Source organism: Erinaceus europaeus, chromosome 3 (assembly GCF_950295315.1).
Source record: "Erinaceus europaeus chromosome 3, mEriEur2.1, whole genome shotgun sequence".
NCBI lineage: Eukaryota > Metazoa > Chordata > Mammalia > Eulipotyphla > Erinaceidae > Erinaceus > Erinaceus europaeus.
In genome coordinates this window covers 146,277,765-146,418,454 of record NC_080164.1, presented here as the reverse complement: position 1 = coordinate 146,418,454, position 140,690 = coordinate 146,277,765, and the positions used below count along the sequence as shown (strand labels likewise).

Below are 140,690 nucleotides of genomic sequence, written 5' to 3'. Positions count from 1 at the left end.
TGAGAGTTATATACCGTCCTCTCCCTCCTTCTTCCTCTCTTGCCTTCTGGGGTTTTGTGCCAATGTGATTCCACTTCTCCTGGTGGACTTTCTTTCCCTGTTAACACAGAGAAAAAGAGAAAGGAGGAGAGACACCGCAGGCCCCCACTTACCAGTTCATGGAGCTTCTTTTGCTGCCATGCACAGTACTCCCATAGGGTGCCAGGGGCTCAGGTCCTTATGTGCTGTAAAGTGTGTACTCTACTGGTTGAGCTATCTCCAAGCTCTTTCTCTTTCACTTCTATTTTGTTAATTCACCCTGAGATGGGAGAGGTTATTTAGTCTTTTTTACTTCCTGGATAAATTGAAGAAGTTTCTTAGTCACTGTGGAAAATGAGAATAAAGTGAGATGTGACTATCTCTGTTATAAGACTCAACTGAGCTTGTGTAGGTCAGCAGCATGTAGAATCTTGGGCGCAAAATAGCTGCTCAATTCCTTTTCTCCCTTATGACACTGGACCCCACAGTATCAGCAGTTTAGTTCTGCCTGCTCTGGTAGATTGACTAGTGTGGAAACCAAAGGAAAAAGAAAAAAAAAAAAAAAGGGCAGGAAGGTAGGAAGGAAGAAAAGAAAAGCTATTAGCCTCTAGAGACCCTAATCTGATCCATTACAGTTTGCAAAGCCTTGACAATACAGACAGACGGAGAGGGCAGTGAATGACATTATTCAGCATATTTCCCCTTTCCAAGAGTTGCAAGTAATTTTCCGCTGAAATTCTAAGCTGCAAAGAAGAGCAGTGTCGATGCTGCTGTAAACAGTAGCAGTTCAGCATCACGCTGTTGTGAGGAACAGCGAGTAAAACCCATTATGATGATCCTGATAGAGCAAGGAGCCTCTACCTCCAGCTGTGTGTGATTCCGCCTGGCAGCCAGACAGTTCATGGGAGGTGATGAAAAGTGTTGGCAAAGCTTTTCTCTGTGAGTCCTGGGAATTGCTCCTAGCCTGCAGTGTTTATAAGCATCACCTGGAAAGCTTATGCAATTGGTTTGTTTCTGGGCCATGCCCCACCTATTTTTATTCCATTGACATGAAGAGGGCCTAGTAATCTATATCATTATCAAGCTTCCCAGGTGATTCTATGGCAAGTACTTCATGCAGAGGAGAATTCTTTATGCCTTGAATTGCTTACATTTTAGAGCTGATAAACACTTGCGAGCTCATTTGTTGTTTAACCTGTTTTCCTTGATAAGTGTCATGACGATTGCCACTAAGATAAATGCATGACATCTTTTCATTAATATATTCAGATGTGACAGAAAGTTGGGAAAAACTGAAAAAAAGAAAAGAAAAGAAAAAGCCTCAACCCTGAGCTGCTGTAATTCATTGAAAACTGAGGCACTGATAGAGCTGTCATTGTATTTGACTCAATTCCCTCCAGTTGAATTTCACCCCACCTCTCAAGAAAACTTAATGTTAACACAGGGATGAATTTGCTGATGTTTTTAAAATAACTTGTTTGTAAATCCTGAGTAGTATGCTAGTAATAAGTTTTCTATGATACACATCACAATCAAGACACATCATCGTGATACCGGTTATCTCTGACATTTCTTTTACTCAGCCCTTTGTAAAAACATCTCCCCCAGACCACATCCTGAAAATAAACAAAAACCACCATAGACATGCTTCTCTTTCTGGAGGACAGAAGTCTGAAACTAATCTTGGTTTGAGCCAAGGCTGTCATTTGGCTTTTTCATTCTGGAAGGTCAAGAGAGAATCCACGCTTTGTCTTCTCTAATTTACAGAAGCAGCCTGGACTCATGGTTCCTCCCTTATATGGGAGGCCCATGGCATTGTGGGGAAGCTCCATTTCTGCCCCTTGCTGTACTCTATATATATCTGAATGAAAAGCTTGGCACAAGAGAAGTGAAATTATTCATGTTTGAGGTTCTAGTTTTGCTCCAAAAACAATCACATAAAAGACATCAAATTTTAATGGGAATCATAGGTACCCAGACATAATGAATACATTTACCTATTTCTCTGCCTTCCAGCTGGGAATGATGATGGGACCAACTTTTTTTTTTTTTTTTTTAGTATACAAAAAGGTTCATCGTTAGTTGGGTGATGTGCAGCAGGTTAAGCGCACGTGGTGCAAAGCGCAAGGTCCAGTATAAGAATCCTGGTTCGAGCCCCCGGCTCCCCACCTGTAAGGAAGTCTCTTCACAGGTGGTGAAGCAGGTCTGCAGGTGTCTTTCTTTCCCCCTCTCTGTCTTCCCCTCCTCTCTCCATTTCTCTCTGTCCTATCCAACAATAACAACAATAATAACTACAACAATAAAACAAGGGCAACAAAAGGGAATAAATAAATATTTTTTTTTAAAAAAAAGGTTCATTCATCTTTTTTTTTTTTCTGAAAGGAGAAATTACAGCACTGATCAGTTTATGGTGGCACCAGGGATTAAAACTGGAACCTCTAGAACCAGGCATACAAATCCTGTGTTCTAATATGTTGAGCTATTTCCCCGCTTGGGAGTAAGTTCTGGACAATAGGATATAAAGCAAGCAGTGCGTGAGACTTCTAGGAGGCAGGAGGTTTTTATCTCTTTTCTGTGGGGACTGTGATGATAATGCAAAAAACAACAACAACAAAAACCCTTTAGGCGAATCCCTGAAGATACTGATGCTATCAAAGGAGCTTTGGACTGTCCATATTGACATGTGAGAGAATACATATCTTGCTTAAGCCATTGTTATTTCTGGCTTTTGGGCACATGATACAACCCCAGGTTGACAGTCCATATCTATGTGGCTGGCTATACTATTTTTTCCAGATGAAAACACAGAAATCAGGGAAAATAAAAGACTTGAACAAAATTAGAGTTAAGCACAGATCTAACAGTAAAATTTTGATCTCGTGGTTTCTGTATCAGTAGACTGCCCATCCATCCATCCATCCATCCATCCATCCATCCATCATCTATCCATCCATCCATCCAATCACTTTAGACCTTTTGCAAGGCCACTGCTTTAAATCATGCCTACAGTTAAAAAATCATAGTTCTACCATTAACTCAGTATTACAGACTAAATACATGTCTACCTGCCTCTTATCTACCATCTCACTGAAAACACAAAGAAAAAAAGTTTTTGAAAGAAGAAATCCATAATGGTAGGGGAATATAAGAAATGGTAATATTAACAGGTTAAGATTGTTTTGAATATCTCATCACTTCTCGGCCATTTGACTAAGACCAAGTATTTCAAATATCTGGGGTTCTTTGAATTGCTATACACAAACTTTTTTTTTATCTGTTTTGTTCATTGTTGTATTCCCAGAGTCTAGCACAGTGCATGGTACATAATAAACATGTATTATTTGAATGAATGAATAAATACCTATAAAATAACAACACTAATACTTATGAAGTTGACATATTTATAAAAGTTTCTTGGTTAGCATTCCTTTCCTCTGTTCCTCTGAAACAGCATTAATACTATCTTTTCAGAAATGTTCTTTACTAACTTTGTTTTTCTTGTGGGGCTTCAAACCACAAGTTCAAATACAGCTACCCCAGTAAAAGGACATGTGATTCATGCCTGGCCAATTCCATTCTACCCCCTGCCACACTGATAGACTTTAGCATGAGCATGTGAGATAAACCCTGCTAATCAGAACTTTTTCCTAGAACCTGTTTTAAGAAGTGAACACAAATTGTGAGTACAGTGAGTCCTCATTGTTTTTGATGAGTTCTTGCAAATGTGAATTTAGAAGGACAAATGGTGGTGCACCTAGACTCTGATTCAAGCCCCAGTCTTCATTTGCACCAGGGAATCTTCATGAGTGGTAAAGCAGTGCTACAGATGTCTCTCCTTTTTTTTTATATTTATTTTATTTATTTGTTGCCCTTGTTGTTTTATTGTTGTAGTTATTATTGTTGTTCTTGGATAGGACAGAGAGAAGTGGAGAGAGAAGGGGAAGACAGAGAGGAGGAGAGAAAGATAGACACCTGCAGACCTGCTTCACCGCCTGTGAAGTGACTCCCCTGCAGGTGGGGAGCCAGGATTCGAACCAGGATCCTTATGCCGGTCCTTGTGCTTTGCGCCACCTGCGCTTAACTCGCTGTGCTACAGCCCGACTCCCAGATGTCTCTCCTTTATATGTCTCTCTTTAATTCTATCTTTTTGTCATTATCTATCAAAAAAGGGGAAAAAAAAGTGCCAACAGTGGTGTCATGCAGTTACTGACCCCAGTAATAACACTGGTGGGGGAAAAATGACATAAAACAAAACCAATGTTACCAAAGGTTAACTGACATAAATAAGAGTTATGTTTCTTTTTTAAGGATTTACTTCTTACAAAATATTTATTACTTTTGTTGCCCTGGTTGCTTTTTATTGTTGTAATTGATTCCGTCATTGATAGATTGGACAGAGAGAAATGAAGAGAGGAGGGAGAGGAAGAGAGACACCTGCAGATCGACTTCACTGTCTGTGAAGTGACTCCCCTGCAGGTGGGGAGCTGGGGGCTTGAACCGGGATCCTTATGCCGGTCCTTGCATTTTTGTGCCATGTGCGCTTAACCTGCTGCGCTACCGCCAGACTTCCGAGGATTTACTTTTATCTAGAGAGTGAGACACAGGGAAAGAGGGCATCACTCTAGGGCATCACTCTGGTATATACGATCCAAGTGTTCAAACTTAACACCTCATGATTATTTTTCTTCCCTAAGCTATATTGGTTACATCTTGGTCATTTACAACAAAAGAGACTGAACTAAAAAAATCAAAGTAGTAGGGAGTCAGGCGGTAGCACAGCGGGTTAAGCCGATGTGGCACAAAGCGCAAGGACCGGCATTAGGATCCCAGTTCAAGTCCCCCAGCTCCCCACCTGCAGGGGAGTCACTTCACAGGTGGTGAAGCAGGTCTGCAGGTGTCTATCTTTCTCTCCCCCTCTGTCTTCCCCATCTCTCTCCATCTCTCTCTGTCTTATCTAACAATGATGACAACAACAATAAAACAACAAGGGCAACAAAAGGAAGTAAATATTTTTTAAAAATTAAAAAAAAATCAAAATAGTAGTAACAGCCCCAACAATTTATGACATTTTACCATATGGGAGAAGTCCTGTAACAGATTGTATTTGTTTCCTCTGGATACTGTAACAAAGTACCACAAACATAAATTTATTACTATTGTCAAATCAGAAGTCCAGAATGGGTTTTATGAAGCTAAGGCCAAGGTGCTATTAAGGCTATGTTTATTCTGGGGAGATGGGGAGACCTGTTTCTTTGCTTTCCCAGCACCTAGTGGCTCCTTGCATTCACAAGATGTGAGGAACCCAGGAGAAACTCCCCACCACAAGATCCTTAATTTAATCATATCTGCAAAGTCTGGTTTGCCCTATTAGGTAATGTAGTCACAGGTTTTAGGGATTAAGATATAGATACCATTAGGCGGTCCCTATTCTATCACTTGCACATGATGTGTTTCAATCCTCACAACAGTGCTGTGAGGTAGGTGGTGCTACTGTGCTCACTTCAAAGATAAGCCATGCATAAACAGGTCAAATAACATATCCCATGAGGAGTCAGTGGTCAAATGTCAGCTGCTTCATTCCAAAATCCTTCTTAATTATCCATTGCAGAGTGAGAGTGAAACTGTTCTTCACTTCCAGCAAGACTTTCAGTTTGTGAGAGCTGCATCTTCAAGGTGATTCACTGACACTTAACGTGTAGAGATTGAGTGAAAGCCACTGAGTCTTCCTTATCAAATCACTCACACTGACTACCCACAGTCAACTTTTACACAAATGAGAGCCATCCATTAGCATAAATTGCAGATTATGTGTACTCAGGGCCAGTAGAAACCTTGCATAATTTTAGTGAGTGATAAGAATAAAGTAAAGGAAAGGCTTCCACTATACAGCCCCACTTCCAGACCACTGGGAGGTTATGTCTTCTCCTTCTTCTTCTAGCGTTTGCCTTTCTTCCGTAGCTAGTCAACAGCGTCAGGTTGAAAGCTGTCAGGAGCTGCTTGTTGCTGGCTTTGAAAGTGACTGGGATCCATGTGGATTCAGTCGGCTAGGAAGGATTGTCAGTTTCCCCAATGAATGGGTACTCACGGGATGCACCACGAGAAAGTCAATCCAATGTCTTCTCCTAAGTTGCCTGATCATTTCTCTGCCCCCATATGAGCACAGGGCCTCCCTTTTGCTGCTCCAGCCTCCCGGGACAGTAGCAATGGAGACTCACAGTTGCATTTGGTGAGTCTTAGGGGATCCTCTTTTCCCGTCAGCAGTTTATTTGTTAGTAAAACACAGACCGGAGGTGGTACCTCAACTGGGAAACTGTGGGATTGTTACCAGTTGCTCCTGAGTAGATTTGAGCTTTCAGCCCCAGGAATCTCTCCTTAGGCCCTCTCTGCCCATGAGCTACACGTGTTTGCACTCAACTGTAACTCGGATGGTTCCCAAAGTATTCCCGGAGTCTTGTTTTACTGTGTTTTCAGGTGATCTTTGTTATTCTTAATTGACTGGGAGAGAAGAGACCCAGCTGTTGCTACTCTGTACACTTGGGTCTTTGTTTGCTCACCAGTGACTGAGGGAATGAACTCACCTCTGAGATTTTCCAGCTCGACATTCTATTTCTTTTTGTTCAGGTTCTGATTCTGTTAGTTTCAGTTAAATTCTGTTCTAGTGGGGGGTGGGGCAATTGTGCAGTGTAAGTGCACGTGGTACAAAGCGCAAGGACCGGCATAAGGATCCCGGTTCGAGCCCCCGGGTTCACCACCTGCAGGGGAGTCGCTTCACAGACGGTGAAGCAGGTCTGCAGGTGTCTCTCTTTCTCTCCCCCTCTCTGGCTTCCCCTCTCTCTCCATTTCTCTCTGTCCTATCCAAAAACGAACGACATCAACCACAACAATAATGACCACAACATGGCTACCACAAGGGCAACAAAAGGGGGGGAATCCATTCCAGGAGCAGTGGATTCATGGTGTAGGCACTGAGCCCCAGCAATAACCCTGGAGCCAAAAAAAAAAAAAAAAATCTGTTCTAGTGTTCCAGGCATTGAGTGGAAAAAGATTTGACTGTGGCCATCCTTAAACAAGGAAGATTGAATGGAGGTGAGCTTCCAGCTGGGTGAGAAAGGCTGATAATTTGTACAAAATGGAAAGAAGAGAGACACATCAGAGTGGGAGGCTACGTGTTGGTACACTTGGTTGAGCGCACATGTTATAATGTGGAAGGACCTGTATTCAAGCCCCTGGTCCCTGCTTGCAGGGGGGAAAAGCTTTGAGAGCAAAGAAGCTGTGCTGCAGGTCTCTCTCTCAGCTCCCACTTCCTTTTCAATTCCTTCCTCATGTCTCTACATAAGATATAATACATAAAAGTTTTTTTTTTAAAGTGTAGGAAGATAGCAGGAAACAGGATGTTAGGTACTAGGTTGAGTCATTTTTCAAGACTTTTTTTTTTTAATTTTTTAGTCTTTTAAAAAAATATTTATTTCCTTTTGTTTCCTTTGTTGTTTTATTGTTGTAGTTGTTATTGATGTCATTGTTGTTGGGTAGGACAGAGAGAAATGGAGAGAGGAGGAGAAAAAGGGGGGGAGAGAAAGATAAATACCTGCAGACCTGCTTTACTGCTTGTGAAGCCACTCCCCTGCAGGTGGGGAGTCAGGGGCTCAAACCAGGATCCTTTCACTTTGCGCCATGTGTGCTTAACCCGCTGCACTACCGCCCAACTCCCTCAAGACTGTTTTTAATGACAGTGCCTTTTTTCCTGTGAATTTATTTATTTAATTTATAAAATAAAAAAATATCAACAAGACCATAGGATAAGAGGGGTACAATTCCACACAATTCCCACCACCAGGGCAATGCCATTTTAAGGGGTGCTATGATAACTCATCTTTATTTCTCCTTAATGTAGCTTATCCATGAACAGCAGTCCAGTCACCCACAAATATCTGAAGGAATGAGACATTGGACAGGTCAATAGTGATAATCAAAACAGGTCCTAGTACAAACATCTCTAGGATGTGTGAATTAGTCAGTGTTTTGCATGCCCTACTGGATGTTGGGAAGGGAGTTTTGCTCTAATAGCAGGAAAGTATTTCAGGGAGACAGGTAAGACTTATCTCCATTTCATGTCATTAAAATGGTGAGAGTCTCTTAAATACACGACTGACGCTAAACCTTTGCCATTATCACTGATCATAGTGATAATGATCTGTCTGTCCCCCTTATGATTCTTGGGGGCAACCCTTCTGTGATTTTCCACAAGAAGGTTTTGTAAAGTCATGTCAGTCTTCTTCAGTCTTGTTCATTACATGGAATGGAGAGGCTTGTTTTCACTTGCTAAGGTTGGGTCTTGTCTTAAAAGTGGAAATGACAGGTACCTGGAGGGAGAGCTGGGAAGAAGGAGATAAAGTTCACTGTGAGGCAGTGGAGGACAGGCAGATGGCTCAGTTCTGACCCAAGTGCAATGGGAATCCTATAAAGTCATTTTGCCCACAGAACCACTATATTACTTTGGGCTCAGTTCTTTTTTAAAATTTTTTTATATTTATTTAATTTCCTTTTTGTTGCCCTTGTTTTTCATTGTTGTAGTTATTATTATTGTTGTTATTGATGTTGTCATTGTTAGATAAGACAGAGAGAAATAGAGAGAGGAGGGGAAGACAGAGAGGGGGAGAGAAAGATAGACACCTGCAGACCTGCTTCACCTCCTGTGAAGCAACTCCCCTGCAGGTGCGGAGCTGGGGGCTCAAACCAGGATCCTTACGTCAGTCCTTGTGTTTTGCGCCACCTGCGCTGAACCTGTTGTGCTATGGCCCGACTCCCTGGGCTCAGTTCTTAAATAGTTGGCCATGCAGTTTTGTTGCTGGATCCTGGCTTTTGCTTTTTTAATAAGGAAGAAAATAATGTTTCAAACCCTGGAGTTGGGGAAACTGTTTATCATGTTACCATTAATGATGTGTAGAGAACATGGCATTTGCCCTGACTACCTGGGGCTGTACTAGGTCTGGTTTGGTTATAGAAAAAATAAGTGCAGATTTCACGTGAAAGGATTTGGAATATGGGGTGTGGCTGGTAGAGTCCTTTATATAATGATATACAAAGAAAGAAGCAATAGAAAATAATAGTTAATATAGTTCTGGAGCCAGGCAGTAGCTCACCCAATTGAGCACACATGTTATTATGCACACAGCCCCAGGTTCAAACCCCCAGTCCTCAACTGCAGAGCAAAAGCTGCACAAGCAGTAAAGCAGGGCTGCAGGTGTCTCTTTTTTGCTCCTTCTCTATCTCCCACTTCTCTCAGTCTCTCTCTCTCTCAGTCTCTCTCTCTCATTGCTCCTAGGGTTATTGCTGGGGCTCTGTGCCAGCTCTATGAATCTACTGCTTCTGGCAGCTATTTTTTTTATTTGTACAGATGGGGAAGAGGAAGGACACCTACACACCTGCTCATGAAACGTCCCACTTGCAGATGGGGAGCAGGGGCTCGAACCTACATCCTTGCACACGTCCTTGCATTTAGTATTATATGTGTGGGTGTGCCACCAACCTGGCATCCAATTTGTCTGTGTTCTATTCAGTAAAAAAGAAAAGATGGGGGGACAAAAAAGGAAAAATATCTGCTAGGAGTGATGAATTCTTCGTGCAGGCACCAAGCCCCAGTGAAAATCTGGGTGACCTTTTGGATCTCTTTTTCAGTGAATATTCTGTTTTGATGTATTGCACCAAAGTTAAGGATACAGGGTGGAGGGGGGATTTCAGGCCCTGTTGCATAATGGTGGAGGAGGACCTAAGTTGGGGGTGGGGGTGAGAGTGTTTTGCAGAAAACTAAGAAATTCACACATGTATCAACAACTGTATTTACTGTAAGCCGTTAATCACCCCCAATTAAAAAAAAAAGCAGTTGCAGGAACACCTCACTGGTGGAACATCAAACCTGCATGCCTGTAGTTCCTGGTTCAATTCCTGGCACGATATGTATGAAAAAAATTTGGAAAGAGGGCAGGGGTAGATAGCATATGGTTATGCAAACAAACTGTCATGCCTGAGGCTTCGAAGTCACAGGTTCAATCACCTGCACCACCATAAACCAGAGCTGATCAGTGCTCTGGTTTAAAAAAAAAAATGGAAAGAGATGAAACTTATTTCTGTCATCTCCTTTCTGATTTCTCTGTCCAGTAACTCCAAATTGCTTTGAAAAATGTCATTCTCTGCCCTCCCCCTCATGTCAAGTCTTTCCTTCTTGCCCTCAGTGCTCCAAGGCCTATTTATCTCACCCACCAGTTCTTAACAGTATTCCCATTACTTGAGTGGAGGCTCAGATGCCAGTCAAGACTCAGGAGGAAAGTTAACAGAATGGAAATAATGTCTTACTAGTGAAGTTACTGTTAGCCATCCACTACCCCTTAAATTGCCTGAATTTTACAATGGAAGTTCTTTTAAACTCAAATGAATGTTTAACCTATGGGCTCTTAATTTAGGGCATCATGAGGTGGTCATAGTTAGGTTTCAGTCTTTGACAGAAAGTTATTTTTAACGATTTAAGAAATTACTTATTTGTGTGTGTGTGTGTGTGTGTGTGTGTGTGTGTGAGAGAGAGAGAGAGAGAGAGAGAGAGAGAGAGAACACAAATCAGAGCAACACTCTGGCACATATGATGCCAGAAATCAAACTCCTGACCTCATACCTCTGAGTCCAATGCCTTGTCCACTGTACCACATTCCAGGTTACCAGTCTTAATGAATCTTTTCTTTTTTAATTGGACAGAGATAAATTGAGAGGGGAGGAGGAGATAGAGAGGGAGAAAGAAACAGAAACACCTGTAGCACTGTCTCATTGCTCATGAATCTTCCCACCTGCAGGTTTGAATCCAGGTCCTTGCAAATAGTAATGTATACACTCAATTGGGTCTGCCACCACTGGGTCACAATTTGTAATGACTTGTAGAAGAGGCTGTGGCTCCCACAATTTTAAGGACATTTGCATTAACTTACTTTGGTTTTGGCACTGCAACAAAGTAAAATATTAGCATTCAGGTTAGTTGAAAGAAGATACTTTTCAATGTGGTATGTTAGAAGACCTGTGTGTGCCAGCACATTTGCATGGATGTGTGTGTTTCCAAATGCTTTTGTTTCTGTATTGGAACCATAATTTCTTTTTCCCCACAAATGCTGAGATTCATTGCTGTCCTCTCACAAACAAAGCTCCTGTGCTAGCATCAATCAGGGTTTCAGATATGAGTGTTGGGGTAAAGCAGGTTGTAAGGGGCTGGAATCTGTTTAGTCACAGGTTTTTGATACCTGTCATAGTCTTCCTTTCTGAAAGAAGTAGTCTTCCATAACAGGTTACCACCAGCTCCAAGGAAGTGAGCATGTATTTTCCACAGTTCCTGTCCTCTTCCCTCCCCCATTTCCTATTGCTGTCAGTAGTCTCCATCCACTCTCCCAGAATGCTTCACTCTGCCATAATGAGATGCTCGGCTGCTGTGCAGCCATCAGTGCTGGAGATGGATGGGGCCTCCCGAACAGTCCTGAGAGAGGTGTTAAAAAGACATTGTATTCATGGGAAATGGCTAGAGAAGGCTAGGAGAAATGAAGATCATGGCAACACATGGAAGCCGTTGGCCAAATAAAGTGTTTATTCTTTCTATCTACTCCTGACTTGCTGAAGTAACTGAGGAAGCAATGCTATATTTATGAAAGTTCACTACAAAGGTCATGCAACTGTTTAGATTCAATAGGAAAATTATACCTTCTGAGATCAGATTTAATGCAACATCATTAGAACTTGATTAACTTGATTCAATTAAGGTGAAAATAACCAGTTCAGAGAGGAACATGTGGTAATAAATACATTTTTATTCAAAGACTCTGTTAAGTTTCTAGGGAGGTGTGAGTTTAGCAAAATAAAAGGACCTGGATAAAGTGTCTATTTAACCATCCATTTAACCATAGTTATGCTGGAGGAAGACTGGGGGAGGGGATTAAGCCTTATTAATGCTAATCTAATAGCAATGTGTCAAGAAATCCTGGAAGTTAGAAGTGGTTTTAAAAATAGATGAAATTTTCTAATTTTCTCTACATGTAGGGCAAGCAAAAAAAAAAAGCTATCTCTCATTGCTAAGTAAAATTGAGATACCAATATCAAAATTTAATCTGAATATTCTTAGCTTCCCCCTTCTTATGATGGAAATTCCCATTAAGAAAGCTAAGAGATTTTAAAAGAAAATTTAAAAATATAAACTCAAAGCTTTTTTTTTTCTTTTCTTGAGAGATAGATGAGCAGAGAAATAGTGTGTAAGTGGAAGAGACCATAACACCAAAGCTTTCTTCAGTGCAGTGGGTATTGGGCTCTAACTTGAGTTGTCCACATTTCAGAGCAGCACACTATCCAACTGAGCTATTTCATCAGCCCAGGTCTGAGTCTTTATCCAAGCTGGCCCAACAGTAATTTTGTCTCTGTTATAGTAGATTTTAAAAATCTCTCGTGGTCCGGGAGGTGGCGTAGTGGATAAAGCAACGGACTCTCAAGCATGAGGTCCTGAGTTCAGTCCCCAGCAACACATGTACCAGAGTGATGTCTGGCTCTTTCTCCTCCTATATTTCTCATAAATAAATAAATAAATAAATAAATAAATAAAATCTTTTAAAAAAATCTGTCGTGGTCCGGGAGGTGGCGCAGTGGATAAAGTGTTGATCTCTCAAGCTATGAGGTCATGAGTTCAATCCCCAGCAGCACATGTAACCAGAGTGATGTCTGGTTCTTCCTCTCCTATCCCTCTCATTAATAAATAAATAAAATATTTTAAAAAATCTGTTAGGGAAGCGTAATATTACTTCCAAGTGTATGGAAGAAAAATTTACTATGGGAACATGTGCCTCTATTCATGGAGCTTAACAGTTTATTTATTATAAGCTACTTATTTGCTCAGTACACATCTTTTTCATATTCATGGGAGTTTCCTATATCTATTTAAACATTGTGTATCAGTATTTTCATTCATTTAATTTCCAAACAATCTGAATGACAGGACATGGACATTGGGCACTCATTTTTTCAAACCCTTTACATTTCAGTTTCAAACCCAGCTAATTTCACACTGGAGTTATGTCCTGCTTGACGGGCACTTTGTATGCTAACCCAGTGTGCACTGTGAACTCTAGGAGAATGTCAGATTAGTAGGAGAGTGAATGCGGAGCCAAGGACTAGCTCAGAGGAAAAAGAGATTTGGGGTGACAAGCTGGATCTGAGGGGTAATGAATCTAGTGAGTGTTGCAGCTGCCACTCATCAAACCAGGCAGGTGTATGTGCCTTACTCATACTTATTCATTAAAACCTCACAGCATATCTATGAATTACATCCCATTATTTTCATTACCTTGCAGACGAGAAAAGCAAGAGACAGATACAAAGTAATTTATAATTTCAAGTGGTGATGCCTATGGAATTTTAATCCAGTCCCATTGCGTTGAAAAAGCCTATGTTCTGCTTGGGGGTGGGAGGAAGATGAAGGCATTTTCACCTAAAACTAAATATCCAGTGTAGAGCTGATTTCAGAGAGTTCCATATATTAAAGTTCTTTATTTTGAAGATACATTATAAAACCAAAGGAGGCTGATGAAAAAATGGAAGTCTCTGAAATGTGCATTATAAACCCATGCTTATCAATTGTATGAAGTAACAGTGATTATAAAGAGGTCACTTGGGTATGTGCATATGTGTATACACATGTATGCTTTATTATAAATGTTCTCAGGACTTTTTCTCATCATGCAGTTGTTTTTGTTTTTATGATTATTAAAGGCTACTTTATTGGGGGGGAATGCTTTATAAGACAATTGTCACATGTGTGCAGTTTCTTGTCTCCCTATGACAGATGCCAGTCACTACCTCCTTCATCAATTTGACTTCTTCCTCCACCATAGGACACTGGGACCATATCCTCCTTTTACCCCTCTCCCCTTTAGTGAGTCCCTGGATCTACAGCAAGAGATCACAGCTAATTAAAGTTGCAGCCTGTATTTTCTGTTTGGTTAAGCCTCACCCATTTGTGTTTTGATTACTTGTGTATTTTAGTGAGATATAAAGAAGACAGAGAAGTGCTGATCTCTTCTACTTGGGGGTGCTGGGGACTGTACGTGGGACCTCCAGGCCTCAGGCATGCAAGTCTGATGCACTACTCCTCACTCTCCACCTGGTGAGCTCTCTGTCTCTCCAGGTCCAACGTGACATTCTTATCTAGTTAAAAGCTTAAAAATCGAAAGCTTGTTCATAACAGTTCAGGCGTTAGTGATTAAAAGGTTTGTTCTAATGGGCTAAAGAGACTGCCCCTCTCAACTGCTGTATCAAAGTAGATACTCAAAGTGCCTTACTAGATAATTTGGATAAATAATCTCACTAGTAACATACTATGATGTACATAGTTACTGTTAAAGTCAAAAATAGCAAATAGAAGAAACTTTAGTAAACTGGAAATAACCTTTTTCATTATTTTTATAATGTCTATAAGAGCATCCTGAAGAGCTAGATGTTTAACTCTAGGAAGAAACCCCATTTCACTAGCTTTTAAAACTCTATCTATCATCTATCTATCTATCTATCTATCTATCTATCTATCTATCTATCGTCCTTATAAATAAGGCCCTCAATTATATTGGATATATATTGCCCCCATTAAAACAGAAGGAACTCTGAAATCCAGATGGGAATATCCTACACAGAGTTTGCTACCTAGGGCACTATTATCAGTTACCTGGCAGGGAGGTTACTGAAGCTCTCTAAACCTTAGCTTTTTTGTAAACTGGAGGTACTGTACTCCAATAGGTTCTGATACTTTAAGTGAATAATCTATAAGTAAGGTACTTTAAAATGGAGTGCCACTAAATTTGTAATAGCCAAAACCTGGAAACAACAACAGGTAAGTGGCTAAAAAATTTTGGCATATGTACATGACCTATCTATATATACTACTCAGCTGCTAAAAATGACAAGGTTATTGCCTTTGAGCCATCTTGGATGGAACTAGAGGACATCATGCTAAGTGAGATGAGCCAAAAAGAGGAGGACAAATATCAAATGATCTCACTTATAAGCAGGACTTAATAAATAGGAACAGGGAGGGAAAACACAAAATGAAATGTGGATTCACCATGGTAAATTGCCTCAAAGCAAAGGAGAGGTGAAAGAGAACTGTGGGGTCCTGGTGCATAATAAAATTGTACTCATGTATCAATGACTGTGCTGTAAAACATTAATACCCTAAAAAAAAAAAGTACTGCCACTTATAGAGAAGCACTAAAAATGCCACTAATTGGGTCTGTTGGCTGTGAGTTTGGAGAAATGAACTATCTTAACCTCTCTGAATACATTTATCTTTTTTTCTTTTTCTTTCCTTCTTTTTTTTTTCATTTTAATATTCTTGAAAGCCACTTAGCTTTCAAGAACTACAGAACAATAGAATTTGTAGAGTCTTATTGATGCATATTCTACTCTCTCATTGTAATCTGTGGCTGAATTAATTCCTCCCCGTTGTGTGTTCTTTTGTTCATATCTTCCCAGGGGAACATTTATCTGTTTGTCTGAGCAGGCCCAACTTTATTTCTGTCTTGAGAACTATACTACTCTCCATTCAGTATCTCTAACTTCAAGTACACATGGAAAGCATGCAGGACTGTGGAATTTGGGTGAAAGAGCCTCTTTAAAATTGTTTAATTAATGTGATGCCAGGAATTGAATATGGAACCTCAAGTTTGAAAGCCCAATGCCCTATCTATTTACTATACCACCTCCTGGGCCATGGGATAAAAGTTTTAAAACTTTATTAAGAAGTCTGCTCTATTGTTTTTTTTATTATTATCCATGTAAATTCTTATCTAGAATTAGGGCATTTAAAATATCTAATTAAATTATTATGGTTAAGCACAATTAGAGAAATCCCAATTAAATTAGATATTAGTTGCCACAAGGTAAGTCATATTTCATTCAAGCCGTAGCCAATGAACGAAAATGGCATAGAGACTGCATCCTCAAATATCTCTACCCATTACAATCCCAAGGCGATGAACATTTTTTTTCTCTAAGGATTTAAATATAAATGCACAGAAGTGTAATATTAGCTCAGTAAACATACCTACAGGGATCAAGTTATCTGGGGGAATGAAATGCACTTATTGTACATTAAAAATCACTTATTGAAAAGGAGACACTGTTACAGCTCTGAAGTTCAGAATTTGTGTTAAATTGACAACTTTCAGCTGGAAAGGAAGAGTTGTTTATCCATTTTTGGATTTTGAAACTTGGATACTGGACAGTATGGTGCAAAAGGAAAGACCTTGAACTAGTAGCAGGAAAATGTGTGTATTGCTTTGTTGTTAATTAGCTGAGTGACTTGGATTAGATCTTTAATTCCTTTAGACCTTAAGGCTCATATCATTAAAACAAGGAAGTTGAATTTGATAATCCCCGTAGTTCCTTCTAGATCTAAAATTTCACACAACAATCAACATTCAGTTCACTTTAAAGAATAGGTATCAGGGGCCATGTGGTATTACACCTGGTTAAGCACATAGTACAAAGCTCAAGGACCTGCTCAAGGATCCAAGTTCGGGCCCCCTGTTACTACCTGCAGGGAGAAGCCTTATAAATGGTGAAGCAGGTCTGCAGGTGTCTGTCTCTTTCCCTCTCTATTTCCCCTTCCCCTCTCAATTTCTCTCTGTTGTATCCAATAAAATGGGAAAATGGCCACCAGGAGCAGTAGATTCATAGTGCTGGCACCAAGCCCAGCAATAACCCTGGAGGCAAACAAAAAAAGCAATTATCTAGTGCCTACTATTTTAAAGAACTATACTAGGTGCTTCTTATTTAATTATATCTGTTCTACTATTAATAAAATAACTGAGGCAAACACTTTGGCACTTGGTACAGTGTGGAACTATACTCCTGTAATTTCATAGTCTTGCAAACGACCTTAAGTCATTAATATTTTTTACTAAAAATATATGTGGGGCAGTGTGAATTAGCTGAATGAGAATAATTGAGCTTTGCCTCAGTTTTCAAACTGTAGCTGATCCACTACAAAGATTTGTGTGAATTACTTGTCTTTTTTCAAATTGTGAAAATAACCAGCTGACCTAACTAAAAGTGAATCCAAGGAACAACAAGCCTACATTCTATAAATTTTTGTGAACACCATGCATCCAAGGTATGCTGAGTACTAGAGGTAGTCAGTCCCTCATGTAACTTAACTATTACATATATTATAAGGTTCACTGTAAGCGAATTAGTAGAACAAATGCTAGCCAAAACAAACTAATTGCTAACATATTTTGACTTCAAGGTGCTGGGAAGGAAGTCCATTTCTGTACAAAGTAATGTCTCAATTGTTGAAGCACTATGATAAGCTGCCAAAACCGTACAACTATTAACTATAGAAAATACTAATGTGCTTATATGAACTACATACAATTTACTATCTCAGATTTGGAATAAGTTTAAAACATTAAAAAGGATAAATATTGCAGGAGAAATTATACCGCTTAGAGTAAGTGTGGATATTTTTACAATTAGCCTGTCCAACTAAGGATGATCTCAGAGTCCGGAGGTGTCCGGTGCCTGTCCATTTGTTGGGTCTGATAACTCTGTCAGGATAGGCCCCTAACAGGAATGAGATTCTTGTCTTGCAAAGGAACCTGGAGAAAATAAGTCCAGATACAGCTTTATGATTCTATAATTGGATAATAATAATATTTTTATTCTTGTTGCCAGGGCTTCACTGCCCCAGGTTGACTTTTTGAGATAAAGGCAAAGAGAAAGGGAGAAACACCACAGCACCAACGTCTTCTCCAATATAATGGAAGCTAGGCTTGAACCTGTGTGACCTGCATGGTAGAGCAGGCACCCTCCCTCTCAGATGAGCTCTCTTGCTGGCCCCCAAATATATTTTTGAATGATAGGAATATAACAAGGATGAAAATATAATAAAATGTTGTGAGGATATACATTACTAACGGAATAGTAGAAGTTATCAGAGAAAGACTAAAATTTTACGTTAGTCTTATTGTACAGAGGAACTTCGGCTTATCGCATTCTTTCAAAGGTCTGATTTTATATCCTTATTTGAAATCCTAACCCCAGAAACCTTAAGCTTAAAAAACTTTGACTATAAAAGACTAAAATCAAGAAGGTTGTTTTGCTACCAGTTTGTGGGGTCATCCATTCTCTGAGGTGGGCTCAGTGGAGTGCTCTGGCTGCTTGTGGGGCCCTGGCATACAGGAAAATCAATCCTGCATGTTTGCTATGGTTGGGGTAGGAGGTTACCGTCCTTAAACATCTACAAATATTCTTCCTCTATTTGACTTGAAAGGACTGGCCACAAAAAGACTGGCCACAACTTAAGAAATTGGTGCGACTTCTTGACTTAGAAAACTCAAGTGTTTAGAATTCATGTAATGCCTTCCTCTCCCAGTTAACAGCCAGTTTCGGTTTCTGGACAGTTTCTCAGCGTCGATGACATAGACTGTCTCTGTGCAAATTTTTCTAGTTTGAGGGTTGGTGAGCTCGTGGACGGACATGCCAGACTGAGTATCAGTGCTTGGCGGTGGATTTCCTGAATGCTGCCTGGGGTGAACAGCTGTGTAGTGCCTACAATGGCTTGTAGCTAGTGGAAGTCTTTAGAACAATCCATTTGTGAGGAAGGAGGGAGAACAGTACTGACTCTGGAAAAGAGGTGCGTTTGAAAAGCGGAGAAGATGGATTGTTGTAGAAAATACGGGAGTGTGCTCCTCACCAGAGATGTTGCTGCATAGGAAGAAACGACAATTCTTTTCCTAGTTTTCAGCTGTAGGAAGGAACTAGCTAGCCACAGGATTCTCGGATTCAGCCCAGCGCAGACTAAGCTCCAGCAGACAGCTTGTGAGACTAGCCGGCTGAGCCCTGGGAGGGGCTGATCCCCTTACTCCACTGGGATACAAACTGCCCCAACAGTGCGTTTTCCCTTCTTCAGGGAAGACTTCGCGTGCTTTGTTTCAGAGGCAGATCCATCTTTCTCAGTGTGCAGCTCCACCAATCCCGTCCGCGACGGGGCGGGGCTTCAGGGTCAAGGTGGACCTGTTCCCCAGCCTCGCCCCTACACGCGCTTTCAGACCCCCGGGGATGAGTGACAGCAGCAGGGGCCAACCTGCTGCCCTAGAGTGAGGCCTCCGCCGGGGGCGTTACTGGGACGCAGAGCCTGGGCCAATCGGTCCGAGCCTTGGGGGGTGGGGCCTCTTTGCCAGCTCGGGACCGGCCCTCCCGCACTCCTCTTGTCAAATGAGAGACGCGGAGGGGCGGTCCCTTAACCGAGGCTCCGCCAATGGTGGAGGTGAAGTGGGCGGGCCGGGAGTGCCGGGCGGCGGGTCTACAGTGGAGCCGAGGTGCAGCGAGCCGGTGGGGGACCGCGAGGCTAGCGCGGGAGCCTGGGCGGTGAGCGGGCTGTGAGCTGCCCGAAAATGCACTCGGATGCTGCCGCTGTCAGTGAGTAACAGAGATCGAGAGGCCCGGGGCTGGCCGCTGCGAACACTCTCCACTCGGCTCCCGCAGTCCCCGCCCCTCCCCTCCTGCCCCAAAACGCTGGGAGCCCCGGCCCGGGAGCCACCCCTTCCCCTCGGGCCGGGCGGGTGGTGACGCGCTCGGGGCGGGGGCGGTGTGGGGGGAAGGGGCCGGCCTGCCGGGGGAGGGCGGAGGTGAGGGGGGTGGGGACTGGCTCCATTTCAGTGTTGGGGGAAGGGGGGGCGGGACGAGTGATGAGGGACCGGGACCCGAGTGTCCCGGGTGAATGGAGGTGGAGGCAGCGGCGGACGCTAGCGGGTTGGGCCGGGGTGGGGGGGGGTGGCATCAGCAGGGAGAGAGGGAGGGAGCGGTCGGGGGCGTAGGGGTGAGGATTTCCTAGGGGCTGAAAGGTGCGGGCAGCTCAGTGAGAAAGGCGGGTGAGTGCTAAGGGAGCGCAGGGGCGGGGACAATGGAAGGAGGGCTGGATGGCGGGGGTGGGGGGAACAATGGGGTGGGAGAGTGGCCCCCCACCATGCAGGGCTGGAGGGCGAGCTGGGAGGGGAGGGTTGAGGTAATGAGAGAACGAGGTGGAGGGAGGGTTTGGGGTGTGCTGGGATAGTTGGGGAGTCCACCGGGCAGGAGGGGCATAGGAAGGGGTGGTGGGATAACTGGGAGTGGGGAGAAGGACCTGGCGTGGGGAATAGGTTGAAGCAGGTGCTGGGAGGGTAGGGTGATGGGGAGTGAGGGGTAGAGGAAGAAGATGGGGAGGCTTTGGGGTGACCGGATGGGGGCAGGGGCAGGGGAGGTGCCATGGGGCGGGGTGGGGGTGGTGAAGAGCTAGTTGGGTGGAAAGGGAGATTGGGAGGGGCCAGGGCTGGAGGAGGACTGTCAGGTCCAGGTTCGGCCCACCAGGGGCTGTGGAGGGAATGCCAGTCTCTGTGTATTTTAATTTTTTTTTGGGGGGGGACAGGCTTACTCCCCCATCTCCATCAAGGCAGGGTCCCTGGAGTGGGGGAGCCCTGTGCTTCGGGTGTGGGGATCGGAGGGGGCGGGACTGAAATGAAGGGGGCGGGGGAGCTGCCCCGAGGTTCGAGCTGGCCGCTGTTCCCTGGCTGTTCCCTGCGATCGGCGGGAAGCGAGCGAGGTCAGCGCTGGTGCGGGCTCCAGCTGCGGGACTGGGGGGCGGGGCAGGGGTGCGTGCCACGGGCTTTCACTGGTCGTGGGAGCCTGAGGGATTGGGCGCTGGAGGCCGGGGTGGATTAGGGGGGTGCGCAGGGAGGTTTCAGGGTCCCTGGCGGTTCATGGGTTTGGCAGTCTGTGACGCAGTTGTCTAATTTCTGATCTTCAGGTGTGGAGGTTGGTACCTCGAGACCTGCTTCCCCAAAGGGATGGCAAAGTCTGAGTCTCCACGTAACGCCGGGGGAGGCAGACCTTCTCCAGGCATGCGGGGAGAGCGCTTTAGGATTTCCCTTTAGGGTCTGGCTCCAGTTGCCGGGTGTGAAGGGGAAAAGCGGTCTCGCGGAATTCTGGGACTTGTAGTCCTGGCCGCGCCGTGGTTGGGTTGGGTGCACGTGGGTAACTGTGGAAACTAGTCCCAGAATGCCTCGCGTCCCAGGAGCCTCCCTGCTCTGCTAACTCGTGCATTATGCCCAGTGGACTGGAGCTTGCTCTCCCAGGGCTCTCTGGTCCTCTGGGACTGGGGCAGTTCATTGGACCTTCTCCCAGTGTCAGCCAGAGCTGGGAGAGCTAGGCTTGGAGTAGTCCTTTCACTTACTCACAAGTTAATCATTTTCTCCCTTCATTTGGTGGCGTTTATTGTAAACATAACTGCAAAGTCTCCAACCATATAGCATACAGGTTGTGGAAAAACATTCAAGATGCATCCTTCTGAAGATAAAGTTACATGTTTGTACTTCAAGGGCTGTTTGAATTGTTCAAGGATAGGCAAAAGAAAAAAGATTTTAGAATGAATTGAGTGGTGAAGGCAGCTTATTGAAATTTAGGTTGGAGACAGTACCACTTGTTAAGCCAGGATAAGAATGTGAAGATAAGCAAAAGGAATTTATGATACCTTCTATTTAGTAAGCAGAGAAGAAAAGGGGGGAAATGAATGCCTTGAAAGATCTTAAGAGGTGGTGTGTTTTGTTTTGTTTTTGTTTTAAAACTGAGGCTGTAATTCTTTCCCTCTAGCTCTTAGAATTAAGAGACCATTCTCTGTAGATGCATCAGACATCAATCAAATTCTTTGCTCGTTCCTATTATATACCATGACTCTAGTACCTGCAGTGTAGATGTAATAAGATTAATTTAGTGATAACAGATTAAAAAATACTTATTTAGATATTAAGGAGAAAGAAGGAGAATCAGAGAATTAATCTGACACATGCAGAATCAGGTATGGAGCTCAGGACCTTATCCTCGAGAATCTAAGTTCTGATCCACTGAGCTACTTCCTGGGCTGTAACATACTAATTTATGTACCATTTAAGGTATTAAACTTGGTCCCATAGTCGCTAAAATAATGACCCTATTTACTAAAAATTAAAATTTTACCATGATGTCCTAAGGTTTGCAGACCCAGTGAGAATTTGTCTACTTCATTGGCTGGCTTTTTTTATATTATTACTATTATTATTCTTTTCTTTTTTTCTTCCCAGAGCACTTCTCAGCTCTGGTTTATGCTGGTTCTGGGATTGAACTTGGGAGGTCAGAGATTCAGACATAAACTCTATTTGCATAACCATTATGCTATCTCCCCCATCTTGTATGATGACTTTTTTCTTTTCTTTTTTGGATTTATTAACTATAAAGAGAATGCGGGAGACATGAGAAAGGAAGAGAGAAGCAGAGCATCATGTTAAAGGTGATGCAAGGGATAAAAGTTGGAACTTCATGCTTGAGAGTTTAATACTTTTACTGTGAGCCACCTCCTGATCTACAATGATGACTCTTTTCATAGTTGTTGATAAAACTGGTCTTTTTCATGGAAAAGATTTTAACCTAATTTTTTGCTTAAATTTGTGGTGGAAAAAATATCCAAGAAGCTTTTTATGATATGAAAACATAGTATGGGCCTGACTTTTTAAAATGTGTATTTTATTCCAGAATCTGTTCTTATATATAAATGGTAAAATGTACATGGTTGAAAGCAAGAATTTGACTTGTCTTTGAGATGGTGTTTTAAAATAATTAGTGATTCTATTTCCATTTTCTTTTTCCTGTTGTGCTTCAACGGGCAGGTACCATTATATACATACAAACCTTTAATCCTACCCCATCCCCCACCTCCTTAAGTTTACATATGTTATCAGCTTACATTTTCTGCTCTGCTTTTTAGGTTTCTTTTTAGGTGTCCTTCATTTTCTTGTGAACTCAGCTATGTATTTAAATGGTTGTTTTGTTGTTGTTGTTGTTGTTGTTGATTTTAAGCATTACAGGTTTTTAGGTTATCTTGGAAAGTTTCCCTCATTTTCTTTACCATAGAGGATCTTTAAACATTTACTCTTCTTAAAAAAATATTTATTTATTCCCTTTTGTTGCCTTTGTTGTTTTATTGTTGTTATTGACATATTTGTTGTTGGATAGGACAGAGAGAAATGGAGAGAGGAGGGGAAGATAGAGAGGGGGAGAGAAAGACACCTGCAGACCTGCTTCACTGCTTGTGAAGAGACCCCTGCTGGTGGGGAGCTGGGGGCTGGAACCAGGATCCTTACTCAGGTCCTTGCGCTTTGCGTCTGCGCTTAACCCACTGCGCTACCTCTTGACTTCCACATTCATTCTTTTATACCTGCTTCTGATTTCCTAGAAGTAAATCAGTTAACTGATAACATTTTTCAAATGTGACTTTTCATCATAACCTTTTGTTTTTATCTTTACTCCTAGTAGCAATTTTTAGCTTAGTGCTATTTTCCTGACTAATAATACATGTTTATAGTATTTTCTTTTTCTTTTTTAATTTTTATTTCTTAAAATTTTTTATTTATAAAAAGGAAACATTGACAAAACCATAGGATAAGAGGGGTACAACTACACACAATTCCCAGCACCAGAACTCTATATCCCTTCCCCTCCCCTGATAGCTTTCCTATTCTTTAACCCTTTGGGAGTATGGACCCAAGGTCATTGTGGGATGCAGAAGGTTGAAGGTCTGGCTTCTGTAGTTGCTTCTCCGCTGAACATGGGTGCTGACAGGTCGATCCATACTCCTAGCCTGTCTCTCTCTTTCCCTAGTGGGGCAGGGCTCTGGGGAAGCAGAGCTCCATGACACATTGGTGGGATTGTTTGTCCAGGGAAGTCTGGTCGGTTGGCATCATGCTAGCATCTGGAACCTGGTGGCTGACAAGAGAGTTAACATACAAAGCCAAACAAATTATTGACCAATCATGGACCTATAGGCTGGAATAGAGCAGATGAAAAGTGGGGGGTCCTTCATTTTGTAGATAGCTAATAGGTATATTTTAGTTATATTCCAAAGGGCCTGTGGCTATACTAATTTTTTTTTTTTCCTCTAAGCCTGAAATCTGATATGCAGGTGGATACAAGTTATTGTCTGGGGAGATGATGTCATGGCTGGAAAAAGGACCAGAAAGCTGGATCAGGGAAGAGAGTAGCTCCCTAATATGGGAAAGGGGTATAAATATTGTTGACTGTAAACCCCATTGATTTGATGTGATCTGGGGCCCATATTCAGCTTAGGATCCTATGTGACCTCTGCATCCCTGTAGATCTGAGCTCACATTCTGTGGTCATGAGTAGGAACATTCCAAGCTACCCCAATAATGACCCATCTTCCTCAGGTGTAGCATAAATATGTTGTCCATCCTCCCTTTGAAGAATGGAACACTCTCTACCATTGTTGATCCAAGTTGAGGGCAAGGTCCTATGGGGACCCACAAAGGCTTCTATTGTGTTGTTCCTGATAGAGATGACCAGTAACAATGGAGAGGGATTTATTCAAGGTCTAAGCCCATCAAGTCTTTTGGGAATCAGGACTCCCCGAATAGGGCCCCAGCTGATGGGGTGGGCTGATAGTGACTAAAGAGTCATCGTTAAAGTATGCCAGTCTCTTGCGCTTATTCAGCCTTTGTAGTCCTTGCTTTGATAAGGTTAGATTTGGAGTGAGTGAGAGAACTGTAATAGGAAGTAGGTGAGGAGGGTATCTAAGTCTAAGTAGATACTATTTCATTATGAACTTGATACTGACTCACTACAGACTATTGTGTATTTTTGCTTTTAAGTATATTTTTTGCTCTAATTTATGGATACATGTGAATATATGCTCTATGTCACGGGACCTGGCCTATATCTAGGTTTTGGGACATTGTTAGGAAGTGAACCTCCTGAAATGGAATTAGAGAATACTCTGAAAGGAAAGGTCTCACCTGACTAATGAGGGTGAAGGGTTGACATTCCATGACTGATGTCTCTGGACACAGTCTGTAGTGAAGCATGCTGAGGTGGTGCTCCTTGCATTGATTAGGTTGGGATCAGTGGATGCAGTATCGTTTGGTATGAATTGAGAGAAGCATGCAGGAAAGTGAGCCCCACCCTAGAGGTTCCAGGAATGGGGGAAATATAGGCTCTATAGAGGAAGCGGGAGGTTCCTGCTGTCTTAGGGTTAAGAAGACAATAGATAGTCATTGCTATAATCACATTATTTGGCAGTTGGGTTAACTCTGAAATATCCCTTTGTTAGGATTTGCTGTATCATACACAACATCACCATAATTTATGTCCTTTGACATTATTTGTATATATCTATGCCACTGGTTGCTTCTGTTCTCCCTGCTCTAAGCTTTTAAGAGAGACAACATATCAAAGACTCAGCCTATGTATTAAAAAGACTCAGTCTGTGCTTTAAAAAGTTTGAGACATTCAATCAATTTTTCCCCTCTCAATATTAATTAGTGGTTTATATGACTACAGATTAATAGGAGTCTACATAAACACAATTCCTACCACCAAAAGACTGTTTCCCATCCCATCTCCCCCACCCCTGTTTATAGTATTTTTCATCTTAGTAATCATGTTAACTAGCAGTATAAAATTCCCCCTGTCAGAAACTGACCTCATGATGACTCTTGTTCCATTGATTAGGATGTCTTTGGCAAATAACAACACTCAACTAAAAATTCTTTGACATTTCTCATTTATTCCTTGTTGGTAGTGAGAGAGACATCTTTTCCTGTTTTCCTGGCTTAAATAGTAGAGCTTATTATTGTTCATTCCAAGATATATACAGATACATACATACTTTTAAGGTTGTTGAAAAGTCTTTATGGTGTCTTGTAAAGCTCAGGCTCTTTCATCCTTTTCTTCCTTTATTGTTAATATTTTGATTTGTTAAAAGCCTGAGGTTCATGACATCATTTTTGCAGTGTGATTGCTATAGCAACAAGTGGTATGCCTCCACATCTAGGAAATGGATAGAAGGACTGTGTTGCCCTGTCAGCAGAGAGCAGTCTTTTCTAGAAAAATCAGATTGGATGTGTTCTGGAGTTCCGATACCCCAGATCCCCACCCTACTAGGGAAAGAGAGTGCCAGGCAGGCTGGGAGTATGGATCTACCTGTCAATGCCCATGTTCAGCAGGGAAGCAAAACTGAAGCTAGACCTTCAACCTTCTGCGTCCCACAATGACCTTGGGTCCATACTTCCAGAGGTTAAAGAATAGGAAAGCTAAAGACAACAATGAGATACCACTTCACTCCTGTGAGAATGTCATACATCAGAAAAGGTAATAGCAGCAAATGCTGGAGAGGGTGTGGGGTCAAAGGAACCCTCCTGCACTGCTGGTGGGAATGTCAGTTGGTCCAACCTCTGTGGAGAACAGTCTGGAGAACTCTCAGAAGGCTAGAAATGGACCTACCCTATGATTCTGCAATTCCTCTCCTGGGGATATATCCTAATGAACCCAACACACCCATCCAAAAAGACGTGTGTACACATATGTTCTTGGCAGCACAATCTGTAATAGCCAAAACCTAGAAGCAACCCAGGTGTCCAACAACAGATGAGTGGCTGAGCAAGTTGTGGTCTATATACACAATGGAATACTACTCAGCTGTAAAAAATGGTGACTTCACCGTTTTCGGCTGATCTTGGATGGACCTTGAAAAATTCATGTTAAGTGAAATAAGTCAGAAACAGAAGGATGAATATGGGATGATCTCACTCTCAGGCGGAAGTTGAAAAACAAGATCAGAAAAGAAAACACAAGTAGAACCTGTAATGGAATTGGCGTATCGCACCAAAGTAAAAGACTCTGGGGTGGGTGGGTGGAGAGAATACAAGTCCAAGAAGGATTTAGAGGACCTGTTGGGGGTTGTATTGTTATATGGGAAACTTGGGAATGTTATGCGTGTACAAACTATTGTATTTACTGTTGAATGTAAAACATTGATTCCCCAATAAAGAAATAAAATTTTTCTGGGTTAGAAGAAAAAAAAAAGAATAGGAAAGCTGGGGGTCGGCAGTGGCATAGTGGGTTAAGCACACATGGCGCAAAGCGCAGGGACCAGTATAAGTAAGGATCCTGGTTCGAGCCCCCACTTCCCACCTGCAGGGGAGTCGTTTCACAGGTGGTAAAGCAGGTCTGCAGGTATCTGTCTTTCTCTCCCCCTCTCTATCTTCCCCTACTCTCTCCATTTCTCTCTGTCCTATCCAACAACGAACGGCATCAACAATAACAATAATAACCACAACAAGGCTACAACAAGGGCAACAAAAAGGGAGAAAAATGGCCTCCAGGAGCAGTGGATTCATGGTGCAGGCACTGAGCCCCAGCAATAACAATGGAGGCAGGAAAAAAAAAAGAGTAGGAAAGCTATTGGGAGGGGATGGGATACGGAGTTCTGGTGGTGGGAAGTGTGTGGAGTTGTACCCCTCTTATCCTATGGTTTTGTCAGTGTCTCCTTTTTATAAATAAATAAATGAAAAGAAAAATCACATTGGAGACTTTGCATTCAGGTTTAGTGGACAGACCTGATTTCTCCTCACTACTGGTTGTGAGGCAGGTTGTGCGTGTCTCAGTTTGGCATCTGTTGTGGCACCTTGTCTTTGCTAGACTGAAAGAAAGTTGAACAGAATGTTCTAGGCGGGCAAGATACATAGGTTTATATCCTTGAAGCAGCCGTTTTAAGCCAACTGTCTGGTCTCTCTTTTTTAAAATCTCTTAATTTCTTTTTTGCCCCATTTTTGTCTAACATCATTAGAGATGATTTAATAGAAAAAGCCTGTCAAGAGAAGGAAAATCATTAATTTACAGACTGCATGTAAAGTGACATGTTGGAATTAGACCATTTATTTGACACTGATTCCTAGTAGCCAAATCAAAAAGGAAAACAAGGCCAAGTAACTATTCATTTATTTAATGAAACTGTAGTTTATTTAATAGCACAGGCTGGAAGCTTAGGTATTTCTCATCTTAGGTATTTCTTTGTTGGTAGTGAGAGGCTCTAATTCTCCCAATTTTTATCTACTTTTCCTTATACCTATTACCATCCTCCTTTCTGTCCTTCCTCATGTCTTTATAACTGGTAATCTTTTTTTTTTTTTTTTTCCAGGCTCAGTCTCGGCCTCCTCTGAATTATTCTGTCAGCAGTTAAATTATCTTTGTCTAAGATTTACCAACCCCGAACTTCCAGGATGCCCCAGCTTCTTAATGAAATTCTGACTCTTTAAACCTGGGGCTGAACTAGCATCTGTAGTTTTAAGCTCTCACTACTGTTTCTGTGAAAAATTTCTTGTGTCTGTTGTGCCCTCTCTAACAGACATTGTCTCCCTGCATTGAATCAGGAATGTACTACATTTCTTCTATTCTCAGTTACGTTTTCTATAATAGCCACTTGCTTAAGTATTTGTCCTCAGCCCTTGAGCTCTGGGGCTTTATCTTATTAAACACACCATCTTGTATTCCCCACGGTTACCCTTCTTGGGTCCTTGAATAGTTAGTAATAGTAAACAATCTGGACTTAATTTTTTTTTTTCCCTTGTGCTATCTACAGTGGTTTTTGAGCTATCCGTCTGTCGTTTCCTTTAGGGTTTTTCAGCACATTTTCTTTTGAACTTTCACTGAACTCCTTCCTCCCTTGCTTCCTTCCTTTTGTTCTACCAGAGTTATCACTGGGGGTAAGTTTCTGCATGATTCTGTCACTCAATGACTTTTTTTTCCCCCTTTTCTTTTTTGCTAGAGGTTGAGTGACAGAGGGAGAAAAAGACACATATATATCTGTAGGCAGAGCTCTGGAGGGTCTTGATAGGTCTGATGGTGAGGCACTTAAAGCTTTTTTTTTTGTATTGTGACCTGTTTGGTCATATTGGATTATCTCTTAATATTTAAAATGCATTGAAATTGCTAAAATACCATCTTCATCTTGTTAGTTGGAAGTGGATTTTCTGAGAATCTGACATTGACACTGAAATATATATTTTTTGTTTTTAATATTTTTTATTATTTATTAATTTATTCCCTTTTGTTGCCTTTGTTGTATTGTAGTTATTGTTGTTATTGATGTTGTTGTTGTTGGATAGGACAGAGGGAAATGGAGAGAGGAGGGGAAGATGGGGGAGAGAAAGATAGACACCAGCAGACCTGCATCACTGCTTGTGAAGTGACTCCCCTGCAGTTGGGGAGCCGAGGACTCAAACCAGGATCCTCACGCCAGTCCTTGGGTTTTGTGCTATCGCCTGACTCCTGACACTGAAATACTTTTTATAGTTGGTCATCTTGAATTAGGTGAGATCAAGAGTGTTCAGGGTTGTATGGCCATAGACTGGTCATCTTGAATTAGTGTTAATAACTCCATAATGAGTTTTTTTCCTCTTCTTACTATTCTGAGATTCAGGTTAAAACTACCTCTCGAGAATTATCCTTTTAAGCAGAACATATATTTAAAATATCTGTTGAGTAGAAAAGGCATTGGACGGCATTTAAGTAAAATTTATTTTGTGTTTAAGTTGTGTTTCTTTGATAGAAAATATTGTTAATGAGTTTGCCATCTAGGAATGTAAGTGGTATATAGCTTTTGAAATTATCTTACTGAGTAAAACACTAAATAATATGAAAAATGCCCCTCCTAGGGTCAGGCATTGAATGCATGTGGACCAGGGTTCAAAATACTGATCCCCACTTGCAGGGCAGAAGCTTTGTGAGTGATGAAGCATTGCTGCAGATAGATGTCTTTTTCTCTACTTCTCTATCTCCCACTTCCCTCTCAGTTGTTCTCTGTATTTATCCAGTAAATAAATAAAATACTAAAAAGAAAAAGACCCCTTCTCCAATAGCATTGCCTTTGGGTCTGGGTCTTTGTAGTACCATCTCTCAGGATTTTTTTTCTTGTGATAACTGTATTGTTTTGAAAACCTTTCATTATTCGCTGACCATTACCTGTGGTAGTCTTAGAGCCGATGTCTTATCCATTTGTGTCTGTGCCCTTGAGGTTCTGACTTTTCCTCTGTTGGGGTGTCCTGACAAGAGCTGCTCAGACACACCCATCCCTAGTAGGGCTCCAGGGCTGGAGGTGGACAGTGGGAGGGAGTGGACAGCACCTGGAAGCCATTTGGAGGACGTGGGCAGTGGTGGCAGCTGTTTCTAGAGGCCTGGTGGCTGCACCCCCAGGGTTCTCATTGGTCCTGGCTGTACTCTGCTGGGTGCCACTAGACATTGTTTTGGTCATGTAGCCAGTGGTTCTGCACTTGGTTTGCCTGAATATTATGTACACTGTTTCGTAGCCCCATGGGGGGAGGGGAGCACCACTCTTATTAAATTAACTGTTTGATTTCTGAAGCTTGCAGCTAAGAATTCTGAGACGTTTAATAGCCAGACCTGTTCCTGGCCAATGTAGGTCAGTGCCCCATTTGGACCTGCCTTTCCACTCTGGTTGGACTCTGCAGAAATCTGGCTTGATATTACCGAAAGGATTGATGGGTGGCAAAAAGGCAATGCCCATTGTGGGAGCTGTCTTTTCTTTACTGTTGGGCAGGAAGCTGAGACACCCTACAGGGTGACCACTCTGTTGTCTTTTTTCCTAATTATCTCTTTGTCCCTTAAAAAATCTAGAGATGTGATACTTGGAATCTAATGTGCAACTTGGGAGTATTAGGTATGGAAGTAATATCTGACACTTTTTGTGGATTTTGAGTCAAAACACATGCTCTAATTTTAGTCGATGTATCATTTACATACTATAAAGCTGTCCCAGTTTAAGAATCCAGTTTGATCATTTTGATAAATGTGCACATTGTACATACACTATGGAAGTTAAGCTATAGAACATTTAAAAAACATTATTGAATTATTTGTTTTGGGTAGAGATAAGAAACAAAAGGTGGAGACAGGGAGAGATGCCTGCAGCACTGTGTCACCTCCCCTCTGTAGGGTGGGGATCAGGGGCTTGAAACTGGGTCCTTCCACTCTGTAACATGTGCACTCTACGTTGTGTGCCACAGCCCAGGCCTGGTATAGAACACTTTCATTACTCTTAAAAGTTCTTTTGTGCCTTCTTGCACTCTGTACTGCTCCCCTCTAGCTTCCACAATTTTTGACTTTTAATATATGTCTTCTTAGATGTCTTCCCTGTTAGTTGATGATTTGTCATTACACTGTTCATAGGGTGATTGTGGCATACAAAGGTATGCTAACTCTTTCTTTACTGAAATGTTAAGTCCCAAGAAAAACTATCAGTGCTGTATAAATTATAGATCCGATAATTAATGCTTTGCCACATGGAATTGTCTAGAGCTAGAGCACTTGTTACTTTGAGAGGTTTTCCAATAGATGATTTTTCTTGCTTCTCTGTGACCCAGCAACTTACAGTGTTAGAATTCGCTCCACAGATGCGATGATGTATGTCTTTTTAGTTTTCTGGGTCAGGATTGGGAGGCAGGAAAAGTTGTAGTTATGTGTGGACCCTAGATCCTTGCTTTACTGTCTTTTACCATGGGGACTAGGGGCCCATTAGTCTCAGTGTGTCAGCGTCCTTCCGAATAGTATTGCTTGATGTGTCTGATGGTGGTGTTGGAGATAATAGTCAATAGGTATTTATCCAGTGTCTATTACTATATACCAGGCCCAGTTCTTCATCTTTCATGAAAAAAGGAGGGGAGGAGGCCAGTAATAAACAGGCAAGAAATGTATATCAGGTGATGATAAGTTGTGTGGAGTAAAATTAAGCAAAGAAGTGGAACAGCACAGTTCTTTTGTATACAAAGGAGTGGGAAAAGGGAATGTTGTCACTTAAAATCACATGGGCGGGAATGACTTTTAAGTTAAGACTCAAAGTGACTAGATCAAAAGTGATCCTAAGGAACAGATGAGATACAGCACAAAAAGTATTTCTGCTTGCTAAGGACTTAAGATGCAATGCAAATCTCTTCACTAGGCTTTAAAAGGAGACTCTTAGAGGAAAAGAGGACTTAAGAAAAGGTCTATGTGTAAGGCATTCCCCTGGATTGCCCAAGTCTTTGAGGTTTTACATGTCTCCAGGCACTGCTGTGAAAGCTGTCTGAGCTGGGTCCCGGATTTTAAGGACCATGCATGCACGCACTGAGTGTGGTGGTGGAGACAGAGAAGGCATGTGTAGTGCAAGTATGGGGCGATGCATTCCCAGACTGCTTTGGGAACAGGAGAGAAACAGAGCAACCATTAAAATTAGACTTCAGGGAAAGGTTTCTTTTTATCTGTCTATTTAATGAGAGGGAGAGATACAGAGAGAAAGACCTCAGGCAGGAGAGCCTGTTTGCATAACCATTATGCTGTCTCCCCATCCTCCAGGGAGAGGTTTCTATTACACAAGGACAAAGATCTGCGTGGTTCTGGGGGTGGTATGGTCCTAGGGTGCTTTCCCAGCAGAGACAGTCTGGGTGAAGATAATGAAAACTGGTGGGAGTTTGGAAGTTTGGTAGGTCAGGGTGAAGGGGGAAGTACTGTGAGTGTGAGTGGGCACCCCCATGGGGAAGGGCTGCAAAGAGGGCCCAGGGGTAGACGATAGTTTGGGCAGTTTAAATGGAATGAGAAACGGAGAGAAGTCAGCAAAGACAGGGCACAGCAACAGAGGAGGGCCACTGATGGGAGGGAGAACACATGCGTGACACTTCTGGGCTGTCTGAGCTGCTTTGCCTACGACATTGACTTATGTTGTCCTCAGACAGCCCTCAGGAAAAGGTCGTGTACTGTCCCCAGCCCCATTTTACAGGTGCACAAAAAGTTAACACAGCTTGTATGTGGGGAGTTGAGATTCTGACTCTGGGGCCTGTGTGTCCTACCACAGCTGACAAAATAAATGATGCTCAATATTCTGTTCGCGCTTCTCATTTAATCCTCATGATAACCCTGAAGAGAGGTCAGAATTCTCGTATTTTGTCACTGGCTCATGGCTGATGAGTCAGTTGATAGGATTATTTTTTGTTTTGTTTTTGGTTCTTTGTTTCATAGAATGAGTTCCAGCAGGACCAGAATCTAGAAAGTTTTCTTCTTTCCCACGCCTAGGCCCCTCATTCCTGCTATCTTATTTGTAATGACAGTAGGTATTTAAATAATGACTCTAAGTGGGCAGCTCACTGTGACAAAGATAATGCTTCATATATATATGTATTTTTTTAACTCATTAATGAAGTCATTTTGGGTCTCTTTAGACTGTATTTTAAGTAGACATCTATTAGCTACTTTGGAACACACTTTTTATAGTCTTGAAATGTAAGAGATAACTGATAACATTGCAGGGAAGCCGTACACTGTAAAGCTTACCTTTTAGTAGAGCTATAATACAGTGTTTATGTAGCATCTGACGTTTTTTCCTTTTTTTCTGTAGTTGAGGGCAAGTTTAAGTCTTCATTAATATTCCTTTATATAGATGCCATTCCCAATTTTTTACCATACTCATTTTATTATTATTTAATAATGATCCACAAGACCATAGGATAAAAGAGGTACAATTCCACACAATTCCCACCACCAGACTTCTGTTTCCCATCCCCTCCCTTGAAAGCTTTCCTATTCTTTACCCCTCTGGGAGTATGGACCCAGGATCATTATGGGGTACAGAAGGTGGAAGGTCTGCCTTCTATAATTGCTTCTCCGCTGAACTTGGGTGTTATGGCCTTATAAATCACTATTTAATCAGTATGAGAAGGCATACTCACTTTCTTAATGATACAGGAAACTGAAAACTGCATGCAGCCAGTTGGGCAGTTTTCAAGACACCCCTCACATTGTCATACCTACCACCCTTGTTTCTGATCAGTCTTAGTACCTTCTATAGCCTGGTAATAACTGGGATTAAAATAATGAGACTGGGCCAGCCAAGTGCTTGGTGTACACCAGTTCAGTTAATCTTCTCACTAGCCTTGGGTGGAAGGTCCTGTCACCATGCTGTGCAGAAGAGAAGAATGACTTTGGGCACTGCGCAGAGTCCTTCAGTTGTGCTGCTGCATACCTGGAACTCAATCCCAGGACACTCTGGTGTTTTTTTCTGTTTTGCCACCAGGGCTATTTCTGGGGCTCCAGTACCTGTGCTGTGAATCCACTACTCCAAGTGGTCATTTTTATTTTTTCCTTTTTTCCTTTGTTGATAAAGACAGGAATTGAGAGGGAAATAAGTGATAGGAAGAGACACCTGCAGTACGGCTTCACAGCTCATGAAGCCCCCATCCACAGGTAAGTGTCAAGGGCTTGAACCCAGGTCCTTGTGCAGCAATGTGTACACTCTGATGGATGTGCCACCTTCCAGCCCTTCTCTGGTATGGTCTTTAACCTGCATCTAAGCTGTCCGTGGCATGAAGGAGAGCACTCCGGACTGTCAAGGGGACCTGTGTTCTTCAGTGGGTAGAGAGGGTGTGGTGAAGAGAATGAATGGAGGGCCCTTGTCCCTGGGCACTTTGGGCATGCAGCCAGCATGTCCTCAGCTGGCCGGCTCCTTCGAGATGGCTGTGCAGACACAGGCTGTGCACTCGATGACGGGTACTAGGTGGCATGCCACCTCTGCTGGGCTGATGGCTTCCCCTCCCAACCTCTTATGGGGCCTGTGAGAGCCAGAAGGAAGAAGCCAGTAGCAGTCTGCTCAGATGGCTTTAACTTTGGCTCTTGTGCTCACTGAAAATGCTGAGTCACCCACAGTCACCTGTTTCCCGTTCCTTATCGGTCTTCTTTCCAGGGCTCACCGTTTTTGGCCTTGTGCCTTGTAAACAGCAAATATTTATTGATGAGCATGACATTAACACCTTCCTCACAAGTACTTTGTTTCCTTTCACGTTGAGCTAGCTTTTCAGCTTTGTATTTTCCCTTTTTTAAAAAAATTATTAAAAATATCTTAATTATTCATTAATATAGGAACCAGAGCACTACTCTACTATGTGTGGTGCTGGGGATTGAACTTGTGATTGTGACTCCCGTGCAAGTCTGATGCTTTACCTGTAACACTACCTCACAGGCCACTCCCCCCCCTTCTATATGGCAGACAGAGTCCCACTGAATGAGTAGTATCCTGTCTAGCCTGAGCTGTGGTTATTCCAGAAGTGGATTGGCTGTCAACAACCCCACCCTCCCATATATCTCTGTCTGTCTGTCTGCCTGTCTGTCTGTCTGTCTATCTATCTGTCTATATTCCTTTTTGCTTCTATATTAGAGTCACTAGGATTTGCTGAAAAAAGATTGAGGCACCCACCCCCATTTTTATTTGCTAGAGCTGTGTTGGACTCCACCCTAATACTGGTGCTTTTCCCTAGCTCCCCAGGTGATTCTGGTGTGCACCTGCTGGCTCAAGGAACCGTAATTTGTGAGCTGTGTTTGGTGTGGCCTGAACAGCTGAGACCTCAAAAGATGCAGCACACTACTTTCTATAGCTTCCCCCCTGTAGACATTACTATTATTGTTTTTAGTATTTTTTATTAGCTTTATTTATTGGACAGAGACAGCCAGAAATTGAGAGGGAAGGGTGTGACTGAGCGGGAGGAAGACAGAGAGACACCTGCAGCACTGCTTCACCATTTGCAAAACTTTCTCCCTGCAGATAGGGACCGGGGCTTGAACCTGGGTCCTTGTGAATTACAGTGTGTGCACTCAACTAGGCACAGCACCACCCGGCCCCTATTATTATTTTTTTTAAGAAGACATTATTTTCTGGCAGATTTTGTAGTTGAAGTCATTTTGACATAGACCTGTTTCTTAGTGTGATTTTATTTTTACTTAAAATTGTATTTTGTACTTTGAAAATGACATGTATATGCTTGAGCATATATCTACAACTGCACTGACTTGTGATCTTTATCCTCTTGACTACCTTAGTCCTGGAGACTAAGGCGATCTAATACTGACATCACATTTTATTGACTATTTTAGTTTATAAAATATATATATATATTTTAATTACTTACTGGATTGAGACAGAGAAATAATCACCACTTGCAAAGTTTCCTCCCTACAGGTAGGATTGGGACCTTGAACCCATGTCCTTGCACACTGTGACATGAGCACTCAACTGGGTGTGCCTTGCCTGGCCCCTAATATCAGCATTTTAAATGTGTACATCTCTGGCCTTCCTATAAACCCAGAGTCAGCACTCCCTCAATCCCATGTGCATTTTAGGTTCCCCTTCCCAGTCAGATTTCTGGAACATGTTGCTTATGTTTGACATAACCTTTCCTTTCTTATCCCCATCCGCCTTCGCTTGTCCTTAGTTTTTGCCAAGGTCACATGCTAAGTTCGTTGCTAAACCCACTGACTACATGTATTTATTACCTCCAAGGTTTTCAGTGGGACTTTGCACCTAAAAGATTTCAGTGCTCCCAGTTGACTTTTTTTTTCCTTAGAGGGCGAGGGACAGAGAGATAGAGAGGAGAGACACTTAAACATGGCTCCATTACTCCTGAAGCTCTCCCTCTGCAGGTGCTCCCATAGAAAGATGGGTCTTCATGCATGGTGAAGTATGTGCCATCTCCAGACCCTTCTAGTAATTTCTTTTAAAGCATTAATTCCCTATTGATTGGTACCTGTCATGTACTAGACTGAACAACACAAAGAAATTCTTGGGGCCTGGCAGTGGCATACCCACTAGAGTGCACATATCTTCATGCATTAGCAAGGACCCTAGTTCAAGCTCCTGATCCCACCTGCAGTGGAGAAGCTTCACAGGTAGTGAAGCAGTGTTACAGGTGTCTCTCTCCATCTCTGTCTCCTTTTTCTCCCTCTCAATTCTCTGTCTCTATCCAGAACAAAGAAAGGAAGAGATTAAAAAATAAGAAAGAAAAATTCTTTATCCTCATGGATCATGAACACTATGGAGAGTGACAAAAGATAAAGAAGTAGATATGTTTAAGGTAAAATTAGGATTGCAAAGAACTTCATATCATATAACTCATCAGCCTAAAATGTTCAGTATAGGCAAATGTGTGGAGACAGAAAGTGGGTTGGTGGATGACCAATGCTGAAGCAGTGAGGAATAACATGGAGAGTGACTACAAATAAGGGTGATAAAGCATCTTAAAATTAGAATGAGCTGGTAGTTATATACTTTTTGAATATACTACAAATCATTGGATTGTGCTCTTAACATTATTTGAGAAGCCAGGGCCTTGAGAATATAGTTTCACTATTCCCAGGCTACTTTTCCATTCAGATAGAACAAGACACCACAGCACGCCATGAGCTGGGCCTCAAACCTAGACTCCACTCACAGCAAGACACACACCTTACTCAGTGAGCTCTCTCCATCCCTGATCTGTGCTCTTTAAACATGTGGATTGTATGATGTGTTAAGTATATCTCAGTCAAATTGTTAAGTATGTCAGAAAGTGATGAATGCCATGGAAAGTGGAAGTGTTGCTTTGGATATTCCACTAAAGTCAATCCAGGCAGAGGGCAGAATAAATGCAAAAGCCCTGAGGTCAGACATCCTGTATGTATTCAGGAAGAGTGGCCAAATGGCGCAACCAGGATAAGTGAAATGAGGTGACTTGGGTCAGACAGATTATGCAGAGTCTTATAAAGACTTGATGATGACCTGGCCTCCTTTTCTTGCTCATGTTGCTGCTGCTATAGGAAATTCAGAATCTCATGGACTGGAACCCAAAGGTGTTCAGTGTTCTTTGCAGGATGGCAGGGGTCTCCTCTTGGATACCATTGACACTTTTATCCTTAGTCTGTCTGAGACCCCAAAAGAAAGACCTGCTGTTAGAAGGCAACAAGAGGGGACCGGATGGTGCCGCATCTGGTTGAGTGCACATGTTATAATGTGCAAGGACCCAGGTTTGAGCCCCCAGTTCCCACCTGCAGGGGGAAAGCTTCACAAGTGCTGAAGCAGTTCTGCAGGTGTCTCTTTGTCTCTCACCCTCTCTATCCCTCCCTTCCCTCTTGATTTCTGATGGTTTCTATCCAATAAATAAATAAAGATAATTTAAAAAAAGGAAAAAAAAAGGCAACAAGAATACTAACCCTAAGCAATAGCTTTCAGCTGTAGTCCAATCTTGGCTCTAATAGCAGGTTCTTTTTTTGTTGTTTTTTTTTCATTTTATCGAGTGAATCCACATTTCAGGAGGATGAACAAGATAGCTTGGAGGACCCCAAGCATTCCATCTTGAATTTTTTGATAAAGAGGCTTAGCCCTGCACTGCTAGATCAGGTTGCTGTTCTATTTTAGAAACATTTAGAGTGAAAACTGATTTGGATAACCTTTTATTTCTACAACCTGGTCCTCCCTCCCCCAATAGGATAGTTATGCTACCCTCCCCTTCATCTCCCAAACTTGTACTGGTTGAATTTATCATTTTCATTGTCATCAAAAAGCATTTATAAAGTACATATCTGCACAGTGAGGCATTAATAACTTCTGTACTTGAGATCATGGTCAGCTAGAGTTTAGCTAACTAAAATTCTAGATTTCTGAATCTTTAGTGATTAGAAGACAAGTGTATTTAAAACAGGACTAACAGTAGTGCTTTGGTTTTCTAAGCCGTATCTTTTTAAGTCTTAGTAGGGTTTTTTTTATTTCCACCAGTTTCAGTGTTTTTTTAAAAATTTATTCAGTATTAAACTACTCTAAGTTTTGCTTAGTTAACAAGTTTGGGTGGGAAATACTGCTGTCTTATTTTCTTTTGAAGGTTCACTTTTGTTTTGATCAGAAATGATCAGAAAGGGCTTTGAATTCGCAGATAGAACACGTGAGTTATTCCCACTGTAGCCTGGGCTAAATCTGACCCAGCTTGAGCTAGTAAAACAAGAATTGGACAAAAAGACATGAAAAGTATGTTCTTTATCCCCCTCTCATCTCCTAAATGCTGGCTGAGTAGTTTTTTCTTACAGTACAATTACATTTTATATAGGGGTTTGTTCTAACATTATTGGTAAGGTGAAAATCATTGATCTTAAAAATATCACTGAAAGTACTTGGAGAAGGTGCCCATTGGAGATGGTTTTGGATGAATCCACCTTGGCCAGTTCTTCCTTCTAGCTGGCTCTTCTTTGGAGTACAGTTGAAGCAGCTGGTTTGTATTTAGGGACTATATTTTATGAAAAATATATCTCTTAAGTACTGGGCTCTCGCAATGTGATGAGATGGATGAAGTGACTATGGGGTTCATGTTGCCAGTCTCCTGCCCATTAGTAGAAGGGAAGTTGCCAGGACAACTGACTTTTTCTTTTCTGTTTTTCCCTTTTTTTTTTTTTTTTTGGTTAAGTGAATAAAGTTGTATTTGTGTGAGTTGAATGTGGATGCTCTGCTGTATTCAGGATTTCTCTTTCCTCTTTTTACTGCCCTTGTCTAATTCAAGGTCCTAATAATAATTGCTGCTTCAGTTATATCTGATAGTCTTTATGAACGTCCATTGTAGACTGGGTTGGCGGTGTTTGGGGTGGTATGACTGTAGACTCTAAATCCAAGGCTACCTTTCGTGCATGCTACACATTGCCTGTGGAACAATCTTTATAAATATTCCTGTGAATACACTTCTGTGGCAGATGACTTCCCAAAAGTGTGGTTCAAACTTTGCCAGCTTTGTACTTTGAGTTCTTGTGAGTTAAGTGCCACTGTGAGGGGATCTTGGAAGCATAGATTAGATGGGTGTGGCAAGAATTCTTTCAAGTCAGTGCAGTAATCCAGTTTTCTGTTTTCATGCAAAATTGTCTACCATTGAGTAGACTAGATGCTGCTTGAAAGTTCTGTGTCTTCTGTATGCCCTCTGGTAGCCCTGTTGGAAATGTAAGTCCTTAGGAAGCTAAATCTTAGAGACTTTCAGGCAGAATTTGCAGATTCCTTGAGTTTCCTCTTTGATCATGCTACTTCTCACATTTGTTGATCTAGTGGTTCGAATGCACTGAAATCCCTTCAACATAATGAACTTATAATCTCTGGTGCCTTTGTATCTGAATTTCTTTTCTTCCTGGAACACCTTATATGTGCCAGCGTTGTTCTAGATAGTAGTGATGCAGTAAGTGAACAAGATACAATTCTAAACTTTGTGAAGCTCACATGCTAATGAGAGAGGAAAATGACAACTATATGTGATGTAAATAAAAGCAAAAGACAAAGGGAAATGTTATAATATAGCGAAAAAGGGACTGTTTGTTGATCTGGCAAAGTTCTATAAGAAGGTAAAACTGCAACTTGATGAAGTGTGAGAGTAAGCTGTGTTTCTGTTAGAGGAAGGAGGACTTAAGACAGAGAACAACCAGTGCAAAGACTTCGGGCTAACAGTGTGCTTAGAGTAGTCGCAGCATAGCAGGGAGCTTCACTGTGACTGAGAAGAACAGCTGAAGGGAAGGTAGCTAGAAGATGTTGGGCTCAGGCAAAAATTACTAAATTTACTAAATTTACTAAAATTACTAAAGTCACAGGCCCTTTGAAATATACCTAAAATAGATTTCCTAGCTCCTTCCAGCATGAAGACCCCAAATCTCATCTGCTGTACTCTTACCTTTAGGTTCCTGATTCTTAAGCAGTCTGTTCTGCTTCACTTATTTATTTATTTATTTATTTATTTATTTTCCCCTTTTGTTACCCTTGGTGTCTTTTTATTGTTGTTGTAATTATTATTGTTGTTGTTATTGATGTCATCGTTGTTAGGGCAGAGAGAAATGGAGAGAGGAGGAGAAGACAGAGAAGGGGAGAGAAAGATAGACATCTGCAGACCTGCTTCACCGCCTGTGAAGCGACGCTCCTGCAGGTGGGGAGCCGGGGGCTTGAACTGGGATCCTTAACGCCGGTCCTTGCGCTTTTTGCCACATGCACTTAACCCGCTGTGCTACCGCCTGACTCTCAATTTGTTCTGCTTTATATCTACATGCTTTTCAGCCAAGTTGCAGATGCTACCATGATGCCAATCTGACTTCCCTAGGCAGATGACGTCACCTATGTGTCCTGGAATCCCACCTCCCTAGAGCCCTACCCCAATAGGGAAAGATAGAAACAGGCTGGGGGTATAGATCAACCTGCCAACACCCATGTCCAGCGGAGAAGCAATTACAGAAGCCAGAGCTCCTACTTTGATCTGTGCCCCATAAAGAATTTTGGTCTATACTCCCAGAGGGATAAAGAATAGGGAACCTTCCAGTGGAGGGGGTAGGATACAGAACTCTAGTGGGTGGGAATTGTATAGAATTGTACCCCTCTTATCCCACAAACTTGTCAATCATTATTAAATCACTAATAATAGTAATAATGGAAGATGAAATGGGACAGATAGGTAGATACAGAGTGTGAAAGGCCTTGAGCCCATAAGGACTTTGCTTTTGCCTTGCAAGCTTTTCTCTTCTGTTTGTAACTTGTGGACAGAGTTAGAATTTTATCTTTTTGTGTATGCTAGTTTGCTGTCCTCCTGTTTACTGAATAATTACCTCCTGTTCATTTGAAAGGCTGTTTTGTCATCAGTTAGCTATACATGTATGCTTATACATACACATGCCTAATTCTATCAGTTCTCTTCTCTTGATTTGTCTTGTTACCCAGATATCATATTGTTAACATAATCGTATCTTTACACGAAGCATTGGGAAACTATAGACTAAGGGCCATTGTTGGTCCTCCACTTAACTAATTTTTATAAGGTTCTATGAACTCACGGCCACACTGATTTACTTATCTGTTGTTTATAGTTGTTTATGAATTACAATGGCAAGGTGGTTGTAAAATAAGAGTCTAAAATATTGATGATCTTCCCCTCTACAAAGAGTTTATCGACTTCTGCTTTATACTGTGTATACTGTGTCTATCTGATAGGGCAAGTTCTTCCTTATTCTTTCTTGTTGCTGTCTCTGGGTTTTCAATACTCACAACTGATATTTACAGATAGAAAGAGTGAGCCAGAGCTAGAAGGAGGATGGGGGGAAGGCGGGCTGGGTTGGGGGGAAGAAACCATAGCACTGAGCTTCATTCAAGGTGATAGGGGCCGTGTTCCTGGGCTGCACACATGGCAAAACAGCACACTGTTGATGTGCATTATTTTGCTGACCCCTTCTTCATTCTTTGTGAACAGTAACTTGGCGAGTGGAGCATATTTGCTTTTCTGGATGGACTGTGGAATCAGCCGGCCAGCTTTGACTGACTTCATCACTTTTCCTTACCTCTCTTTTGGGGGTGAGGGGAATACTAAATTGACTGCATTTAATTTGTAGTTTAGTAAAGGGAGAAATGATTACTTTGTAATATGTATTTTACCATTCTTGGAATATAGTACAACATTTATGTCTTTCAGCAAACCCTTAATTATATCTTCATTTGTTTATTTCTGAATGCTTTTTGTTGCTATTCCAATTGAGATCCTCCCACAGCTGTATTTTACAAGTGATTAATTATATATGGTATAAAGGAAGAGTTTTAGTTTTTGCATATTTAAGTTGTTGAATCTCTCAAGGAAGTAAAACTCCCATTAGGACAGTTAACTTTTAGATTGGATTCTTTTTGATTGATGTCTTAACTTAATTGTTTCATCCCTAATTAATTATACTGTCTTTATAGTGGAACTGTATGCATATTGTAATTTGAGGAAATGGACTTTGATCACATTATTTTTTCTTTGAAAATGATAGTGGTCACAACAATTGGTAAATAACTAAAACAGAAACCTTCCCCAGAAAGCTTCCCCTAGTTACCATTTGTTGATAAGTTTTTTTTTCCTTTTGTTGCCCTTGTTGTTTTATTGTTGTTGTAGTTATTATTGTTGTTATTGATGTTGCCATTGTTAGATAGGACAGAGAGAAGTGGAAGACAGAGGGGGAGAGATAGACACTTGCAGACCAGCTTCACTGCCTGTGAAGCAAACCCCCGCTCAAACTGGGATCCTTACGCTGGTCCTTGCGCTTTGCCACCTGCGCTTAACCCGCTGCGCTACGGCCCTACTCCCTGTTGATAGTTTTAAGACTACTATGAAGATAATTTAGACAACTATAAGTCATGCAGCCTGTGCCTTTTGCAAAGCCATTTGTTTCTTTAATACTGATACAGGGTTTGCGTATTACACATGAGTTAGTCTCAGCTACTGCTTTACTGTAAAGAGCCATTTGATCATGAAATAAAGTTGACTTACCCTCACATTTATCCTTTGGAATTGAAATACGAGCAGAAGGAGATTTTTATGAATCAGTACTTCCCTAAATATATTCTCTGTAAAGCATTTGATCTTTACCCTTAACATCTATCCCTTAAGGATGTGAAATCTAGTTTAGATTTTAAGGTCTATTACTTGCCCTGAGCATTGAGTAGTTGAACCATAAATTGAATATCTGTTAACCTTTGTGGATTTATCTTCTAATGCCATTTGTATCTTTCCCCTTGAATCTGAGCCTCTCCCTTAGCTGTTTCTTTCTTTGTGTAAGTAAAGAGTATTTGTATTATTGGCGCTTTTTAAAAAAAAATTTTTTTTTTTTAATCTTTATTTACTGGAGAGAGACAGCCAGAAATCAAGAGGGAAGGGGGCGATAGAGAAGGAGAAGGTGAGAGACAGAGAGACACCTGCAGCCCTGCTTCACCACTTGCAAAGCTTTCCCCATGCAGGTGGGGACCAGGGGATTCAGCCTAGGTCCTTGTGCATTGCAACATATGCATTCAAACAGGTGCGCCACCACCTGACCCCCTTTTTTAAAATGAAATGATGAGTTGTGGAAATGCGGAATTTTTTTTTTTTTTTTGAAAAGCACCAGTAATACAGATACTCTTTACTTACACAAAGAAAAACAGCTAAGAAGATGCTCAGATTCAAGGGGAAAGATCCAAATGGCATTAGTTGCTGACTACGTGATTTGTAAAATGAACTTTGTTAGTAGTCTGTAGAATGAAACTTCATATATAGAGCCTGATCCTAAACACTCCTGCATATTTTCCCCTGCTGAGATTATCTTTGACTCACTAAAAATATCAATTGAGGGGTGGTGGTGGTACACATGATTGAATGTACATGTTACAATGCACAAGGACCTGGGTTCAAGCTCCAGCCCTCCACCTGCAAGAGGAAGCTTATGAGCATTGAAGCAGTGCTGCAGGTGTCTGTCTTTCTCCCTCTCTACCACCCCTTGGTTGCCTCTGTCTCTATCCAATAAATAAAATAAATGCATTAAAAAAATACCGGCTGGTATTACATGAATATAGCAGTGCCTTCCTAGACTGTAGAGGTAAATAGTCCATGTGCATCAGTCAAAGGGAGTTTCAACTTTAGGGTCTTTGACTTGAACCTGTTGAAAGTAGAGACCGATTTAGGTAGTTATGGTGAGCAAGAGGATACACATTAATGTAGCCATAATTAGTAAGGTCCAGGCGTTTTAATGAATGTCTGCCACATTGTGATTTTTACAGATTTTTACATGGAGATTTAAGTTAAATAACTAGATGGGTTCTTCTTAGCTGCCAGACTAGAGAGAGGTTGTAAAGCAATGCTATTTTTGGTAAGATGTCTCTGTGTGTGTGTGTGCATGAGAGAGATTCGCAACAGTTTTAATTAGTTTAGATTTTCTTAAGTGAACCTTGACAGTTGAGTTAACATCAAAGGCAGTGAAAAAAAAAAACATACTTGAGTGTGTGTGTGTATGTGTTGGTGCTGGAGACCTCATTTGCTTTGATGAAGCGTCTTTAGCAGACTTCTTTTTTTTTTTTTTTTTTTATTTATTTAAATTTTTAATTTAAGAGCAGACTTCTTTTTTGCTTCCCTCCTCAGTGAAAAGATAATGTAAACCGTCAACTTTTCTATTTCTGTGTTTATTTATTTATTTATTTATTTATTTATTTATTTATTTATGGTGTTTTGGGGCTGCAGGAGGCTAATTTGTATTTACAGATGAGAATATATCATTTGTATTCCTTTTTTCAAATTGAGAGAGTGAGTATATTAGGTAATGGATTGGGGGGGGAGAGGGGGGGGTGTTTCAGCTCCCCCAGACTTCTTGTAGATCACGAGAGAGCTGTCATTTTGAACTTTAGACACTTATACCTGTGCTTATTAAATGTAAGCATAGTAGACAAGAACTTTACTAACCCGTTTCTGTATTTTAGTATTAAAGTGGAAAATCAAGATCCTATGCCATTATTATGTGTGCCATCACTTAAGTATGGGGGAACCACATAAGTGTCACACCATGATTACCTCTGTGTTGAGTCCCCTTTAAAGCCTGAGACCTGTGCAGCACAGAGCTCTGGTTCTGGGGACCCTGTCTGGCTGTGACTGGTGTCACGTCATTGGCTGCTGCTGAGCATGTCAGAGCAGTGCATTGTCTGAGGAGGTGCTTGTGGCCTGCGGCCCCTGGAATGGCTTGTGAGAATCTGTGGCTTCACTGTCTGCTGGCCCCTCTGTCTAGCAGCCCTGAAGTCCTGGCATGATTTAGAACAGAAAGTAAAGCTTTCTTAGCGCTGGCAGGGAAGTCAGTTTGCTTTCCAAATTCAAAGAAGCAGTCCAGAGAATCCAGCCCCAGGACAGACAGATTTTACTGTGATGTTTGCTCTTTGGGTCTCTTCTTTGTCCATGTCCAAAATCAAATATTCTAGCAAAGGGAGATTTTTTTCCCCCTTTTCTATTAGAAAGGTCGACTTTGGAAAGTTAAAATATCTTTTTATTTATTTATTTTTTAAATTTCTTTATTGGGGGATTAATGTTTTACATTCCACAATAAATACAATAGCTTGTACATGCATAACATTTGTCAGTTTTTCACAGAACAGTACAACCCCCACTAGGTCCTCTGTCATCCTTTTCCAGGACCTGTACTCCCCACCCCACCCCAGAATCTTTTACTTTGGTGCAATACACCAACTCCAGTTCAGGTAAAATATCTTTTATAGTTTCTTTTCATTTCATCTATTTATTTGATAGAGACAAATTGAGAGAGGGGAGGGAGGGGGAGAGAGATAGAGATAAACACCTGCAGCACTGAACATAGCTCATGAACCCTCTCCCATAGGTGGGGAATAGGGGCTTGAACCAAGACCCTTGTGCATTGTAACATGTGCTCAGCCAGGTGCACCACCACCTGGTACTCAAGTTGCAATATCTTTTCAAAGTTATTTTCTGATTGGTTTTTGCTAATCTTTATTATATTAGAAGAATGAATATAAATTTTGATATTTATGTTTATAGAAATACTCAAATATGAAATCATTCGGAATTTCAATTCGTATTTATACAGCTTAATATATACAATAATAATTTGAAGTTAGAGATTAAAAAAATCAAAAGTTTTTTTTCTTCTTCTTGCTTTCAGTTATTACATGGGCTTGGTGCCAGCACTACAAATTCACTGCTGCTGGTGGCCATTTTTTCCCCACTTTATTTGATAGGACAAAGAGAAATTTGAGGGGATATATATATATATATATATATATATATATATAGAGAGAGAGAGAGAGAGAGAGAAAGATAGATACAGACCTGCTTCACCACTTACGAAGTGTCCCCTGCAGTTGGGGGGGCCAGGGGCTCCAACCCAGATCCTTGAGTGGGTCCTTGGTTTTAGTGCTATGCGCTTAACCAGGTGTGCCACTGCTGAGCCCCAAGTCTAAAAGTTTAACTTAGTTTTGTTGTGCAGGCTTCTAACTCAGAATGACTTAATTTCTATGTATGATTTGATATGTAATACTGAAATTATTACAAATGATTCATGCATATCATTAATTTATTTAGGTACCTTTTTATCATATATTTTATTTTTGAGAGAGATGCAGAGAGAAAGAGACAGACAGAGAAACACCAGAGCATTGCTCAGCTCTGATTTATGTTGGTACGCGGGATTGAACCTGGGACTTTTTGGAGCCTCAAGTATGAGAGTCTGTTTGCATAATCATTATGCTATCTCCCCCATCCTATAGGTACCTTTCTTTACCAGTAGATTTCAGTTTGTTTCTGATTCTGTGGGATATGCTTAAGACTCCATCAAAGGGATGGATGGACCTTTAGTCTCTGAAACTGTAGAACAGTTTTTTGATTTGTCTGTATTTGTTTAATGGGAAGGGGAGGAGCTTAGATTTCACTTCCCCATATATTGTATAAGAATGAAGAAATAGGGGGCCAGGTGGTGGCGTACCTGGTTGAGTGCACATGTTACAGTGTGCAAAGACCCAGGTTCAAGCCCCTGGTCCCCACCTGCAGAGGGAAAGCTTCACAAGTGGTGAAGCAGGACTGCAGGTGTCTCTCTGTCTCTCTCCTTATCTCCCCATGCCTCTCAATTTCTGGCTGTGTCTAGCCAATAAAAATAAAGATAATAAAAAAAATTTTAAAAAGAGTGAAGAAATAAATACGTTGTAAGAAATGCCAAACAGTTGAGATGCTTTTCTTTCTTACTGGAGAAGAGAAAATGAACAATTTTTGAGATCTTTTATTTGTGTGACTTTGCCACTTGCTAACATTATTAATATATATATATGTATTTTTTTTCCTGTGTTCAAATTCGTGGATTTTTATTTTAACTTTTGTTTTGTTTTGTTTTACCTTAGAGCTCATGTGGAAATTTCACGAGCTTTCATATTTGCTTGAGAACTTAATTTTATTGTTAAGCTTTACTTCTAGGAGCTAAGTCCCTGCATGTTATATTCTTATTGAAGAAGTAGCAAATTAATAGCGATAGTACTCAGTTTCAAAACTCTTTAGTATCTGTATTACTGAACCATTTTACTGTTGTCATTGTTGAGTGGTTTTTTTTTTTTTTTAGTATGGGAAAAAAAAATAACATCTATTTTTCTTTTTTTTGCCTCCAGAGTTATAGCTTGGGCTCCATGCTTGCACTATGAATCTACTGCTCCTGGTGGCCATCATTTTTCCATTGTTGTTGTCGCTGTTGCTACTGTTGTTGTTGTTGGATAGGACAGAGAGAAATTGAGAGAGGAGGGGAAGACAGAGAGGGGGAGAGGAAGATAGACACCTGCAGACCTGCTTCACCACCTGAGAGTAACCCCCCCGCCCCACAGGTGGGAAGCTGGGGACTTGAACGAGGATTCTTGTGCAGTCCTTGCTCTGGTCATTGCACTTAGCACTATGTGCACTTAACCCAGTGTGCTACTGCCTGCCCCCCTAATTTTCTTTTCTTTTGAAGATTTTCAGCTGAACTCTCACCTCTCAACACTGGCAAATATTCATAAAATCTACCACACTCTTAATAAGCTGGTAAGTCAATCCTTTAAAGACAAAACTAACCAACTATTTAAACAACTACTTTTTGATAAAAATTTATATTACAGATACTAAGATATCAGCTGTTTATAAATACATTTAATTTTAAAGTTTGCTCTATAATTTCTTGGTAATAATGAACATATTTCTTTCAGAATCTAACAGAAGACGTTGGCCAAGACGATCACCAAACAGGTACCTAGAAATGCTAGAACTTCTTAATTTAAAATACTGGATCTTCTTCAAGACCTTCCAAATATGAAGCTACAAAGTAGAAGTAACTAGCTGAAATTGCCATATGCTGTTGTAATATACCCTATTAACAAAGTCTTAACTGGCTAAGAACACTTTTTAGGTTGTAGTACAAGCAGTCAGGTTATAGCTCCTTCTCAGTAGGAAATAATTTCAGGGCTCTGTTTATGACAGAATGCTTTAATTCCTTTAAGGATGCTATGGATTTTCTTTTTTCTTTTTTAAATTTTTTTATTGGGGAATTAATGTTTTACACTCACCAGTAAATAGAATAGTTAGTACCTGCGTAACATTTCTCAGTTTTCCATATAACAATACAACCCTGAATAGGTCCTCTGCCATCTTTCTTGGACATGTATTCTCCCCCACCCATCCCAGAGTCTTTTACTTTGGTGCAATACACCAATTCCAGTTCAGGCTCTATTTGTGTTCTGTCTTCTGATCCTATTTTTCAACTTCTGCCTGAGAGTGAGATCATCTCACATTCATCCTTCTGTTTCTGACTTATTTCACTTAACATGAATTTTTCAAGGTCCATCCAAGATCGGCTGAAAACGGTGATGTCACCACTTTTTATAGCTGAGTAGTATTCCATTGTGTATATAGACCACAACATGCTCAGCCACTCATCAGTTGTTGGACACCTGGGTTGCTTCTAGGTTTTGGCTATTACAAATTGTGCTGCTAAGAACATAGGTGTGCACAGATCATCCTGGACGGGTGTGTTGGGTTCCTTAGGATATATTCCCAAGAGAGGAATTGCAGGATCATAGGATAGGTCCATTTCTAGCCTTCGGAGAGTTCTCCAGACTGTTCTCCACAGAGGTTGGACAAATTGACATTCCCACCAGCAGTGTAGGAGGGTTCCTTTGACCCCACAACCTCCCTAGCATTTGTTGCTGCTACCTTTTCTGATGTATGACATTCTCACAGGAGTGAAGTGGTATCTCATTGTTGTCTTGATTTGCATTTCTCTGACAATCAGAGACTTGGAGCATTTTTTTCATGAGTTTCTCAGCCTTTTGCATCTCTTCTGTGGTGAATATTCTGCTAAAGGCAGAAAATCCTACCATTTCTAGAAGATGTGATTAGAGAACATGCTGTTAGCAGTTTCTCAGTCCGCCATCTTCCCCTTCCGATTGTGGTGAATATTCTGTCCACGTTCTCCCCCATTTGTGGATGAGGTTATTTGTTTTCTTGTTGAGTTTGGCAAGTTCTTTATATATTCTGGTTATTATCCTCTTGTCTGATGTATAGTATGTAGAGATCTTCTCCCATTCTGTGAGGGGTCTCTTGGCTTGGGTATTGGTTTCTTTTGTTGTGTTGAAGCTTTTTAATTTGATGTAGTCCCATAGGTTTATGCTTGCCTTAATCTTCTTTGTAATTTGACTAGTTTCATTGAAGATGTTTTTAAAATTAATGCGGAAAAGAGTTCTGCCAATATTTTCCTCTTAAGTATCTGACAGTTTCTGGTCTAACATCCAAGTCCTTGATCCACTTGGAATTTACTTTTGTATTTGGTGAAATACACTGGTTCAGTTTCATTCTTCTGCATGTTTCAACCTATTTTGTCCAACACCATTTGTTGAAGAGACTCTGCTTTCCCCATTTAATAGTCTGGCACCTTTGTCAAAGATTAGATGTCCATAGGTGTGGGGGCTTACTTCTGGGCTCTCAATTCTATTCCCCACTGGTCAGTGTGTCTATTCATGTTCCAGTACCAACCAGTTATGATGACAATGGCCCTATAATACAATTTGAGATCTGGGAGTGTGATGCCTCCAGTTCTGTCCTTTCTTCTCAAGATTGTTTTGACAATTCTAGGTCTTTTCTGGTTCCAGATAAACATTTGTAGCATTTGTTCTATTCTCCTAAAAATATGGTTGGGATCTTGATAGGGATAATATTAAATTTGTAGATGGCTCTGGGCAGTATATTCATTTTGATGATGTTAGTTCTTCCAACCCTTGAACATGGAATATCTTTCCACTTCTTTGTATCTTTTTCAATTTCATTGAGTAGTGACTCATAATTTTCAGTATACAAGTCTTTCACTTCTATGGTTAGGTTTATTCCTAGATTTTTTTGTTGTTGTTGCTGCTATAGTAAAAGGAATTGATTTCTGGATTTCAACTTCTTCTAACTTAGTGTTTGCACAGAGGAATGCCACTGACTTTTGAATGTTTATTTTGTAACCTGACACCTTACTGTATTGCCTGATGATTTCCAAAAGCTTCTTGCAGGATTCCTTATGTTTTTTTTAAATTTTCATATTTATTTATTTATTTTCCCTTTTGTTACCCTTGTTTTTCATTGTTGTTGTTATTATTATTGTTATTTATGTCATTGTTAGATTGGACAGAGAGAAATGGAGAGGGAGGGGAAGACAGAGAGAGGGAGAGAAAAACAGACATCTGCAGACCTGCTTCATCGCTATGAAGCGGCTCCCTATGCAGGTGGGGAGCCGGGGGCTCGAACTGGGATCCTTGAGCCAGTCCTTGTGCTTTGCACCACGTGTGTTTAACCCGCTGCGTTACCGCCCAACTCCCTCTTTAGGTTTTTGTCTATCATCTACAAATAGGGAGAATTTGACTTCTTCTCTTTCAGTCTGTATCCCTTTAATTCCTTGCTCCTGCCTGATTGCTATGGCAAGAACTTCCAACATTATGTTGAATAGTAATAGTGATAGTGGGCATCCCGTCTAGTACCTGATCTGAGGGGAAATGCTTCCAGGTTTTCACCATTGAGTATGATGTTGGCTGTAGGTTTGCTATATATAGACTCCACTATCTTCAGGAATTTTCCATCTACTTCCATTGTAGTGTTTTGATCATAAAGGGATGTTGTATTTTGTCAAAGGCTTTCTCTGCATCTATTGATATGACCATGTGGTTTTTGGTCTTGCTTTTGTTGATATGGTGGATCACGTTGATTGATTTACGTATATTAAACCAACCTTGCATCCCTGGGATAAACCCCACTTGGTCATGATGAACAGTCTTTTAAATATACTGCTGTATCTGGTTGGCTAGAATTTTGTTCAGTATTTTCGCATCTATGTTCATCAGAGATATTGGTCTGTAGTTTTCTATTTTGGCTGTGTCCCTGTCTGCTTTTGGTATCAAAGTGATGTTGGTTTCATAGAAGCTGGCAGGGAGTATTCCAGTGTCTTCAATCTTCTGGAAGACTTTTGAAAGTAGAGGTATTATTTCTTCTTTGAAGGTTTTATAGAATTCATTTGTAAAACCATCTGGTCCAGGACTTTTATTCTTGGGAAGGTTTTTGATGACTGTTTCAATTTTATTAGCTGTGATGGGCCTGTTCATATTATCTAGTTCCTCATTATTTAATTTTGGAAGTTTGTAGGTATCTGGGAAATTGTCCATTTCTTCAAGGTTCTCTAGCTTGCTGGCATATATAGTTGTTCATAGAAGTCTCACATGATATGTTGAATTACTGCAGTGTCTGTTGTGATATCTCCTCTTTCATTTATAATTTGATTTATTTGGGTCTTCTTCCTTTTTTATTTTGTGAGTCTGGCTAAAGGTTTGTCAATGTTGTTCACTCTTTCAAAGAACCAACTTTACTTTTGTTGATGTTTTGTATGGTTTTCTTATTTTCAGTGTTACTGATTTCTGCCCTGACTTTAGTGATTTCTGTCCTTCTGGTTGCTTCAGGGTTCTTTTGTTCTTCTTCTAGGTCTTTAAGCTGTGCAATCAGGCTGTTTATTTGTGCTTTTTCTTGTTTCCCAGTGTGTGCTTGTATGGCTGTTAACTTCCCTCTCAGTACTGTCTTAGCTGTGTCCCAAATATTTTGATAGCTTGTGTCTTCATTTTCATTGAATTCTCAAAACACTTTGATTTCTCCCTTTATCCTCTTTGACCCAGTAGTTGTTAGGTAGTATACTGTTGAGCTTCCACATTTTGGTACTATTACTAATATTTTGTTGATTGTTAAGTGTTAGTGTAATTCCACTGTGGTCTGAGAAGATGCTTGGGATGATTTCAGTGCTCTTGAATTTGCTGATGCTGTCTTTGTGGCCTAACCTCCTTCCAGAGGTAGCAGTAAAAGGGAGCCAAGACTATGCCAGGAGTTCCAGAAGGCTGGGTCTTAAGAGTATTTATCCCCATACCTGATCTTTCTGTGTTAATAAATACAGATCAACTCAAAGGCAGTTAAAAATAGTTTCTTTAATAATTGTACAAGCATTGTATGTACACAGCTTTAGAAGCAGTGTTGAGAAGGTAGTAAACGAAAAGTGAAGGTTTCTTCCCCCCCTTCTAGACTCCATCCCCCACTAGTATTGCTCTGTATTTGGCTTTCTAGAGGTAGCTGTTGTATTTCCTAAGTATAGTTTCTCTAGATACAAGTATACTTTGTGATTACCTTTTTTTTTTTTTTAAGAGCAAGAGACCAAGAGAGAGAGAGACCAAAGTGCCACTGCAGCACCATTCATGGAGACTTCCTTGTTGCTTTCATATAGTTCTGGGAATCAAACCCAAATCCTTATACATGAAGAGGGGTGCTCTGTCCCGAAGCACCTTACTGGTCCTGCACCTCTTGATTTTGTCACTCATTATATCTTGTAGTTCTTCCCGGAGTAGCATATTCATAAAACTTCCGCTTTATACTCCTAGAGGGATAAAGAATAGGAAAGCTTTTAAGGGAGGGAATGAGATGCAGAGTCCTGGTGGTGGGAATTGTGTGGAATTGTATCTCTCTTATCCTATGGTCTTGTCAATATTTCTGTTTTCTAAATAAAAATTAAAAAAAAACCTTCTGCTTTATATTTTAATTGCACATAATTTTCTGATGTATATTATATGTCATAATGTTTCTTCTCACACACACCCCACCACCACCATTATAATATTATTAATCTTAAGATACTACAAGTAATGCTGAAATACAGTTTCATGGACAATTTTTATTTATTTATTTTTGCCACCAAGGGTTATTGCTAGAGCTTGGTGCCTACACTATAAATCCACAACTCCAAGTGGTCATTTTTCCTTCCTCTCTCTTCCCCCTTTCTTTCTCTCTCTCTTTTTTAAATATTTATTCTCCCTTTTGTTGCCCTTGTTTTTTATTGTTGTTGTAGTTATTGTTGTTGCTATTAATGTCGTCGTTGTTGGATAGGACAGAAAGAAATGGAGAGAGGAGGGGAATTCAGAGAGGGGGAGAGAAAGATAGACACCTGCAGACCTGCTTCACTGCCTGTGAAGTGACTCCCCTACAGGTGGGGAGCCGGGGGCTCGAACCGGGATTTTTACTCCAGTCCTTGCGCTTCATGCCACCTGCACTTAACCCGCTGCGCTACAGTCCGACTCCCCCTCCTTTTCTCTCTTCCTCCCTCTCTCTCTCCCTTTTACCTTCCCTCCCTCCTCTCTTCTCTCTCTTTCTGTTATTAGATAGGACAGAGAGAAATTGAAGAGGAGAGGGAGATAGGTAGAGAGAAAGATACACCTGTATCTGTAGACCCTCTTTACTGCCTGTGAGTAATCACCTGTGCAGATGGGGATCTGGGGACTAAGATCCGGGTCCTTGAGCATGGTAATATGTATGCTTAACTGGGTGTGCCACCATCTTGCCCCGGAGGGAAAAAAAAATTTTAAGATCTATTTATTTTTATAAAAGAGACCAAGCCACCACTCAGTTTTGACATATGGTAGTGTCAGGGATTGAACTAGTTGAGAAATTTTAATTAAATTGATTCATTTTTCAAGTCAAGCTTTATTACATGAGAGAGACACACACACAGAGATAGGGAGTGATAGAGAACCACAATCTTTTAAGTCCAGAGCTCTAGCCGCTGTGCTACCTCCTGGGCTACTTAATTATTTATTTTGCGACTAGGGTTATCACTGGGGCGCAGTGCCTACACTACAAATCCACCACTCCCAGTAGCCATCTTTTTCTTTTTTCTTCTGTTTTTATTAGGTAGGACAGATAGGAATTGAGAGGGGAGGGGGAGGGTAGAGAGGGAGAGAAAAACCAATAAACCTGCAAACCTGCTCATGAAGCAGCCCCCCCAGCAGGCAGGGAGCAGGGCCTCAAACCCGGGTCCTAGCGCATGGTATTGTGTGTGCCTAACCAGGTGCACCAACGGCCGGCCCCAATTTACTTATTTTTCTGTGTAAGACTGTGGCTAGGATACTCCTCAGCTGTAGCTAGTGCTGAGGATTGGACCTGTGATCTCTGGTTCCTCAGGTCTCAGATATACAAGTCCTCTATCTTATGTATTCAGCTCTCTCCTAACCATGAGAATTTTCTAAAACTAAGTTGGTGTAGTCTTGATCTTAAAAATGAATTTCATAAAAAAAATGAATTTCATGTTCATAAAGACCTCTAGGTTATTTTTCCCTTACTTAAGGTAATAAAGTCTCTAAGTTCTGAATCTTGTACAGTATGTAGTTGCCTTTGAATGTTAAACTGAATGAGTATTGTTATCATAGTAGTTTTCCATCTTGATATTTAATCATAATGTCTTAATTTCATAATTATAATCTATAATTAAGGGAAACAAAAGGGAAAAGTATGTTTGACCTGCTGCCTCCTCTCTTGTCCTTGGGGACAAAGGATGTATCTGGTGCTTGGTCTGTGACATGCTGGTGCAGTGTTGGCACCTCTGGAAGTACCAGCCATTGCTAATTAACATCAGTAATTTCATAGAGGAGTTCATCTCATTAACACATCCTGGCTATAGCTTCACTTGTGATTACCACAGCTGACAGAGTATACTTGAAAAATTAAGCATTTAATCCATACTGTTTGAAAATCTGAGAAAATTAGTCACTGTAGTGCTGCTCTGATTGCTTAGTAACAATTATAAATATAAACTCCAAACCCAAGTGTTCTCTTTTGGTTCTTTCGATCTTCCATAAAAACACAGAGAGAATGTTAATTTAATCTTAGAGAATTAGTCTGGAATACAGAGAGGTAGTTTTACACAGTCAGGGAGGATTAACAAAAAAAAAAAAGGGAAAGTGCTTTTAGATATCAGAAGTCAATATTAAAAAGGAAGAAGGACTTGTGTTAAAAGGATAAACATTGTGCATTTAGTCACTAATTGTGTCACTGAAGCAAGCAGGTAGTTCAATGATCTCTTCAATGAGATGAAATTCAGATGTATCAATGTGCAGTCTATCAACTTGAGTTGATATATATTACCTCCAGGGTCATCACTGGGGCTTAGTGCTGGCACTGCGAATCTACTGCTCCTGGAGGCTATTTTTTCCTTTTTGTTGCCCCTGTTGCTCTTGTTGTTGTTGTTATTGTTGTTATTGGATAGGACAGAGAGAAATTGAGAGAGGAGGGGAAGACAGAGAGGGGGAGAGAAAGAAAGACACCTGCAGACCTGCTTCACCACTTGTGAAGCAACCCCTCTGCAGGTTGGGAGCCGGGGGCTTGAACCAGGATGCTTATGCCAGTCTTTGCGCTTTGCGCCATATACACTTAACCCACCGCGCTCCCGCCCAACCCCCTTGAGTTGCTATATCAGTGAAAAGTGAGGTGAAATAGTTATACTAGAAGTACTGAAGGAGCCGTGTGGTGGTGCACCTCGGTGAATGAGCACACATGTTACAGTGTACAAAGACCTGGGTTTGAGCCCCAGTCCCCACCTGCAGGGGGAAAGCTTTACAAGTGGTGAAGCAGGGCTGCAGGTGTCTTCTCTGTCTCTCTCCCTCTTTGTCACTCTCTTCCTTCTTGATTTCTAGCTATCTCTACCCATTAAATAAATAAAGATTAAATTTTTTTTTTTAAAAGTGTTGAAGTAGCAGAATGAATCAAATAAAATCTTACTAAGTGAAACAAGGCCATGATACAATAAGCACTGAAATGGAAAACTACACGGTGAGACTATATAGGAACATGCTTTTGTATTATTTGTAAAAGTCAAAAAATATTAGATTACAAACATCCTGGATTCAAGTATAGCACTTCCTGTCTGTACTTACTGTCCTGATTTGTGTTTTTCTCCTTTTTGTCACCAGGGTTATTGCTAGGGTTTGGTGCCAACAGTTATTATTAATAAATTAACATGTTACCCTTAATATTTTTTCCTCTTCCCATAGTGTTATTTTATTTATCCCTAAGCAGTTCCTCTTAAAGAACTAAAATACCTTATTCTTTGAGGCAGATAAGCATTCATAGCATACTTGCTTACTAAGTTATTATTTTCACTATCATGCCACCGAGTTATCACTAGGGCTTGTGACTATACAATGTCACTGTTCTTGGCAGCTCCCCCCCTTTTTTATGTTTTGTTAGAGGGTGAGATATGGGGAGGTAGGGGTGGAGGGGAGACCTGCGGCACTGCCCTACTGCTGTGAAGCTTCCCCCCTGCAGATGGGGACTGGGTGCTTAGATCCAGGTCGTCAATGGCAGTGTGTATGCTGCACTTGGTACATCACCATCCAGCTCCTTGCTGACTGAATTTTTAAAATGTAAAGATAAGCTTTGATTGTAGTAAATTAAATGATGTCAGTACTAGACTTAAATGAAGTTAAAGTGAAGTGTTAATAGACACAAACTTAAAAAACAGTTTTTAATTTAAATGTTTTTACTATAAAAAATCTTAGCAGACATCTTTGAATATTTGTATTCTAAATGTCCTGGCAGGTAGGCCCCCCACCCCCCTTTAGATCTTATGCTGGTTCTACTGACAGATAAAAAGAAAAGTAGGTCTGTCACCAGTGTGTCTTAGAACCTTACCTCTCAGGAGCCCTACTTCACTAAGGAAAGATAGAAACAGGCTGGGTATATGGATCGACCTGCCAACGTCCATGTCCAGCGTAGAAGCAATTACAGAAGCCAGAACTCCCACCTTCTGCAACTCCCAAAGAATGCTGGTCCATACCCCCAGAGGGGGAGAAATGTTAGGGGAAGAAGAGCAGAGGGCTCTGAAGGCCAATTCCATCAAGACCTGGAGAGAGAAGAGGAAAAAAGGAAGGACATTCAGAAGTAGCAATAGGTGTGGGTGTGACTTAGAAGGGGGAGGGGGAAGGACTTTAGAAAGTATGGGCAAATATATATTAATATAGATAGTTGTAGAAATAATAGTCAACCTATATCTGGCATTGTGAGAACTATTGGAGTTTCCAGTGGAGGGAAGTAAGGACACAGAACTCTGGTGGTACAAATGGGGTAGAATTGTACCCCTGTAATCTTATAATTTTGTAAACCAATATTAAATCACTAATAAAAATTGATTAAAAAACAGGTCTGAATAAATGGTATATCATTAATCAGATATTTTAATCTCTGGAAATGTAGCTTTTTAAAGCAAAAATGTCACGTTTCAGGCATATGTTTTAATGAACACTCGAAAATCTGCTGCCACATTCTTAATGTGTATTTCTTAATTGGCTATCTGTTGTGAATGCACAACTGAACAAAACTGCAAACCCAAGCATGCCTTTGCATGTGAATTAAACTCACTTTATTGCTCTTGCTCAGGGAGGATCCCAGGCTGCATGTTGGAGTGGAGGGGAGCAAGTTCAGGGGAGACTGTCTCTGTCTGTGTATTTCATCAATTTAGTTCATGTTGATAAAATTATTATCTCAAATGCATTTAGTTCTCAGCATTAAAAAATTGCTTTTTTTAGTAGCCTGACTCTTTTCAATGTCATTGTAGGTTCTAGGGTTCTCCTGCCTACAGAGCTGTGTCATGTAGTGTTTTGTAACTTCAGCGGGGTATGAGTTTGAGTCACCCTACTTCTGAGACAAGGGTGAGGGCACAGGGTGAGTAGTGAATGCTTTAACTGTAGTGAGCACTAGGGAGGTGAACAGACATCACTTCTTTTATAAAAGGCAGCCCCATAGCAGTTAATACTCAAGTTCACATACTGTTTCCCCAACCATTATTTTGCTTCACTTTCTTCATTTGTAAAAGTACCGTGCCAACAATACCTGTGCTGTAGTGTTGTGTGAGTACAATGAGTTCTGAGGTTTATATGCATTCTGCACAGGGGGTATTTCTTTATATCCCCAATGTCTGCCTGCACAGTTTTGACACCTGTGCACTTACTGAAGGAATTTTTTCCTTTCTCCTCCCCCATGGGAAAGTCCTGAGAGGTAACCTTTATTCTTAAAATGATGAATCAGGTTAGGCCATGTTTTGACTATCGAAACAACACAGTTAAGCTGGAACTCATTCATTTAACACAGTTCATCCAACCCCTAACATCTCAGTGCTTTCTTGTCTCCATAGCTCACAGAGGTGAAGACCCCCACCCCCACCCCTACACCCATCCTGAAGGAAGGAGATGAGTGTTCATGTTTCTGAGACCTTGATGCCTAAATCTTTGTTTTCTAGATAGTTCAAGACAATCATCCCTGCTCTGATGGCATTCAAGGTTATTGTGGGAAACCAATAGCGTACTGTATCTGAGAGCACCTATGCCAAGATGGGATGTTTGAATTGTCTTATAATTGTAATGTCTAATGGTTGTCTTTGAAGCAAAATTGTATGAGTTTGAATCCCAACTTTGCCACTTGTAATCTCTTTCTGCTTCTACTTTCTCATCAGTATAGGTAATAATAATAGTTCTCTCATAAGCTTGTTATCAAGTTAAGTGAGGGAATACATACAGGTGTTGAGAACAGGACCTGATTCACAGTAAGATCTCAGTGAATGGCCCACATTGTTCTTTTCTGTTATCACATCTTAATGTTTCTATTCAGATTAAAGGTTATGCTTCTGTAAAATCCTGAGTGAAAGTGCCAGAACCTTACAAGTGACAGAAGCTAAATATTATAGAAATTTTTTCTCAAGGTTATGTCAGGACTCCTCACTCCCATCCAGATCCTGCACTCAGTTACTTCCTCCCTCCCTCCCTCCCTTCTTTTCCTTCCTTCCTTCCCCTCCCCTCCCCTCCCCTCCCCTCCCCTCCCCTCCCCTCCCCTCCCCTCCCCTTCCCTTCCCTTCCCTTCCTTCTTTTCCTTCCTTCTTTTCCTTCCTTCCCTTCCTCCCTTCCTCCTTTCCTCTTAATGTAGTTCATCAAATGCCTATCTTTCCCCCCACTTGTATATTTTTTAAAGAATCCATTTGGTTTTTTGTTGTTGTTGTTGTTGTTTGTTTGTTTTGTTTTATCCTGTTGACCAAAACACTGCTCAGCTCTGGTTTGTGATGGTTCTGGGAATTGAACCTGAGCCTTTGATACCTCAGGCATCAGTCTGTTGCATAAACTGCTATGCCATCTCCCTGACCCCAAATTATGTTTTGTTTCCTTTCTTTCTTTCTTCCTTTCTTTCTTTCTTTCTTTCTTTCTTTCTTTCTTTCTTTCTTTCTTTCTTTCTTTCTTTCTTTTTCAAAGTCAGATAGTATTTGGGACTGGTATGCTTATATTTATTTTAGACAGAAGGTTCCTGGTTGAGCTGGCCTTGCCTAATGAAGTTGGAAATAAGATAGTTCAGATCATTGACATGCTCAACCTGACGCTGTTGACTGGCTACGGAAGAAGGGCAAATGCTAGAAGAAGAAGAATTGACATGCTAGAGAAGCTGAAAGTTTGAATGATTTTTACCAGTATTTTATGAAGAGTGAGTTGAAGTGATAGCTTTCTGGTGTGGTTTGGGGGGAAGTATTATTTGTATTGTTGACAGATTTATTTCTTGACTGACATTTTATCAAAGATAAGCTAAAAGCCTTTTTTTTTTTTTCATCTTATAACATAAAGAACAACTAGACCCTTTTAAAGTGCAAGTCATATACATTTGTAACCTCGTGGTGGTATTTATAATCATAATCCTTCTTTGGAAGTATTATAATGTGGCATACCTTAATTCTGTGCCTTCTAACTATTCTGTAGGTAGTCTACGGTCTTGCAGTTCCTCGGACTGCTTTAGTAAAGTGATGCCGCCAAGGAAAAAGAGAAGACCTGCTTCTGGAGATGATTTATCTGCTAAGAAAAGCAGACATGATAGGTATGTCACAGAGAAAACAGATCAAAAATTGGTGCCACACACGTCAGAGAGCTGCTACTCTCCATCTGATTGCAAAGTATTCAAATACCACCTGGGTTATTGTTTTGGCTTTGTCAGGCCACCTTTCAAACTGTTTTGTGAGACTTATTTTATAAAAAAAAAAAAGGGCTGGGTATGTGTATATTTTTGTTTTGCTTTGTTTTGGCCCCCAATCCTGGGTTATTGCTGTGGCTCAGTGCCTGTACTATGAACCTACTGCTCCTGGCATACATTCCCCCCCCCCCCTTTTCCTTCCCCCTCAGTTTTTTTTTTTTCTTGATAGGAGAGAAAGAAATTGAGAGGGAAGAGAGAGAGAAAGATAAGACATCTGTAGACCTGCTTCACTACTCATGAATTATCCCTGCTGCAGGTGGGAAGCCAGAGCTGAATCCAGGTCCTTGTGCTTAGTACTACCGGGTACACCACTGCCCAGCCCCTACTTTTGTGTTCTTAGATATGTAAGTTTTGTCTTTCTCCATTGAACCACCAAAACTGGTGTAGCATTTCTACCCTTTGAAGGACTTGCCATCAGTGTCTGTTGAGGACCCCAGAATCGACACATATATAAGTGTTATATAAGTGTTATTTATCTTACTAAATACACTCACAGAAATCCTTTAATTTGTCTTTGTAAGGGACCTGGGCTGAGTGTCCAGGGAGAACTACATGTGCTCAGGGCTCTTAAGGCTAGAATACTAGCCAAGCTAAGGTCTATTCTCAATGAGTGATAATTTATTATAAATTATGAAAAATATGACTGTTTAAAAACCACTTCTTGAGGCTCAATAGTGGTACACCTGGTTGAACACACAAGGACCTGGCTGTGAGCCCTTGGTTCCCACCTGCAGGGGAAAGTGAGTGGTGAAGCAGTGTTTCAGGGGTCTCTTTGTCTCTTTCCCTTTCTATCACTCCCTTCTTTCAGCCCTTCCCTCTCGATTTCTGGCTCTCTCTATCCAATAAGTAAATAAAGATAATTTGAAAAAAATCTAAAAAAAAAAAAAACAACCAAAAAATAAAAGCCACTTCTCTTTCAGACAAGTAAACTGTTAACTTTGGTAACTCCAAAGATCTGTTAGACTTGTTAGACTTGTTGTACTCTGACTTTTGGTGATGGTTATCTTTTATTTTTTTTAATAAATAGCTTTATTTGTATTTTATTTATTTTATCTCAATGAAAGACACCAGAGCACTGCTCAGCTCTGGCCTGTGATGGTGCTGGGGGTTGAACCTGAAACCTCAAAGCCCCAGGCATGAGAGTCTTTTGCAGAACCTTTATGCTGTCTCCCCAGCCCTCTTCTTTTTTTTTTTTCAGCATTGAATGAGCATCATAGCTTCTATCTCTTCTGCCTTTTTTTTTTTTTTAATCTTGTTTCTCCATCCTGGCTCCATGGGTCACTTCACTAATAGGTCTAAATTTCCATATCTATAAATCAAAGGGATTAGGTGAAGTGTTTCTTGTTTTTTCTTACTCTGAAACTCCATATGCTGCCACTCAGCAGGACAGAGAAATGAACTCTAAAAATATAAAAATAATGTTCCTGCTCATATCCCAAATACACAGAACATATAATCTGAAGAAGATAGCAGTGATTTAGAAAATAACCAACAGCAATGTTTAATTTTTTTTTTTTTTAATTTTTGGATCGAGATAAATTGAGAGGGAAGAGGAGATAGAGTGGGGAAGAGGGACACAGACACAGACCTGTAGCACTGCTTCATTATTTGTGAAGCTTCCCACCCTGCATGTAGACAATAGCAATGCTCAGAGCAGTGATTTTTCAGCTTTACGAAGTCAGGTTACTTGATGTTTTAGTGATATAGATGTTATTGTGGAATTGCTAGCCACTAATAATCACTTAATGTTTTGTGACTAATTGCACCTTTTAAAGTATACTGTCTAGTATAGTATTACTTAGTAGAATAAAGCCAGTTTCAAACTGGCAAAGATGATTTCCATTATCTCAATCCCTGATGCCCACTTAAAACCACTTCTGTGTCCCTACTTCAGTTCTAGGCAACCATGAGTCTGGTTTTTTGCCTCTCCAGACTTGCTGGACATACTATATAAATGGTCTTTTTGTGACTTGCTTCTTTCATTCACCATAATGTTACTGAGTTTCATCCACTTAATAGCAAGTATCAGTATTTCTTTGCTCAGTGTGTCTCATTAGACGTTTTTATGTAGTGTATTTTTAAACAAATGAAATATTATAGTGTCATAAAAAGCCTCCAGCTCATTGACCGTTTATAGACTTTGAGCTGAGGTAGGTATGTACTTGAGCCAAGAATTGGAGCATATTGTTTGAACCATTGTCCAGTATCTACCTCTGTTTTTTAGCAGCATGGCTGCTTTATAGCAGAAACAGGAAAGTGGTCATTTACAGATCTAATAAAAACATATACCCTTGTTCTTTTTTGGTATAAACATCCAAAATATTTCATCAGAGGTACATAGATATTCTGGTGAATGTCTAAGTCTGGCTCTTTTGGTCCTCATTCCAGAGTAAATCATGAAATAATGAATTCCTGTAGAAGATCCCAGTATTATAGCAAGAGTCTGCTGGGTTTTCTGACTGATTCTCTAGCTTATGCTTATTGATTCTGTAACACCAGGGAATTAGAAGTGTATGGCAGGAGTCAGCATCTTGATATTTCTTCTGAGGCTTTTTTTTTTTTTTATTGAATATCATTTTGGGTGTCTCTAGGGCCTCCCCACATTGGGATGATTTTTTCATTAGAGATCAAGAAGCTTGAGAAAGAGAAGAAAAAGCTTGAACACCAAAGCTTTATGTTTTCCTCTTGACTTGAACATAGTTTGATGTTGTTTACTAATTGTTCCTGGAGATGTCAAATACTGACACATTCTTCCTTAGATTGTGCTTGGCGTACAGCCTGACTCAGAACACACAAAAGTCAGAAGAACTTAATGCAAACCTGTGAATGTGTTATAAGGTCATTGATCGAAGAAAAACACTTCGTAGACATTGCTGCGTTTCACTTTCTTTCTGTGGTTAGTTTTGGCTGCTGGGGAAGAGTAGTGTTTATATCAACTACCTGTTCTATTCAGTTCTTGCTGATGATTTGTGATTTAGAGTGTTCAAAGACAGTGTTAACTGCTTACCACTTCCTTTTAGATTGGGTATAACTGTTTAAAAATTGTAGTTATAAAAGCTGAAGCTCAATTTAATTGTAGTAACACAGTTTTTATAAAACTTTCCACATGTAGAAATGAAAAAGTCAACCAAATTTATTTAGAATACTACCTTTACCTTCAAAACCACTCAAAATGACCAAATACAATGCCCATGTCCAGCGGAGAAGCAGTTACAGAAGCCAACCTTCTACCTTCTGCATCCCATAAAGACCCATAATGAGGGGTCCATATTCTCAGAAGGATAAAAAAAAATAGGAAAGCTTACAATGGAGGGAAAAGGATACAGAAATAATGGTGCTAGGAATTGTGTGGAATTGTACCCCTCTTATCCTATGGTCTTGTCAATCACTATATCAATAAAAAAATAACCAAATGAAGTAGAGGAAAATAATAAAAAGTATATAGGAAAACATCCCTATGACCATAGATGAAACAGTTTTTAAATACTAGTAAACTGGAATCAACAGTGTTTTTTTCTTTAAAGATTTTCTTTATTAGGAGGATAGGAGGAGAGAGAGAAGGAACCAGACATCACTCTGGTACATGTGCTGCGGGGGATTAAACTCAGGATCTCATGCTTGAGAGTCCAATGCTTTCTCCACTGCACCACCTCCAGGACTACCAGTGTTTTTTTTCTGAAACAAATATTTTTATTGAATTTCTAGAGATTAAATTACATAAATATACACAAAGCTGCACATACAAAACACATGCCATTTTTTCCTTTGTTTCCAAATATGTATTGTACATTTTCAAATGAACTGTTTAAATGTACAGAAAACATTCATATGTTCAATATCTAAATTCAATATTTGTTAATATTTACCATGTTTGCTTTATGGAACTACAAATGCATGGATATCTTGTTTTTTACTGAGCAACATGAAAGTCAGTAGGAGATATCAAGATGTTTCAATATGAAACATGACAGGATTTTTATTCAGTCATACATCACCATTATTATAACTAAGAAATAAATAATTCCATAGCCTCATCAAAAGAGTTGTCCATTTTCAAAATTCTCCTAGTAGTTCTAACTTGTATTTTATTGTTTTAAGAAAAACCCAGTATTTTAACAGGATCATAGCCCATGTTCAAGAGAGATTTATTCCAGTAATGCAAGAATAGATCAACACAGAGAACATTTATGTGAATATACATATGACAAAATAAAGGACAGCAATTATATGATGGACTCATTGAAGTAAAGGAGGCCATCAATTAATGAAATTCAGCACTCTTGCACAACATGATAAAAGATCAACAATTTCTAGTGGATGGAATGCAGTCCATGGTTAACATGAAAAAGTTAAAACAATCCATACTGCGTTAAGGTACAGGACTGGACTTGTAAAGGAGGGATTCCTATTTGAAAAAATATAAATATAAATAAAATAAAATAAAATAAAAGCTGAAGCTCAAATGGAGGACTTAAAAATTTGAAATACACTTTTAAAATTTGAAATAGTAATTGAATAGATGTCTAGTTTGGGTAAAGAATAAAATCTGCATGCTATTTTGTTTTAATGGGGGGAAAAACATACCAAGTTCAGGGGCCAGTCAGTGGAGCACCTGGTTAATCACATACATTACAGTGTGCAAGGACTCACATTCAAGCTCCTGGCCTCCACCTGCAGGGGGAAAGTTTCACATGTGGTGAAGCTGGGCTGCAGGTGTCTCTCTGTCTCTTTCCCTCACTAGTCGCTGCCCCCCCCCATGTCTGTCTATAATTTCACCCCCTTTTTTTTCATTTCTCTTTTTCTTCCTTTCTTCTGTTCTTTTCTTTTTCTTTTTTTCTTTTACCAGAGCACTGCCATCAGCTCTGGCTTATGGTAGTGCGGGGAACTGAACCTGGAACTTTGGAGCCTCAGGCATGAGAGTCTCTTTGTATAACCATTATGCTATCTACTCCTGCCCTAATTTCTGTCTCTGTCCAAAAATAAATATATATATATATTTTTTTTTTTAAAAAGGGGCTGGGTGGTGGCACACCTGGTTGAGCACACATGTTACAATGATCAAGGACTCTGGCTTGAGCCCCTAGTCCTCACCTGCGGGGGGGAAAGCTTTGCAAGTGGTGAAGCAGAGCTGCAGGTGTCTCTATCTCTCTCCCTCTCTGTCATCCCCTTCCCCCTCAATTTCTGGCTGTCTCTAGCCAATAAATAAATAAAGATAATAAAAAATTAAAAGAAAAAACTCAGTGTCTTTAAATTAATCCACTCTTTCAATTTACAGCATGTATAGAAAATATGATTCCACTAGAATAAAGACTGAAGAAGAGGCCTTTTCAAGTAAAAGGTGCTTAGAGTGGTTCTATGAATATGCAGGTAGGTAATCATTTATATCATCTGACCCTTATGAAAATTAGGAGTCATTTAGAGGAGATTAAGGATTTTAAAAATAAGTTCTTTTTGTAATTGGTATACAGTATGTATGTGTGTGGTGGGCATAACCCTGTTTGAGGGAGAAAACATAGCTGAAACAAATTCACTGAATGTCCTATTTATAGATAGTAGCTAAGCCAAAGAATTCAGAACACTAGAAGAGAACTGAAAAGATGAAATGCATTTGGGAGAAATACTTTGAATTGCTAGGAAACTGTTTTAGAATTCTGGTAATGGGTGATTATTTGGTTTATACATCTAAGTTAAAATAAGCTTTTCAGTTTTGATCTTTTATATAGTACAGTCGAATTTCATATATTATCTCTTTAGAAAGATCATTTGCCAAAAAAATGTTTGTAGTTATAAATGCTGAAGCTCAAATGGAGGACTTAAAATTTTGAAATATACTTGAACTAATAATTGAATAGATATGTAGTTTGGGTTAAGAATAAAATCCGCATGCTCTTTTGTTTTGAAGGGAAAACAGTCCCATTTTGTAAATTATAATCTTTTCAAGATACTGTAATGCCGAAATCTGAGTTTGTTATTATATAGTAAGAAGGAAAAGCAATTTTAAATCAACTTGGGCTGCAGACTCTATCCTCTCCTCTTCCCCGCCTATTTCCAGCCCTCTTATTCACTGTCAGCTACTCAGCAGCCTTCCAAAGCAGTCTTTTTGTCAGTAACATCTACTCTCAACCATGTTCCTTTGCATTCTATTACTTATTTAGAAGAACAAACTGATAAGATCCTATGGGATTCACTAAAAATTCATTTCTCCACTTAAAAACCTCTGCAATTGAAGTGGACCTAGTGGGGGGTTGAGTTGGTATGTGGAAAACTGGGAAATATTATGCATGTACATTAATGCCCCAATGAAGAAATTAAAAAAAAAAAAGCAAAAACTTTCCTCTGTATACAGATTAAAGGATAACTACTCATGGTTGTCCCTTTTGAGTATTTTTCTCTACTTTTCCATCTGACAAGCTACTATATATTTTATATATTTTTTAAATCTTTATTGGCTAGAGACAGCCAGAAATCAAGAGGAAAGGGGGGAGATAGAGAGGGAGAGAGAAAAGACAACTGCAGCCCTGCTGGACCACTTGTGAAGCTTTCCCCCTGCAGGTGGGGCAGGGGCTTGAACCCGGGTCCTTGTGCACTGTAACGTGCTTCCAGCCAAGTGCGCCACCACCCCGCCCCCGCTACCCCGCTATTACACATTTTTGAAGTTCTTTAATTCATTGATCTTAGTAGCTTTCTTTGTACTCCCACGGATATTTTTTTATTACTAGTATTGACACTAAATTGATGAGAATTCTTTCTGTGATCTGATGTTATTCCATTCCCCCTGTTTCTTTCCCCTTCCCTTTTTCTGATGCAAGCCCTTTATCTTAGTTCACAGAGATTGTTCTAGGAGTGTAGCAGATATTACAAGTCAGGCCCATCAGATAAATTTTCTGGAATTTTCACATAGAATCTTTGAGAAAAGTATCTTTTTCTTCTGGGGGTGGATTTGAAAGGGGACGATTCTAATTGCTGTAGTTCTCTGGGCTTTCCTGAAGTACTCCAAACTTCCTAGTGCATTCTTCTTCACTACTTGACCTAGTTTGAGTTGAGTTTTGTTTGCAGGGCATGACACCAGTATAAACACTTACAGAGTATGAGAATTTTTCCAGGTATACATGGGTGCTGAATGCATGAAGAGTTGTCTTATGTTTATATCACTTTAGTTATGAAGATCTTTGACTTTCTCATATTGGTTCATATTCATTGTTATGAAAATGTAGTATAAAATGGACATTTTAAACAATGACAAAAAGTGTGCTTAACTCCATCATCCCAACACAGCTATTTTAATTTCATTATGGTTCTTTCTTTACAAGCAAGCACGATTGTTTTTTTCTTTCATAGTACAAGACACAGTTTAGTTCTTTTGAAAAAGAGAGCAGGCTACAATTTCCTTCCTGTTTGCTTTTCTTTGGCTACATATGGGATAAAGATTAAGCTACATTCTTTAGGTTCTTGGAGATTCCTGCTGGTTGTTTCTTTGCAGTTCAGCCTCTGTAAGAAGTTTCTGTGGGTGTGGCTACCCCTGTTTTTGCACTGCCTCTTGCCCTTTTGTTTTTGTTTCTTTTCCTGAATTTTAGCAGCAGGGGAAATGGCTTGATTTGGGATTAAGAAACCCCATGAATACCTGCATTCCCTTTTAATATCCCAACTACATGAATAAAAACTTGTAGATTAGTGTGCCCAAAAAACTTAAAACCAATGATGAGGTGCTACAGGTTGACTGATGGCCTAGAAGGAATCTGGGTGGGCTATGAGGCCACCACAGGCCCCTGGACACTGAAAGGAGGAGGGCTGTTCACTTTCTCTAGTAGGGAGGTAGATGCTGACTCCTGCGCTTCAACCCAAGGAGAGTGAGAGAGTGAAGGGGCAGCAGGGACCTTGCTGAGATGGCTGTTTCACATGGGGGGGGGGTTCTGGGGGGGGCGCAGGCTAGGTTAGTTCTTTCCAGAGCTCTCAGTTTAGTTTCCTCCCCTACCCTCTGCTTTCCCTGACGACTATGACTGAGCCCTGGCCTCCCATTTCTGCCTGACCAGTTAACTGTCTTCCTGAGCACATTCCAGGCACAGCTTCTCACCTTTTAAATCCCTGGCAACTCTTAATTGCTGAATCTTAAGAGATTGAACTCATTCCACTGGGGGTTATTTCTTCCTGTTCTCTGTTGGTGGACTCTTTTTTTTCTACATTGCTGCTTTAGTTCTTTAGATACTTTGAGGCTTCAGAAAGGGTTAGGTGGGGGGGGGGACAGGGGGGAGACTGGAATCCATTTCTTTTAATTGGAGTGAAAATAACCAGCATTTTATACACACTTTCTCTAATTTACATTTTTAGACTACATATAATAATAAGGAATTAAGCCAAATATATAGATAGGTTTTAGCATTGACCTCAGTTACACTAAAATTCACATGAGAGTTCTATAAGTCCTGACTACAGATCGTCGGTCTTTTTTTGGACCGAGTGCTACAGCAGAGTGGTTTCTAGTTTACCAGAATGAGACTGGGGACCAAGAGCTAGTGTTCAGTGACAGAGGGGATTGCCAGCAAAAGAAAAACAGAAGATCAGTGCAAGATAAGTACAGTACAGAAATACTGAAAGATAAAATTGGCAGTAGGAGAAGGGCAGAGTTCTGGTTTCTGTTTCTGGGGGTACCTCCCATTAAGAAAACAGGAGGGGCCAGGTGGTGGCATACCTGGTTAAGTCCACACACTACAGTGCACAAGGACCCAGATTCAAGTCCCTGGTCCCCACTTGTAGGGAAAAAGCTTCATGAATGGTGAAGTAATAGCTGCAGGTGTCTAGACCTCTCTCTCCCTCACTACCTCCTCCTCCCCTCTCAATTTCTTTTTGTCTCTGTCCAGTAGTAAATAAAATAAAGTAAAAAGATTTAACAAAGAAATATTTTAGAAAGAAAGAAAACAGGAGGACAAGCAAGCATCACAGTGAGAGCAGAGAAACTCAGTGAGATAAGATTTGAATATGCGACATTCAGGAAGAGTAGGGTTAGAAACTGAGATCAGTTGTGGCAGTTAGGAGGTGAGGAAGCCAAGTGGTGGTGTGGTAGCTGGCCCATAAGTAAGGAAGACAGTGTGGGCCAGTGAGACCCAAGTAATACCCAAAACCTCAAGTGTGGTTGAAATTTGCCAGGGAGAATACATAAAATGGACCAGAAGAAGATTAAGGACAGGACTCTACACATCAGATTGAACAAGTCAGGGGAAGCAAAGGAAGCCATGAAGAAATCAAAAAAAGAGTTTCAGAAACCAAATGAGAGGGCCCTCTTCGAGAAACTATGTAGGAGACAGTTTTGTGAGGAAAGAACCACTTCAGTTTTAACTGTTAGACAGGTCAGATAAAGATAAACTTGTATCTATTAGATTTAGCAGTTGAGTTCGTGGTGACCTTGGCAAGGAGAGGGCTGTAGTAGAGAGCTAAACTGCAGTGGTGGGAGAGTGAATAGGAGATAAAGCAGAGATGGAACTTCGGGCCTGTCCTAAGAAGAACCAGAACTCCATTGCTAGAGTTGGAAGATAGCAGTTTATTGCCTTCTTAAACACAAAAAGACTACTGAATTTTTTCTGTATAAAAAACAATTGTTATATTCCAATTTTATAAAAAAATATCATTTGGCCTGAGAGGTGGCAAAGAGGCTGAAGTAGGAGGTCCTGAGTTTGATCCTCGGTATCACGTGTGCCAGTGATGCTCTGGTTCTCATGCTCCTCCCCTCTCCATATTAATAAAATAATCTTTCTTAAAAGAATATTATTCTGAGGTGGTCTGGGAGGTGGTGCAGTGGATAAAGCATTGGACTCTGAAGCATGAGGTCCTGAGTTCGATCCCCAACAGCACACATACCAGAGTGATGTCTGGTTCTTTTCTCTTTCCATCTATCTTTCTCATTAATAACTAACTAAATAAAATCTTTTAAAAAAGAATATTATTTTGAGGAGATGTGCAGTGGGTTAAATACCACACTGTGTGCCTGAGGTCAGGAGAACCCAGACTCAATTCCTAATAGCACCGTAAGCCGAATTGTGTGGTTCTTTGGGCTCATACACACATTGAAAAATAAAAGTGAATACTGTTGGGAGTTGTTACCTACATTTTGAAAAACTGTTGTGTTTACTTAAATTATTGTCAAAATAAGAATAGATTTTAAAGCTACTTTAAAGAGAATAAATTAAACTCAGGTAACCATATATTTAGACAGAATTAAAATGACATCTCCATAGGTTAACGAAGGATTTGGTAAAAATTGAGTTAAGACTGTACAGAATAGGACTCTACCTTTAATTCTTTTTAAAAAATTTTTTAAAATATTTATTCATTATTTATTCCCTTTTATTGCTCTTGTTTTATTGTTGTAGTTAGAATGATGTCGTCGTTGTTGGATAGGACAGAGAGAAATGGAGAGAGGAGGGGGAGGGAAAGATAGACACCTGCAGACCTGCTTCACTTGTGAAGCGACTCCCCTGCAGGTGGGGAGCCGGGATCTTGAACCGGGATCCTTAGGCTGGTTCTTGCACTTTGCACCACCTGTGCTTAACCCGCTGCGCTACCGCCCGACTCCCTTTAATTCTTTAAAGACACTTAAAATGTCAGGATATCTTTTAAGTTTTAGACTGAATGATTTCTTCAGAAAAGGATTATGAACTTTATTACTTGATTTCAGTTTCCTCTAATAATGGGAGATTATGACAATATGCTACTAGAGTTGTCATAGTGTACATGGTTAGATTTAATTTATATAAGATTGCATTTCATCACAGGTACTGATGATATTGTAGGTCCTGAAGGCATGGAGAAATTTTGTGAAGACATTGGTGTTGAACCAGAAAATGTAAGTTTAACTTATTAAGTTGAGCAAATTAGTTGATAACTTTTCTTAAAATTTTTGGTTCCTTAACAAATAAAGCAACAGAAAAGAAGTAATAGTTTGGGCTGCAGAGAGAGCATAATGGTTATGCACAAAGACTTTCATGCCTGAAGCATCAGAGGTCCCAGGTTCAAGCCCTAGCATCACTACAAACCAGGGCTGGGTAGTGCTCTTAAAATGAAAACAAAGAAGTAGTGGTATATCAATTCGCATGAAGCAATCTAAGAAACAAGTTCTTGAACTGGTGACATAGCTCATTTGAGTGATGTGCTGCTTCGTCGTATGTACAAACCAGATTTGAACCTCACTACAGTAAAGGAAGCTTTGGTGCTGTGGTCTCTCTCTCTCTCTCTCTCTCTCTCTCTCCCTTTCTGTCTGGATCTTTAAAAAACAGTGAAAAAGGAAAAAAGAAGTTTCAATTCTAATTTGATTTGCAAAATCTTTTTTCTTTCCTTTTTTTTTTTTTTAATTGGTAAGGTGTAACAGTTTTCAGTCATTTTAAATTTCTTGTTTTATCCCTTGTATCTAAAATGTTAGAATAATAGATTAAGCTACAGGTTTATGGTATGGGTATGCTCCCCAGAGCCCCACCCCACTAGGGAAAGATAAAAACAGGCTGGGAGTATGGATCAACTTGTCAATGCCCATGTCCAGCAGAGAAACAATTACAGAAGCCAGACCTCCCACCTTCTGCACCCCATAAAGATTTTTGGCTCATACTCCTACAGGAGTAAAGAATAGGAAAACTTCCAATGGAGGGGATAGGATATGGAACCCTGCTGGTGTGAACTGTATGGGATTGTAGCCCTCTTACCCCACAATCTTGTCAATCATTATTAAATCACTAATTAAAAAAAAATGGTGTGAGCATTTGTATGGACAGTGAGAGAGCAGCTGCAGTCCACATCAGAGTGCAGTGTGCACCTCTGTTTCCCTCCATGGTGTTTCCAGGTTAGTGTTGTTTGTCCAAGAGTTTGAATAACCAACTACTCATAAGGGTTTTGAGTAGGTTGTAATTCTCAATATATTTTTTTCCCCACTGTTATTTCACTTCCAATTGAATTTAACTCAAAAAGTGAGAAACATCTATCTCTCTCTCTCCATGTGGTGTGTGTGTGTGTGTGTGTGTGTGTGTGTGTGTGAAGGTCCTCAGTATTTCCTTTTAAAAAAAGTTAATTAGAAGTTATTTTGCATTCTTAATGTTTTTTGCAATAACTTCTGTCAGTGTGTTGTTGAAGATTTTTTCCTACTCTCACATTTTCCCTATTACCCTAATGTAAAAAATCATGTTCATTCTTAGTAAATAAGGAGCATAATAAACCCTACCTCATTAACTAACTATGCAGTTTAATATTACATTTGCCTCTGATTTAACAAATATGCCTTGGCTCCTAAATGAATTTATGATCTGGAAGAAATTGCAGAGAATTGTTCTTTTATTCAGACTGTCTGTCAATTATCTGGTGCCTGTGTATATGTCATTCTCTTAAAGGAAACTAGGAATTGTGTATTTATAGTTTTTTGTTAACTTTTTTTTTTTTACTTTAGCATTACTAAGTATATAATCCCTTCTCCCCCCTAATAACACTTCAAACTTTCTAAGTAGTTTTTGGAATGTCTAACTTCTTACATGGCTTTTCTTCTATTTCTTTCTTGCTTTCTTTCCTTTTTTTAGATTTATTTTTTATTTACTAGCAAGAAGGGAAGGAGATAGATTAACCAGAGACTCACTCTGGCATGTGTAATGCCAGCAATCAAACTTGGGACCTTATGCATTCAAGTTCAGTTCCTTTTCCACCTACCATCTTCCAGGCTGCTTTATTTATTTGTTTGTTTATTTATTTTTATTGCCACCAGGATTATTGCTGGGGCTTGGTGCTGGCATTACGATCTACTGCTCACTTTGGCCATGTTTTTCTCCTTTTCCCTTTATTTATTTTTAAATGTTTTATTCTTTTTTCCCTAATTTTTATTAGATAATACAGAGAGAAATTGCGAGGAGGAGGAGGAGGAGATAGAGATGGGAAAGCAAGCTTTACACCTGCAGACCTGCTTCACACAGTCCTTGTACATTTTACTTTATTGGGATCTTGTTCGGGTTTCTTCTTAAATTGTCCAACTCGACATAAAGGTTTGGGGACAGCTGGGTAAATAGTATTTTTGTGATCTAGTCAGTTGACTGGCCAAAGGCTTAGAAAAAAAAAATTTACTGATTTTAAGAAGGTGGGGGTGGGTAGGGAAGGCAACTCAAAGGTATGCATGTCTGGCATGGTTGATGCCTCGGGTTTGATTCTTGGTGCCACATAAAATGGCACCAGAGCTTCATTTGGGTCTCTTTCTCCCTCATTCTTCTGCCTTCCCTCTATCCCTCTCTCAAGTAAAAATATATTTTAAAAAGAAACTTCCAGATGAGAACTGGGCCAAGGTTGACAGGAGTGTTTTCTGGACAGTACAGCTCAAAGAGTGTAGTGACTTGAGCCTATGATCCAGAGATCCAGAGATCCAGAGATCCAGAGCTTCTGAGGACCACCTCAGCATCTATTCTGATTGAGAGGCAAGGGCCATTCTCTGGTGTGGAAGGCCTAGTTGAGCATTTACTCTCAGCAGAATTCTGTAGAGGTGGGAAGGAACTGCTGGTGCTGAGGAGAAAGCCAGTCACAGTTCCTTACCCCCAAAATACCAGCACTCAATAAAAGATAGCTATTGCTATTATCTCTCCCCTCCCCCTTTTTTGGAAGTTATGAGTCCTTCCGTTCGCTATTTTTGTAGACATAGAAATAGTCCTGAAATGTTGAATCACCAAACTCAGAGAATGTTATTCCTATAATATTACTGTCCTTCAGTTCTCAGCTGTCACTAACAAAAGTTGCTAATATTTTATTACCATCTTAAGATCCAAAAAATGCTTCGAACTAAACTTTGATATGTTATTGTTAGAGCCCTGCAAATTCAGAAACTGAAATCTTAATAGTTTTTAAAGGCTAGTCTCCGTTGATGAGTAAGCACTTGACAGTATCTAAAACCCTCACCTCACCTGGTGTCGATAGCCTAGGAAGTCTAAGCTTATAGAATTCAAGTCTGCTTTCACTTACTGGGGTGACAGAATCTCTTTTTAAAGGAGTTATCATCATGAGGAAAGGTCTATTTTGTGTAATGAAATTACATTGAAGATATCTGTGCTTTCTCATTAATTGTAAATATTTACCTTGGTACTTTGGCTCTTTGGCCATATTTCATGCATAGTAATGTTGTGTGCCCAAACCTTTTTTTTTTTTGGGGGGGGGGGGCTTCAAGGTTATCATATCCACTACTCCTGGAAGCTATTTTTTCCATTTTGTTGTTGTTGTTTGGATAAGACAAAGAAGTTGAGAGAGGAGGGGTAGGTGGCAAGGGGGAGAGATAGACACCTGCAGACCTGCTTCACTGCTTGTGAAGCAACCCCCCTGCAGGTGGGGAGCCTGGGGCTCAAACTGGGATCCTTGTACTTTATATTATGTGCATTTAACCCACTGTGCCACCATCTGGCTCCCCAAACCATTTTTTTTAACCATTTTTTTTTAATGTAATTGCCTTTGTGGAATTGTGCATCCTTTAAATAGAGGCCTGAATGTTATTGATATACAGAAATCTAAATTCCAAAAAAGCTAAAAACAAGAAAACCTAATGATGTGTGAATAGCTTAGACTCCTTTCTGAGAAATTTTTCTAAATACTCCATTCATTGGTTTCTGTTTTTTAATATTAATATATTTCATTTTGTGAAACTTTCTGCCAGCAGGTAGGGACTGTGGTCTTGAATCTGGGTCCTTGTGCACTGCAGTGTGTATGCTTAACTATGTGCACCACCACCTGGCCCCTTCATTGGTTTCTGAAGTCACTATTTTTTTTTAACTAAACATTCCTTTTTATGAAGTGCATAATATTTTTAGCATTGGTTTACTAATCTGTCCTAGTAATTTAGACTTTTTTCAAGTCTAAAAATTATATACACTAATTGATATTTGATATAAGTCCTAGAAATGTAGTGGATTCTTATGTTCATTAATATCTAGTGTAGAAAACTATAATGTCAGCATCAAAAGAAAGCTTTTCATTAATCTTGTGGTTATAGATTAGACAGAGGTAGAAATGTTTAGTTAGCAAACAGATAAAAAGACAAATAGTCTGAGCCTCCTAGATGCTGATGTTCTCGAGGTGTTAGTACATGTTGGCTAGAGTAATTTTTAATTGAGTGCTGTCTCATTATCTCATGTTATATATCCTTTCATCAACTGTATTACAGAACAGCTATTTTTATTCCCATTGATTTTGTTAGAATAAATAAGATAGCCTTTCATTGTCTTGTGATTCTTCTTCTTCTTCTTTTTTTTTTTTTAACCAGAGCTCTGGTCAGTTTATGGTGGTGCTGGGGATTGAACCTTGGACTTTGGAGCCTCAGGCATGAGAGTATCTTTGTGTATTCTATCCACCCCCCCACCCAGCCTTTCAACTGTACTTAAATATTCCCTGATTTAGGAATAGGTGGGTGTTCCCAAAATATGAATGGCTGTCCACAGAGCTAAGCAGCAGCTTGGCCTTGTCCCTCTTCTTCACTGCTCTGGAGCTGACATATTTTCTTTTTAGTTACTACATTATTATTATTTTATTTTATTTTTTTAACCAGAGCATTGCTCAACTCTGGTTTATGGTGGTGTGGGGGATTGAACCTGGGAACCCAGAGTGTCAGGCCTGAGAGTCTCTTTGTATAACCATTATGCTATCTAACCCCCTGCCCCGCCCTCATTTTAGTTACCTCTCACCTTATCTTGGTTCTCTGAGGTAGACAAAAGGTGAAGGCTTTCCCCTAAGCCTCCTCTTCCCACAATCCTGGATGGCCTCTGCAAAAGCCCTGGCTATCTTTAAATTGGGTGCACCTTTGAAATGCAATGTAATCTTCGCATCTTCATTTGTTTACTAATTCACCATTATGATGTCTGTGCCATCTTCTCTCTACAGAGAGAAGTGGAAAAGTGACAGGCAGTACCATAAACCATAATAGTCAGTTTGCTATACTTTAAGAAGGTTCCTGAAAGCAAAAGTGACTCTGAGAAACTGCCCTGCCCTCACCCTAAGACTTGCTCTTTGTAGGTACAGTGCAATTAAAATGGAATACCAAGCTACTTTGAGACCATTTTCTTCTGGTGCTAGCTGAAATCACAGATACTAATGCATTTGTGATAGAACTCCACTGGCTGTTCAACCCTCTTTAAAAAAAAAAAAACGGGGGCATGAGCAGGCAGTGGCTCACACATTACAAGCCTCTGGTCCCCCCCAGCAAGGGGAAAGGTTCACGAGTGGTGAAGCAGGGCTGCAGGTGTCTCTCTGTCTTTCTCCCCCTCTCCTCTGTTTCTGTCTCTTTCCAGTAATAAATAAATAAAAATGAAAAGATTAATAAAAAATGTTTGATACTCTTCTACTTTACATTATGCTTTTCAGTTAATCCATCTTAAAAACTGTTCTGATAGCTATACTTCATTTATCTTTTTTTTAATCTTATTTATTTATTATCAGATAGAGACAGAGAAATTGAGAGGGGTGGGGAGATGAGGGGGCAGGTGGTGGCATACTTGGTTGCTGCATATATTACAATGTGCAAGAACTCAGGTTGGAGACCCCAGTCCCTACCTGCAGGGGAAAAGCTTTGCTAGTGGTGAAGCAGTGCTGCAGGTGTCTCTTTCTTTCCCCCCCTATATCTCCTCCTACCTTCTCAATTTATGGCTATCTCTATCCAACAAATAAAGATAAAAGAAAAAAATAGAAAGTGGAGGCAGAGAGGAACCTGCAGCCCTACTTGACCACTTGTGAAGCTTTTCCCCTGCAAAATGGGGACCAAGGTCTTGAACCAGGGTCCTTGTGCACTGTAGTGTGTGTGTGCTTAACCAGGTGTGGCATGGACTTTCTTTTCCTTCCTTCCTTCCTTCTTTCCTTCCTTCCTTCTTTCCTTCCTTCCTTCCTTCCTTCCTTCCTTCTTTCCTTCCTTTCATCTCTTCTCTTCTCTTCTCTTCTCTTCTCTTCTCTTCTCTTCTCTTCTCTTCTCTTCTCTTCTCTTCTCTTCTCTTCTCTTCTCTTCTCTTCTCTTTCTTTCTCAAAAGAACCAGAGCATCACTGTGCTACATGTGCTGCTCGGGATCAAGCTCAGGACCTCATGCTTGAGAGCCCAACACTTTATCTCCTGTGCCACCTCGAGGACCACTTACTTTATTTATCTTAATGACATAAGGCAGTTGCCTTGAGTGATCTTTGAGGAGTTGTTTAGATGAAATGCACTCAGCAGAACTAGTTCCTTCTTTTTAAAAATACTTATTTATCTATTTATTTATTTATTCTTTACTGTGAGAGAAAGACCAGAGTACTGCTCATTTTTGCTATTAAAGTTGGTGTTGGCAAAGTTGAACCAGTGCCCTCAGACATGCCAGTTCTTTGCTTTAGCACTGAGCAATCTCTAGCCCAATGCTAGTTCCTTAGTTCCTATTTAACAGAAGTTTGCTTGTTTTTAAGCTTTTACTACCACAAATGGTATGGCAGCAAATATTGCTCAGTATACATCTTTGTTTACATGTACAGATGTATCTGTAAGATAACTTTCCATAGATGGTGGTGTCGGTAACTGGTTTTAATTTTGACAAGATATTGCAAATTTGCTTTGTAGAGTGGTTAACCACTTTGAACTTCTAATATCTTGTGTTATAAGAGTTCATTTTTTTCTCCAAACCTTTGCCAACAAATGGAAATGACAAAACTTAAAACTTTTTTTTTTTTTTTTTTTTTCCTCCAGGGTTATTGCTGGGCTTGGTGCCTGCACCATGAATCCACCGCTCCTGGAGGCCATTTTTCCCCCTTTTTGTTGCCCTAGTTGTTGCAGCCTCGTTGCGGTTATTATTGCTATTGTTGACGTTGCTTTGTTGTTGGATAGGACAGAGAGAAATGGAGAGAGGAGGGGAAGACAGAGAGAGAGGGGAGAGAAAGATAGACACCTGCAGACCTGCTTCACCGCCCGTGAAGCGACGCCCCTGCAGGTGGGGAGCCGGGGGCTCGAACCGGGATCCTTACGCCGGTCCCTGCGCTTTGCGCCATGTGCGCTTAACCCACTGCGCCACCGCCCGACTCCCAACTTAAAACTTTTAAACATCTCCCAAACTGGAACCCAATTTTGAAATTATCCTGTCCACATTTCAGTGACTAAACTACTATGAACAGAAGCATTTGTAAGATATTACTGCATTTAACAGCTGAGATTATTTTTGATTTGACCTTTCTGTTTTGTTTCTTTTTTAAACAGGTAGTTATGCTTGTCCTTGCTTGGAAATTGGATGCACAAAACATGGGTTATTTTACTCTTCAAGAATGGTTAAAAGGAATGACTTCTCTACAGTAAGTCCCAAGGCTGTCCTGGGATGGGTTCTGGGAGGATCGCTACTACCCTCTATTGACTATCTCCTGGGATCTCAGTGAACCTGTGTGCATGACTACAGGAAAGCCAGGTGATCAAGGCAGGCTTCACCTGGGGCCAGAGCTGTAAAGACCACACCCTTGTTCTTATATGATGAGAAAGACTATTGTGGGGTAAAGTTTAGCAGTTAAAAGTCTATATTGTGTTTATTTTAGCATTCTGCTGACATGTGAACCACACATTTAATCAACTCTTCCTCATAGTCATTATGAAAAAAGTAAACAGAAACAAAATTAATTTCAGTGTATTTTGTTTAACCCAAAATATCCAAGATATTATTCCAACATTCAATCAATATTTTTTTTAGAAGTCAGTGAGCTATTTTGCTAGTTGCATCCTAGTGCTCCATAGTCACACACATCTGGTAGCTACTTAATAAGACAGCACAAGCTTAGAGTTTAAAAAGCATAGCCTTAATTAGCAGTTGGTTTACACTTAGAAAAGGTTGAATAAAATATACCTTATAAATGAAAATATTTAGCATCTTCTGTTTTATATATTCTCTGACTTTAGCTTCAGATACTACTAGAACTTTATTATTTTAATTGAAAAGTGATAAGGACTCTGTTTATATTACCTATCCCCACCCAAAGGAAAAAAAAAGAAAAAGAAATTGAGTTAAATATGTTCACTTTGTTTTTAGGTGCTTGGCTATGTAGAGGGTGTGTGTGTGTGTGTGTGTGTGTGTGTGTGTATGTTAGAGGAGTTGTGTGTGTGTGTTAGGTGCTTGGCTATGTAGAGGGTGTGTGTGTGTGTTAGAGGAGTTTCCTTTAAGAAAACATTTTCATTTCCAAGAGTGTGGAAGGTAATGTGTTAGTTCTTAACATAATTTTGACTTTAAATTATTTGAAATGACTTTTCTCTTTTCGTTTTACCTAGGAATAATGTGTGTGTGTGTGTGTGTGTGTGTGTGTGTGTGTGTGTGTGTGTGTATTTTGCTAGGCTAAAATCAAGAGTTGAGGTAGTTTTAGGGCTTCTTCCAGTTACTTTAGAATTGGTCAACTTTCAGGGTCATTGTTCATTTGGTTTTGTCAGCAATGCTTTATTTACATCATGCTTTATTTAGTATCTTGTATTTGAGCCTCCGTGCTCTGTCATGAGGACAGCAGACTAGGCTTTATCTTGCACATTTCATGAACCAAGGCTTAGTGGGATATATGATCTGTGAAGTAAGTGGCAGAGATGAGGCAGAACCCCCAAATTTCTGATTCTTAAGTCATTTTCTTTTAGTAACTTTCAGCTCCTGGCAAGTGAGCAGAAACCAAATTGCCCCTTTATAAATAATATTTCAGTACACTGTAAATTTAAATCTCTGTAAAAGGATGTTTATCATGTAGGGGAACATCTTAGATTTTTCAGTGTAGCTGTTTCCTTACCTGCCTTTCATTGTTCTTTCCTAGTAGGACACATAATAGCTGCTATTTTTAAAGTGTCCTCATAATGTTATATACTAATCAAGATTTAACTTCATGGCTTTAGAGGAGGCACAATTAACATGTTCATAGGCTCATCTTCATTTACATTAAAAGAGGTGATTCCTGGACCCAATTCCAATATGGACTTGTAGAGGTTTTGCTATACCAATAAGCCATTTTACATATCATTATGCTATCTCCCCTACCCTAAACTTTTTTTAAAATTTCGTTATTGGGGGATTAATGTTTTACATTTGACAGTAAATACAATAGTTTGTACATGCATAACATTTCTCAGTTTTCCACATAAGAATACAACCCCAACTAGGTCCTCTGTCATCCTTTTTGGACCTGTACTCTTCCCCCCCACTCACCCCCGAGTCTTTTACTTGGGTGCAATACGCCATTTCCAGTTCAGGTTCTACTTGTGTTTTCTCTTCTGATCTTGTTTTTCAACTTCTTCTTGAGAGTGAGAACATCATCCCGTGTTCATCCTTCTTTTTCTCACTTATTTCACTTAACATGATTTCGTCAAGTTCCATCCAAGATGGGCTGAAAATGGTGAAGTCATCATTTTTAATGGCTGACTAGTATTCCATTGTGTATATAGACCACAACATGCTCAGCCACTCATCTATTGTTGGACACCTGGGTTGCTTCCAGGTTTTGGCTATTACAAATTGTGCTGATAAGATCATATGTGTACACAGATCTTTTTGGATGGGTGTGTTGGGTTCCTTAGGATATATCCCCAAGAGAGGAATTGCAGGATCATAGGGTAGGTCCATTTCTAGCCTTCTGAGAGTTCTCCAGACTGTTCTCCACAGGGGTTGGACCAATTTATATTCCCACCAGCAGTGCAGGAGGGGTCCTTTGACCCCACAACCTCCCCAGCATTTGTTACTGCTACCTTTTCTGATGTATGACATTCTCACAGGAGTGAAGTGGTATCTCATTGTTGTCTTTATTTGCATTTCTCTGACAATCAAAGACTTGGAGCATTTTTTCATGTGTTTCTCAGCCTTTTGCATCTATTCTGTGGTGAATATTCTGTCCATGTCCTCTCCCCATTTTTGGATGGGGTTATTTGTTTTCTTGTTGAGTTTGGCAAGTTCTTTATACATTTCGGTTATTAGCCTCTTGTCTGATGTATGGCATGCAAAGATCTTCTCCCATTCTGTGAGGGGTCTCTTGGTTTGGGTAGTGGTTTCTTTTGCTATATAGAAGCTTTTTGATTTGATGTAGTCCCATAGGTTTATGCTTGCCTTAGTCTTCTTTGTAATTGGATTCATTTCATTGACGATGTCTTTAAAATTTATGCGGAAAAGAGTATTGCTGATATTTTCCTCTAAGTATCTGATAGTTTCTGGTCTAGCATCCAAGTCTTTGATCCACTTGAAATTTACTTTTGTATTTGGTGAAATAGAGTGGTTCAGTTTCATTCTTCTGCATGTTTCAACCCATTGATTCCAACACCATTTGTTGAAGAGACTCTGCTTTCCCCATTTAATAGTCTGGCCACCTTTGTCAAAGATTAGATGTGGTGTGGGGGCTTACTTCTGGGCTCTCAGTTTTATTCCCCACTGGTCAGTGTGTCTATTCATGTTCCAGTACCAAGCAGTTTTGATGACAATAGCCCTATAATACAATTTGAGATCTGAGAGTGTGATGCCTCCAGTTCTGTTCTTCTCAAGATTGTTTTGACAATTCTAGGTCTTTTCTGGTTCCAGATAAACACTGGCAGCGTTTGTTCTAGTCTCCTAAAAAATGTGGTTGGGATATTGATGTGGATAGCATTAAATTTGTAGATGGCTCTGGGTAGTATATTTATTTTGATGATGTTAGTTCTTCCAACCCATGAACATTGAATATCTATCCACTTCTTTGTGTCTTTTTCAATTTCCTTGAGTAGTGACTCATAATTTTCAGTATACAAGTCTTTGACTTCTTTGGTTAGATTTATTCCTAGATATATTTTTTGTTGTTGTTGCTATAGTAAAAGGAATTGATTTTTGGATTTCAACTTCTTCTAACTTAGTGTTTGCATAGAGGAAGGCCACTGACTTTTGAATGTTAATTTTTTTTTTGTAACCTGACACCTTACTGGATTGCCTTATGATTTCCAAAAGCTTCTTGCTGGGTTCTCTAGGTTTTTCTGTGTATGCTATCATGTCATCTGCAAATAGGGAGAGTTTGACTTCTTCTTTTCCAATCTGTATCCCTTTAATTCCTTGCTCCTGCCTGATTGCTATGGCAAGTACTGTGTTGAATAGTAATGGTGATAGTGGGCAGCCCTATCTAGGACCTAACCTGAAGAGAAATGCTTCCAGGTTTCACCATTGAGTATGATGTTGGCTGTAGGTTTGCTATATATAGACTCCACTATCTTCAGGAATTTTCCATCTACTCCCATGTTTTGTAGTGTTTTGATCATAAAGGGATGTTGTATTTTGTCAAAGGCTTTCTCTGTATCTATTGATATGACCATATGGTTTTTGTTCTTGCTTTTGTTGATGTGGTGGATCACATTGGTAGATTTGCGTATATTAACCCAACCTTGCATCCCTGGGATAATCCCCATTTGGTCATGATGAACAATCTTTTTAATATACTGCTGTATCCAGTTGGCTAGAATTTTGTTCAGTATTTTAACATCTATGTTCATCGGAGATATTGGTCTGTAGTTTTCTTTTTTGGTTGTGTCCCTGTCTGCCTTTGGTATAAGAATGATGTTGGCTTCATAGAAGCTGGAAGGGAGTATTCCTGTGTCTTCAATCTTCTAGAAGACTTTTGAAAGTAGAGGTATTAGTTCTTTTTTGAAGGTTTTGTAGAATTCATTTGTAAAACCATCTGGTCCAGGACTTTTATTCTTGGGAAGGTTTTTGATCACTGTTTCAATTTCGTTAGCTGTGATGGGCCTGTTCATATTACCTAGTTCCTCTTTAATTCTGGAAGTTCATAGGTATCTAGGAAAATGTTCATTTCTTTGAGGTTCTCTAGCTTGGTGGCATATAGTTGTTCAACCCTAAACTCTTTATCTCATGTGAAACAAAACAAATATGAAAAAAGAACCTAAATCACTAATAAAATTAAAAAAAAAATATATATATATATAAAGACAACAGTGAGATACCACTTAAAAAAAAAAAAAGAAGGGGGAGGAGGAGGAGAAAAACTTAAACTTTATTTTTGCTGCTGATCATACTTCCCCACAACTCCTACTTTGTGTTTAATTCGCTAGAGTGGTTACAGAACTCAGGAAATCCATTTACTGTAGATCGTCTATTTATCACAAAGATTGTTAATTCAGGAGCAGTCAGGTGGAGGACATGCTAAGTATGAGGCAGGAAGAATAGCAGGGAGCTCCTCCCATGCCTTTTCCAAGCACACCACTTTCCTTCGTTTTTGCCAAATTAGGAAGTCTACAAACCCAGTGCTCTTGCCTTTTTTTTTTTTTAAATTAAGGCATAATAATTTGGGCATGACTGATTAATTCACTGGGTGTTGATGAGAGAGATTAAAACTTTAGGTCACCTTTCCACCTCTCAGGAGGTGACAACTGAAAGATCCAAACCTGTAATCACATGGTTGGTTCTCAGAGCTTCCAAAAGCTCCTTTCTCACTCTCAACACAATGAATTCTAAAACTTTAGAAGCTATGAGCCAACAACTGTGGACGCAACCTGAATATATGAGAAATGTATTTTGGTCATCTAAATAGCCAAGTATATGTTTTGTCAGTCATGGTCTTTTTATATATATATTTACTTATTTTCCCTTTTGTTGCCCTTGTTGTTTAACATTGTTGTGGTTTTCGATGTCGTTGTTGAATAGGACAGAGAGAAATGGAGAGAGGAGGGGAAGACAGAGAGAGGGAGAGAAAGACACCTGCAGACCTGCTTCACCGCTTGTGAAGCGACTCCCCTGCAGGTAGGGAGCCAGGGACTGGAACCGGGATCCTTAAGCCAGCCCTTGCGCTTAGCACCACATGCGCTTAACCCGCTGTGCTACCGCCCGACTCCCTATGGTCTTTTTCTGTCACTAGATTCTTTTTACATTTGCTTTTACAAAAGATTATTATAAGATGCCAGACCCTGCCCATGTTTGAGGTCCACACCTCCTGAGAAGTGTAATACACAGCTTCTTGGAAGAGCTCTCCATGTATGTTTTGGGCTGACAGCACAGGTCCTTTGTTCAGAATTCTGCTTCCACAGTATGTAACACAGGTGGTAGCAGCTGGCTTCCTAACAAATGTTGCCACTCTGCTCTTCCAAGTCAGTGCACAGGGACAAATCCCCTTCATCTTAAAAGTATCCAAGGATTGCTTTCTTTTTGAGATGATTTCCTCACCAAAGAGCATGTGAGACTAGGGGTATGGATCATCCTGTTCAAAGCCCAGGTCCAGCGGAGAAGCAGTTACAGAAGCCAAACCTCCCACCTTTTGCACCCCATAAAGATCTTTGGTCCATACTACCAGAAGGATAAAGAATAGGGGACCTTCCAGTGGAGAGGATGGGATACGGAACCCTGGTGGTGGGAATTGTACCCCTCTTATACTACAATCTTGTCTATCATTATTAAAATCACTTAAAAAAAAGCCCTTGTGACTAATCAGAATAACCAATAGGTTCTTTGTAGTTCAGATGTTACTACATAGTCAGAATGAACCAGAAACAGAAAGGCCTTGGGCTTTGGAGCCAGAGTTTTGAATCACATCTGCCATTTTGGGTGGCTCTGGTAGAGTCTAAATGCAAGAAGTAAAAGTAGAAAGTGACTATGGTTTTTGCCTGGGCACTTAGAAGTGGGTCTTATTTGTGTTGTCCAGAAGAGGTGTGTATGTGTGTTTGTGTCCTCTCTAGGGAGGTATTTTTGACTGTTGGTGGAAGAAGTAACAGCAGTTGGTGGACAGTATCCATCTTCAAGTTACCTCAATTATTCTTGACCAAAAAAAAAAAAAAAAAGCTCTTGTTTTAAATTAGTGTTTTGTTTATTGCCTTGTTCCAACATGTAGACTAAGATACCTCTGATGAATTAAGGCAAAGAAAACCAAAAACAAAAAAAAGTGTTGGAATTATACTTAATTTTGTATAGAACTGCAGATAGATTGAAAAAATATTTTTGGACTAATTAAGTGATGAAAGAGAAAACAGCCTTTCCCTAGGTAATGAGGAAAACCCCTTCTGATCATGTAACTTGAGGATTATTTTCCTGATTTGTTCATTCTTGGACCTCCTATAGCAGCAAATCTCAAATAAGAAATGATTCTGAATTATTTTTCTTTGGGAAATGTTGTGCCTTAGTAGTGTGGCACTATCACCTGACTTCTGTGCACTTTCTTGTACATAGTTCACAGAACGATTTTGGAAGCAGGTTGACAATGTGGCTACTTTCTGAAAAGTTAGGCTAGGAATCTCTATTCCCTACACCAGCTTCTTCACAGGCCTTTGTTAGAAGCACGTCCTTCTGTAGAAGTTCTTCTTGATTGACCACTAGATGGCAACCTGTAGTCTGACAGGGTGACTCAAGCAACCTGTTTCCCTTATTCCAGAGGTTCTGCAGGACAAGTCCCCTTTTAAAGCAGGTGAACTCTTGTCAATATTGACAATATTGGCACTAAGCCATGCTACATCCTTACTAAGTACACGAATAGAAATTGTCACTTGTGGGTGTTTTGTGCTTAACACATGAAGACTGTTTCTTACACTCCAGACAAGATCTCCGAACATTTATCAGGGACAGGGACAGCTCTTGCCAGGAGGCTGAACTCATTCCCGGCTGTGCTGCAGAACTTCACCCCTTATCTTGCTGCTGCTGCTGCTGCTGCTGCTCAGCCCTGTCGCTTGCAAGTTACTGTACTTCAGTTAGCTGATGTTAGTTCTCTAGATGAATGGTTCCTTCTCTTCATCTGTTGAAATAGTCAGCTGCTTTCTTTCCCTGCTCTTATTGGTCTAAAACTGACCTAAATTGTCAGCCAGAAATTGCCCAATTTCAGTGACTTTGGACAGCTTCCTTTCTAGGACAGCTCAGGGGCCTGGAGCTTCTGTTTGGGGGTAAGGTAGTTTTCTTACAGTAGAGTGACCCATACAAAGTGAGTTCTGCTTCCTCTCATGCCCCATAGACTCCCATTTACATTCTTGTATTGGCACATTCTTTAATTGGCACTAAATCTCGAAGTAGACCATCAGTATGTTTACCTTTTATTTTTCCATCCTGCCTGCTTCTCCACAGAGATGGTGAATGAGCTCTTCAGGATGCAAATTTAATTGTGGTTTCTCCCACGGATTCTTGTGTTTCTAAGACTCATTAAAAACAAAACCCTGTGGGCCACAGAAACTCTATGTGGTCAGGCCCCACCTCCTTTTCATTTTAATGCTGTCCGTTTTGCCCCAGATTCTCTCCACCGTTGTCACTATGCTTTTCTGGTAGTGTTTGGACTTGCCACACCCCCTTCTGTCACTGGGTCTTTGCACATGCTGTTCTATTAGTCTGGAAAGCCTTCCCCTCCCAAAATACCCAGTTTTTGCTTGTCTTTCAGCTCTCAGCTCATGTCAATTATTTAAAAAAAAAAAAGCATTTTCTGACTTCAGAAGTCATCTAATGTTAATCTTTTTTTAGTTTTAAAATGTCAGGAAGAAGTAAGACATTCTAAATTATTATAGACTTACAGGAATGGAACCTTTAATTTTTTGGATTTTAGATATTTTTATCATTTTTAGAAAAAAAATCACAAAGGCATATATGTGGTTAGCTACAAAAACAGCTTTCATAAATATTATCAGTAAAAATATGTGTGGTCTATCAACCACACTTTAGTTTATAAGGTATGCATAGCATTTATATTGATAATACTTTTACTATCTACACTTCTGAGGTAAGAGCTCTAGAGAGGGAACAATTAAGCACTTAAAAAAGCTTCAGTATTCCAGGTGAATAGATGTTGGCTCATGATACTACATATGTTGTGAATAGAACTAATTTGTTTTTTTTTAAAAAGGGAGGGGCAAATAGTCTATTTTCTTTGGGAGGAAGAGCCAGAATAAAACCAGTATGTCACTAGTCTGTAAAAATATGCTATCCATATGATATAAATGCTCCAAGTTGTCAGAGAAATGCAAATAAAGGCAACAATGAGATAGCACTTCACTCCTGTGAGGATGCCATACATCAGAAACAATAGCAGCAACAAATGCTAGAGAGGTTGTGGGGTCAAAGGAACCCTCCTGTACTGCTGGTGGGAAAGTAAAGTGGTCTGTCTCCTGTGAAGAGCAGTCTGGACAACTCTCAGAAGGCTAGAAATACCCTGTGACCCTGCAATTCCCCTCCTGGGGATATATCCTAAGGAACAAACACGCCCATCCAAAAAGATCTGTGTACACATGTTCTTGGCAGCACAATTTGTAATAGTCAAAACCTGGAAGCAACCCAGGTGTCCAACAGCAGATGAGTGGCTGAGCAAGTTGTGGTCTATATACACAATGGAATACTACTCAGCTATTAAAAGTGGTCAATTTGCCTTCTCCACCTCATCTTGGATGGAGCTTGACAGAATCATGTTAAGTGAGATAAGCCAGAAAGAGATGGATGAATATGGGGTGATCCTACTCATGGACAGAAGATGAGAAATAAGAACAGAAGGGAAAACATAAAGCAGAACTTGGACTGGAGTTGGTGTGCTGCAACAAAGTAAAAGACTCTGGGGTAGGCATGAGGGTTCAGGTCCTAGAACATGATAGCAATTCAACCTAGTGGGGGTTGAATTGTTATGTGGAAAACTGGGAAATGTTTCACATGTACCAACTGTTGTATTTTGCTGTCCACTGCAAACCATAAACCCCAATACAGGAAAAAAATAATAACATGACATTACCAGGACTTTCTGGAGAACTGGATAATTTTAAGTCTAATATAGGGAAAGTACAAAGTGATCTGGAATATCTTGTGCCAGAAATCAAGGACATGTTCAGAGATTACTGACAAGTAGGTCAAAAAGACACCAAAGCCAGTGTGAAGGGGTGGCTGGCCAGATGAGGACACTTTGTACACCAAAAAGAACAGATTAGCAATGTTGTATAAGTACTGCGCACTAACCGATTGTGCCACTGGAGCTCCAGATTAGTAATGCTAACAAAAAGCAAAAACTGTTCAGTTCAGAAAATAAGAAAGGTGGTGAGTAGAACTCTTCAGAGAATAATTACAGCCAGTAAGAATAAAAGATAGAGTTTGAAAGAAAGAAAGAAAGAAAGAAAGAAAGAAAGAAAGAAAGAAAGAAGCACCACTTTGCATCTTGAAATGTAAAATCTATTCAGACAGAGCTCATCAGTGGATGTTAAAACCAGCGGGTGAGAGTGTGTTGAGGAACCTTCCATCTCACAGATTACGTAACACTTCAACAGGAGGAAAGTACTTGTAAGTGGAAAATCTGGTGGACACTCCCTAAACCAACAAATCAATTTACTGCACCATCATAGACAAGAACATGTTTTGCTCCTTGTGAGGTGCGTCAAGGGAAGATCACCTGTGTAGTGTTCTTATCAGGAGTGTCTAACCTATGTACAAGCATAGAGAAATTGTCTGACACACCGAGATTCTCGGAAGTAACTGGTCCTGGTCTGGCCAAAAGTAATATTATTATGAGAGACAGACAGAGAGGTAGGATCCTCTTTTAGAGATTAAGGATGGAGATGACAACTAAAAGCAACATATAAACATTGCTTTGATCCTGGATTATAAAAAGCAGCAACTATTACAAAAATTGGAACTGTTGGGGGGAATTTGTGTGTTGATTACGTATTAAAAACATAACATTGGTAGAATGTTGTGATGGTAGTAATTTAAGTGTTTATGGCCAAGTGTCATGCTAACTTATTTAAATGCTACAGGAAAAAGTACATATATGTGAGAGGAAAATGTGACAGTATTCATTGTAAAGAGAGGGGGTGCTTAGTCAGCTGTCCTGTCCTGTGAATATATATATATATATATATATATATATAGTATAGGGAAAAATAGGCCACTATGGACATGTTTCAACTCTGGACTTTTGCTCTTGGGCTTTTTGTTTGTTTGCTTTTTGGCATTTGATTTTTTTTTTTTTTAAAGATGCCCCAATTAAGGCAATGACTCAAGTTATAATTTGACTTTGTTCTTTGTTTCTAGATGTGACACAACAGAAAGACTCAGAAACACTTTGGATTACTTAAGATCATTACTAAATGATCCTACAAACTTTAAACTGATTTACAGATACGCATTTGACTTTGCACGGGTGAGTTCTCTGGAGCCTCTCCAGATGTTTTCCTCTCTTCCCTCCCTCTCCTTATTGCCTTTTGATCATTTTTACGTGCTACAGCAAGGAAGTTAAATAAATTACTCCCAGGGTGCTAGTTAGTTTCTTTGTGCACTTATGCTTTTGAAACCAACTCCCATTCTGGGTAAAAAGGTCATATGTTAGAAAAATACTATAGTGGCAGACATGTAATGGCTCTTGAAATTGGCTTATAAGTGCTGTATGAATTAACATCTATCTTATTTATTTATTTTTATTTATAAAAAGGAAACATTGACAAAAGCCATAGGATAAAAGGGGTACAGCTCCACACAATTCCCACCACCAGAACTCTGTATCCCATCCCCTCCCCTGATAGCTTTTATATTCTTTATCCCTCTGGGAGTATGGACCCAGTGTCATTATGTAGAAGGTGGAAGGTCTGGCTTCTGTAATTGCTTCCCCACTGAACCTGGGCATTGGCAGGTTGATCCATACTCCCAGCCTGTCTCTCTCTTTCCCTAGTGGGGCAGGGCTCTGGTGAAGCAGGGCTCCAGGACACATTGGTGGGGTTGTCTGCCCAGAGAAGAGAAGTCCAGTTGACATCATGCCAGCGTATGGAACCTGGTGGCTGAAAAAGAGTTAACATATAAAGCCAAACAAGTTGTTGACTAATCATGAACCTAAAGGCTGGAATAATGCAGATGAAGAATTGGGGGGGGGTCTTTGTTTTGTAGATAGCTAGTAGGCCTATTTTAGTTATATTCCAAAGGTCCTAGGATTATTTCCCTGAGCCTGAAATCTGATATGCAGGTGGATCCAAGTTATTGTCTGGGGAGATGATGTCATGGCTGGAAATTGGACCAGAAAGCTGGATCAGGGAAGAGAGTAGCTCCCAAATATGGGAAATGTGTATAAATATTGTTGACTGTAAACCCCATTGATTTGATCTGATCTGATCTGATCTGATCTGATCTGGGGCTCATATTCAGGTTAGGAGCCTATGTGGATGAATTGACAATACACACTATTTTAAATGTTTCTTGGACTAACTTGGAAAACCTTTTCCTTTACACAAAACAATAAACCTTCACCCTCTGCGTTTATGGGATTAGGCTTACTTTTTTTTAGCTTACTTTGGTGTTATACTGTGTTGGGAAGTGATTTAAATTTCAAACTGAAGTTAATTGGAGTGAACATTATTCACACATAATTTCTAATCATTTTGAGGGGAAAAGCAATTATATCTGTTACATAGTGAGCTAGCTTCAAATGCTTTGACAGTGGTTCTGAGTGAAGGAAAGTCGTATTTCTCGTCCTTGTCACCATAGGTAGTAAATTTTCAGGCCCTAGTTAGCTTTGCATTTATCCACTCACCACACACAATCCCAGCCCATATAACTATATTTTGAGTGCTATTTCTGTAATGTATGTGTATTTGGTGGATTCAGGACACTAGCCTTTCCAGATTGATGTCTAATTATTGTTTAGTGATTAAATTAAATTAATTAGTTCTTTTCCAGAAAATTCACTGACATGGTGTTCTTTCTTACTATCAGGCTGATCTTACAGTTTTTACCTATTCAATGGTGAATTCTAGTGTGCACCTATAACAACACATTGTTAAATCTCTATGGTAATTCTCTGAGGAGTCCTCATTCTAAATTTATGCATTACTGAAACCACCAAATAAAATCCAACATGCATGAAAATTTATAGATGCTAATTATTATAAAGTAAAATTCAGCTACAGTGTCTTATTAAATGGCATCTGTGCCTTGTATATAGGAGTTGTCAGTTGCTTTTAGAATAGATGGTTTCTAGAATTCAATGATTTACTCCAAGATTTGCTTCTTTCAAAATCAACTGTTTTTTATTGTATGAGTGAAAGTTCACTTAGGAACATACATTGTCACCAAAGTAAGCCCTATTTTCTGACTTCCTTATTTAGGGATCAAGTTTCCCCATGCACTATAAGGCTTTAGACCTATGTTCTGTTTTATCCTTTCCTAGTTTCCCTCCACCTCATGCTTGGTCAGTCTCTGGCCAGTCTCACAAGGGCTTCTTAGGTTGCCTCTTTTCTTGGTCCTTCCACCAGTTTTACCAATTAAAACCCATGACTCCTTGCTTGCCAGTCCTGCAGTAGCCATGCTTTCACATTCTTTCACTTTATTTATTTTTTAATTTTTATTTATAAAAAGGAAACACTAACAAAAACCATAAGAGAGGTACCACTCCACACAATTCCCACCACCAGAACTCTGTATCCCATCCCCTAACTGATAGCTTTCCTATTTTTTAATCCCTCTGGGAGTATGGACCCAAGGTCAATCATTATGGGGTGCAGAAGGTGGAAGGTCTGGCTTCTGTAATTGCTTCCCCGCTGAACACGGGCATTGGCAGGTCAATCCATACTCCCAGCCTGCCTCTCTTTCCCTAGTGGGGAAGGGCTCTGGGGAAGTGGGGCTCCAGGATACACTGGTAGGTTGTCTGCTCAGAGAAGTCTGGTTGACATCAAGGTAGCATCTGGAACCTGGTGGCTGAAAAAAAAGAGTTAAGATATAAAGCAGAACAAATTGTTGACTAATCATGAACCTAAAGGCTGGAAATTGCAGATGAAGATTTGGGGGTCTCTGTTTTGTAGATAGCTAGTAGGCCTATTTTAGTTATATTCCAAAAGGCCCATGACTATACTAGTTTTTGTTGTACTCCTTTCCTCCAAGCCCTGCCAGGTAGAGGGTGTGTGTGTGTGTGTGTAATACGATTATCCTCACAATGACTTTGAGTGACAGAGAGGGCAGGTGTCAGTCTACTGCAGAGAAAGAGAAAGTGAGAAGAGAAATCTGGCCCTATCACATTGTCAATCAGTGATACCTCAGGACTCAAATTCAGCTTCTATCTCTTAGTCCAGTCATACTAGGCTCTCATGTTGGGAGTCCAAGCTGCTTCTCTTCATCTGTGTTGTGATGAAATCAGTGTTGTGAAATTTCAGCCTGCCTTTCTGACCCTTCTGTTTCATGCCTGCCATTTATCATGCTGGGCTTCTGCCTAGATAGAGCCCTTTTTTGTAGTTGCATGGTGCCTTCTGGCACCAGGCTTCTGGGCTCAGACCACATGCTTCCACTTTACACAGCCTCCCAGTTCATCTGTGCTTGGGGGTAGGGGGAGGGATCTTGCTGCCATCACTTATATGGCCCAATATGTCTAGCTTAGCTTTAGAGTTTGAGAAGCAGCCTTAACCTTTCCTGACAGAAAAAGGAACTGTGTTCTTTTCCTTCCTGTCCTCAATAGTAGGCATCACAGTTCCATTGCTTTTTTAGAAAAGCATCAATAAATATCAGTGAATGAGACACTTTCATGTAGTGGTAGCAACAACCTATGTTTAATCTTATTATTAAATCAATTCAGTTCGCTAAATTATGCTTTAAGAGGAATTTATCATGAGTTAATTTTTTAGTTATATTTTGTTTTTCTATATCCCACAAGTTTTGAAATGTTATATTTTCATTTGCTTTCAGTTTCCCATGTGATTTCTTTTTTGGCCCATCTGTTATATAGAAGTATGTTGTTTGGTCTAGTAAGCATTTGGGTTTTACCAGGCAATCTTCTCTTATTATATTCGATATTATAATTGAATTCTGTTGTGGTCAGAGAATATGCCCTTTATAATTTTCAGTCTACTTAAATGTATGGGAACTTCACTTATGGCTCAGAATATGACCTTCTGTGCTGATGTGTAACTGAAAAGAATGAATCTCCTGCTGTCAAGATGAAGTGTTAACAGAAGTGTCAGTTAGGTCAGGTAAGTTGATAGTGTTGTTCTAGTCTTCTGCATCCTATTGATTTCTGATGACTTGTTCTGTCAGTCACTGAGAAGGAATGTTGTCCAACTGTTGATTTTTTTTTCTCCTGTCACTTCTACAATTATTTTATTTCATGTATGAGGAATGTATAGGTACATCTTTGACCTTTTGTCTTTATGCAGACTATCTCTGATAATATTCCTTGTTTTGAAATCTTCTTTGATACAAATCAAGCCACTCTTTCTTTTGATTCAAGCCAACATGTCTTTTTCTATTCTTACTCTTATTTCTTTTATGCTACCTGTGTCTTTTTATTAAGTGGATTTTTTTTTCATAGATGACATTGGTAAGGGGAGTATGGTAATATCTGTCTTTAGTTGAGATGCTTAGCCATTTGGATTTAATGCAGTTATTGGTATGATCAAGTTTACTTTTTCTTTTTAATTTCTTTATTGGGGAATTAATGTTTCGATCTTACTTCCCCCCACACCTGTATATCCCATCTGTTTCTTTTTTCCTCTTTTTATGATTTATTTTGGACTAAATTTTTAAAACTTAATTTTATTTCCATTACTGTCTTGTTAGCTGTATTTCTGTTTAATTTTCCTATGATTGCTCTATTTCATGTACAATGTAATGTTCTTTACAACAGTGTACTTTCATTCTGTGCTTTTATATTTTTTGATGCTCTTGTCATCATACATCATCTGCATGTTCTATAAATCTCACAGTATATTAATGTGCTAGTCTATTTAGGCCTTGCTAACATAATACCAGAGACTGTAGCTTATAAATAACAGGAACTTCAACAGTTCTGGAGGCTCAAAAGTCAAAGATTAAGACTCAACAAATTGGGGGTCGGGCGATGGTGCAGCGGGTTAGGCCCATGTCGTGCAAAGTACAAGGACCAGCATAAGGATCCCCGTTCGAGCTCCCAGCTCCCCACCTGCAGGGGAGTCGCTTCACAGTCGGTGAAGCAAGTCTGCAGGCGTCTGTCTTTCTCTCCCCCTCTCTGTCTGTCCTGTCCAACAATGAGCGACATCAGCAACAACAATAATGACCACAACAAGGCTACAACAACAAGGGCAACAAAAGGAGGAAAAAATGGCCTCCAGGAGCGGTGGATTCATGGTATAGGTGCCCCAGCAATAACCCTGGAGGCAAAAAAAAAAAAAGACTCAACAAATTAGGAATCTGGTGTAGGTCCATTTTCTAGTTGACTGCCTTTCTCTTGTTAGCTCACAATTGCAGTAGGCAGGAGGGATTTCTTCTATATGGCCACTAATTCCCATTCCTGAAAACTCTACCTTGATAACCCATCACCTCCCCAAGCACCCATCACCATCACCACTTTCACCACAACCATCTTATACTATCAATATGGAGTTAGAATTTCAACATATCAATGTGGGGGTTGATACACATATTCAGACCATAACAGAATGTTATCATTTTTGTTTTAAATAAGCATAAAAGTAGGCAAAAACAAACATCATTTCTGAGCTGTTTCTTCCTCTCTGGTATGATTTGCCTTCTGCTTTAAACATTGCTTTCTTTATTATTTTTTTTGGAAAATGATTTTTTTAATTTATTTTTTATTTAAGAAAGGATAAATTAACACAACCATAGGGTAGAAGGGGTACAACTCCACACAATTCCCACCACCCAATCTCCATATCCCCTCCCCTCCCCTGCTAGCTTTCCCATTCTCTGTCCCTCTTGGAGCATGGATCCAGGGTCGTGGGTTGCAGAAGGTGGATTTCTTTTAGCATTTCTCATAGTACAAATCTGGTGATGAATTCGCTAAGCTTTTATTGTGTCTTCAATTTAGAAAGGTACTTCTCTGGATAAGATTCTAGGTTGACAGTTTATTCTTCTATTACTTTAATTATACCTCTTTTATCTTATAATGACAAATCTGGTGGTGTTCGTTCTTGTGGACATAGTGTCTTGTGTATTTGAACTGTTTTTACTCTTTTCACTGCTGTTCACTGCTGTAAGCTTATCACACATGCTTTGGTACAATTCTCCTTGTATTTATTCTGGTGAATTTTTTTGTTTTTATCTGACTTTACAATTTACATTAAATGGGGAACATTTTAGCTACATTTCTTCAAGTTTTTTTTTTTTTTCTCTTTCTGTTGTCTTGCCTGGGATTATAGTTATACTCATGTTATGTATTTGATATTGTTCCACAACTACTGATGCTATAGTCAGTTCCTCCTTGTTTCTCCCCTTTTATTTTATTTTGGAGGATATTTGTTATTATTTCCTCTAATAATAATCTTTTTTACTCTGCAGTGTCTAGTCTCTGTTCATTGTAGTCAGTATATTTTTCACTTCAGATATCGTGGATATGAAGTTCATTTGGATCTTTGCTGATTTGCTCTCCTCATCATGGCAATGCTTTTTCTATCTTCTCTATCATCTGGGACATATTTATAGCAGGTGTTTTAGCAACTTCGTTGTCTGATCATCCTCAGTGTCATTTTTGGATCTCTTTGTTAATTTTAACTTGGTTTGGGTTATGTTTTACAGATTGTTTGCATTCCTAGTAGTTTTTGTTTGGTGGGTTTTGTTGTTTTTCTTTTTTCAAATTTCTCAAATATTTAAGAATATCTTTATTTTTTTTTTTAATTTCTTTATTGGGGAATTAATGTTTTATATCCAACAGTAAATACAGTAATTTGTACATGCATAACATTCCCCAGTTTTCCATATAACAATACACAACCCCCGCTAGGTCCTCTGTCATCCTTTTTGGACCTGTATTCTCCACCACCACCACCAACCCCCAGCGTCTTTTACTTTGGTGCAATACGCCAATTCCAGTTCAGGTTCTACCTATGTTTTGTCTTCTGATCTTGTTTTTCAACTTCTGCCTGAGAGTGAGATCATCCTATATTCATCCTTCGAGGATATCTTTATTAAGCCAAAGAATTAAACATAGACATAATGCAAATCCCACTTAGTATAATCCTGGGAATGTTTCATCTCAAAATGAACAAACATGAAATTGTCAGTCTCCATTTCCATTTAGCAATCTCTTAGACCATTTCTATGCTACAGGGGTACAAGTGAGAAGAACTGGTAAATTCCATTGACAGTAAGAAAGTAGGAACTGATACCCATGCCTAACCTAACTTTTGCATACTAAAATATTAGAACAATTTGGAATTCATTCCAGAATGGTTTTTCATTTAGATTCTTTTAAGATATGCTAATTTTTAGGAGGAATTATACATATATATATAGATAGATAGGAGGAACTATATAGATAAAGATAGGTAGATATATAGATATAGATAATATCAAGTGTTAGTTTTTTGTTTAGTTTTTAATGTTTGCTGCCTAGTTAGTTGGAGTTAATATGATAATGGGACCCAGAGCAGGCTGCAGCTTGGGAGTGATTGAGCTCCACTAGTGAAGCAACTATTGATTCTATGCAGTGCTTACCGTTGGGGTTCCCCCATGTGTGCTATGGCTAGAAACCTGCCTAGGCACGTCAAACTGGTTTCTCAAACTTGACCCCCCTTCTTTTCCCTCAGTAGCTGGGTTTTGCTTTGTTTTGTTTGTTTGTTTGTTTTGCCACCAGAGTTGTTTCTGAGGCTAGGTGCCAGCACAGTGACTCTGCTACTCCCAGTGTTCATCTCCCCACCCCCACCCCCTTTGCCTCTTTTTCTGGGAGACAGGGACACTTACAGCACTATTCTGCCATTTGTGAACCTGCCCCCCCTGCAAGTGTCAGTAGTTGAGCTGAATTAAAGTAATTGCCTTGCAGACATTGTTGTCTGTAAACAAATGCTGGATAAGCTCTAAGAGCCTAATTATTAGATTTGGTCCCCTCTCCCCCAGGAGAGGTTTTATAATTTGTTGCCTTTAAAAAAAAAAAAGAGAGAGAGAAAGGAAAAACTTCAATTCAGGAAACTGATTTGCTGTTTTTTTCAGTTTTGTAAACTGATTCATATTATTTAAGATGTGAACTATCTTTACCTTGGGCTTATTTATAGACTGTGTTTTCTCTTTACATTTTGTAATCCCTGTGATTTTCAGTGAGAATTCTGTGCTTTATGTCTTAGGTCTTCAGCTTAGACTTTGATTTGTGAACTCTGATCACTCATATGCTGAGTTTTGTTTTGTTTTGTTTGTTTGTTTGTTTTTCCATCCAGTCATTGTCAGCAGTCTTAGAGATTTTTTTTCTTGAAAGTAGATCATCTACAGTGGGTAGGGAGCCTCTCCTGTGGCATATCTGGATACTGATATATTTGAAGAGTCAGTTCTGGAATATATTTATAATTTGATTTGTTTCTTAAATCATCTGTGCCACTTCAATGCTTAATTCTCACATTTTACTGAAAAGCCAATACTGAAATGGTCTTGCATTAACGAAGCCAATATTAGAGCTCCAAACCAGACCTTAATTAAACTTCATCATTCTCTGTTCCGCAGTTTCTGCTAATAGTCTTTAGCTTGAGTAGTACATTCCATATATGAAACATAACTTCTTAGAATGTTCTGAGTAGGATAGTAGGGTCCTTTGCTTTTACAACTGTTAGATGAGTCGTCATCAAATCTGTAACCACAGTTTTAAATCTGTTTAAGGAAGACAAGACAGAATCTATTTGTGTAGACGGGGGGCAGTGGTATGTCTTTGTTGAATCAAACCAGTCCAGTTCGCATTTGAAAAATAAAATTCTCTTTTAATTTGTCATCTTAGAAAAGTGAGTTTCATTAAATACATATATACATACCTTGGGTGAAAAGGGAGGCAGGGGGAAACATTTCCTTTCTTAACCTTGATGGGCCTTTTGGGGATGCTACTTGACTTGACACTGTTTCCAGGTACTTTCTGCTTATAATCAGACCTTGGAGTTTGGAAGTCTCCCCTTTTTCTTGGCACCCCACAAGTGATAGTAAACTATTTTAATTTCTTGAGAGGAGCTTCAGGATGTGTTTGCCATTTTTTTAAATTGCATTTGATGAATTGATTATTTTTGATTGCATAATGTTGATGGCTGCCTTGTTACATCCTGCCACTTTTAAAGGGAAGCCTTTCTGAGAATGCCACTAGGGTCATTATTGCCAGAAACCCCTGAGCATGTCTCTGTTATGATGTTCAGTAGATATTGACTGCGAGATCTCTCAACAGTGTAGTTCCAGGAATTTTGAGTATTTCCAGTTATGGTCACTTACACCTGGCCTCGAATCCACCAACAGGCAATATTGGTTATCAGCGAGTTGCTGTTGTTCAGATGTCAGTGCATCCATAATATCTTTCTCTTATTTGCTAGGCAGAAGATGGTGTTAGTGATTGTGAGCTGCTGGCTGGCACCCTTGCAGAGCAGGAGTAAGTGAGTGCTGTTCAGCTTTCCAGTCCTGTGAGTCTGAAGCCTTTCCTTCATGTTTTGGCATCCCTGCCAAACACATGCATTGAAATCCTTCATGATCATGAGTCTGTCGGATGATTATACTGTTGCAAAAAGTCTGTCCAGGTCCTTTGTATCTTTTTTTTTTTCCTTGTCGCCTTAGTGTATGTCCATTGTGATGGGGACATAGGTGCTAATGATGTTAGAAGAAGGCATATTATGTGTCAAGACTAGTGAGTGATTATCCAAACTCTTAAGGAAGGCTTTCCAGAGCTCAGTGCTGCGTGGGCTGTTGTTCTGCAAGTGAACTTTGGTCCAGTCCTCTGATGCCAATTGTGTTTTTCAGTTTACTTGTGCTTATGGACTGTTTCTTAGAGTCAGTGTGTTGTTGCAGACTGCTGCACTCCTGTTCTGAGTACAAAGATTTTTTTTTATTTATTTGTGTGCACAGTGTATCACAGAAGGAAGCTCTTAGCACAGCAAACCAATGAACAAATTCACAAAGTTGCTCAGCCTCTCCAGCACCTTTTCTGCTGTCTTTGCCTCAGAACTGAATGTTCACTGCAGCCCTGAGCAAGGGTGTGTACATATCAAGGGCCAGGCCAAAAATGTTGGGAAGGGAAGCCCTACCTTTGCAAGTGGGGTACCCCCGCATCATCAGGGTTTCAGAGTATGCTGATGCAGAGCCATCTAACCTGTGAACTGCCATTGTGATGCTTTACATCTGGGAGTGGAAGAAAGACGGATTGCTTGTCTTCCTGTAGCTTCATCTACTTTGTTTGCTGTTGAGTGGGCCCTTAAATTTGCTATATTGTTGAAATCCTTCACCTTTAAATTTAGTGTCATGGCCAGAGATTCTCTGTCCAAGAGCACACCTTGAAGTCATAATTTTTTCCCCCTTTATTGGGGGATTAATGTTTTACTTTTAACACTGAATACAATAGTTTGTACATGCATAACATTTCTCAGTTTTCCACATAACAATACAACCCCCACTAGGTCCTCTGTCATCCTTTTCCAGGACCTGTACTCTACCCCCAACCCACCCCAGAGTCTTAATTTGGTGCAATACTTGAAGTCATAACTTAATCAGGAAGCTGTGAGACTTGCATTGGTGGCTGACAACAGTGGTCTTAGCATCATCCTTGAATTTAGATTCCCTGCAGAATGGGCAGCCAGGTACTTTTTTTCATCATGGAAAAGTGCTTTTGCAAATAACCTACTGTGCTTGAGATGCCACATTGAGGTCACCTTTGGATTTGTAAGGTTACAGCTTGTGCTCTCAGTCCCTCTGTCCCTTTACATAGGAACTACTCACTTGTAGTTTTAGAGTGGAAAATCATAAGGGAGAAGAGAATGAATGTTTAGGATCTTTATTTACAGATTAAATGGCATGAGTTTAATCAGCCCATATTTAGGCTAATGTAATAATTCTTTACTAGCTTCGTCATGAAATGTTCACTTTTGACTTGATTACGAGATGAATTTTTCTAAGCAATTTCACATTAACCAGATCTAAGGTAAGGACTGTAATAGATAGACTGCTTCCCCCAGAATGGGCCAAGGAATTTATTCTCTTGCAAGCAATCTCAAAGTACAACATTTATTTTGAGCTGGCTTTAATTCCAGCGTTTTAAGGGACATTTTATTTGCCAATGAAATAAGACTTGGAAAAAATGATTTTTATTAAGGAAACCTGAATCCTAATCATGGAAATGAAAACCATTAAGCTCTGTTTAATTAAGTTATGGGACTTGAGGGTCAACTATTATGACTTTGATAATATAAATGTCAAACAGCAAATGATTCAGGTACAGGTTTTTATCCCATGGAATAATTGTATTGTTACTACATAACTAATTGGTTTTGTATTAAGATAATCATTCATTTGATCTGAATTGTTTTCACAGTAACTAAGACTATTTAGTACTAAAAAGACGAAGTCTTCCATAATTTAACTACCATCCCCGTTTTAGTCTTGATTCAAGATTTTTAAGGTGTGTAATAATGAGCTGTTTGTTAGTTGTTAAGTGAAACAAGTTGCATTGATGACATTTATTATTTGGGGGCATCTGGCTCATCCTTGTTTTTGTTTCTAACAGGAAAAGGAGCAGCGCAGCCTAGACATAAGCACTGCCAAGTGCATGTTGGGACTGTTATTAGGAAAAATCTGGCCCCTTTTTCCAGTTTTTCACCAATTCTTAGAGGTACCAAATTATTATTTTATGAAATATATGCCTGTTTGTTTAGAATCACCAAATGTACTTTATTTAACCATTTTGTGTCACTTACTGCTTGATGTACTCTTCTGCCTTTAGGAATCACGGTGGCATCCCTGCTGTCAATAGTCCCCACTCCTGTTTTCTCTGAGTGTATCTGTATGCATTGGACATCATGTTGCTTCACTTTCTGGTACACGGACATCACAAACACTTGAAACTCTGTCCTTTCCTTTCCTTTCTCCTCCTTACTTCAAAAGCTTTCCTTTTGTCTAGATTTCCTGTTGTATACAGCAATAGTCAAACAAGTTCTCGTTTCTTTCTGTGGCTTTAGCTGAATTTCCATTGAAATTCCATTTCCATTGAAATAGCTTTCTTACTAAAACAAGTTTGTAGTGTATCCTCATCTCCTTTTATCTCTGAGTAACTTGGGGTCCTTAAATCAATCTAAGTACTAGGGAAGCTGACCGTATTTCCTTCAGTTTAAAATTTTCTTCATGTTTGTATGATGTATAATCCAGCATTACATAGCTTCATTGTTGTTGCTTTAAGTACTGGTGATCAGAAATTTTGAGCTGCTAGTTACTAAGAGCTGGTTTGATACACTGTGATACCTATAGGTTCTACAAGTATCTGAGATCTGAATTTCAGAAACTTGGATTGTTATATGGCATCATTTGTCTCCCTCCACCCCAAATCCTTTTTTTAAATATTCCTTGCCTGAATGGACTAGGGTCTCAGAGAAAAGCCTGGACTTGGTCCTGACTCCCACTTCATTCTTGATAAAAGCTTTCTTTTTAAAAAATATTTATTTATTTATTCTCCTGTGTTGCCCTTGTTTTTATTGTTGTAGTTATTATCGTTATTGTTATTGATGTTGTCATTGTTGGATAGAACAGAGAGAAATGGAGAGAGGAGGGGAAGACAGGGGGAGAGAAAGATAGACACCTGCAGACCTGCTTCACCGCCTGTGAAGCGACTCCCCTGCAGGTGGGGAGCCAGGGGCTCGAACCGGGTTCCTTATGCCGGTCCTTGTGCTTTGTACCACCTGCGCTTAACCTGCTGTGCTACCGTCTCTCTCCCCTATAAAATCTTTCTTACAAACAGATCTGATTCTTTGAGGACTGTTGCTAAAAACTGCTTTTAACATTCCTAACTGCTATTCCTCAGGGAAGGTACAAAAGCTAGTTTTAATGAAAGACATATTTGCTTGTATGACAGTCCCTATCTCCAAGTGGATCTGTTCTAATTTCTCAACAGCCTTGTGAAAGAAATTAAGCTCTGTTTAGAAAATAAGCAGAAATAAGTTCTTGTTCTCAGAGAATTGAGCAGATTTTGAGCCCATGTGTGAAGTGTTCTTAAGCTGAAAGACCTTGCCAAGAACAAATCTGACTGCAGTTCCAGAAGCCTCATCAATTGTTGCACTGATGTTTGCTGTCAGTTGCTAGAAAATTAAACAATGTAGGTCCAGCAACACAGCTCACTTGGATGCTGTGCTTCTTTGCCATGTGTGCAACCCAGGTTTGAGCCTGGCTCCCACTGCATTGAAAGAAACTTTGGTGCTGTGGTATCTTTAGCTCTATCTTTCTTTGCTCTCAGCTTAACTCTACTTGGGCGGGGGTTATAATCTGTATTTCATTCTCTATAAGTTTACATTTTAAAAAGACCTAGTAACTCTTTCATTTGAGCTTTTCTTGTATTTACATCCTCAAAACCATTGCCCCAACTTTGTGCTTTTTCTGTTGCATTGTTTTCCAGTATTCCTAAGAATAGGGGTTAGGATTTAAAAATTGTTGGAGCTGGGCTTTATTTTAAAATATTTTTTTCTATGAATAATGTATTTTTAAAAACGCATAGCATATCATGTCTAAGAGAATTAGAAAAACTGTTCTAATTTCTTTCATGACTGGATTTGAGTTTTTGAATTAGTAGAGCAATGATTTTTCTCAATGCATGAGCACCTAATTCTGAGACCACGTGGCAGCAATTAGTAAATTCTCATCAAGTAACCTACTGCCATGTGTTTTTGAAACTGGCAGTTTGGCAGTGAGCATGATGAGGACATCAGGCATGATTAGGAGGTACTCTTTATTTAGTACTTACTTTGTATTGAAGTGCTTTAGATAAACCACATCAATTATCTTTTTTAAGCCTTGCAACATCGCTATGAAGTAGGTATTATCATCGACACCAGGACCTTTTGCAGACTAGAAATACCATTGTATCCTCTTGACATTTTTCTCATTCTGTGTTAAGCACCATATTTTTGTAACGAAAATTCCTGCCCTCTTTCACCCTTTTCCCAGATTAATGCTTACAACACCTCAAAGGGAAAGTTAACCATCATGAACTTCACCAAACTGGCTCACACAATAATTGAAACTGTCCCATTTGTTAATTGTCAATAATTCATGTTACTTTTCCCTCCATCAGCAATCAAAATATAGAGTTATTAACAAAGACCAATGGTGCAATGTGCTAGAATTTAGCAGAACAATTAATCTTGACCTCAGCAACTACGATGAAGATGGAGCATGTAAGTACCAACGCTGGCTCTCCCCAACTGCTGCACATTTGGACATTGTATATTATCTTCTCTTTGTGTAAAACCTCAAAGTCTGGTTTTCTCTCTTTTTCTCCTCCAGGGCCAGTTTTGTTGGATGAGTTTGTGGAGTGGTATAAAGACAAACAGATGTCCTAGGACTTTATGCATAGCAGCGAGAGAGTCACTGTTACCACAGTTATGTCAACCATTAGCCATAAATTGCTGTTTGTATCAAAGCGCATGCTGCTTCTCTTGCACTGTCTCCCTTTTGCAGTGACGTTTTGGTGTTTGCTGTTGAATGGGCCAGCTCTGCTTGCTGTGTAGCACGGTTCTCTTGGAAGGCTGCTTTGCAGTTGTATTTACACTACAGATTGGAGAATTTGCCAACGTCCTCACTGTGATTATGTGTATATTGCTGTTTAAATTTTGTATATGTGTATAAAAGAAAAAGCTTCACCTAGAGATTATTTCTGCAACAATGTATTGTACAAATAATTTTGTGGCATATTTCTAGTCCCTTTTTTCAAATGAACTAGTTATACTTTATTTGGTCTCCAATGTAGCATTTCAGAGAAGAAGACAGAACTACTACTAAAAGCAAATGTTGCCAGAATAATTAACCTTAATGCTCAAGAGGCCAACTTTTGGAAGGAGATGGAAGTCATCCCTTCTCAGAGGCATATGCCAAGTATAATTTAGTTTTTAAATATTAGCATTTTAAATTGATGACAGTTATAATTATTTGAACTTAGAGATGTGTACCATGCCTCAAATTCACCATGCGAAGTATAGGTCTTTACTTTCTAATGTTAAAGCTGTAGTAATTTGAATATAGGTACAAATGAGCAAATTAAAATAGCACCTTTTTAAAAGAAATGTGTTTTAAACTTGTAAACTATTTTGTGCCCCCACCCCTTTTTTGTTTTGTTTTGTTTTGTTTTATTTTAATCTTGCATTCTTCTAGTCAAGTGTTTGGGCTGCTGATGCTTTCTGTGCCATTCTAAGTAAAATTTATTTTGCTTCCTCAAAAAGCAGCTGATTTCCTGGCAATTTATAATTGCAGAGCACTTTTAGTTGTGGCTTGAATTTTCAGTTAAGTTTTTTTGCTGTTTAATCTTAAAGATTTTTTGTTCTGTTTTTTAAAGAATTATACTCTGAAGTTTGAGATGAGTTTTGTTTCCCTATTTTGGTTCTTTCATGCTAGGCTTTTCCTGGCAGAATGTCCATTGCAGGCAGTGGACATGAAACCACCAGCATTGAGCTAACTCTATTATTACACAGTCGGACCTTCCCTAGAGGGGCCACTCGTTATTATTTGAGGAATTTGTACAGAAAGGTGATAGCCATTATTTATGTGGATGAGGAAACAAGAATAAATAGGATGGTATTTCTAGGTTCGTTATTTTGTCTTGTTTCCCCCCTTTCCCCCACCTTGCCTTATCCTTCTTGAGGGAATAGATAGATATTTTGTTTCCCCTTCAACTATTTGGTGCTATTGAATGACTAATTTTGTCCCTGATGTTCCGTGAATGCACAAAAGTCTAATATTTTAAACTGAGTGAAAATCTAATGGTGCATTTGAGCAAGTGAACGCTATAGTTATATGAACACTACCCAGAATTGAACATGCACTGGTTGGAAGAGGTTTGGATTATTTTGAAATCTGACCCCAAACAAAACAAAGTCTCTTGGATTTAATATGAACCTTTAGCTGGCATAATTTGTGTGAAGCACACAGACAGTGCTACTCTTGACCACTTTTTCTCAGTTCCTTTGCAAACAGTGTTTGGATTTTCAGATTCTCCCCCCCCCCCCCCAACTAATCCACCAAAGACAGACATTTTGTATGTATATACAGTGTGTGTGCATATACAAAATCATGATGTGGTAGAATGAAATTTATTTCCTTTTTCTACCAAATAGAAGGGTTTGGTTTGCTGTGAAATAAACCAGATGTTTCAAAAAAATCATAGTAATTAAGTATACTTAAATCATTCTGCACTTAGGAATTGTAGACTCATTTTTACCTTCCAAATTGAGACCAGTTTGTACATATGAATATCTGAAAAGAATAGAATATGTTGATGGCAAGCATGGCTCTTGAGACCAGTGTGTTAAAAGGGTGCCATTCCCACACGCGTGTGTATATTCCATGACAACTGGCCATAGCTTTGATCTGTGGAGAACATAAACTAATTCAGTTTCAAGAGTATCACATAAAGTTAAGTCACACTTTAAAGGCAATAGCACTTAAGTTTGATCAACTGTATTTCTACTTAAAGCGAACTTTAGTCTTAGATGAAATTATTTTAAGACTTAGTGATGCAAAGTGGAGAACTTTCTTAAACATTAAGCACAGTTCATCTTAAGAGGATTGTTAGTGGTGAGCTGTTACATTTCATCCACAACAAATACTGTGATAAAAGAGGGAAAAGCCCCAAGTTAAAATGTGGGCTTCGTGGCATAGAATGTGAAAGTAAGTCTTACAAAGGGTAATTTTCATATTTAGAAAACTCCCAAGTACTTTAAACTTCTTGAAAATAAACTTCTGTGCTTGCCTAGTGCTTGCCTTTGTTTTCTTGATTTTTTTTTTTTTTGCCTTTATACACAAACGGAGAAGCAGATAATAATAAGATACTTTTTCTTTAAACTGGCCCTTAATTGTAAATTATATAAAATTGATCTGTCATCAAGCACTTCCTGGCTACTGCTAAATAAACTAGGGTGCCTTCTTCTGATTGTCCTTTATTACTGAAGTCTATACCCTTTCATTTTTTCCATTGTGTTTTGAGTTCCACAATGTAGCACTCCATTGCAATGGAACATTTATGTATCATTTACTGCTGGAGTAGGTCAGAAATTTCATTATTTGGTTTGCCATAAACACCCACTATAATGTTACATGCAGCTTATTCGAAGCATGAGCCCAACTAAGTTTTCATAAATCGAACTAGACAAACCTCTAGATTCTGGTATAACAACAAATACCTGTTACCCCTCAGTCTTGATTTTAACAGTGCTTTTGAAGTTTAGACAGAAAGCTTTAAAAATTAGTCTGTGCCCTTGGTTTTTATTTTCACAACTGCTAAAATACCTCTGTAAGCCTTATCTTTTATTCTTTCATATGTTGTATAATAAATGTATAGAATTCATTGACCAACTGAAACGTTGGGTGTCTATAAATGAGACCAAAATGTGGGTTGCTTTTTTTTTTTTCCATAAATAATTTCTCTTGGGGGTTACTGTTTCATGAAGAGCAGCTAACCTGTAACTGTGAATGCTTCGTGTCGTCAGTATTTGCATTACATTCATACACGTGTGCAAGTCCTGTGACTCCCAGCTTAATTAAAATACTGTTATGCCACCTAACTTGAGTACAGCAAACTGGTTTTAGGTTTTAATGGAATTGATGTAAAATGATGTCCCATAAATAAAAAGTATTTGTGTTTGGTTTCAATACTGGTTTGTGAATTCTTTCTTCTCTGGTCTTCTAAAACCACTAACAATAGTTTTAAAGGGTTTTTGTTTGTTTTTCTGTTTTGTCCAACTTCTTACATTGGGGAATTTCAGGAGTACAGAAAAAATGCAAAAACAATATAATGAATATAATGAATGTACATCTCACTTAGACTCCCCAGTTATGGGGCCAGGCGGTGGCAAACCTGATTAAGCACACACATTACAGTGTGCACAGACCCGATCTTCAACCCCCTAGTCCCCACCTGCAAGGTGAAAGTTTCGTAAGTGGCGAAGCAGGGCTGCATGTGTCTCTCTGTCTCTCTCTCCCTCCCTATATCCCCCTTCCTCTCAATTTCTGTTGGTGTCTAGCCAATAAATAAAGATAATAAAAATAATAAATAATAAAAGATTCCCTAGTTATCAGTTTGCCTCATTTCCTACTCCACTGTGTGTATGTATGTGTACTTAAGCTTTTTAAAGTATTTTATTTACTTATTGGATAGAGACAATCAGGAGAGAGGGAGGTAGAAGGGAAAGAGAGACACTCGCAGCTGTGCTTCACCATTTGCAAAACTTCTCCCTGCAGGTGGCGACTGAGGGCTTCCACCCAGGTCCTTGAGCACTATGACATGTTCACTCAACCAAGTGTGCCACCACCCGGCCCCTACACTTCAACTTCTTGACAGATCTTTTCTCTGAACCACTAAAGAGCAAATTGTATTACTCATATTAAATTACTTCACACCTACTATTTCAAAACAAGGACATTTTAAGCCATGATACTATGATCACACTTAAGAAACTTAACAAATACCATGATATTAAATAATGTACAGTCCAGATTTCTTTTTTCAGAGTCAGGACCTTTCACCTGCACACATTCACCACTTCTGGGCTGATATTTTTTATTATTCACGCAGAGGAAGAGACACCACAGCACTGAAGCTTCCCCCATGTGTAGAACTCATAGGTTGCTAGAACGCATGCCTAGGCTATGAACGTGACTCAGCACCTGGCCAACATTGCTTTGAGCTGTTCTTCCAACCCTAGACTTCTGACTTAAATTTCCTTTATGCCAACAGCTGCTTTGGTGGTAGTTTTATTTTTAATCCAGGAGTGAACATCACTTTTAGACATCATATCTCTGTAATCTCTCTTAATCTAGAATATTTCTTGCTATAATATTTGCTTTTATTTTTGCCTCTAGGGTTATTGCTGGGGCTTGGTGCCTGCACTACAAATCCACTACTCTTGGTGGCCTTTTCTTCCCCCATTGTTGTTGTTGGATAAGACAGAGAAATTGAGAGAGAGAAGGGGAAAAAAAGACACTTGCAGACCTGCTTCACCATTTGTGAAGCAACTCTCCCCTTCCTTCCCCCACAGGTGGGGAGCAGGGGGCTCGAACCAGGATCCTTGTTCTGGTCCTTGAGCATTTGCCATGTGTACTTAACCCAGTGCACAACCACTTGGCCCCTGGTATAGTAGCTTTCCATATAAGTGTTGAATAAAAGTTTGATGGTTTATTAAATATAATGCAAGCAGTCCTCATTGATTTTTTTCAGATTACTAGCATATATTGTGCATTTACAAACATTGGGCTGATTACTGAGTCCTTTTTATACCAGGATCCAGGCAAAAATGACCACCTTTTACTATCTGCAAGGCTGCTGTCCAGTTAATCTCTAAATGTGTATGTCTAAATGTGTACCTTTGGTCTCAGATTGTCTGCACTAGACAGCCTCCTCCCCAACAACAGTTCCCACTTGACAAAAAGAAATAGCAGTACCTCAGATAAAGATTAGAGAAGCCAGGAGAAAATGAAATAGACTTTTAAGATTTTTAGAAGTTTGAAAGCAAAAATGAGGCAAAAACAAGGTTGCTACTAAACAGGGCCCAGGATCCAAGTACAAGCTATTTAACTCAGTTATATAAAGGGTCCTTTGAGGGACCGTTGAGTTAGCACAGTGGCTAAAATCTTGGACTCCCAAGCATGGATTCCCGAGTTTGATCTCTGGCATCAAGTGCTGCTCTGGTCTGCTCTCCTTTTTTATAAGTAATAAAAAAAATTTTTTTTAATTGTACTTTCAACTATTTTGGTACAAAAGCTGAGAATTCAGTACAATTTTCCAAACACCTACAAAGAGGGAATAGGTGGTGGGTAGAGATAAAAGACTTAATCCTGAATCAATGGAAAGGAGTAGCAGGTGACAGACTTTAGGGCAAAGATTCCTGGGTTATAGCAAACAAAAAATCATGAGGCATATCATCCGGTCATAGAGGATAGGATGCAGTCCACTGGGAACGCTAGTAGTCCATGTAAAATTCTCTGGCAATGTAATTAGAAGAAGATAATTTGGAGAAAGAGTAAGTCACCAGTGCCTGGTCGAGACAAAAACCTAGCTGAGGGGCCCTATTCAGGGAGTCCTGAGATTCCCAAACAGACATGATGGGCCTAGACCTCAAATAAATCCCTCTCCCCAGTGTTACCAGTCATCTGTATCAGGAACAACACAATAGACCCCTTTGTGGCCCCCCATAGGACCTTGCCCTCAACTTGGATCAACAACGGTAGAGAATGTTTCATCCTCCAAAGGGAGGCTGGACAACATAACCCTATGCTACACCTGAGGAAGATGGGTCCTGAAATTGGGGCAGATTGGAATGTTCCTACTGATGACCACAGAATGTGAGCTCAGATCTACAGGGGTGCAGAGGCCACATAGGCTCCTAAGCTAATTATGGGCCCCAGATCACATAAAATTGATGGGAGTTTACAGTCAACAATATTTATATACCTTTCCCATATTTGGGAGCTACTCTCTTTCTTGATCCAGCTTTCTGGTCCTTTTTCCAGCCATGACATCATCTCCTCAGACAATAACTTGGATCCACCTGCATATTAGATTTCAGGCTCAGGGAAAAAAAAAAAAAAAAGGTATAGTCATAGGCCCTTTGGAATAGAACTGAAGTAATCCTACTAGCTATCTACAAAATGGAGACCACCCCCCAACTTTTCGTCTGCACTATTCCAGCCTTTAGGTTCACGATTGGTCAACAATTTGTTTGGCTTTGTATGTTAACTCTCTTTTCAGCCACCAGGTTCCAGATGCCATCAGGATGCCAGCCAGACTTCCCTGGACAGACAACCCCACCAGTGTGTCCTGGAGCCCCGCTTCCCCAAAGCCTCGCCCCACCAGGGAAAGAGAGAGGAAAGAATATGGATCGACCTGTCAACAACCTGTCAACGCAGGGAAGCAATTACAGAAGCCAGGCCTTCCACCTTCTGCACCCCACAATGACCCTGGGTCCATACTCCCAGAGGGATAGAGAGGGGATGGGATATGGAGTTCTGGTGGTGGGAATTGTGTGGAGTTGTACCCCTCTTATCCTATGGTTTTGTCAATGTTTATAAATAGAAAAGAAAAAAAAAACAGCTGAAGTGAGTTACAGATCATCTCTAATGAAAAAGAGAGAAGTCTAAAAAGATTTTTTTTTTAAAAAATCGCTCTTCTAGGGGCTGGGGGACAGTTCATCCAGTGGGGTGCCTGCTTTATGGGAAGTCCTAGGTTTAAGCCCTCAGGACCACAGTACTAGAAGAAAGCTCCTCTGACAATGGGCTGTGGGGTCTTTCCCTCTTTCTCAAAATGCCAGTCTAGGAACTGTGGAATTGTGCATTCTTGAGTCTCTGGCACTGCTAAAAAAAAATAATAAAAAAATTGCTGTTTAACAGGGTGGGGGCTAGGAAGTAGGTCTGGTAGAGTTCATACTGGAGAGTACCATGTGCAGGAGTGGGAGCTTTGTTAGTGGTGAGAGAATGTAATGGTGTTTCTCCTTCCTCTCTGTTCCTACCTGAGATTTAAAGGGGAAAGAAAACATTTGTAGAAAAGCCCCTGGAAGCAAATAAATAATATAATGAAGAACTAAAAAACAAAAAACAGAAAGAAAAAGTGGGAGATCACTGAATAGACCTCAGGGCTGCAGAAGTGAGGAAATTATCTACTTCTGAGTAGTTTCCTCTAAGTCTGGAGGAATCAGGACTTGTTTTCCATGGTGTCTGTCATGATGCACGTTACAGTATACTGAAGTAGCTCATTTAAAATTCAGCTTATCCCCAAGCCCTATTGTGAAGAATAACACTTAAGCAGAAGATAAGAGAGAAAGGAAGGAAGGAAGGAAAGAAAGAAGGAAAGAAGAAAGGAAGGAAAGAGGATTGCCTTTGGAACTTAGTTCCCACTAGAAAAGGGGAGAAAAATGACCCCACCAAGTTTACTGGTGCTACTTACCTAAGCTTGTAAGATACAAAATATCCCAAAACAGGGCACACCACTGTTGGCACATTTCAGCAGAAAATGTAATTTTTTTTATTTTCCTCTTTAAATTGGTACCTAGCATTTATTTTTAATTGCCTTAACAAAAAAATAAAATAAAATAAAATCATCCCATGCATGTAAGTACTTGCTTAGAAATCATTAGTTGATATGTGAGGTTAATAATTGGAAACTGTAAAACAAAGATTGACTATAGCAATTAAATGGAATTTTTTTTTTCTTGGAAACATCATTTAAAAATGTAAATTTCTCCCAAAGAAATGTATTCATTTCTTCAGGGGGAATATTTTTTTTTTCAATCATTCTCTGAAGAATGTGGATTGTGAAGCATCCTGGCAATGAGAAAGTAAGCTGAAGAGTCTTAGGGTTTGTTGTTGTTTTAACCTCTGACACTTTCCAGCACAGACCCCTCTGAACTACCTAAATTTGAGCATCTGAAATTCAAGCTCATGTTCTCTAGAAATCTTAAGGGCAGTGTGTGGTGATAAAGAAAGCTGCAGCTGTGCTCATCAGTAAGATGTGGGGCCAGCTGTCAGTAGTGTCTGGAAAGCCACTGCATTTTCTGTTTACTCTGACTTTGTTAGGTATGGTTCCTTCATCCTCCATCTTGAAAGTAGAACATAGACAAAGGTTATAATCCTACCATAGATGTTCCCCAAATCATTGAATAAGATCAGTAGCTGACACCAAGAGACAGAAATATAACTTGTGTCTATGGCCGTACTATCCTGAAAACACCCAATCTCATCTAATCTTGGAAGAAATATAACTAGTAAAAGGATCCCAGCAGGAAAAAAAAGAGGGGGGGAAGGGGAATGGGCTTTAAAAGCATAGTCTATGGCAGGTACTGAGCCAGGTACCTGGAGCAAGAGGTGATAAAGCATGATTCCAGGTGTAAAAACTACGGAGATGTCTGTCACCCACATTGCAAAGATTCCACCAGACAGGTTACTCTGCCCCTCTCTGCTGCCTCCTGGAGCCTGTGGCCTTCAGCCTGCCTCACCAGATGGAAATAGCACATTTCCTGCAGGTGTGAGCATGCTGTGCCTGTTCTCTAGGGGCATTCCCCCTCTGGGCCCAGCGCTTGGGTATTTCACGGAAAGGAGAACACCCATAAGAGGAAGACCCCACAGATACTGGAAGAAGAGTGGAAGGATGAGGTGCTGGGATGTGAGAAGGACAGACAGTATGGCTGCAGGGAGATTTAGTGCAAGGACCCCTGGTTAGAGAGGACATGGAGGTGTAGAGGAGAGTGTTTGTTTTTTATTCTGACATTTTCTGATACGACTTCAAATTGCCCGGATTTGGATATCTTTAAAACTGTGATGAGAAAGCTGCAGCTGTACTCATCAGCAGAGAACTGACTAAAACATTTTGGACCCACTTTCAACAGTATCTTGAGAACCACTGCGTTTTGTGTCTATTTGCTTAATTTATTTTGGCTTCCTTACCCCGGGAGGATAGTGTGAGGGACAGCAGCAGGAGGCTGACCTGCTAACAAATTCACAAAGACCCAAAGCTCATACCGTTTGGATCACGGCTCCCATTACAGGCGTCGCTGCTGGCCTTCAGGGGCTAGCAGACCCCACAGGCTAGCTGAGCACTTGTGCTCTCTCCCCCTCTTTAGAAATGACATGCTTTGCGCACAGCCTATATTTCTCCATCCAGTTCAATTGTTAAAGTTATTGCTGTTCAGCAGTTGCATTGCTTAGAGTATACTCCCCCCCCCCCCATCCCTAGGCTGAAAGGACCCGCCACTCAAAGCTGCCTGCCACTGCAGCGTTTCCTCTTGCTTCAAGTGGTGCTGTTTAGGTTTGGCTGGCAGTCAGTGAGTTGAGGTCGGTGGAGTGAGGCTATTGCTTAGTTGGCCATCCTACTGGAATGTGGGGCTCACTTAGAAAGCCACCATCAGTTAGATGCACATGCTTTTGTCAATACCACCACACAATTTGCTTGCTCCTAACAGTGTCTGCCTGGAGATAGCATTAGTTCCCACAGGCTATGTGCGTAGTGCTGTCAGGCTGTCCCCTACCCCAGCTGCAAGTCTAAGTTGTCATCTGAGCTTCACACTAGTTTGCTGTAAGTTGAAAGTGCAAATGACAGCTCTGGTACCCCTGTCACTTTCCAGATTATTTTTCCTATTTGGTAAGAAGTTGAAAGAACTCCCCACATAAGAGTCAGAGAGCCCTTAAGGAGTCTGGTCATGTCTGGGTGCTTTTAATGGGGGAAGATGTGTTAGAATGCATTGTGGTCTATACAGCTATCAAGAACAATGAACCCACCTTCTCTGACCCGTCTTGGACAGAGCTAGAAGGGATTATGTTAAGTGAGCTAAGTCAGAAAGATACAGATGAGTATGGGATGATCCCACTCATCAACAGAAGTTGAGAAAGAAGATCTGAAAGGGAAACTAAAAGCAGGATCTGACTAAATTGAAAGTAGGGCACCAAAGTAAAAGTTAAGGGGTAGACATGTGGGCTGGTGGGGGGTGGGGGTGGGTGGGTGGGATGGGACACAGTCTTTTGGTGGTGGGAATGGTGTTTATGTACACTCCTAGTAAAGTGTAGTCATATAAATCACTAGTTAATTAATGTACACTCCTAGTTAAGTGTAGTCATATAAATCACTAGTTAATTAATAGTTCCATGGCTGCCAGTTCTTAGCAACATCGCCCCGCCAGATATTCGTCGGGATGCGGCATCATCTAAGTTCATTTCCCACATCTACGCTCGCCTGGACCTGCCAATATACGCGGATATCTTCGCCCACCCTGTCCAACGCTTGACGTCTCGTCACCCAATCTGGTCCCCTACGCCTACACTGAACTTCTCTGTTCCAGACTCTTGGAAACAGAGTTGGCAGTCAGCTGAGGTAAAGAACAAACACCTCATCACAGACCCCTGCAAGCGTCAACCCAGCTTTGACCTAGCACGTTATGATTGGGCCCTCCTCAATCGCTATCGAACAGGCCATGGCCGGTGCGCCGCTATGTTCCATCGCTGGGGAGCCAGAGACGACCCAAACTGTCCCTGCGGCTACAGACAGACTATGACCCACATAGTCAACGACTGCCACCTCTCCAGATTCAAAGGAGGTCTTTACATCAGGCTCAACCTGACGCTGTTGACTGGCTACGGAAGAAGGGCAAACGCTAGAAGAAGAGGGAGAAAATTAATTGTATGACTCGAAGTTTTTAAAACACAGACTGAGTCTTTTTAATATATAGGCTGTGCATTTGATATGCAGACTCTCTCAAAAGCCTAGACCAAGTAGAGCAGAAGCAACCGGTGGCACAGCTGTATACAAGATACTGGGTACTATATAGCAAACCCTAACAAAAGGACTTTTCAAAGTTAACCCAATTGCCAAATAATGTGATGATAACAATAACTATCCATTGTCTTTTTGAACCCTAAGACAACAGGAACCTCACATTTCCACTATAGAGCCTATATTTCTCCCAGTCCTGGAACCTTAGGATAGGGCCCAATTTCCCGCATGCCTCTCCCAATCCATATCAAATAATATTGTATCTGCTGATCTCAACCTAATCAACGCAACGATTGCCACCTCAACATGCTTCAGCTCAGACTGTGTCCAGAGACTTCAGGTGTGGAATGACAACCCTTCAGCTTCATTACTCAGGTGAGACCTTTCCTTTCATAGTATTCTCTAATTCCATCCCAGGTGGTTCACTTTCTAACAAAGTCCCAAAACCTAGATATAGACCAGGTTCTGTGAGAGAGAGCATATGTTCATACGTATCCATAAACTACTGCAAAATATATACCTGAAAGCAGAAGTACACTAGAGTTTGCAGTGAGTACCCCCCTAACACTTCCTCTCCACTATTCCAACCTTTGGGTCCATGATTGCTCAACAATTTGTTTGGCTTTGTATGTTAACTCTCTTCTCAGCCACCAGGTTCCAGATGCCATCAGGATGCTGGCCAGGCTTCCCTGGACTGAAGACCCCACCAATGTGTCCTGGAGCTCCACTTCCCCAGAGACCCACCCTACTAGGGAAAGAAAGAGGCAGACTGGGAGTATGGACCGACCAGTCAACGTCCATGTTCAGCAGGGAAGCAATTACAGAAGCCAGACCTTCCACCTTCTGCATCCCACAACAACCCTGGGTCCATGCTCCCAGAGGGATAGAGAATGGGAAAGCTATCAGGGGAGGGGATGGGATATGGAGATTGGGTGGTAGGAATTGTGTGGAGTTGTACCCCTCCTATCCTATGGTTTTGTTAATTTATCCTTTCTTAAATAAAAAATAAATTAAAAAAAAAGAATGCATTGTGGTGGCCCAGAAGGTGGTACAGTGGATAAGTGATGGACTCTTGAGGCATGAGGTCCAGAGTTGGATCCCTGGCATCATATATGCCAGAGTGGTACTCTGGTTCTACTCTCTCTCTCATAATTTTTTATGGCGGTGCCTCCCATGTCAGGAAGTCCCATCCAACCCATTTAGAATATATTTCTATTTTGTTTAACTTTACTAATCTATACTTTCACTTTACACTTGATCTTAGCCAAAACGCCGAGGAGCCGAGAAGCAATTGTACTTTCACTTTAATAAATGTTTCTTGCTCCACTATAAGAGGAGGAAGAGGAATAAAAGGGGGGGGATGTCATGATGTTGGACAGGTTCTACTCCAAAATTCTTACTTTTCCCCAATTGGCACATTAGCTGAACATGGTCATTATTCACATTTCACACAGAGTGGAGGAAATCACAGCCCTCATCAAGAACACGGTGTACAACACCAAAGAAAAAGACTGGGGTGGGCAGGAGGGTTCAGGTCCTGGAACATGACGGCAGAGGAGGGCCTAGTGGGGGTTGAATTGTTATATGGAAAACTGGGAAATGTTACGCATGTACAAATTACTGTATTTTACTTTTGACTGTAAGCCATTAATCCCTCAATGAAGAAAAAAAAAAGTGGTGGTGGGGAGGGAGAGCATACACTGATAGATATCCCTTTTCCACATTCATGAGTTGCTCAGGCTGAACTTGGGGTCTTTCTCTGAAGCAGTGGGTATTTGCCACATTAGTTTATGTTTCAGCAGAGAATTGGAAACTGTAGTAACTATTAAAAAATTATCAAATTAAAATTGGAGAACTGTAATGAGCATGAAACTATACTCATGAAATATTGCAAAGTGTTAAACCACTGTTAAATCACTAATAATAAAATATAAAAAACAAATTTCTAGAATTTTTCTAATTCCCCCTGCTGTCTCAATTTCTTTTTTTTTAATTTTTTATTTATAAAAAGGAAACATTGACAAAACCATAGGATAACAGGGGTACAACTTTGCACAATTCCCACCACCAGAACTCCGTATCCCATCCCCTCCCCTGATAGCTTTCCTATTCTTTATCTCTGGGAGTATGGACCCAGGGTCATTGTGGGATGCAGAAGGTGGAAGGTCTGGCTTCTGTAATTGCTTCCCTGCTGAACATGGGCATTGACAGGTCAATCCATACTCCCAGCCTGTCTCTCTCTTTCCCTAGTGGGGAAGGGCTCTGGGGAAGCGGAGCTCCAAGGCACATTGGTGGGGTTGTCTGTTCAGGGAAGTCTGGTCGGCATCATGCTAGCATCTGGAACCTGGTGGCTGACAAGAGAGTTAACATACAAAGCCAAACAAATTGTTGAACAATCATGGATCTAAAGGCTGGAATAGTGCAGATGAAGTGTTGGGGGGTCCTGCTGTCTCAATTTCTCTCTGTCCTATTGCCTGAGTATATAATAACCACTCAGTGAAATCAGTTAGATTAAAAACAGGGGCAGGTGGTGGTGCACCTGGTTAAGTGCTCACATTACAGTGCACAAGGATCCAAGGTTCAACCCCTGGTCCCCACCTGCAGGGGGAAAGCTTCATGAGTGGTGAAGCAGGGCTTCAGGTCTCTCTCTCTCTCTCTCTCTCTCTCTCTCCCTATCTCCCCTCCATTCCCTTTTAAATCTTTCTCTGTCTCAAATAAATAAAGCTATTTTTAAAAGAACACAAGATTAAAAACACTTTAGAACTACTGATGGAATAAGATATGTCAGAAAGACTGGAAACACAAATACATAAAGAGATGAATCAAAAGGCTTATGGTGCAGTGAAAAGTCATGTACATATAACTGGAGTCCTGGGAAACAGTGATAAAAGCAATCTTTAAAGAGATAATGTTCAAAAATTTTCCAAAATTAAATAAAAACAGCAAGTCTCAACTCAAGGATGTAACAAACACCCAAGTAGGACAAATAAATATAAAGAAACCAAACTTAGACACATACAAGTTAAACTTGAAAAATAAAACTAAAAACAACTACACCTATGAGCAGTAGTTACTGAATACCGCAGACAAAATGGACTTTGTGAAGGCACTGAGTAACAGCAGGTGGAGTCTAGTGGGAAATTAGCACTTGTATGCTAGGGGTGCCACAAAATGATCTAGGGCAGTTTATAGCCCTACACGAGGAGAATAAATGTTTGATGGAAGATCTGCAACATTGGAAAGAACCAGAGGGCACATTTCAGCACTACTAGAGAGTGGGTGGTGAAAGACGAATTCAAGAATCAGAGCCAAAATGGATGAAGCAGGAATTCCAGAGTATAACTGCAAATTTCAGCTAATCCCTGATCTGGGCAGGTGTGCAGCAGTTTCAAGTATTTCAGAATAAAACTAAAGTGAAGTTAGAGTTGCCCCTCAAAAGGGGCTTGTGACTTGAAGCAAAGTTTGTCAGCGTGGCCCATTCTCAAAGCATCAGATTCTCAGTAGGGGCTCATAATCTAGGTGATAAGAGTAGTTGACAAGAATCTTAAATTAAAAATGGTTTTGTTTTTAAGGATTTATTAATGAGAGAAACAGGAGGGGGCAGAGAATCAGAGCATCACTCTGAAACATGCAATACCAGGGCTCAAATTGGGGAGCCTAAGCCGGAGAATACAATGTACCATCCACCACACTACCTCCCAGGCTGCAAATTTATTTTTAAAAAATATTTGTTTCCTTTTTGTTGCCCTTATTGTTTTTATTGTTGTAATTATTATTGCTGTTGACGTCATCGTTGTTCAGTAGGACAGAAAGAAATGGAGAGAGGAGGGGAAGACAGAGAGGGGGAGAGAAAGACAGACACCTGCAGACCTGCTTCACCGCCTGTGAAACGACTCCCCTGCAGGTGAGGAGCTGGGGCTCGAACCGGGATCATTATGCCGGTCCTTGTGCTTTGCGCCACGTGCGCTTGACCCGCTGCACTACCACCCGACTCCCCCAGGCTGCAAATTTAAAATGTGCAAGTGGACAACTTTGCTATGTACACTCCCCAGGCAGGCACCTGGCCCATAGTGCATTGAGAAAAGCTTCAGTGTTGTGGTTCCACCCATAATCCCTCTCTGTCTCAATCTTTCTATCTGGAAGATTAAGTGGCTATTATCACTAGCTCAAGTAATGTAAATGAAAATGTCATACTAATGGGAAAGAAGAGAAAATCAGAACAAAGAATTAGGAACTACAAAATACAACCAGATAGGAATTTTAGGACTAGAAAAAACACAGTGCCTGAAAGAAATTCAGAGGGGGAAATAGTAGGAAGCCCCCCCCCAAAAAAAAAAAAACCACCTTGATCTGCTCAAGAACCTGTAGGCTGATTCAAAACCTGATTTCATAGGAAGAATGGGTTTTCAATTTTATTTTTAGGTGTTTTTTTTAATATAGAAAATAGACAAGCATGTATATGGAGAGTAAGGAAGGGAGGGTGGGAGAAAGAGAGAAATAGAGGGAGGGAGCCCACAGCACTGAAGATTCCTTCAGTGTGCTGGGCTCAGATGTGGGCTGTGCATGTGGCAAAGCAGCTCACTATCCAAGGAAGCTGTTTTGCCAGCTCTACATACCACTTTATCACATCAGGTTTTGCTCAGTGGGACCCCGTCCAGTATTTTTTTTTTTGTTCTGGCTTCTTAGGGGAATATACTTGTTTATTTAAAAATTAATCTAGTGATCTGAGTTTGTTTCTCTGATGAACACATGGGCTACTGTACAGATTTTGACCTTTTCCCCACATTGTAAATTGTTACCAACATTCTGCATCTCCAATGTTTCACATTTCTGCTTGATCTGATTCCTTCCTAAAGTAAAGAAGGGAAAGCTAGTTGCCACTTCAAATTAGGTTTTAAGCAACTTACATGGAAAGTGTCCAAAGGAACTCACAGTTGACAATATTATATATCATATCATTATGCCTCATTTTTCTCTGTAAATGTGTTTCTGGAACTGATTGAGGAGAGGACTTCAACGATGACATGCAGAACCCTGACATAGCTCTGATTGTTTAGGGGTGCCAGGCTGTCTGGGAACCTTATGATTCCTACCCAGGTAACTGTTGGTGTCAGCAGATGGCCGAGTGTTTGCTAGAATGAAGCGCAGCTGAAGCCAAGGAGGGTGAATTGTAACTACAGCATTGTTCCTGCTTGTCTGGGTGATGATCTTAACATGTGAGACCTGCTTTGCACAGTTTCTCTTGGGCAATTTGATGCTAGGAACACAACTTTTAAGAATATTCCTGATTCCAACTTGGCACTTCAAGGACCTTGTTTTTTAAGACATTGAATAAAAAAATTAAAAGGCACAGGAATGCCACATTTCCAATGAGCCAGCACTTCCCAAATATGTAATTTCTGTTTCTTGGAGTAGAACTGATTCAGATTCTCCTAATGCGGCAGATCTGGATTCAATTTGATGCCATGTCCCCAAAACACAGCAGTGGTCAGTAACATGTAGTTGGATACTTTGCCTATTGCTCATGACTTAATGGTAAGTGAGATTTTTTTGGGGTGTCTTCCATAACTAATACATTACTTTGATTAAAAGATTTTAAATAGGGGTATGAATTAGACAGCTCGGGTTTCTTTTCTAAAAATTATTTGTTTATTAATATGAGAGAGAATGGAAGGGAGAAAAGAGAACCAGAGTATCACTCAGACACACATGCTGCTAGGGACTGAACTTTGAGACTGCTTACATGACAGGCCAACAACTTAACCACTATGCCTCCTGCAAGACCACCAGAAAGGATCCCAATAAAAATAAATCATCATTTACACTGTTTATTCCCAGCTAGTTCACACCTTACAATACTTTTTTTGAAATTTCTTTATTGGGGAATTAATGTTTTACATTTGACAGTAAATACAATAGTTTGTACATGCATAACATTTCTCAGTTTTCCATATAAAAATACAACCCCCTTTAGGTCCTCTGTCATCCTTCTTGGACCTGTATTCACCCCCCCAACCACCCACCCCAGAGTCTTTTACTTTGATGCAATATGCCAATTCCAGTTCAGGTCTACTTGTGTTTCCTCTTCTGATCTTGTTTTTCAACTTCTGAGTGAGAGGGAGATCATCCTATATTCATCCTTCTGTTTCTGACTTATTTCAATTAACATGAATTTTTCAAGGTCCATCCAAGATCGGCTGGAAACGGTGAAGTCACCATTTTTCATAGCTGACTAGTATTCCATTGTGTATATAGACCACAACTTGCTCAGCCACTCATCTATTGTTGGACACCTGGGTTGCTTCCAGGTTTTGGCTATTACAAATTGTGCTGCTAAGAACATATGTGTACACAGATCTTTCTGGATGGGTGTGTTGGGTTCCTTAGGATATATCCCCAGGAGAGGAATTGCAGGATCATAGGGTAGGTCCTCTTCCAACCTTCTGAGAGTTCTCCAGACTGTTCTCTACAGAGGTTGAACCAATTGACATTCCCACCAGCAGTGCAGAAGGGTTCCTTGGACCCCACAAGCTCTCCAGCATTTGCTGCTGTTACCTTTTCTGATGTATGACATTCTCACAGGAGTGAAGTGATATCTCATTGTTGTTTGTATTTGCATTTCTCTGACAATCAAAGACTTGGAGCATTTTTTCATGTGTTTCTCAGCCTTTTGCATCTATTCTGAGGTGAATATTCTGTCCATGTCCTCTCCCCATTTCTGGATGGGGTTATTTGTTGTCTTGTTGAGTTTGGCAAGTTCTTTATATATTCTGGTTATTAACCTCTTGTCTGACGGATGGCATGTAAAGATCTTCTCCCATTCTGTGAAGGGCCTCTTGGTTTGGGTATTGGTTTCTTTTGCTGTGCAGAAGCTTTTTAATTTGATGTAGTCCCATGGGTTTATGCTTGCCTTAGTTTTCCTTGCAATTGGATTTGTTTCATTGAAGATGTCGTTAAAATTTATGCAGAAAAGGGTATTGCCAATATTTTCCTCTAAGTATCTGGTGGTTTCTGGTCTAACATCCAAGTCCTTGATCCACATGGAATTTACTTTTGTATTTGGTGAAATAGAGTTGTTCAGTTTCATTTTTCTGCATGTTTCAGCCCATATTTTCCAACACCGTTTGTTGAAGAGACCCTGATTTCCCCATTTAATAGTCTGGATACCTTTGTCAAAGATTAGATGTCCATAGGTGTGGGGGCTCACTTCTGGGTTCTCAGTTCTATTCCCCACTGGTCAGTGTGTCTATTCATGTTCCAGTACCAAACAACTTTGATGACAGTGGCCCAATAATACAGTTTGAGATCTGAAGGTGTGATGCCTCCAGTTCTGTCCTTTCTTCTCAAGATTGTTTTGGAAATTCTAGGTCTTTTCTGGTTCCAGATAAATATTTGTAGCATTTGTTCTATTCTCCTAAAAATGTGCTTGGGATCTTGATGGGGATAATATTAAATTTGTAGATGGCTCTGGGTAGTATATTTATTTTGATGATGTTAATTCTTCCAACCCATGAACATGGAATATCTATCCACTTCTTTGTGTCTTTTTCAATTTCCTTGAGTAGTGACTCATAATTTCCAGTATATAAGTCTTTCACAACTTTGGTTAGGTTTATTCCTAGATATTTTATTATTTTTGTTGCTATAGTAAAAGGAATTGATTTCTGGATTTCAACTTCTTCTAACTTAGTGTTTGCATAGAGGAATGCCACTGACTTTTGAATGTTAATTTTGTAGCCTGACACCTTACTGTATTGCCTGATGATTTCCAAAAGTTTCTTGCTGGATTCTTTAGGTTTACAATACTTTTAATATCCAAGTTTTCTCTAATTTTAATTCCACAGTAACAATGGCTAATTTTAAAGAGTATTTACTGTTATGAGAGTGTGAGGGTAACCAGACCACAGTTCAGCTCTGGCATATGGTGATGCCAGACATTGAACCTCTGGGGTTTCCAACTTGCAGGTCTTTTGCTGTTTTGCTGAGCTATCTCCCTGGCCCCAAGAATCTAATCTTCTCCTGTTACCTGATGATTTGTTCCTCATAAATTCCCTGCTGAATCCTTTTGCTCATGCTGTTATAGCCTTTCTCTTTAATATTTTATGATGAATTGAGAGAAAATCTGCAAAATCTCACAAATTTTCTTGAACTTTCCAGTCAACTAAGATAGCAGGTCCACCTGTTATCATTAAGACTATGAATACTAGGCCAGGGACAGTTGATGGGCCGGTTGTGTTAGATGTCATACAAGTTTACAAAAAGAATTCAACCAACAAGATTTTGTTAACAAATCCCCAAGGGCCTACTGTGAGAACAATACAGATTTTTTTTTTTTTTTGGAACTACAGATTATACACCTAATTGTGGGTTCTTCCCTGACTCTTACCAGGTGCACACTGGGTGACGGGTTTGTGTTAGGGCCAAGCAACCCTGACTTGAGAGGACTTCCTTTCTCACAAAAGCTCTGCTCTTTGTTTGGGGGAAGATGCTAACTCACTCCTGCAAACACAGCCCTGAGAAGTAGGCTACAGGCTGCTGCTGAGTCCAGGATGACAGGAAATTGTGGGGGTGGAAGGCAGTAACCTCTGCCCCTCCTCCTCTTGAGGAATGATGGGAGATGATAAGGCAGTAGGAGGGGAGGAATGAGAGAGGCTTCTCCAGTGCAGGAGGGACACGGAATGGATAGGACCAGGACAATACTGAGGGCACAGAACTCTGGGAGAAGAAGGGGGTCACCTCAGATGCCCTGATCCTCCAGTGACTTGAGGCCACTTAACCACACAGACTGAGCAGCACGGCACTGATTAAGACAGGGAGGGTGGGCTGGGGAGGCACTAGTAACTGAGCTTCTGAGGTCCCAGGCTCAATCCCCAGCACCACCATAAAGCTAAGGACTGTTCTGTTCTCTTTCTGTGTATCTTTTTATTTGCATATCTCTTATTAAAATGAAATAAGGGGCTGGGTGGTGGTACAGCTGGTTGAACACACATATTATAGTGTACAAGGACCCTGGTTTGAGCCCCCAGTTCCTATTTGCAAGGGAGAAAGCTTTACAAGTGGTGAGGCAGTGCTGCAGGAGTCTCTCTTCCTTTCTGTCTCCCCCTACCATCTCAATTTCTGGCTGTCTCTAGCCAATAAATAAGGATACTAAAAAAATAAAAAATAATCAAATGAAATAAATGTTTTTTAAAGCTATGGAAGGAGCTGAAAAGTACCTAACAGAGCTGCTCTCTGAGCCATTGTGATGCCTCAGACTCAGACAATTCTACAACAGCCCGGGGATGGGGGTTACTGCACCTATTTGATGGGTCTCCTCAGATTCCTTTGACCAAGTGCTCCTAGGCCAGCCGTGTGGGGTCTGCTGTCAGTCATCCTGGACCCTTTCCATCAGCCACCACTCTTTTCTCATTGTTGGACCAGTTGCTGTGGCTGCCTGGCTGGCTCAGCCTGCAGCAATGTGGATTAAACATGCGACTCACCCTGGGACTTACTCCTGACCTCGCCCTCTCGTTGAAGCATGGGCTCTATGGAGGCCCTCACAGCTTAAGCCAGAAGCCTGCTGCTTCCTAGCGCAGATGCCAACAGGGACTCGTCCCCGTGGAGGGACTGGAAATACAGCCTGGAAGAGTTTAAACCTGGGGGCTAATGTTTTAACAGACACAGAGAGAGAGAGAGAGAGAGAGAGAGAGAGAGAGGAACTGGAGAGGAACCAGTGAATACATTCTTTGCTTTTCCTCCTCTGTTTTTGATTCCTCCCTCTCCCATCATACACACACACACACACACACACACACACACACACACACACACACACCTGACTATTACAGTACTCAAGGATTCTGTCACCTCTCTGGGGACAGCCAGGAGACCCAGCAAGCAGCTATGTTCCTGCACCTTCTTGCGATTTCATTCCCTTGTCTGCGGGGTAGTGGCCTCTTCTCTGGGACTGTTCGCTATTCTCAGCAGATTCTTTCTACAGGGATCCACCTGTAGGCAGTAAGGGTGGAGGTTAATTAAAGGCTTTTGGGGGACTTTCTCTAGACCAGTGGACTAGAAATTAAGAGTGCTGGGAAGTGAGTCAGATCACGGAATCTGGGGGCAGGAGGCAAGCTAGTGGAGAGTGGGAATACCAGGCCTTGGCAAAGCCAAGACAAGCAACGTCTGGTTTCAACCAGAGAATGACAACAGGCTGAGCAGCTGGTGGCAGTTCAGGAAAACATTACCCGCAAGGACTTATTTGCAAGTCCTCCTCCCACCTACCCATCCACCCCGGAGCACAGTGTCATCCTCATACACCTAGACACCAATCGGAAAATAACAGAGAGGAAACAAAAATGAGAGATGAAGTAATCTCCAAAAGACTATTTACATCAGTCCTGATGGAGAGTTCAATAGATGTTTCAACAGCCTATGGTTTTAAACAAACAAACAAGAAAAGACAATTTGGATGGGAAGACTTAGGAATATTTTTTTAATTGGTAGTTCTAACTTGTTCCCGCTACCACTAACCCTGGAAGAAAAGCAGTTAGAGACCAAAAACAAACAAACAAACAAACAACTATCCCTGGAAGGAAACCAATCAGAGATAAAAGAACTATCCCTGGAGAAACCATTTAGAGATGAGAGAAAAAACATTCCATTTGCTGGGCTGGGGGGGGGGCATAGTATAGTGGTTATACAAACTTATTTTCATGCTTGACACTCAGAAGTCCCAGGTTCCACCAATCCCCAGCACCACCATAAGCCAGAGCTGAGTATTGCTCTGAATTCTTTCTTTCTCTATCTTTCCTTTTGTATCTCTTTCTCATTAAAGTAAAATATTGGGTTGTTAGAAAAGTTTTTTTGGGGGCAGGTGGTGGTGCACCTGGTTGAATACACATGTTATAATATGCAAGGACTGGGATTCACAAGGACTGGGGTTTGAGCCCCCAGGCCTCACCTGTAGGGGGAAAGCTTTGTAAGTGAAGAAGCAATGTTACAGCTGTCTCTTATAAGCAATGTTACAGCTCTCTGTCCTTCTCTATCTCCCCCTTCCCTCTCAGTTGCTGGCTATTTCTATCCAATAAATAAAGACAGTAAAACATTTTTTAAGAAAAGTTTTTAAAATTTTTTATTGTCTTTATTTATTGGATAAAGACAGAAATCAAGAGGGGGAGGGGAGATGGAGAATAAGAGAGACAGAGAGACACCTGCAGCACTGCTTCACCACTTACAAAGCTTTCCTCCTACAGGTGGGGACTGGGGGCTCGAACCCATGTCTTTGTGCATTGTAACATGTGCACTCAACCAGGTGTACCACCCCAGTTGGCTCCAGTTGTTAGAAAAGTTACGGTGCATCTTTGCATAGAAAAACAGAAATACATCATGGCTTTTCTGACACTCCAATAAATAATATTTAAAATGAAACAAGATCCATTTGCCCTGCAAGTCTGCGTGCCTTGAGAGCAGTCTCTGAGGACTTGCTGTGATTCGCCGGAGCACTATCCCAGAGCCTTTGCTGCAGGCCTAAGGGGAACGAGAAATGGCCATGGACTGGGCAGCCAACAAGCACTGCTAATAACTGAGTGACTGGAGGCTTGAAATGTGCTTATTTGACCAGACCCATGATTTTAAGACAGGATTTACAGACTGAAAATGCCCACACAGACCAGGCAGGTGAGAGAAGGGAGGGAAGTGTACCAGGTGGGAGCCAAGATGAACTGAAGTATGTTTTCCCTGTATGAACAGGAGAGCTGTTGCTGTAGAAATGATGGTGCATCTTTGTGAGGTGGTAACTTAGGTGCAAATATATGAGCTTGTTTGGAGTTCATGATAGCCCCATGCAAGCAGTACTACTATTGCTCTTATATTTCAGATGAGGAATCTCATTTGCATTACTTTGAGCCCCAAGGCACGGTAAGATGAAATATATTGAAGGTCATGCATATAGCAAGTGGCACAACTGGGATTCAGCTGGGTTCCAGAATATGCCTGATAATGATGGCACAACCTGCTGGCTTAATTAGAAATGAGGTTTTAAACATGTAAGCCTCCCAGTTTAAATAGTTAGAGTGCTTGTGGGAAAAAGACACAAGTGAAAGAAAACCAAAATATGGGCCAAGATATGGCCAGCAGTTTGATATGTGGTGTTTGGCCTCCCGAGAGAATAAGTCATGAGGTATCTGAAGCAAGCAATGTTTTTGCTTTGGGTTTCCCTCTCAGCCCTCCCAGTTGATCATGGCAGAGTTTAACTGGTAGCTTTTTCTTTTGAGTAGCTGAGTTGGGCATTTGCACACTTTTATTGAAAATGCTTGCATCACCCAAAATAGTTCTAGAATTCCTCTTTAAAATTGCCTTTAGAATGGTTTATAAATCAGCTACGTTATTTTGTAGTCATATCTAGTTTTTTGATGAAACGAGCATTTCCTTGCATGATTCCAATCATCCTCACCAGATGTGGTTTTGAATCACTCTCAGTTATTTCTAGAAATCAGAATGCAAAGCGATTTACTGCCTGGGAGTCCCTCAAAAGAATGTGTGCAAAAGTCATTAAGATAAGTTTATAGGCTTCAAGGTAACATTTAAAAGGTGACTCCTGTTTATCTCTTCACATTCTTATTGATTAGAAAATCAACCACTAATGTAAGACTCCACCTGATTCATATTGCCTCAGTAAGATGCTATTAGTGATGCTGTGATATTATACCTTGTAAATTCTGCGAAATGGAATCAATCAGAGAGCTGCCAAAAGTTATGAACAAGGTACAGAAACTTGAGTAGTTTTAGTTCTGTACTAGAATAACGTCTAAAGTATCATTTTAAATCTTGACAAACTGAACAGTGGACATTGGATTATTTTTTGTCAACTCTGTGCTATGTATGAAGTGGCTCTGTGTAGCCACAATTTCTGAATGCACCTGCCATGTGAAGTTTTCTCTTAGTTCTTATGATCTGAGACAAAGTTCTGTATGGTTATTGCCCCATAAGGAATGCAGTTTGTAATGTTATTAAATGGGGGGAAATCCAGATAGGAATATGAAATAAAATGAAGGCCAAATGCAAGCCATTAAAAGATTGTTCTGTCTTTGCTGCACCCATTCTTAGCTCATAGCATCACTAGAAGTGGAATTGGGGCCAGTGGGAAGGGCTCAAGGTTATGGTCTCCGATCCCAACCTGCTTGTCCTTCCTAGGTTAGAATTAGTGGGACTGGCTTTGACCTAGACAGAAGCTATTTGTTTTCCTTTTGTTATTTATTTCGCACCCCAAACATTAGGGTGCTTACTATGGGTTTCTAGACTTGGGTTCCATGATATGAAATCTGAATTTATCTGTCAGGGCTAACATAGCCATGCCGACTTTTCTATCTAAGGATACATCTAAAAAAAAAAAATCTGTCTATGGTTGCCATTGTCTGGTGAAAGGAGATTTAAAAATTGTCAGTCTCCCAATTCAGCTTTCTTATATATCAAAGGTCTGTAATCTGTTGGCAGCTTATGAGCACAGCTTCAGTGTAGCCTCTGTTTCCTTCTTCTATTGGGAGGTGATAGTGTCGACAGAAAAGAAAAGCTGAAAGCCAAGCAGGAAGTTGAAATGGCAGCAAAGAGCCTGAACAGCATCAGTGAAGACCGAGTAGCAGATAGCACCTCCTTTTTTTTTTTTTCCTCCAGGGTTATTGCTGGGGCTCGGTGCCTGCATTGGGAACCCACTGCTCCTGGAGGTCATTTTTTCCCATTTTGTTGGCCTTGTTGTTGTCGTCGTTATTATTATTGTTGCCATTGATGTTATTGTTGTTGGATAGGACAGAGAGAAATTGAAAGAGGAGGGGAGACAGAGAGAGAGAGAAAGATAGACACCTACAGACCTGCTTCACCACCTGTGAAGCGACCCCCTCCCCAGGTGGGGAGTCTGCGGCTCGAACCCGGAGCTTGAACTGGGTCCTTACTCGGGTCCTGCACTTTGCTCCTTGTGTGCTTAACCTGCTGTGCTACCGCCCGAAGCCCCGGCAGATAGCGTCTTCTATCAGAGATACTTTGACCATCAAAGTTTGACTTGAAAACCAGCCCCACCTGGGTGGTAGTGGTGTCTGCACCTCTGCTTGGTACACACACAGGTGTAGCCGCTCACTTTTTGTTGCTTGTAGATAAGCAGAAGCACAAAGAGACTATCAGATCTCCAGGACAACAAAGCAGTAGTGCAGCAAACAGGTGCAAAGCCCAGGCCTTGCAGTGGTGAAGCTGTTCTTCAGAATCCAGTTACATTTCTCTGCGTTTCCTGTCCTCTCACTCACATCCCCTCTCCTCCTCTCTCTCCATCCACAGAATTTATGATCCAGAATAGGTCTGCAGTACAGGTGTGCTTGGAGAAATTAGCATATAAAGTAGGAAAATATGGAGAAACTGATGCAGGGAGATTTACCTGAAACACAGCAGGGCTGAATATGTTTGTAGAGTGAATGAGTGATATGCATGTTAGATTGGAAATAACTTGAAGGTACTAGACTAAGAGTTAAAAGGTGATTATCATACTGCCTAGACTGAAAGGCTCTACCAGACACTTCCTGGGAATCTCACATCATCCCACTTAACACTTTCAATAGTCCTGTGGGGTAGGTACTGTTGTCATCCTTAGCACAGATGAAGGAAACTAAGCTTCGAGGCATGTGGTAGGCTGGTGAATATTTAACAATCAACATAGTGGGTGAAGGAGATACTAGCTGGCAGTGTTTGCAATACGCTTGGTATAAAAAAAATCACCAGGCTGATTTCAAGGTGCTGGTACAACATCACTGAGTTGGTAGAGATGCGTAAAATTTGCTCCTGTGGAATTGTACCCCTCTGAGCCCACAATCGTGTCGATCATTATTAAATCACTAATGAAACACAAAATACATACAAATTAAAAAAAATTGCTCCCAGGTGCTACTTCTCAAATATTGTTTTGCAACTCCCCTCAAAGCACCTTCCTACCCATTCATGCCAGAGACAAGGCTCAAAACCAAATCTCCTCCCCTTGAGTCGGCATGATGGGGTGGTCCCAGGTTAGTGGGGTGAGATGGGGAGCATCTGAGGTGACCCCAACCTGTTGGTATGCTTCTTCTTTTTATTTTATTTTATTTTATTTATTTATTATTGGATAGAGACAGAAATTGAGAGGGGAGGGGAAAGATAGACACCTGCAGCTCTACTTCATCACTTGTGAAGCTTTCCCCTTGCAGGTGGGGACCATGGGCTTGAACCTGGGTCCTTATGCACTGCAGTGTGTGCCTTTAACCAGGTGCGCCACCACCTGGTATGCTTCTAAATTCTGCTTATAAGACCTTCTGTTCTGATCATCACATTAGGTTCGTTTGTATTGCTTAACGCTGTGGTCTATTTACATAATCATTGTTTTCATTGGTTTAATCCCCACTGGTTCATGCACTTTTTCCTTCTCCCCACCCCCTATCCTACAGACTTCCTCTTCCTGACACTTCTGCCTCAGGAGATACAAAGGACAGTATTTTCTAATGAACAGAGATTAGATTGTTGAACTGCATGCCCGCTCGTCAATAAAGATTGAACTGCTTCCCAGCTCAGTCATGAGTCCCTGGTCGTCTCTCTCCTGCCCACGAAGCCAGCCCGGCATCTGGCACCTGAATAGGGAATGGCACCAACCTCCATTCCTAACTGTGTTCTCAGCATTGTCTTGGTCTCATCCACTCCTTGTCCCTCCCTCAGCACTGAGCAAGTCCCTCTCACTCCTCCCCTCTGCTCTCTTATCATCTCCCACCATCCTTCAAGAGCAATAGGGACAGATTCCTACCTTCTGCTCCCAAGCTTTTATACCCCACCCAGCCACCCCCAGGCTGTGTCCTCAGTATGACAGCTAGAAAAAAAGCAACTACCCTGCTCAGTTAAAGAAGTCTCTGGGCTGCATCTTATGAGGCTGGCTTTTAACCTTGTTGGGAGAATTGACCTGCCCTGTGGGTCCCTTCAGGTCCTCACTGGGTGTACCACAACTGACTGCAAGGCAAGGCCTATTCCTCCTGTCCCGCCCTTCCTCCCTCCGCAGGCCTCTTTTTAGGGCTGTGTCTGCAGGAGTGAGTTAGCTTCTTCCCCCAAATGAAGAGCAGAACTATGATAGAACGGGCCTTCCTCATGTCAAGTTGCTTGGCCCTGACAGAAACCCTGTCATCCTTCCCCCCCACCCCCCCACCCCCCCTGCTTCCTGTGAGCCCCTGGAGAAAATCAGAGAAGAATTCTGAGAAGAGGCCCTCTGTAGTAATTCTTTCTTTCTCATCAGGGGCAGCTTCAGTCAGTGGATGTTGTAGAGTCTGAGTGTGCCACAAGCCAGGTTGTTGACTATTTCCAGAAGTAACTAGCTATGGACTGACTTCTTGGCCCCAGATAATCTGAGCTATGATTTGATATGAGCTCCAGCAGAGCAGTGAGAGGAAGATACAATTAGTAGTTGTCCTAACTCCTGAGGTTCTTAAGATTATTTGTATATGCTGCGGTTGTGAGCACTCCATGCAAATATCTTTCAAAATATTAATAGTCAGACAGACAAAAGGACACACGTTTGTATGCAGGGAGGCCCTGGATGGACTAAGTGTACCTGCTGACCCAGTTTATATTAGATGGAGGCACTGTACCAAGAAGACAGCGTAAGGCTGCTTCTTGCCCTGGAGAAGTGTGTGACTCACCTCATACAATGCCAAGACCAGAGGAGGTTATAATGAAAGACTCTGGTGATGCACAGTAGCAGTGAGATACTTGGGTCACAGAGCAATCATGGCAGTGTCCAAGTTTGGGAAAGCTGGGAGCAGTGCAAGGTCTTTAACTGAAGCACTAGAAGAGGTCAAGAAAGAACTCACAGGATAATAGGTCAGGAAGGATCAGCTAAGATCTAAAAGTCCCAGAAATCCCTACCTAGTTCCATGTGGAAGTGGAGTTCCTTTTACTAAAGTATATCCAAGTTGGGTGGAAGCAGGCTTTCAGTGGTGTTTGAAATTGTCCAAGAGGGTTGGGGAGATAGCATAATGGTTATGCAAAAGATTTTAATGCGTGGTGTTCCAAGGTCTTAGGTACAGATATTCGTCGGGATGCGGCATCATCTAAGTTCATTTCCCACATCTACGCTCGACCGGACCTGCCAATATACGCGGATATCTTCGCCCACCCTGTCCAACGCTTGACGTCTCGTCACCCAATCTGGTCCCCTACGCCTACACTGAACTTCTCTGTTCCAGACTCTTGGAAACAGAGTTGGCAGTCTGCTGAGGTAAAGAACAAACACCTCATCACAGACCCCTGAAAGCGTCAACCCGGCTTTGACCTAGCACGTTATGATTGGGCCCTCCTCAATCACTATCGAACAGGCCATGGCCGGTGCGCCGCTATGTTCCATCGCTGGGGAGCCAGAGACGACCCGAACTGCCCCTGCGGCTCCAGACAGACTATGACCCACATAGTCAACGACTGCCACCTCTCCAGATTCAAAGGAGGTCTCGAAACTTTACATCAGGCTCAACCTGACGCTGTTGACTGGCTACGGAAGAAGGGCAAACGCTAGAAGAAGGTACAGTCCTTAGCACTGCCAGAAGCTAGAGCTGAGCAGTGTGCTGGTAAAATAAATAAATAAAAACATATTAACAAATTTAGTAAAATTCCCTGAGAGTCAGGGCTTAGTTGCTCTACTGAATTGTTATGAAAATATTTTAAGTGAAAAGCAAAAAGACTGAAAATTCATGAGCAGTAAAATTCTAATTAAGTGCACACATACTTAAGGACCCTAGTTTGAACCCCAGCTTTCTGCCTGCAGAGGGGACACTTCACAAGCAGTGAAGCAGGTCTATGGGTACATATCACTCTCTCTCCCTCTGAATCTCCCTCTCCCCTCTCAATTTCTATCTGTCCTATTTGATAAAAGTACAAAGCAAAACAAAAGCAACTATGAGGGTGCTAACAGAGAAACCACATGTCATACTTACAGGAACCTGAGTGAATTTCTCTCCGATCAGTTTTTGAAAAAGTGAACAATCTGGGATCTTTTTCCCCACTGCTGATAAGCATGTCCCAAGTCTGCTGAAAAGCACTGCCCCTGGTTTTCAGGAACTGAGACTTATGTGTTCAAGTGAAAACTATGTATTTAACACCCACGATGTGCCACATTCTATTCCTGACCCAGGGTTGCACTAGTGACTGAGAGAATGAAGTCTTTGCCCTTATTAGGAAGACAGAAAAATAACACAAGGAGTGTTAAAATAAATAGTAAGTTGTAGATAAAGTAAGGAGGCAGGAAGACAATAGCAACATGTGACATAGAGCTTTTGGGTGGAGTAGCCTGATACTTTAAACAGGATACAGTGGAATGTCCTGTCTACTGAGGTGAAATGTGAGCTGAGCTCTTTATTGCAGTAATAAATCACAGTGAGAGGAGCCAGGCGGTGGCGCACCCGGTTAAGTGTACACATTACAGTGCATAAGGACCCAGGTTCAAGTCCCTGGTCCCCACCTGAAGGGTAAGTGGTGAAGCAGGTCTGCAGGTGTCTCTTTCTTTCTCTCTCTATCTCCCCCTCTCAGTTTCTCCCTGTCTCTATACAAATAAATAAATAATATTAAAAAAATAAATCACAGTGAGAACTACTTATGGGCTGTGCATACCACAAAGAGGGAACCCAAAGTGTAAAGACACTATGGTGGGACTGAACGTGGTGTGTTCTGGAAGCAGGGACAAGTCAGTGTAAAAATAAGGAAAACAGCAGGTGGGGAGGCTGATGAAGAGGTGGACAGTGGGTAACACTGGAGGTGCTGTGAGCCTAGGAGTGGGCTGGATAGTGTTGTGACCAAGTTACCTGTTAGAAACTGTATGTTCCTGCTCTTTGTAGTGGAAGATCATGAAAGAAATGTCCGCACATTCACTTTGAGTTAGGATTCACCAATTCTTTTTATTTATTTATTTACTTATAAAAAGGAAACACTGACAAAACCATAGGATAAGAGGGGTACAACTCCACACAATTCCCATCACCAGAACTCTGTATCCTACCCCCTCCACTGATAGCTTTCCCATTCTTTATCCCTCTGGGAGTATGGACCCAAGGTCATTGTGGGATGCAGAAGGTGGGAGGTCTGGCTTCTGTAATTGCTTCTCTGCTGAATATGGGCATTGACTGGTTGATCCATACTCCCAGCCTGCCTCTCTCTTTCCCTAGTAGGGCGTGGTTCTGGGGAAGCGGAGCTCCAGAACACATTGGTGGGGTCATCTGTCCAGGTCGTCTGTCCACAAATTCTAAAAAAGGAACACATAGGGGCTGGACAGGTAGCTCACCCAGTAAGATTCCCGTCTTGCCATGCATGCACGAGACCCAGATTCAACCCCTGGCATCACACAAGTGCCACAGAGATTCCCAGGGAAGTTTGGTGTTGTGTGTGTGTCTGTGTGTGTGTGTGTGTTGTGTGTTTCTATCTGAGTGAAAAAAAAAGTCAGCCTAGGAGCAGTGAAGTTGTGCATATGTCAGGTTCTAGCTCCAGAAAAGGGAAAAAAAATGCTACAATTTGCTTATTGATAATGGTACTCATATACAAGGAAAATGTACATCAGCATTTTTCTAATGTGTTGAATTTTGTTCATATTATTTCAGCTCCAAGAAATCACATCAAGCTGGGCCAGGTGATGGTGCACCTGGCTAAACACACATGTTACAATGTGCAAGGACCCAATTCTCAATTGCAAGGGGTAGCTTCATGAGTGGTGAAGCAGAGCTACAAGTGTCTCTCTCTGTCTCTCTCTCTGTCTTTACTTTCCCTCCCCTTCTCAATTTCTGTCTGTTCTATCACATGAATAAGCAAATTAAAAACAAAAAGAAATTGGGATTTGGGAAGTAATGCAGCCGGTTAAGCACAGGTGGCACAAAGTGCAAGGACTGGTGTAAGGATCCTGGTTCGAGCCCCTGACTCCCCAACGGCAGGGCAGTCGATTCACAGGCCGTGAAGCAGGTCTGCAGATGTCTATCTTTCTCTCCCCCTCTCTGTCTTCCCCTCCTCTCTCCATTTCTCTCTGTCCTATCCAACAACATCAATAACAACAACAATAATAACTACAACAATAAAGCAATAAGGGCAACAAAAGAGAATAAATAAATATTTTTTTTAAATCTTTATTTTTAAAAAAAGAAATCACAGAAAGTTTTTGTTAGAAGAACCTGAGTAAAATTTCATTTAATCATTTCTGAAAAATGAGCAGTCTTGGACAAAATTTCCATGTGTTTCCATATGTAGACTTAGAATGTCCTAAATGTTTGGATCTTCCTAACTGACATCTATTGAATCATGTTTGTAAATTTGCAAGTGGTTTTTCCTCTACTGACCCATGTGGGATATTTTAGTACTTTTGGATTCAGCTTAACATCTACTTTTCAGACATGAGATCTAAACAACACCTGGACATTCTTTCTGCATTGATCCACATTATACATTAGTTTCTAATATGGACAAAAATTTGACAATGGATGTTGAGAAGTGACAAATTCCCCCACCATTTGGGTCTCCTCAGCTTGGTTGAATAATCATATTAGTGACAGATTAACAAGGGGGAAAATCTGATTATGTATGTACAGGAAATCCACATAGATGTAAATTACAAGATCAAATCAGGAAGGGAGGGAGCAGTATCCTGAGCTAAGAAGGTGTGGGGCGGGGCCAGGGGGTGGCACAACTGGTTAAGTGCTCACATTATAGTGCTTAAGGACCCAGGTTCAAGCCCCTGGTCCCCACCCACAAGAGGAAGACTTCATGAATGATGAAGCAGGTTGCAGGTGTCTCTCTGTCTCTGTCCCTTTCTATCTCCCTCTCCCCTCTTAATTTCTCTCTGTCTTTATCCAGTAATAAATAAGTAAAAGATTAAAAAAAAGAAGAAGAAGAAGGGATGGGGCCTGGGGCTTCAAAGAGATAGGAGGGGCCCATGTGATCAAGAGAAAGTGAGTCATCTTAGTCTTAGGACTAAAACCAGATGCTCTGTAATTTGATGTTTGCTCTGCAATATAGATAAGTTTCTCTGGGAAAAAAATAAAAGGTTATTTCTGGTAAAAAAAAATAAAATACAGTTTATGGCAAGGCATACCCTTCTACCCTCTACCCACATTTTCATTCTTCTAGTCAAAGGAATATTGTGGTCTAGGAGGTGGCGCAGTGGGTAAGAGCATTGGATTCTCAAGCAGGAGGTTCCAAGTTCAATCCCTGGCAACACATGTACCAGAGTGACATCTGGGTCTTTCTCTCTCTCCTCCTATCTTTCTCATGAATAAATACATAAAATCTTATTTAAAAAAAAAAGTGAAAGTTGGTTAAAAAAAAAAAAGGCATATTAAAAGTTTCTTGTGAATCTGCAGTACCTTGATTGACCTTAGCTTCAAATAATCCATATGCCCAAAGATATGCCCTCTTCTGAACACCTTGGGGGAGGCTGACCCTTCACATACTCCCCTCTTCCCTAGCTTCTATTCCAACCTGCTCTCCTCCACCCTTCCCTACCCAAACAGAATTGTTTTCTCTGGGCTACACATGCTCGCACTTCTGGTGAAGGAAGTGCATCTTTGTCTTCCCCTCTTGATTCTGAACAATCCCAGGGTAGACCTGTATTGGACTAGCCTGCCTCTGCTCTCGTCCACTTGCATCCTGCCATCCTCACCTGGTAGCCTTCATGGTGTTTTGTACAGTAAGGGCATTCTGTGAGACTGAGAGGTAAAAACCAGAGTGTTGCTGTGCATATGAGTGTGCAGTTTGCAAGTCCAAATAGTACTTATGGTGTTTCTGAAAGTGTCGCCAAGTTAATTCATTCCTGGCTGCTGAGTGAGTCAAAGTAAAAGCAGATGCATTTTGGAAATAGATGGAAAACACTAGTGGCAAAACAGAAAGACAGGAGGCCAGGAAGGTTCACTTTTTGCTGCTGCATGTGCCTATATAATTGGGTTTCTCTATAAGTCAGTTTTCACTTCTGTGCTAGGAAACTCTTCTGCGGAGATTCTGTTATATTTTACTTTGTTCTTCTTTGGCAACTACAGGCAGTACTTGATGTTCTGGGTTTTCTCCCGCACCCCCCCCCCCTCCTGGATTTGGGTGTGAGTGAATTTCCATCTCCACTGCTCTGTAAATCATTGCCTAGGCTTTAGTAGGAACGTTGAAGGCATGGCTGGTATGTGTTCTAATGCCTAGTACAGAGCATGCCAGACATCTGATCACTTCTTTGCTGAGATAAATGTGGCTTCATCAACATTTGCTTCCCTCCATGGTGGCATTACAGAGCCTTTCAACAAGACAGGCCTGGAAAAACTATCATTTTATATAATTGTTAGCATAAGGTAGCCAGGTAAAATATCTGAATTCCAGATAAGTAATACTATCTTCATATACCCAGAAAGGATGTTCTAGAACTTCTATATGGGAGGACCTCTGTATCAAGTGAACTAGGCAGCAGAGTGACAGAGAGAGGAGTGGCGGACTAAAGTGTGTGGACTGTCTTCACCAATGGCAGATAGCCAAAGTCTGATAGAGGGTCTGGGAGAGACCGGGGAGAACAGTTTCCTTTCTGTGAGGACCCAGTCTGAGTCTCCCACACCACAAGAGAGGACCATGCACAGCATAAAAAGGAAGTTCCATGAATGGTGGGGTAGTGCTGTGGTGTTTCTACTCTCTCTGTCTCTCTGTCTTTCTCTCTCTCACACACACACATGCTGTCTTTTTATATCTGAAATTAAAAAGGAAATAAAAGTCCACTGGGAGGAGTGGATGCAGGTATAAGGCCCAGATGGTGGTAAAAAATAATAAAGTAAACATAATAATAATTTTAAAAATTCAACAACAAAGTGGGTTTAGACTGAAAACAAAAAGGAGTTGGGTGACTTTGAGCACATAAATTCACTAATCTGTGCTTCTATTTCATCTACAGAAAGAGGTTGGAATAAATAGCGGGTTTGTTCTGGTCTGATCTCATTATTCATTCACTGGAAACTGCTCCAAATTGGAAAGGATCTTCCCCAAATCAGTCCAGCTACCTATAAGAGCTATAGGAAAGGACTCAACGACAAGTGTGAGGGAGAAAAGAAAGAAGGCAGTTTTAAAAAGAAAAATTCCCTGCTTAATTATCATTTTTCAACATCGTTTTTTGTCTTTCTGCATCAGAAGTTCATTCCCCTTACTGACAAGGGCATGAAGGGCATCCAGGGGATGTGATGAATAGAATGAATTGATGCTGAGGTGAAACAAGAAAGGATATAGAATAATCTTGATATCTGCAAGGTGTCTACAGAATCTGGAAACAGGTAGTAGTGGTTTATTTTATTTTATTTATTTATTCCCTTTTGTTGCCCTTGTGGTTTTATTGTTGTAGTTATTATTGATGTCGTTGTTGTTGGATAGGACAGAGAGAAATGGAGAGAGGAGGGGAAGACAGAGAGGGGGAGAGAAAGACACCTGCAGACCTGCTTCACCGCCTGTGAAGGGACCTGCCTGCAGGTGGAGAGCTGGGGGCTCAAACCGGGATCCTGACGCCGGTCCTTGAGCTTAGCGCCACCTGCGCTTAACCCGCCGCGCTACAGCCCGACTCCCAGTGGTTTACTTTTTTATATACAGTAATTTTTTGGTTCTTATTATTTTATTTTATTATTTTTTAATTTATTTAAGAAAGGAGACATTAACAAAACCGTAGGATAAGAGGGGTACAGCTCCACACAATTCCCACCACCCAATCTCCATATCCCATCCCTTCCCCTGATAGCTTTCCCATTCTCTATCCCTCTGGGAGCATGCACCCAGGGTCGTTGTGGGTTGCAGAAGGTAGAAGGTCTGGCTTCTGTAATTGCTTCCCCGCTGAACATGGGCATTGACTGGTTGATCCATATTCCCAGTGTGCCTCTCTCTTTCCCTAGTAGGGTGGGTCTCTGGGGAAGCGGAGTTCCAGGACACATTGATGGGGTCGTCAGTCCAGGGAAGTTTGGTCGGCATCATGCTGGCATCCGGAACCTGGTGGCTGACAAGAGAGTTAACACACAAAGCCAAACAAATTGTTGAACAATCATGGACCTAAAGGCTGGAATAGTGCAGATGAAGTGTTGGGGGGTATTCCCTACAGATTCTTGTGCACTTCTGCTTTCAGATATATATTTATCCCTGGTTTATCGGTACATGTGAACATATGCTCTATCTCAGGGGACCTGGACTATAGGTTTGGGGACTTTATTGGGGAGTGGACCACCTGGAATGGAATTAGAGAATACTATGAAAGGAAAGGTCTCACCAGAGTGATGAAGCTGAAGGGGTGTCATTGCACACCTGAAGTCTCTGGACACAGTCTAAAGTGAAGCATGTTGGGGTGGCGGCACTCATTGCATTGATTAGATTACGATCCGTGGATGCAATATTATTTGATTTTTATTTACTTACTTATTTATTTGCCTCCAGTGTTATTGCTGGGGTTTGGTGCATGTACTATGAATCCACTGCTCCTGGAGACCATTTTTCCCATTTTGTTGCCCTTGTTGTTATTATTATTGTTGTTGTCATTGCTGTTGGATAGGACAGAGAGAAATGGAGAGAGGAGGGGAAGACAGAAAGGGGGAGAGAAAGATAGACACCTGCAGACCTGCTTCACTGCTTGTGAAGTGACCCCCCCTGCAGGTGGGGAGCAGGGGCTTGAACTCGGATCCTTACGCCAGTCCTTGCACTTTGCGCCACCTGTGCTTAACCCACTGTGCTACTGCCCAACCCCCCAGTGGTTTACTTTTATCTCTGTACCTCTGTGTCTTTATCTGAAAGAGTCAGCCTGGAGCAGTGAAGCCCCAGTGACAAACAAACAAATGAAAAACAGAGAAAGAAAACAATCAGCTCTATGTTTACTTTATTTTGGTGAAATAATTCACCACCACATGATTATTTATTTTTGTCACTTCAAATTATTTATTAAAACACAAAGCATTGGACAGTGAAAAATGTTCTGATTTTTAAAAGCTTTTTGGTGGGAGTAGGGTGCGGCATGGAAGGAGTTGGGATGGCTGGAAACAGCCAAAGGGAAGACAGCTCTATCCACCCTACTGCTTCCTCGGGCCAGTCAGATTCAAAGCTCTTCAATCACATCTCAGTGTGTCGCTGTAGTGGCTTCAGACAGAGTTGGTTTGGCCTCCGCAGGGAAAGGATGGGAATATAGCAGGCGTGCTCCAATGGCTACTAAGAGCTTGACACTAAAGTAAGGTCCAGTCTAGAGAGCAGGGCTTTTCCCCCAATAAGCCTGATTAGGCCAGAAGTAGCTGAAGAGACTGCCCAGATCTCAGAACAGGCAGCTGGTCCAGCCTGGGAGATTTGGTGGAAGGAAAACTGAAGGACAGAACCATTCCAGGGTCAGATTTCTTTTCATTCCCAGGTCATGGCCATGTCGGAGAAGAGAGGAGTCAGTGATGTTTCATTCCCACCACAGGATTATTTGAAAGTTGACTTTTCCATACCTTCTACTAAAAAAAAATTGAATGTTGGAATGAGAAGCAGAGGAGAAGGGAAGGGTTGAGACCTGTAAAACATGATTCATGGTCTCAATAAATTTATAGTCCAAAGGCTACAGGACACAGACTGCATTAGTCTAAGAATGGACTTTCTAGTTCTAGGAATGGAATTGGAAGTTGATTCTTTTTCTCAGATGGAGTGAATCTTTATGCATTCTCACATGGTACAGATGAAACTCTAGTAAGCTTCAATGTTATCTCTAGCCCTCCTAGGTACAGTATACAGTGTTATCAGAAAAGAAAACAGAAGGTATCATGATTGGAGCTTCTAAGCAGTAGTTGCAGTTTCCAGAGCAAATCCTGTTGCTTTGGACTATGCCTCTGAGAACGCCAGAAGGTCACTGTTTATGGGGCCAGGGCTATAGTCTGGAATCATATCAAGAGAGGCCAGTGTTATGGACTTAAGCTACCTGACTCAAGAGTCCACTAACTGTATAAAAACACAGAGCAAAAATAAAGAAATAAGTAGATAAATAAATAAGCTTCATGATAACATTTCAAACATTAAGCTGCTGTTCAGCTAGCAAATTTCATCAGCCACTGTTTTGTCATTAGGTTTGGAGGACAGTCTGAAGACTAAAGAAAACAACCAAGTCTTAAATCTTGTTGTGAAAATGGAAACAAGCTTCCCTAAAAGGACATTGTCCAGAGACCTTGACTAAGGCACAGCTGCATTAGAAAAATAATGCAGTGTAAGTTGAAATAAAGGCTGAATAGTCTGATGCAGTTTGTATTTGGG

The 140,690-nt window shown here is 40.6% G+C and overlaps 1 protein-coding gene and 1 long non-coding RNA gene across 4 annotated transcripts; one reads left to right on the top strand and one right to left on the bottom strand.

Annotated features, from left to right (window-relative positions):
- Window positions 1-19,347: 19,347 nt before the first annotated feature.
- DCUN1D4 (defective in cullin neddylation 1 domain containing 4) lies at window positions 19,348-106,843 on the top strand. 3 transcript variants are annotated; one of them, XM_016184909.2, is made up of 11 exons: window positions 19,348-19,503; window positions 48,007-48,077; window positions 48,239-48,278; window positions 60,149-60,263; window positions 65,692-65,783; window positions 71,198-71,250; window positions 78,604-78,695; window positions 89,345-89,453; window positions 100,725-100,829; window positions 103,275-103,377; window positions 103,487-106,843. In XM_016184909.2, the coding sequence occupies exons 1-11, from the start codon at window positions 19,479-19,481 to the stop codon at window positions 103,540-103,542; spliced, it is 861 nt and encodes a 286-aa protein (XP_016040395.1). In that variant the 5' UTR covers window positions 19,348-19,478; the 3' UTR covers window positions 103,543-106,843. The 3 variants fall into 3 exon arrangements, with proteins under 3 accessions (XP_016040395.1, XP_007539760.2, XP_016040396.1); XM_007539698.3 differs by having other exon boundaries at window positions 71,180-71,250; XM_016184910.2 differs by lacking the exons at window positions 48,007-48,077; window positions 48,239-48,278 and having other exon boundaries at window positions 19,351-19,503; window positions 71,180-71,250.
- LOC132537556 (uncharacterized) lies at window positions 91,817-132,482 on the bottom strand. Its single transcript, XR_009549033.1, has 3 exons — window positions 132,395-132,482; window positions 124,258-124,430; window positions 91,817-91,993 (listed from the first exon to the last, which is right to left on the bottom strand). It is a non-coding gene; the product is annotated as an uncharacterized LOC132537556 (long non-coding RNA).
- Window positions 132,483-140,690: the final 8,208 nt, after the last annotated feature.

Coding starts and splice junctions, on each gene's coding strand:
- DCUN1D4 (XM_007539698.3), top strand. CDS start 19,479: ATGCACTCGGATGCTGCCGCTGTCA. Junction 48,078..48,238: donor ACCACACTCTTAATAAGCTG/GTAAGTCAATCC, acceptor TATTTCTTTCAG/AATCTAACAGAAGACGTTGG. Junction 89,454..100,724: donor ACGCATTTGACTTTGCACGG/GTGAGTTCTCTG, acceptor TGTTTCTAACAG/GAAAAGGAGCAGCGCAGCCT.